General features: G+C 49.1%; 8 protein-coding genes and 2 long non-coding RNA genes across 20 annotated transcripts in view; 8 read left to right on the forward strand and 2 right to left on the reverse strand.

Moving 5' to 3' along the window:
* The window catches only part of KLK14 (kallikrein related peptidase 14), a 5,858-nt gene extending 157 nt beyond the window's left edge, over positions 1-5,701 (forward strand). Inside the window, exons 2-6 of the mRNA XM_084773267.1 lie at positions 106-166; positions 1,953-2,121; positions 4,263-4,516; positions 4,617-4,753; positions 5,169-5,701. Of these exons, the coding sequence (XP_084629393.1) occupies positions 127-166; positions 1,953-2,121; positions 4,263-4,516; positions 4,617-4,753; positions 5,169-5,339 (771 nt within the window). The 5' untranslated portion in view covers positions 106-126 and the 3' untranslated portion in view covers positions 5,340-5,701. The remainder of the gene's footprint in view (positions 1-105; positions 167-1,952; positions 2,122-4,262; positions 4,517-4,616; positions 4,754-5,168) is intronic.
* A 7,924-nt stretch (positions 5,702-13,625) lies between these two features.
* On the reverse strand, positions 13,626-48,730 carry LOC311592632. Its single transcript, XR_014777466.1, has 3 exons — positions 48,637-48,730; positions 17,503-17,641; positions 13,626-14,227 (listed from the first exon to the last, which is right to left on the reverse strand). It is a non-coding gene; the product is annotated as an uncharacterized lncRNA (long non-coding RNA).
* KLK13 (kallikrein related peptidase 13) lies at positions 25,779-37,820 on the forward strand. Of its 3 annotated transcripts, none has more exons than XM_084773257.1 (6): positions 25,779-25,972; positions 27,091-27,179; positions 33,052-33,241; positions 33,338-33,606; positions 35,907-36,043; positions 36,847-37,820. In XM_084773257.1, exons 2-6 carry the CDS (start codon positions 27,128-27,130, stop codon positions 37,027-37,029), a joined length of 831 nt encoding a protein of 276 aa, XP_084629383.1. In that variant the 5' UTR covers positions 25,779-25,972; positions 27,091-27,127; the 3' UTR covers positions 37,030-37,820. The 3 variants fall into 3 exon arrangements, with proteins under 3 accessions (XP_084629383.1, XP_084629382.1, XP_084629381.1); XM_084773256.1 differs by lacking the exon at positions 25,779-25,972 and adding an exon at positions 26,380-26,528 and having other exon boundaries at positions 27,078-27,179; XM_084773255.1 differs by lacking the exon at positions 25,779-25,972 and adding an exon at positions 26,380-26,528.
* Positions 48,731-68,217: 19,487 nt separating the features above from the next.
* Positions 68,218-73,365, forward strand: KLK12 (kallikrein related peptidase 12). 3 transcript variants are annotated; one of them, XM_084773259.1, is made up of 6 exons: positions 68,218-68,649; positions 68,743-68,798; positions 69,277-69,436; positions 70,600-70,856; positions 71,702-71,835; positions 73,054-73,365. In XM_084773259.1, exons 2-6 carry the CDS (start codon positions 68,762-68,764, stop codon positions 73,207-73,209), a joined length of 744 nt encoding a protein of 247 aa, XP_084629385.1. In that variant the 5' UTR covers positions 68,218-68,649; positions 68,743-68,761; the 3' UTR covers positions 73,210-73,365. The 3 variants fall into 3 exon arrangements, with proteins under 3 accessions (XP_084629385.1, XP_084629384.1, XP_084629386.1); XM_084773258.1 differs by lacking the exon at positions 68,218-68,649 and having other exon boundaries at positions 68,658-68,798; XM_084773260.1 differs by lacking the exon at positions 68,218-68,649 and having other exon boundaries at positions 68,658-68,798; positions 70,690-70,856.
* A 1,013-nt stretch (positions 73,366-74,378) lies between these two features.
* KLK11 (kallikrein related peptidase 11) lies at positions 74,379-78,850 on the forward strand. Of its 3 annotated transcripts, none has more exons than XM_084773249.1 (6): positions 74,379-74,607; positions 76,137-76,211; positions 76,560-76,623; positions 77,164-77,429; positions 77,900-78,036; positions 78,399-78,850. In XM_084773249.1, the coding sequence occupies exons 1-6, from the start codon at positions 74,556-74,558 to the stop codon at positions 78,549-78,551; spliced, it is 747 nt and encodes a 248-aa protein (XP_084629375.1). In that variant the 5' UTR covers positions 74,379-74,555; the 3' UTR covers positions 78,552-78,850. The 3 variants fall into 3 exon arrangements, with proteins under 3 accessions (XP_084629375.1, XP_084629374.1, XP_084629373.1); XM_084773248.1 differs by having other exon boundaries at positions 74,380-74,607; positions 76,032-76,211; positions 76,560-76,716; XM_084773247.1 differs by having other exon boundaries at positions 74,381-74,607; positions 76,560-76,716.
* A 1,945-nt stretch (positions 78,851-80,795) lies between these two features.
* On the forward strand, positions 80,796-84,987 carry KLK10 (kallikrein related peptidase 10). Its single transcript, XM_084773254.1, has 6 exons — positions 80,796-80,942; positions 81,294-81,407; positions 82,328-82,511; positions 82,969-83,243; positions 83,779-83,912; positions 84,355-84,987. Exons 2-6 carry the CDS (start codon positions 81,317-81,319, stop codon positions 84,502-84,504), a joined length of 834 nt encoding a protein of 277 aa, XP_084629380.1. The 5' UTR covers positions 80,796-80,942; positions 81,294-81,316; the 3' UTR covers positions 84,505-84,987.
* A 4,988-nt stretch (positions 84,988-89,975) lies between these two features.
* LOC311592631 lies at positions 89,976-98,075 on the reverse strand. 2 transcript variants are annotated; one of them, XR_014777464.1, is made up of 4 exons: positions 97,722-98,075; positions 95,935-96,305; positions 95,346-95,504; positions 89,976-89,990 (listed from the first exon to the last, which is right to left on the reverse strand). It is a non-coding gene; the product is annotated as an uncharacterized lncRNA (long non-coding RNA). The 2 variants fall into 2 exon arrangements; XR_014777465.1 differs by lacking the exon at positions 89,976-89,990 and having other exon boundaries at positions 95,384-95,504; positions 97,774-98,062.
* On the forward strand, positions 91,093-97,292 carry KLK9 (kallikrein related peptidase 9). Of its 2 annotated transcripts, XM_084773273.1 has the most exons (8): positions 91,093-91,210; positions 91,250-91,724; positions 92,131-92,219; positions 92,360-92,493; positions 92,624-92,780; positions 94,747-95,012; positions 96,099-96,235; positions 96,538-97,292. In XM_084773273.1, the coding sequence occupies exons 4-8, from the start codon at positions 92,451-92,453 to the stop codon at positions 96,688-96,690; spliced, it is 756 nt and encodes a 251-aa protein (XP_084629399.1). In that variant the 5' UTR covers positions 91,093-91,210; positions 91,250-91,724; positions 92,131-92,219; positions 92,360-92,450; the 3' UTR covers positions 96,691-97,292. The 2 variants fall into 2 exon arrangements, with proteins under 2 accessions (XP_084629399.1, XP_084629400.1); XM_084773274.1 differs by lacking the exons at positions 91,093-91,210; positions 91,250-91,724 and having other exon boundaries at positions 91,779-92,219; positions 92,332-92,493.
* Positions 98,076-98,114: 39 nt separating the features above from the next.
* On the forward strand, positions 98,115-104,856 carry KLK8 (kallikrein related peptidase 8). Of its 2 annotated transcripts, none has more exons than XM_084773262.1 (6): positions 98,115-98,193; positions 98,659-98,736; positions 99,211-99,370; positions 99,630-99,892; positions 103,174-103,307; positions 104,660-104,856. In XM_084773262.1, the coding sequence occupies exons 2-6, from the start codon at positions 98,667-98,669 to the stop codon at positions 104,813-104,815; spliced, it is 783 nt and encodes a 260-aa protein (XP_084629388.1). In that variant the 5' UTR covers positions 98,115-98,193; positions 98,659-98,666; the 3' UTR covers positions 104,816-104,856. The 2 variants fall into 2 exon arrangements, with proteins under 2 accessions (XP_084629388.1, XP_084629389.1); XM_084773263.1 differs by having other exon boundaries at positions 98,152-98,193; positions 98,590-98,736.
* An 8,340-nt stretch (positions 104,857-113,196) lies between these two features.
* On the forward strand, positions 113,197-117,735 carry KLK7 (kallikrein related peptidase 7). Of its 2 annotated transcripts, none has more exons than XM_084773264.1 (6): positions 113,197-113,342; positions 113,782-113,870; positions 114,238-114,397; positions 114,739-114,986; positions 115,189-115,325; positions 116,953-117,735. In XM_084773264.1, exons 2-6 carry the CDS (start codon positions 113,801-113,803, stop codon positions 117,106-117,108), a joined length of 771 nt encoding a protein of 256 aa, XP_084629390.1. In that variant the 5' UTR covers positions 113,197-113,342; positions 113,782-113,800; the 3' UTR covers positions 117,109-117,735. The 2 variants fall into 2 exon arrangements, with proteins under 2 accessions (XP_084629390.1, XP_084629391.1); XM_084773265.1 differs by having other exon boundaries at positions 113,206-113,342; positions 113,766-113,870.
* Positions 117,736-126,029: the final 8,294 nt, after the last annotated feature.

Consider the following 126,029-nt stretch of genomic DNA (forward strand, 5'->3'; position numbering starts at 1 on the left):
CTGTCTCCATGCCACCGAGGGTCTGGGCCTTGGTGTGAGTGGTATTCACTGCCCCCTGAGGCTTATTTTTGTCCCCCACTTCCACTTGCTCTCTGCATTTGCTAGACCAGGACCTCCAGCTCCAGAATGTTCCTTCTACTGACCATACTCCAGGCCTTGGCTATAGGTAAGAGCGACGTGGCGGGTTCTGAGGCATAAGTACGATCTGGGGACAGCCTGATAGAAAAAGCCCAGAGGAGCTAGCAGACGGCCTAGGCTTGGAAGCACAAGGATCTGAGTTTGATCCCCCTGGAGCTAACTCTTTAAAACAGGGGGAGGGGGGATGCAGCCAGGTGTAGTGGTTCACGCCTGTAATCCCAGCACTCGGGAGGCAGAGGCAGGTAGATCTCTGAGGCCAGCCTGGTCTACAAAGCAAGTCCAGAACAGCCAAGGCTACACAGAGAAACCCTGCCTGGAAAACAAACAAACAAGTGCAGTGTGTGTGTGTGTGTGTGTGTGTGTGTGTGTGTGTGTGTGTGTGTATGTGTATATGTGTGTGGGTGTATGTGTGTGTGTGTGCGCACGCGTGTGCATGCATGTCATGGAGTATCATAATTATGACTGGGGAAGCAGAAGTGGCAGGAGCTCCCTAGGGCCTGCTGGCCAGATGGCCTAGGCTAGGCAGCAAGTTCCAGGCCACTGAGAGACACTATCTCAAAACTGTGTACCTGATACGTGACACCCGAGGTTTGCCTTTGTGTTCTATGCACTCACAAGCTCCAGGGCACACGTAGAGCACGGAGTAATTTGGAGATTGTTGCTGAGGACCTCAGTTAACTAGAAGCTTGTATCCACCCACAGTCTAAGTTTAAAGATACCAGGGAATACTGTTGTGGAGAGAGGCAGCTACAGGATATGGAGGAAACACAGAGAAGCATCTTACATCTCAAGCGGGTTCTGTCTGAAGAGGCTCGTGGGGCTGTCTTTGGTCTTGTCAGGAAAGATGAAAGTGGAGTGTGAAAGGGGGAAGGGAGTCTGGGGACAGAGTGAGGACCCGGGGACCATGTAGGGTTTGGAAGGGCACAGGAACTCCTTGGATACGTTGAGGAGTGACTAAAGTGGCATGTGGTACCTTGAGGGGAGCATCATTGGAGAGCCAGGGAGCTGGTTCAGCAGCTAAGCACCTGCCACTCAACCAGGAGGACGAGGGTTCGGATCCACAGAGCCTATGCAGGCGGCAGCTGTTTGTGATGGATGTGCTGTAATTCCGACTTTGGAAAAAAAAAGACAAGAGATTCCCCAACGGAAGCTGCTGCTGAGACTATGCGTAAGGGCGGGCTCCCGATTGGACTGAGAGACTCTGCTTCAGTGAATAACATGAAGAAGTGATCTAGGAAAATTCCCGACATAACTTCAGGCCTCCCCCCACACATACATACATGACTACATATGCACCGTGCATATATATGCCACATACTTGCAAATATGTGCATGCATGCACACGCGCGCGCGCGCGCGCGCGCACACGCACACACACACACACACACACCACATGAAAATGAAAACCAAGAATATTCATGGGAGCCAGGAGTGCTTGTGCATGCTGGGATTGCCAGCACTTGGGAGGCTGAGATAGGAGGAATGCTGGGAGTTCATGGCCAGCCAACCCAAAGGAAACAAAGTGTTCACAGGAGGGTGGAGTCAAAGGCTGCAGAGCAAGGCCCTGGATGAGGTGGATGTGGACACAACAACAGAGATCATGAAGATTACTTGAAGGAGAGGTCAGAAAAGCCTGTTTGTGTTGGGAGCAATATTGAACGTGCATCACACTCGGTGGAACAGAAAGAGGCGGATGGCTTAGGTTTCAGGCCACAGGGAAGGATCTCTGTCTCTGCCAACACTGGGCATTGTACAGAGTTGCGGCTTAGAGGTCAATTGCTCATCTCTCTACCCCACCCCACCCCACCCCATAGCTGTAGTCCACAGCCAAGGAGATCATAAAATTATTGGTGGCTACACATGTATCCCGAACTCCCAGCCATGGCAGGTGGCTCTGCAAGCAGGAAGTAGGCGTCGCTTCATATGTGGAGGGGTCCTGTTGTCAGATGAGTGGGTCGTCTCTGCTGCTCACTGTTCCCGCCCGTGAGTAATCTCTCTCTCTCTCTGTCTCTCTCTCTCTCTCTCTCTGTCTCTCTCTCTTTCTCTCTCTCTCTTTCTTTCTCTCTCTCTCTGTCTCTCTCTTCTTTCTTTTTTTTCTTTTTTCTTTTTCTTTTTCTTTTTTCTTTTTTTGGTTTTTCAAGACAGGGTTTCTCTGTGTAGTCTTGGGTATCCTGGACTCACTTTGTAGACCAGGCTGGCCTCGAACTCACAGCGATCCACCTGCCTCTGCCTCCCGAATGCTGGGATTAAAGATGTGCACCACCACACCCAGCAAGTAATCTCTCTTGTTCTTGAGTCAGCGACTTATAGATCTTAAGGTCCTAGAGTTTAGTTGTAAACCCAGATCCATGTAGAGAGCAAAGTGCAGAAGCTAGGTGCTGAGTTGGAGTCTAGAGAAGAGTCTAGGCTGAGGGGCAAAGTTCAGAGTGTGGAGTCCTTTCCTCATGCTAGAACTATGCTTAGATAAAAAGAGCCAGTCAGTGGGTTTGGAATCAAAGACGCAAGCTTATATATTCACCCAGCTACCAAGTGCCACATCCAAACCAGCAATAGCCTGTCTTAGACTAGTACACAGCCTATATTTAGAAACCTAGAACATACCAGGAACCCAGAACCCAGCTCGGAGCACAGGACCCAGACATGAGTCTGCAACTCATTTTGGCAGAGCACACAAACTGTAAGAATAGTTGGGGGCCGGGGCCATACGGCTCAGTGGGTGAAGTGTTTGCCGTACAAGCCTGCCAACCTGAGTTTGGAATCTTTAGACCTCACCTAAAAGCTGGATGTAGTGTCCATGTCTGTAATGGCAACATTCCTATAGAGAGATGGCGGGTGGAATTCGAAGAATGTCTACAGGCTTGTGGGACAGCTGTCCTGGAGGACACAGACCTGAGTGACGAGAGGTTCTCTGTCTCAGAAAAGGTGGTTGTCTTCTGGCTTATGCATGTATGTCATAGCATGCACCCCCCTCCCCACAGAATAATATGCTGGACCTAGAACTTGGTTTAGATACAGGTTTTTAGCTCCAAGCCTAGGTACCAGTTCCTCTTTGAGCATCCTACAACCCTGACTCCACCTCAGAGCCTGAATCCCAGAATACTGGCCATAACTTGTGGTTTAGAGCCCAACTCCTTCCTGATTTGCAACCAGAATTCAGAGCTCAGACTGCGGCCTTGAAGTGAAAGTCTAGGCTACAGCTCACACCATGACTATGACCTGGATGATGGCCAAAAATGGAAGCTTAATTTAGAACCTGGAACAGAATAGAGCCCAGAACACAGAGCTCAGGATTGAAACTAGCTTCTATTTCCTTGTATATGGGTCATAAACTATAGCTTAGTCTAGAACCTAAAGCTTCATGGTTGAGGACACCGACCAGAGTCTAGAATCTAGAGCCCAGGTTGTCAGCTGTTGTTCAGTTAAAAACAGCTTTGTCATGTCATGAGTTCATGTGAATATTTAGAACCCCAAGCCCAACCAGAGTCCAGAACTTAAACCATTGTCTAGAACTCAGCTCATAATCAAAAGCTACTCCAGAACCTGGAACCTTACCTAGACATGAGCTCTTATCAGTGTCCAGAATCCAGAATCAATCTGCCCAGTGCTCAGTGTGGAGCCCAAGATGACTCTAGAACTCAGAACCCATATTGACATCTAGAACCCAAACTTAACCTGTACCACAGAGCTAAAAGCAGAGTCCATAGCTTATCTGACCCTTGCCTGAAAAATGTCTAGAACACAGAGATAAGAATGGTGCTTTCCCTAGAATGTACATACACACACACACACACACACACACACACACACACACACACACACACAATTTAGAGTCTGGAGATGTAGTCCACTAAGAAACTGGCAAGGACTCAGGAACTGACCCAAGAGCTTCAAATGGCCCTTGAGTATATTCCACAAGAGGAAAGGACATCAAATGAAGTCGGGTGAAGAGAGAATGCCAGGGCCATGCAAAGGCATTTTGTGAGGCCACAAAATGCTAAGCACAGAGTTAGAGGGACAAAGGTTAGAGTTGGAGAGAATCCCATCACAGTGGAAGGAAATGCGGGCTGGAACACGGTCTGTGGTCAGACCTTAAGCAGTGTTTACTCTTGGGATTTATGGGACAGGATCCTTCGCGTAGCTCTCGGCAAGCACAACCTAAGAAGGTGGGAAGCGACTCAGCAGATACTGCGTGTGGTTCGTCAGGTGATACATCCCCAGTACCGACCCCAGGCCCACGATAACGACTTGATGCTGCTGAAGCTGCAAAGGAAAGCACGTCTGGGGCGAGCAGTAAAGACCATTTCTGTGGCCACCTCCTGTGCCAGCCCAGGGACTCCCTGTCGAGTGTCAGGCTGGGGAACCACAGCCAGCCCCGTTGGTAAGGACCTCTGGGTCTGAGGGAGGATGCTAACCCTGGAAGCCCTGGATCCAGAGTTCTCTAGTTGTGACCCTTCTGTGCTCCCTCCCGCCTCCACCAGCCAGGTACCCCACGGCTCTGCAATGTGTGAATGTCAACATCATGCCAGAGCAGGTATGCCATCGGGCCTACCCTGGAGCCATCACACCGGGCATGGTCTGTGCAGGAGTCCCCGAAGGCGGAAAAGACTCCTGTCAGGTGAGGCCCAGATTTCATTCAAGGACAATTTAGGGCTCAGTCTTGGGTACCACAGTGTCTCAATAACGGAAAGGTCAGAGGATGTGGTTGGGAAACTTCAAGGCCCAGAGATACAGGAACAATCCAGCTGCCTTGCCTTGCAGCCACATGACCCTTTAGTCTTAACTCCACTATGCTTCTGTTTCTTATTTGGCCAAATAGAGAGAAACTTCTCAGGCAAAGACAGGGGGTGTGAAGAGACACAGAGTCATCTGGAAATTCGGATGGGGTGGGCATCAGATTCACAGAGGGAGACTGGGATGGGGACGGTACCCTGCCCCTGCCTGAGGCTGGAGTCAGAGGTGAGAAGACTTCTTGCCTCATCTGCTTACCTCCTGTGGCTGATTCTGTTCCCATTCCTGCCCCCTCCCAACAGGGTGATTCTGGGGGACCCCTGGTGTGTGGTGGACAGCTCCAGGGCCTTGTGTCCTACGGAATGGAGCGCTGTGCTTTGCCTGGCTACCCGGGAGTGTACACCAACCTGTGCAATTACCGGAGCTGGATACTGAGGACGATGCAAAGCAACCGATCATCCACCACCGTTTGATCATTACCAGCTGTCCCTGGGCCTTCACAGCCTCCTCCATCAGACATCTGAATCCTTCCCAAGGCTCTAGAGTCTTCTTATTCCCTCCTCCCTCACACTTAGGACTCCAGCCCCTAGCCTCCTCCCTCAGACCCAGGGCCCCAGGCCCAAGCCTCCTCCCTCAGACCCAGGCCCCAGGCCCCAGCCTCCTCCCTCAGACCCAGTATGCTTGCCCTTATTCCAGGCTCTACCTTCCTTCCCAGGGCCTTGGCTCACTGGGCCCAGGGGCTGGAGTCAAAATGCTCTGGACCAGGATCCACATCCAAAGAAGCCTGCTTCCAAAACTCTGTCTCTAAAATCCAAATAAAAACCACCACCAACAAAACCAGGGAGTCATCCCACACTTCCTGTTGCTTTCTTCATCAGTCCATGCCCATGAGCAGCATGTGCTGAGAAAAGTGGCCGACTCAGGCACTGAACTGGTCCCCGGAGTCTTCCCATCGCACTCCATCTACCTGTGGTTGGGTTCCACCGCTCTGAGCTGTCTCATCCTTGGAGACCACTCACACAGTCTTCCTTCTGCTAGTCAGAGCAGGGCGGGGCAGTTGAGTTCACGTCCCAGCAAAGCCTATCTCTCATTCTGCCTGGTCATTGCCAGTCTTCATCCCCAACTCCAATCCCCAAAGAGGCAGGACACAAATGACGTTGGATGACAGGATTCAAGCTCTGGCCCTCATCTCTCAGACATAGAGATCCAGGACCAGGCCTCCTCCCTCAGACACAGAGCCATCAGCACGATCCAGAGAAAGCAGGTTTTGCTGGCTTTGTGCAAGCCATCCCTGACTTCCACAAGACTGCTGTGTTATGGTGAATTCCTTTTCTTATTCTCCCTCCTCAAGTAGTACTTATTGCGCACCTACTATGAGCAGTCATTTGTGTATTTTGGGCACCTACTGTGCAGCAGTCCTCGACCTAGTTGATGGAAAAGAGATGGTCAAAAAATCCAATGCAGATCCCTGCTTGTGCAAGCAACACGCTGGCAGTGGGCAGCCCTCACGCAATAGTGAACATCATAGGAGCCAGGTGGAGGCCCTGTGAACGTGGCCACTTCACTAGGGCTGAGGGGCAGCGCCCACTCCAGCTTGTGGAGACAACTGGGAAAGCTTCAGCCATTTTAAGAGTTGGTTGATCATCACGGCCGTTGCTAAAATTCAAGCAACATGAAATTTGTGATAAAATAATCTTAAAATAAAATCAAAGAGATAGAGATATGGCTCAGCAGTTAAGAGCACTGGTTGTTCTTGCACAGGATCAGGGTTCACTTCCCAGCATCCACACGGTGGCTCACAACCATCCACAACTGCCGTTCAGGGTGTCTGATGCTGTTTTCTAGTTGCTGTGGGCACTGCATGCACACGATGCACACAAATATGCGTTCACATAAAACACGCACATGCATAAAATAAAATGTAATAAGTCAATCTATGCAATTGCAGTCCTACATTTTAAGCTAATAGCTACGGTTTGAGGCCATTTGTGTGTGTTGTATCCTGTGTGTTCACTTTCTGTTGGCTGTAACAGAATAGGTGGTGTAAGCCACTCAAGGGGTTGATTTATTTGGGGTCACAGTTTAGGGGATGTGGGCCATCGTGGTGAGGAAGGCATGGAGGGAGAAGTGCTGCCTTCTCACAGCTCAATGGGTGAAGAGGTAGAGGGAAGAGGGAGGAGGGAGGGAGCAAGAGGGAGGAGGGAGGGGAGGAGGGAGGGGGAGGAGGGAGGAGGAAAGGAGCAAGAGGGAGAGGGGAGGAGGGAGGAGGGAAGGAGCAAGAGGGAAGGGGAGGAGACCAAAAACAACCACACCGAAGTCCAGCCTGATAACCCAGTGAATTTGCAGAGGTTCCTTGCACAAAGCTCCCTCCAGCATAGCTGGGATTCCCAAACACAACAGCCCTGGAGCTCTGCCTGTAGCTCAGAGGCAGTTGGACAGGTGGGAAAAATCTCCTTCCAGCCACTGCTGCTGTTTTTAGAACCTTGGAGAAGGGCCTTGGGAATCTTGGGAATTTTTACTCTCCTAGACATGTGGCATTTGTTTGCTTTTAGAGTCTCATGAGTCACCTGGATCACTCCTTCTTGGAGAGAACATGTATGTAATTCTAAAATATTTATTTTGTTTTAGGCAGGATCTACTATGTATCCCTGGGTGGCCTAGAACTGGCCACAAAGACCAAGCTGGGCTTGAACTCCACAGAGATCTGCCTGCCTCTGCCTCCTGAGTGCTGGGATCAAAGGCGTGCACCACCACATCTAACTGGTTCATTTCATTTTTAATCATGTGTATGCATGTGGGGTCAGGATGCGTGAGCTCGTGTAGGTGCCTACAAACACCACAGAGTCTTTAGGTGTTGGATGCCCGGAGCTGCACTTACAGGTGGTTGTAAGCTGCCCTGTGGAGTGCTGAGAACTGAACTTGGGTCCTTTGCAAGAACAGCAGGAGCTCTTAACAACCGAGTCATCTCTTCAGCCTCCATGGAGGATGACCCCATGTCAAGTGGATACATCACTATTAAACCATAAAGCTTCCATCGCGCCTTCAAGATCTCGTGTTAATACTACTATAGCTATAGAAACATTCCAACTTACAAAAACTCCAGGCTTTAAAAATTCGAACACTTTCAAAGTTCAGTCTTTTTAAAGTGCTCAGTTTCTCTCTAATGCATTAATGCCTCTTAGCTGTGGGCTTCTATGTGTTTGCTTGTGTTTAATGTTGAATACTTTCTTAATCCACAAGGGAAGAACAAGGACACAGTTACAATCAAGTGAAAACAGAACCAAAGTCCAACAGTGCCAACTCAGTCAGACACATCTGGGACTCAACGTCCTTTGGGCTTCAAAGGGCTTGGACAGCTCCACCTCTGGCTCTGTCATCCATAACCTCAAAACTTGTATCCTAGCCTCAGGCCAGCTCCACTCCACACCTGCTGGTATCCCTGGTCAGCATCCCATGACACGAGCATCTCCTAAATGCTCGAGTCTCTACTGCAACTTTACTCTCACCAATAGCCTCTCCTGGACTCTCTTTAGTGACTCCAGCCTTGCCACATGGTGCCACACCTCAGCTTCTAATCCCAACTCCTCCAACACTGGGGCTTCTACTGCAAACCAGAGTTGCACCTTCACCAATAGCCTCTCGTCAGGCACTCCAGCCTTGCCAAGCCACATCTGCTCTCTTCATCCCTTCAAAAGCATCACTACCTGGGAAACTCTCACACATTACCAAGTTTGGCTGTCAGCACAAGATGGAGCCTTGACCTTCTCTGGACCACAGCTTCTGTGTGCTGACCCTGAGGAAACACTTCCCAGAAGATTTCACCTTACTGATGCTGGTCTCTTCTTAACCACAGCTGATTCCTCAGCCCAACTGACCGGCATCAATTTTCCCAGCAAAAAAAAAAGGTTTCATTTGAGTGTTTCTGGTCTCTTGTTAATCACAGCCTCACCCCGCTTCTAACCAGAACCACAGAGTCTTAACGCAAAATATCAAACTGCTCCAACAGAGTCTGTACAGGACTCTCGAGATTTCCTCCGAGGTCTCCTCACACGCCAGGCCTCCACTCTCTGCACAGTTTTCGGCATTATCTTCTAAATCCCCACAACAGCTCATTAAGCTCAGAACACTCGATGGGTTTTCTAATCCAAAGCTCCAAAGTCCTTCCACAATCCTGCCCAACGCACGTTCTGGTCTATCACGGCAATAAATACCCATCCTTTTGTCTTACTCAGGGCTCCTGTTGCTCTGAGAAAGACTACGGCCAAAATCAGCTTGAAAAGGAAAGGGCTTGTTTGACTTACTCTTCCACATCAAAGGAGTTCAGGTCAGGAACTGAAGCAGGAGCAGTGGGGGAACGCGGCTTGCCAGCTTGCTCTCCTTGGCTTGCCTGCTCACACTGCTTTCTCACACACGCTAGGCTCACCTGCCTGTACCCTACAGCCATCAAGAAGGTACACTGTAGCCTTGCCGACAGGTCATCAGACAGCGGCATTTCCTCCATTGCGCTGCCTCTTCCCAGATTACTCTAATTTATGTCAAAGTGACAAAAAGCCAACTAGGACAGAAGGGGTGGTTTGATGGAAAACTTCCTGAGGCCTTAAGGAGCCTTCTTCCAGGATGGAGTGTTTCAACCCAGGGGTACGCACATGCATGTGTGTCAGGGGGTGTGGAGGTCAAACACTGATGTTATTTTTATAAAACAGTGTTTGTTTCTCTTAGCTTCTCTCTTGATCTGGCTACCACACAAATAACTGAGACTATGACAATAAGCTTCACAACGCAATCTTGAGCAGTTTAAGTCTGTTCTTAACCCTCTAAGCTGTCCTGTCTTACTCCCAGCAACAATCCCAGAGATACTTGCACGTTGTAGCTTTCCTCGGCTCCGGCTCCTTCCTCCTGATCTTCCTTGGACCTTTACCCACGGCTGCGTCCCCTGCTTCTTCTCCTAACTCTTTCTCCCCCGGCTACAGGAAGTCCAGCCCTATCCTCTCTTCTGCTCACTGATTGGCTGTAAGGTGCTTTATTAACAGTCAGGGGACAATTGGGGAGCAGAGTTTACTCAGACAGGAAATCAGAATTTAAACTACACAGTAAACCTATGCCTACAGTCAAAGGTCAACCTCAGGTGTCACTTAACACACTTTGTTATTTTGGAGAGTCTCTCACTGCTCGGGAGCCTGCTAATTCAGGTAGAATGGCTGGAAAGTAAGTCTCCACCTCCCAGCATTGCAATTGAGATAGAAAGTGCACGCCTGCTTTTTTTCTTTTAATGTGCATTCTGAGGATCAAAATCTGGCATTGCCAACTGAGCCATATCCTCAGACCCCTTAGGATTTTTTTTCTGTAATTTTTTCCATTTCAAAAATGTTATATGGGGGGCTGGAGAGATGGCTCAGAGGTTAAGAGCACTGTCTGCTTCTCCAGAGGTCCTGAGTTCAATTCCCAGCAACCACATGGTGGCTCACAACCATCTATAATGAGATCTGGTGCCCTCTTCTGGCCTGTGGGTGTATATGCAGGCAGAGCACTGTATACATAATAATAAAATAAAATTTAAAAAATGTTATATGCATGAGTGTTTTTCCTGAATTTATGTATGTGCATATGCTAAAAGATCATGTCAGATTCCTCCATAATTGTAGTTACACATGGTTGTTAGCCACTGTGGGTGTTGGGAACTTAACCTGGGTTTCCTGGAAGAGCAGCCAGTGCTCTTACCTGCTGAGCCATCTCTCCAGCCCCTCTCTAGGTGTTTCTTTTTTTTTTAATTGAAAAAGAAAATTATTCATAATACATCTCAATTGCTATCCCATCCTGTGCATCCTCCCATTCCTCCCTCCCTCCCACTTTCACCTCATTCCCCTTCCCTATGACTGTGACTGAGGGGGACCTCTTCTCCTTGAGTATGATGCTAGGGTATCAAGTCTTTTCTTAGTAGTCTGCTATCCTTCCTCTGAATGCTATCAGGCCTCCCTCCCCATCAAGAGGACATGGCCAAATATGGGGCACCAGAGATCATGTGAAAGTCGGTCCCCAGTCTCCACTTAACTGTGGAGAATGTTCTAGGTGTTTCTTAAATCAAACAACTTGACAATCAAAACTGATCATCACAATCAACTTCCAAACATCTCAAAACCAGATGCATGCCCGGCGAGTTGACATTTTGCCTTGGTTAGCATAGCCTAGAGTCACCTAAGAAGGGAGTCTTACCTGAGGAATTGTCTAGAAAGATTTGCCTGTGAACATCTCTGTGAGAGATTGTCTTGATGTAGACAGGGGGCCCAGGCCACTGTGAGAGGCACCATCCCTAGGCAGGCGGTGCTGGGTTGCGCATATAAGCCTTCACAGGGGAATAGTGCTCTTCTGTGGAGCATAAGCCTGCGCAAGGGAACAGTGCTGCTCCGTGGAGCATAAGCCTGCGCAAGGGAACAGTGCTCCTCCGTGGTTTCTCCTCCAAGCTCCTCCTCGAGTCCTCCTTGACTTCCCTCCATGACTGGCTGTGACCTGTGAGCTGGAACAAACCCTCTCCTCCTCTAAGGCCTTTGTTACGGTACGTGTCACAGCAACAGAGTGCAGCTAGAACATGCCAGCAACCTGGCATTAGACAACATTGGATGACATACGCCACAGCAGCTGGCAAACAGGACAGCTCTGTTTTCAGAGAGCGGCCGCCGTGGAAATGTAGGAGACAGCCTGGGGTTTGGGATGTATTATTAAAGCAACAGAAAGGACTGCTAGGGGGAAGGACTGGAAAGATGGCCCAGTGGTTTAAAAATGTTTGCTGAGTCAGCCATGGTGGTGCACACCTTTAATCCCAACACTCAGGAAGGCAGGGAGGTGGACCTCTGTGAGTTCGAGGCCAGCCTGGTCTACAAAGTGAGTACAGGACAGCCAGGGCTACACAGAGAAACCCTGTCTGGAAAAGCCAAAAAAAAAAAAAAAAAAAAAAAGGAAAAAGTTTGTCAATCTATCCAAGAACCCAAGTTCAGTTCCCATCACCACACTGGAGGACTCACAACCCCTTTAAACTCCAACTCCAGGAGATTCAGTGCCCTGCTCTGGCCTCTGTAATCTCTACACACACACACACACACACACACACACACACACACACACACACACACACACACACACACACACTGGCTGTTCTTGCAGAGGCCCAGAGGTCGGTTCCCAGCACCCACATGGCAGCTCTAAGGATCCAGTGCCCCCTTCTGGCCTCTATGAGCACTGCAAACACATGGAGCAGACATACAAGCAGAAATATTGCCCATATACATAAAATTTTTAAAAATCCTTAAATATTTATTTAAAAATAAAAGAATACCCTGGTGTGGTGGCACACACCTTTAATTCCAGCACTCAGGAGGCAGAGGCAGGTGGATCTTTGTGAGTTCAAGGCCAGCCTGGTCTACAAAGAATCCAGGACAGCCAAGGCTACACAGAGAAATCCTGTCTCGAAAAACCAATAAAATAAAATAAAATAATAAATAAACAAATAAAGGAATAAGGGCTGGAGAGCTGGCTCAGTGGCTGAGGGCACTTGGTGCTTTTGCAGAAGGCCTGGGTTCAGTTCCCAACACACACATGGTGACTCCTAAACATCCATAACTCCAATTTCAGGAGATTTCACTCTCTCTTCTGAATTCTGTGGGTACCAAACATACATGTGGTGTACATACATGCAGAGAAACTGCTTATGCACCCAAAATACAATAAATAAAAATTAAAAACATGAACTGCAATTATCATGTATGCTTGCTTCTGCCCAAGGGGCCCATGGCCTCATATATGAGCAAAGGTGTACTCACCTGTGTGTGCACGTGTGGGGGTCAGAGGTCAGGCCAGCTGGCCTCCTCTATCAGTCTCTGCCCCTTGTTTTGAGACAAGAGTCTCTCACTCAACCTGGAGCTTGCAGTTTTGGCTCTGGAGAGCTATCTACCATTGTCCCCAGCTCCAGAACTGGAGTACCAAACGCACCCCACTATATTCATCTTTATGCGGGTGCTGGAAATGCACATTGCAGGTCCTCGTGTTTGCACAGAAGTGTTATGGCCACTGAACACCTTTCCAACCCCAGAATTTGCCGTCCCGTGCTGACTCATCTCACCTAGCATAATGTCCTCGGGGCTTATCCCCGCTGCACCAAATGAGCCTTTTATAAGTCTGATTAATATTCCCTCATATACGTTTGCCGTCCTTTATCCATTTACCCTTCAGGTTGTTCCCTTGTCTTGGTTCCTGTGAGTAATAAATACAGCGAACACGGAGGGCAGAGATCTCTTTGAGAACATAACTCTGTTTCCTTTGGGATATACAGCCCCACGTGGGGTTGCCGACTCATGCAGTCACTCTGTGTATAACTCTCCATAGTGGCCACACTTAGTTGCACCCCCACCAACTAACTACACGCACGGTCTCTCTTACTCCACAATTTGTCAACACTTCTCTCCTAACAGGTGTCAGGCGGCATCTCGTTACGGCTTCACTTTTGCATTTATTTGTTGACAAGTTGGCGGTGCCTACACTCACGGGCCATTCACACATTGTCACAGGCTTGCTTCTGTTGCCAGGATAAAATTCCACAGCAGAGCGAATCTTAGGAAAAAGGGAGTTTATTTCATCTTCTGATTCCGGGTTACAGTCCACAACTGTGGGGAAGTCAAGGCAAATACTTCAAATAGCTGTCCATGTCCCAGCCATAGTCAATAGCAGAGAGAAATGTTTGTGCTCAGCTCAGTTACTGACCCTCCTTTAAGGCAAATCCTTTTATTTTCCTTTTAATTTTTTTTTAATGAGCGTTTGGCCTCTATACATGTATGTGAACTGTGAGCATGCCAGGTGCCTGCAGAAGAGAGTGTTGGGTCCCCCTGGAACTGCAATTATAGATGGCAGGAACCACCATGGATGTGTTGGGAACTGAGCCCAGGGACCCTGGAAGAGCAGCCGGTGCTCTTAACCACTGACTCATTTCTCCAGTCAGAGATTTCCTCACCCTTATTTGGTTCAAGAACCCCTGCCTAGGGAATGGTGCTGTGCCTTCCCACATCAATAAACATAATTAAGAAAATCCCACACAGGCATGTAGACAGTCCCACCAACCCAGCGTAGACCCTCCCTCACTGAGACTCTCTTCCCAAGTCGTCCGATGCCTTTGGTGGATTCGTTTATAGTATTTGCTGAAAGGACTTTTTACCTACTTAGATAAAAACACTCCTAATATTTTATCATTAGCATCTCTCTGCTCATTAGGGAATATCCACACATGGTTTTCTTGTCTGGTCTGGTCTGTGGGGGCTGGAACATCTCTGACAATGTGACAGGCACGCACTGTGATCCTTATGCGGCACCCAGACAGGTTCTGTGGAGAAAAGGAGACAAAAACAAAAACCAACAAACAAACAAACAAAAAATCCTGCAGGCTTGGTGGCTATGGAGCCTGAGGAGATGACACAAATAGGAGAAGCCTGGACCCTCATTTAAAAATAAGGGTACTGGAGGCTCAGACCAGCAAGGTGGAGGACATTCACGATTTCGCAAAGCTAGGTGTCAACCCTGGATGGCAGGTTTGCTGACGCAGTGTACGGAACAGTTTCTGTAACTCCGATGCAGGCCCTTTCCTCACTGGCTGAGTAATCAGGAAGGTTCACTCTCAAACGTCACCAGTGTTGTTGTTGTTTTTTTTCTTCACATCTGCCACTTGCGTTACCTGTTTTCAGTCCTACGGATTCATCTCTTCATTTTCCGTCCTGTTTATCCTAAATCTTTTCAGGCCTTGTCAGACCCACAGACAAAGTGGATTGTTAATGATTTTCTACCCTACAGTTTCAGTGTGAGACCTCAGCTAGATCACCAGAGGTTAACAGCAGTCACGGCTGTCTGTCTGTCTGTCTGAAGCAAGAATTGAGCTCACTTAATACACGTTTAAAAATGGACCATTATTTCTTATATTTTTTCAGATCATTATTTCTTATATTTTATATAGTTCACCCCGCAATTCTCAGCTTGCATTCTCCTACAAAGCTAAGCAAAGATAATTTATATTAAAGATGATTTCAATCTGATTTCCAGCTCACCAACCCACCTGTAATATTGATTCTAATAGGTACATTATTTTTATTTTATCTTTCCTAGTGCTGGGAATTGAACCAAGGCTTTCTGCATGCCACACAAGTGCTGTACTGCTAACCTATTTCCCCAATCCTCCCCTCCCTCCCTTTCTTCTTCCTGCCTGCCTCTTTCTTTCTCCGTTCCCTTCCCTCCCTCCCCTCCCCTCTCCTGTCCTTCTTTCCTTCCTTCCTTCCTTTCTCTCTTTCTTTTTGCTTGAGACAGGTGAGACTACTCTTGCTGTCCTGGAACTTGCTATGTACGTCAAGCTGGCCTCCAACTCACAAGAGATCCTGCTTTGCCTCCTGAGTGCTGATGTCAAAGATGTGTACCACCATGCCCAACTCTAGCTATTTTTATAAAGAGAGGAAAATATTAACACATTTTGTATATCAGAAATAGAAATAGAGTGGATTTGCTCACAAGCACTTGCTTGGGAAATGTTAGGTTACACAGGAATAAGGAGCTTCATCTACAGCATAGCCGAGCCTAAGCCTAAGCTTCTGCGTTTGCACACCTACACTTCTCTACTTCTGTGCTTGCACACCTACACTTCTCTACCTCTGCATTTGCACACCTACACTTCTCTACCTCTGCATTTGCACACCTACACTTCTCTACCTCTGCGTTTGCACACCTACACTTCTCTACCTCTGCGCTTGCACACCTACACTTCTCTACCTCTGCGTTTGCACACCTACTCTTCTCTACCTCTGTGTACACCTACTCTTCTCTACCTCTGTGTTTGCACACCTACTCTTCTCTACCTCTGTGTTTGTACACCTATACTTCTCTACCTCTGTGTTTGTACACCTACGCTTCTCTACCTCTTTTTCCAGAAGAGAGCATTCTGTTAGCTAAGGACAAAACTGCCTAAATAGAATCCAAACCTGGACTCCTGTAAAACTTGCTTAGCTCTAGAGAAAAATCTCTGTTGGGATGGGGATAAAAAGACCAGCTTCGAATGGCTACATAGGCAAGACCATGACAGCGCCTAACCCTATATGAACTGTGGGATAACTCTGGTCACCATGGCATCTCCTACAGCAGGTGCTAGAGATGGCAGTAGCTCACCCATTACAGAATTTCACCTTTGATGTCCAAGTGCTGTTGTATCTCTCACTGGGAGTGGGTAATTCTCAAATGCTTCCTTTTAAACTTTAATATCTCAAATTGGACAGCATTTCATAATGCCTGAGCATCGGATCTTACTATCATTGCCTAATGCAGATGGCAGCTGCTTTGTCTCTTAGTGAAAATACTAACTCAAATATAATCAGTGCCACTTTATATATAATGAAGTAAGACATAGAGGAAACTCAGTATGGCTGGGGGCATCCGGTTGTAGCATTAACTTTTCTTTTCTTTTTCTGTTTATAATTAATTTATTTACTTTAATCCTGGTCATAACCTCATCCCTCTTCACCTCCCAGCCACACCCTCCCGCCCCTGTTTCCCAGAAAGGGGAGCAGCACTTCCAATCCACTCCAGCTTATCAACTTGCGTCAGGACTGAGCATGCCCGCTTTCCCGGTGGCCTGGCAAGGCAGTCCCACCAGAAGGATGTCACAAAAAAGATGGCCACGAGTCCATGTCAGATACAGCACCCCCCACTTCCCCTTACTAGAGGACCCACACGAAACCTGAGCTGCTCATTGGCTGCATCTTTGTAGGTGGTCTAAAGGGGTTCAGTTCATGCATGGTCCTTGGCTGGTGCTTCAATCTCAGCAACCCCCTCTGGGATTTTTTGTTTGCTTTTTCAAGACAGGATTTCTTTGCGTAGCCTTGGCTGTCCTGGATTTGCTCTGTAGAGCAGGTTAGCCTCGAACTCACAGAGATCCGCCTGCCTCTGCTTCCCTGGGTGCTGGGATTACAGGCATGCACCACCACACTTGGATTTTTTTCTTTAAAAAAATATTTATTTTATTTTATGCCTGTGGGATTTTTGCCTGCTTCTATGTATTTGAGGGCCCCATGTGTATACAGTTCTCTCAAAGACTAGAAGAGTGTGCTGGACCCCTTGGGACTGTAATTACAGACAGCTGTGAAATACAGTGCAGCTGGTGGGAATCAAGACTGAGTCCAGCCAGTACTCTGAAGCACTGAGCCACTTCTCCAGCTTCCTTTTCTTTTTAGATATTCACTCATTCTCTCCTCTCTCTCTCTCTCTCTCTCTCTCTCTCTCTCTCTCTCTCTCTCCTCCCCCCCCCGTGTGTGTGTGTGTGTGTGTGTGTGTGTGTGTGTGTGTGTGTGTGTGCATGCATGTGTGTGTGCAGGCGCACATGTGCACAGAGGAGTGCAGTGCCCACTGAGGCCAGATAAGGGCATCAGTTCCCTTGGAGCTAGAAGCACAGACTGCTGTACGCCGTCAGGCACAGGTGCTGGGAAATGAGCTCAGGTCCTCTGCAAACAGAGCACTTGCTTTTAACTGATGAGATCCCTTTCTAGCCTCATGAGTCCAGTTAATACTTTAGTTGAAACCAGACCCATATTCAAATTGCATTGCTTAGTCACTCTGTATTTTAGGTACCTGGCTGGTGATGTCATGTTGGACAACACACATGCAGAGTCGTTCTGTGGTCTCCGTGAGTTCTACTGAAAAATACTGCTCCAGTTTTCACTCTCTCCTCTTGGGCTGATGTCCCAGAAGTTGTGGGAATTGCCTAGACCTGTTGGAAATGCAGAGCCTTGGTATTTTTTTTTCTCAGATCAACTGACAGCATGTCTGAGCTCTATAAATTCCAGAATCCACACCAAATAAAGCTCTACAGAAGCCCCCACGAACACTAAAGTGCGAGAAGCACTGCTGCGCTGTAGTGTGCCACCACCGTGCTTAGGAAGCCACCCACCAGTGCTGGACAATTAGGTGACACTTCAACCATGCGATGCTTCATCTTAATGGCCAATTTGATGAGATTTAGAATCACCATGGAAAGATAGCTAAGTCAAAAGCCATACGGTTAATCAATTTTTACCATATACCAAATTCCTCTCCTCTGCAAGAAAACAAAAGTTCTCATCATTTCCCATTTTCAACAATACCTGTGTTTTATTCATTCGCCCAGTTAATATTTGCTAAATCCTACCGTGTGATAGGAGCCATTCAAAGACTAAAATAGTTAAGCATTTCTGCCTTCCAAACATTCACCTCGCATTCTAGAAGGGAGGCCAAAGAGATCAAACGAATAAACAACATGCAGCATGAGAGGTGAGAGTAAGCAAGTCCCATAGAAGGAAGACGTGAAACTGGGGGGAAGAGGATGCCTACGGAGCATTGAGATGTTCTGTTGACTGGTGACGGAATCTGGCAGGCCTGGGCTATCCAGTCCCTGCACATCACAGAGGAGATATCTGAGGCAGGGGAGATAATTCAGTTGCTTAAGGATTTGTCTTGCAGCCATGAGACCTGACTTCTACCCAGAGCAAGGCTTTGTGAGAGTTTTATTCAAATCGAAACATTTAATCCAAGAAAAAGACTCTTTTAAAACATAGGAAGTATGTAACCAACTCATAAGTCTCAGAGAGTCCCCAAAACCTACAAGACCCACAAGACCCACAGGTCATATAAGCAGTAAGGGCAGCAGAGGAGAGGAGACTCTCTGACCTGTGGAGCTGCCTGCAAGTCCTGAAAAGAGTCCCAGGGATGCAACTTTTATGAGTTGTCACTCATGCTAGAGTGGGCTTTTTGGTGATGCAGTTGCTTTCGAGACACTAATGCTCCTGAAAGTAATTCCAACAAACTCATTGGCTCACTATATTTAGACTTCAGTGGAATGATTTCTTTGGTCTGTCTTTGGTGCCCTATCTGGGATGAGTAGATATTTGTTCACATCTCCCCAGGAAAAGCCTAATATCACAAGCACTCATGTAAAAAGCTGGGTGTAATGGTGCATGTTCCATGGAGAGGTGGTGACAAGCAAATCCTTGAGGCTCCCTGGACCAGCCAGAGTTAGCTGCTAGGTTAGCTCCAGGGCAGTGAGAGATGCCGTATTGAATTTTAAAAGGTGGACAGCATCTGAGGAACAGCATTTGAGGTTATTCTTTGGCTTCTACATGCACAGTGTACCCACACTCACACACACTATCACTATTACAACAGCATCTTCATCATTAAAGAAGACTTCTCACTCAGACTCTGGTAGTCTTTGGAAAGTCCTGATTGATGGCAGTGCCTTTGTTTACCTTGGGGAACTTGGTTACCCAAGACCATCTATACCAGTGGTTCTCAACTCATGGGTCATAACCCTTTGGAGGGGTGGGGGAAGTCAAATGACCCTTTCACAAGGGTTGCCTAAGACCATCAAAAAACACATTATAAATCATAACAGTAACAAAAAATTACAGTTATGAAGCAATGAAAATAATTTTGTGGTTGCAGGTCACTGCAACATGAGGAGCTGTATTAAAAAGTCACAGCGTTAGGAAAGTTGGGAACAGGTGATCTATACTGATGCTGTAATTGGCAGTAGGAAACGGAGGGGCACAGATCAGTTTGGCCTCAGCGAGTGTGAACAGAGACTGGAAGCACTCATGTAGGTGAACAGATGTGTGGGTGTGACCCAGGCTTCTGTCTTCCTGGCTGACAACACCCCATACCTGTCCTGCATCGCCACGGCTGAGAAAGAAAACTCTCCACAGGACTACACAGGGAGAGGATAAATGAAACTTCACATCTGGGACCTTCTGGACTCTAGCCTACTCTATAGTTTTTCTAAAGATGTATTTACTTATATCTTATGTGTGGGGGTGTTTCACTGGCAAGTGTCTCCGTGACTGTGAAGACCAGAAAAGGGAATCAGATTCTCTGTAAGTGGAGTTCCATGTGGTTGCTAAGCAGCATGTGGGTGCTGGGTGCTAAACCTGTAAAAGCAACAAGTGCTGTTAACCACTGAACCATCTCGCTAGCCTCCTCTTTGATGCTTTTTAACTGGTATCTTTTCCGTGTGTGCAGTTGTACATGTTGGGAGGTATGCATGCATGTGGTGCCTGAAAAAAAGGTCTGTGCCCATGAGTACAGTGCCCCTGCAGCAGCCAAAGAGAGGGCTGAGGTTACAGGTGGCTGTGAGCTGCTGGGTGTGAGTGCTGGGAGCAGAACTCCTGGCCTCTGCGAGAACAGTGTGTCCTTAACTACTGAGCCATCTCTTCACTCTCCTTGGTTTTTGTTTGTTTTGCTTTGTCTTGCTTATTCTATGTCATGTATATGAGTGTTTTCCCAAGAACCTATGTGTTCCTCGTGCACAAAGAGGCCAGGAGAGAGAGTCTAAACTCTTGTAACTGGAGGCACTGATGATTCTGAGCCATCACATGGGTACTGGGTTTGTACTCGGGTCCTTGGCGAGAGCAATGAGTACTCTGAGCCATTGAACCATCTCTCCAACCCATCCCTTTGTTTTTTGACATTGGTTTCTTTCAGTGGTCTCACCATAGCAGTGAGCCCCAGAGATCTGTCTCTGCTTCTACCCAGAAAGAGAGCTGCAAGTGTGCCCAGCCACATCTGACCCTCACGTGGGTTCTGAAGAGAGCTGCAAGTGTGCCCAGCCCCATCTGACCCTCACATGGGTTCTGAAGGGAGCTGCAAGTGTGCCCAGACACATTTGACCCTCACGTGGTTTCTGAAGGGAGCTGCAAGTGTGCCCAGCCACATTTGACCCTCACATGCGTTCTGGGAATGGAACTCAGGCTCAGTGCTTGTAAGGAAAGCATCTCTCTTCAGACTTGTTTCTTTTTTCTTTCTTTTATTCTGTTTGTTTTGTTTTGGGTTTTTGTTTGTTTGGTTTTTTTGGTTTTTTGGGTTTTTTTGCATTTTTTGGAGGGAGCATTTCTAGATTTTCTGTAGTCAAATCTGACCTTGAACTCAAGACAACCTTTGACTCTTGATCCTCCACCTCCTGAGTGCTTGGATTACTGGAGTGCACTATGCTCAGCTTCAGATTTTCATCTGTATCTTTTTCAGTTAAAAAGCTTTTATTGTATTTAGGTGGAGGGCAGAGGTGAGGGTGGTGGGGATGCATGCAGGTGCATGTGTGTCCCTGTGCGCATGGAGATCCGCGTTCTATCGTGTAGATCTCAGAGATCAAACTCGGCTTCGGATTCAGCAGCAAGCACCTTTGCCCTCTGATCCATCTCACAAGCCCTTGCTGTAGCTTTTTGTGGTGACCAACCAAAACTGTGAGCACAGCACTTTTTTCCTGAGTTTCATGAATCCTAGCAACTCATCAGTCCTCGTCTGAGAAACCCTGATTTCACCAGCCAAAGCATCTTCATGCAGAGGATAGGACCTGAGGAAACGTTAGAGACAGCTGAGAAAAGGGAGTTCCAGGCAGCGAGCAAAGGAAATCAAATATCCTGAAATGGAAATGTGCCTGACATGAGAGGCAGGAGGAGCAAAGAGGGCACCAGACCCTATCAAGAGCATCAGTAAAGACGGCATTTATTCCGAGTGAGGCCACAGGGTTTTGAGGACTGGAGTGACCTGCTCTGACTTACTCTGTAAGAGGTCACTCTGTGGGGGTAGGGGGTCAGGGTGGGGAGGAGGGCTGGAGAGACTGCTCAGAGCACTGGCTGCTCTTCCAGAGGATAAGGTTCAATTCTCACTTCCCACAAGGCTGCTCACACCCAGCTTCCGGGGATCTCACGCCATCTTCAGGCCTTTGTGGACACTGCATGCACATGATGTGGAGACAAAACACCCATACACATAAAATTAAAACAAAATGAATCTTAAAAAAAAAAAAAAGGAAAGAAAAAAGAAAAGAAAAGAAAATAGAGAGAGGTCGCTCTGCGTGGTTATGCAACCTTGCAGATCTGGGTTATTCAAACCCTGCACTTAACAAGGAAAAATATGGTTCTTTCCTGAGGGATAAACTCTAATTCATTGGCCTAGCTTACACTGCTAACATTGTCTTGTTCATATGGGCGCATGTGGCTAAGCCTCATCTGTACATGCTGAAAACAGGGTATGGATAGAGGCTGTCAAGATGGCGCCGTCGGTAAGGTGCCTCCCATGCAAGCACAAGGACCTGAGTTCGTATCCCCAGAACCCACATAAAGCTGGATGCTAGCTTCCATTAGCATTCCTCTGTCATTCCAGAGATAAGAGGCGAAGACAGAATTCCTGGAAGCTCATGAGCCAGCTATCTCAGTGTACACAGTGGCCAACAACAAAAGTCTTTGTCTCAAGGTGGATAACAGTGGCCATCAGCCAAGATTGTTCTTTGACCTTCACAGGTGCACCTGGTACATCCCTGCCTCTATACACACATATGTGTTCACACATGTACACACAGAAATGCATTATTTATTATTTTTTTGAGACACGGTTTCTCTGTGTGGCCCTGGCTGTTCTGAAACTCACTCTATAGACCATGCTAGTCTTGAACTCACAGAGCTCCACCTGCCTCTGCCTCCCAATTGTTGAGATTAAAGGCATGTGCCACCAGGCCTGGCTGACACACCGATATTTATGCCTGCCTGCCAGAAGAGGGCATTATAGATGGTTGTGAGCCACCACAGGGTTGCTGGGAATTGAACTCAGGACCTCTGGAAGAGCAACCCAGTGCTCTTAACTGATGAGCCATCTCTCCAGCCCCAACACACAGATATTTAAGATACAGAGTTCAGACAGAGACAGAAGCAAAGAGGCCACACAAGAAACTCAGAGTAACACAACTGAGAAAGGAGAATTCAGAAGACATCAAGGGAGCGAGAAGGAGGATGCTGAGGACTGGTCAGATCCTGGGTCTGTTTTGAAAGTAGATCTGGGAGGGTTGCTAGCAGAACAGATAGATGATGTGGGGAAAAAGAACCTAAGGTCAAGACTAAGGTTCTGGCTCAGTAAGGGGAGGATGGTGTGACCGCTGACAGAAAGGATCGAGAGTGGCAGAACGTGGCGATGTGGAGTGGGCAGGAAGATGCTAAATTTGAAAGCCCCAGAAGAACAGTCCAGAGACATTACATTTGAAAGCACTCATCAACCCGTAGATAATATTTAAAGCCACAGGACAAGATGGGGTCAGTGAGGGAGTGAGAGTATAGACAGAAGAGCGAAGAGGCTCGGGGCAGTGAGAAGTCAGAGCCAGCCATGGCTGAGGAGCCTGCAGGAAGACCTGAGGAGACCCAGAAGAACACCCTGTCCTAGAAAGTCAAGGAAGGGGACTCAGGGGTCGGCTAGGGAGTGATCCACACTTGAACACTACTGTAACTCAAGTAAGATGAACTTACGAAGAGCTGACAGTTGCGTTCTACAACACGGAGGGCCCTGGTACCTATATTGGAGGTACAGGAGAACACACGCATAGAATAGGCTCAGGGGAATTGTAGACTAGGAGTGTAGCCAATATTTTAGAGGTGGTACTGAGTCAAATGGAAGCAGAGATGGGCCAGCAGTAAACGAGGGATCCCAAGGTTGAGAGAAAGTGGCGTGTTCTCCCTCCATGACATTGCTATTTTCTCAGTGATAGATGGGAGCAATTCTACCACACTTCTGCTAATGGGACTTTTTCTAGGGGGAGGAAAAAATACATGATCCTGTCTAAAGGGTATTGGAACAGTGCCCTTGATATGTCAGGACGGACAGGATCCTGAGCGGTCTGTCTTAGCTGCATCTGTAGTGAGGCAGGCAGAGGACATGGCGCAGAAGCAAGCAGATAGTAAGACAGACCCTTTGAACTCTCTCTATTTTGGTGGCACAGAGTGAAGGCGATGGAAATTAAACTCTGCATTCCTAATGGCAAGGACCTAGCTGGGACATCTGGTCTACCAAGAGTCTCCTGTCTTCTTGGGTATTGCAGCCTTTCCCTCCACGTCTCTGTCCTCTCACCTACCTTGGCTACCCATGTATGTGTTTATTTAAGTCGCCTGTGCTCAGACCCAAGCTCTGAACCACTAGGAATGTCAACTCTTCTTCTGGTCCTCTTTCCTTTGTGTCACCCTGTCAATCTGTGCTTACGTCAGGCTCTGGGTGTGGTGGGGCAGACTTTCTTGTCCCAGTCAACACTTCCAACCAGAACTTCCAGTTTCTGCTTGACAAAGAATCCTATTTTGAAGCCAAGCTAGGGTGGGGCCTCCTCTGGAAACCTTGGGGCTGCTTCCTTCTCCAGCTTAGGTTCTTTAACAAGTACACTGGGACCCACTGTCACATGCCAAGCATTCTTTTACCTAAAGGGATATTAGTTCACATAACTTTTTTTTTATGACATAAGTGCTGTGGATGGGGGCCGTCTTGCAAATGGGGGATACTGAGCCACAGAGCAACGCCCCCCCCCCACACTCACCTGAACTCGGGTTTTCTATGTGTCAGTCTCAAGTTCTGAGCCACTAGAACATTGAGTCTTTTAGTTCGTTCTTTATCCAGCTAGGCTGACAATATATGGAAAGATAGTAAGTTGTGAGAAGGTACTTCTGGATTGGGTCCAGTGTATGTGTGATTATCAGCCATGGGCTCCTTGTTGGCTCATTCATGAAGTGAGGGGGTGGAAGGCACCCAGCCCTTGGTGGGTCCATGACCTCACTTCAACACGGGTAAGTTTCTTGAGTCCCGGCCAATCATAACCTTGAACATCAACATTGACCTGGCAATCACCCCTCAACAAATGCCAGCACTGGCCGCCCCCACTCCTGGCTCCAGCCCCTCCCATGTGAGAAAGCTTATTGGAAGCATGAGCCTGGGCCACAAGAGGGCACAGGTACCCCGACTTCCCACACAAGCTGTCACCTCATTTCACCTAGCATCCTCCCTCCTGCCACGCCACCTGAACCCGACTCTACAGGGAAAGGAATGAGTTCAGCGCCCACTCCAAGCCCTTCCCGGAGAGGTGGAGGAAATACAGGTGGGGGAAGAACACTTGCCTTTCAGGTACCTCAACAGGAACTCAGAGCTATTATCCAAGTCCTTACCAAGATCTACCCCAACACAGATCTTCAGCCTGTATCCAGCTCCCATAACTGGTGTTTACCCATAATGCCAACCATCTCAACATCCTTCCATCCTTTATCCTGCCCTCCTACCCACCTCAACCCAACAGGACCCTATTAGCACCCTTATCTCCTTGTCCCCCCCCCGCAACCCAACCCTATCCCCAAATATAACTTAGTATTACACTACCCTTCTTCCTCCCACCCGACTGTGTTCCTAGTGACCGCATCAGAACCACCAGAATCCTAATCACAATCCCCTTCAGTTCTTGCATTGAACCAAACTTCTCTTCCTAGTGAAGGACTCAGAGATAGTAGATCCAATAGGTTCTTCAATGGAAACTTAGATAAATTGTCTGATTTTGGAACATCTCTGGATCTGTTTTATTGTCTTTGAGATGCTTTACACACACACACACACACACACACACACACACACACACACACACACACACACTGAGAAGTACTGGGCTTGAACATGGTGCCTTCCCATGCTAGACAGGAGCTCTACCCTGAGTCCTTGGTCTGGACCACAGCATTTTCTAATCCTGTTCCCACTGATATCCCACCTCCCACCCTGTGGACCTTCCCCCCACCAGCCTGTATCTTAATGATGTCATCTCTGCTAGCTCCCTCTTTCTAAACATCACTGGATCCCCATCCTTGGCCTGTTTCCAAATTCTGACCCCACCTTTGTCCTTTTTAATCCCTAATCCTGCCCCATCCACCCTCTGGGATTAGCTCATGGGGCTCCACCTAGCCAGCCACAGTTCCACAAGCCGCCTACTCATTCCCCGGACAGACGCCATCCCTTCCTCTTTCCTCTTCCTCCACCCCATCCCGCGCCAGCTTGCCCTCCCCTCCCCCTAAGCCCTCTCCCTCTCCACCCAACCCGCCATGCACTCCATTAACTCTGCTCCTGAAAGGCTGCCTAGTTCAAACTACTTTCCCAGCTCCAGCCTCTGCCCCACACAAGCCCGGGGCACTTGATCCTCTCTTAAGCTTGGCACCTATGATCATGTGTGATTTGGGAAGGAGGTGATGAGCCACATATCATCACCTTGAGTTTCAGAAGAAAAAGGCTGGAGGTGAGACTCCCACTGGCTGTGCTGGCTTTGATGTTAAGGACAAGCTTGGGTTGCCCCTGGTGAAGGGACTGGTGTTGAGGGACAGGTTGAGGTTGATTCTCTGGTAAAGGTGGGATTTTAGGACAGCTCTGTGATGGCTATCTGGGAGCTGAGGCCGTCTAAGAGTTTGCACAACTCGAGAGCAGAGGTGAGGAAAGGGGTGAGGTGCGTCAGGGCAAGGGGTATCGGGGGTGGGAGGAGTTTGAGAAGGAAAGTGGGCTTCCCCCTTTCTGTGGTCTGGTCCTGCCACAGGTAAGTGCACAGTGGGTTCAACTCGGGGTTGGGCGGGGCCAGATCTGGGTCCCAGCTTGTCCCAGAAGCTCCGCCTCCAAGCTGAGGGCTGAGCCCAGGCTGGGGGGGTGCCAGTCAACAGCAAGTTGAGCCATTGGGGGTGGAGAGGGGGAGCCAGCACCGGGAAACAGTGCGCACGCTGGGGGAGGGAGCTCAGGGGTTAAAAGCCATGGGTCGGAGCACAACTTTCAGGGCAGCTGACAGCTGAAGTTGGCCCCTCACTCAGGTAGGGTCTCTGGGTGGGAGAGGCGCGGAGGCCTGGGGAAGGGGCATTGGAGGGTGACAGGAAGGAGGAGAAAGGAGGAGGGATGGGGAGTGGGGGACCCAGGGCAGCTGAATCAGAGTGAGGCACAGGTGGAGGCAGAAGCCTGCAGAGATTTGGAGCCTAAGCCTGCAGAAAGACTAGACGCCAGGGGGGAATCCCAGGGTCCGGGACAGGCCCAGAGAGGGGAGAATGATGGGGTCAGAGGCAGAGGAGGAGTGACGGGGGGGGGGGGGATTGGGGGGAGGGGAGAGTGCTCTCTGAACCCAGCTCTGGGAGTGCAGGAGAAGAAGGGGTGACCTCTATGAAGTGATGGCATGCCCTGGAGCTCAGAGGAGTGCACAACTGCCTCTCCACCAGCTCCCGGGGTGACCAACACACACTGGGGATAGAATTGCGGCAAAGGCAAGATTAAGGAGTCAGGGATTCCAGAGTGAATAGAGCCAGAAAGTTCAAAATTAGAAAGCACAGAGAATTTCAGTCTCCCGGCTTGCTTTGCAATACCCACTTCAGCCTCTCAACCCAGGCCCGCCCACCCTGCCCACCCCCCATCCCGGAGTATCATGTGGCCCCTAGTGGCTGCCATCTCTTGCCTGACCGTGGCCTTGTCCGGAGGTAAGTACTCAGGCACAGGGGTGGAGGCAGGGAGGCCACTCAAGCCAATCGTGGGAAGGGTCAAGCCACGGGGGGTAAAGGCGTGGGACCCGTCGCTCCGCCCCCACGCCCACTCGGGGCCAGGGAGGACACCCTGATAGCTTCCTGCTAGTCCCTGTGTAACCTGATTTCCCGGCTAGGGTCAGCCCATCAACACCAGTGCCTTCACCTCTGACCCCAGAGATGTCCCAGCTCACAGAAGCCCCCAACCCTTTCCATCCCTTAGCTCTTTGCAGCGTTCCCCACCCCCCACCTCCACACATGCAAGGCCTCCCTGAGAGCAGGATGCTCGCAAGCTCAAATATTAACAAACGCTACTTTGAGCAAGACTGAAGGTCCGTGAGCCTACAGTTGTTTTCTTCTATAACACCTATTGTTGAGATCAAAAAAAGGAACGATCTGCTTGTTGTGTGAGTTTTTATTTTACTTGGTATTTTAGTGGTGTTGCTATTTGTCTTTTGAGTCAATGTCTCCTGTAGACCAGGCTGGCCTCAAACTTACTGTCTAGCTGAGGATGGCCTTGAATTCCTAATCCTCCTGCCTCTACTTTCCTAGCATTAGGGATGACAAGTGTGTGTCACCGGGCTCTTATGGGATGCTGGGGATGAAACCCGGGCCTGTGTGTGTACTAGGCACACACCAATAGAGCTATAAGCCCAGCTCTTTTCTCTGCATCCCTATACACATCCTTTAGAAAACCCATATACGCCAGCACCACTCATTTATTCTTCCAGGGACAAGCAGCAGGCACTGTGTGCGTTCTGCCTGCGGCATCCACAGCATATCCGGAGGAGCTGTGCGGACATTATTGAAACAGCTATCCAATTAATTAGTTAATAATTGCCTCTGCGAGGTGAGGAAGAGCCTATTGGGAGCATAGATATGTAGTGGAGGCTTCGAGAAGGCCTCCCCGGGGGCTTTGTTCTGACTTAAAGGAGGAGGGTCCACAGCACGTAGCCCTCTGTGCCAGCCTTCGCCAGGAGATGGGGCGGCTGCTCTGCACTGGTGCCACACCCAGGATTAATGCCCTTTGCCCCTCCTGGTGCCTCGCCCTGGGCCAGGAGCCCCACATGCTGCGTCTTGTGGAACCCTCCAGAGCTTGGTGAGGTAGGTGTGCTATAATTACTTCCAGAACTCAGGGACAGAAGGATCCTGCCCCAAAGACACTGCCACGCCTGAGTGAGGGTACTGACTCAGGCTGTCCACCCGGTGCACTGTGCCCTGCGCCAGTGGACTGTCTGCATGCCTTCTGACCTGTCTGCATGCCTTCTGATCCGAAGAGCTTTTAAAATTCAGCTCTTTTACTTAGTTTTCCTGTTGTTCTTCTATGTTCATTGTTCATTTATTTACTTATTTGGTGTGTGTGTGCCAGCACACACAAGTGTGTGTGTGTGTGTGTGTGTGTGTGTGTGTGTGTGTGTGTGTGTTTCTGTAAAGTTTATTGGCTGGACATACATCTTAGAGGTAGAGATAGAGTGTTCTAGCATATTTGCAGTGAGGCCTTAGGGCCAATCTCTAGGACTGCAAATATTGTACTACATCCTTAGTATACTTAAATATTATATATATGTATATACATAGCATATATAGTATATGTATACATATGTGTGTGTATACATGAAAACAAAACAATGTGCTTATTTATTGGGCCACCTCAAATTGATGCTACAAAGTCTTTTTCAATGTTCCTTCCTTTCTTTGTTTCCTCCTGCTCCTCCCCACTTTCCTTGCAGTACTGAGACTCAATTCCAGTTCCCATGAGAACTAAGGAAGTCTGTACCACTGACCTACACTGCCAGCCCTCTTTTTACTTTTTATTTTGAGATAGCTTCTCACTGAGTTCTTCAAGCCAACTTTGAACATCTTTACCTTGGGCAGATCTTGGATTTGCAATCTTCCTGCATTGATCTCCCAAGAAGCTGGGCTAACAGACCTGTGCCACCGAGTTTGACTTACTTGGCCTTTTTGGCTTCTGTAAAATAGCCACTGAAGATGGTAGAAACCCCCCCCCCCAAAGCTCAGGTGCCTGGAACCTTTTGGTAGACAGAACTTGATAAGAGTGAGGGTTTCTATCCAACCAGCCTCCTCGTGAGCTATTCACACCACCAGCACACCCAGAATTGAAAGAGAACTGGACCACAACTCAGCTTCTGAGTTGGCTATTCACTTTTTTCATTTTTTTCTTTTTAGACAGGGGCTCAAGTAGCCCAGGCTTGCCCCAAACTTGCTATGTAGCCAAGGATAACTCCGAACTTCTCATCCTCCTATCTCAACCTCTTAATGTCACCTTTGTCTCATTTTTGGTCTTACTTAAAGTGACCCTTAACTCTTAGAACCATGCGGCTGGTCCCAGCATGTACAGGAGGGGGAAAGGCTGGTGAATGAGGGGCCTCCTTTGTAGCTAAGCACTTATAAGTCTCAGGCTGGAGGTTCAAAGGCAGCACCTCAATGGACCTTGCAGCTTCCTGATGCATGGTAAACACCCACAGCCAGCCTCCTGTACCCATGGCTCCACATCTAAGGAGTCACCCAGCTATGCAGCGAAAATAGAAAAAAAAATTCTTGTCAGCACTGAGCTTATGTAGGCTTTCCTCTTGGCTTTATTCCTTGAGAAATAAGGTGTAGTAGTTGTTTATACAGCATTTGGCTTTTATTAGCTATTATAAATCATCAGGGGTGATTTAATGGGATGGAAAGATGTGTAGAGGTTACATGTAAACACTGTGGTGCTTTATGTAAAGGGTTTGAACATTCCTAGGCTGTAATATCTGTAGGGCCCTAGAACCAGTTCTCCACAGATACCAAGGGAGGACTGTGCCTTTCCTACTTGACAGCTAAGGAAGCTGAGGCTGGGGATTTGCATAGTAAGAAAGTAGCCCAGTCAGGTCTAGATGCTCTGCCCCACAGCCCACAGCTGTGTCTCCATTGTTGCCTCACATATGCTAGATCTGAGGGATGAGACTCTGAACAGAGTGGTTCAGATGGTTGCTGTCAGTGGAGTTTAGGTAAGGATGAAGGGAGAGGAAAGAGAGGAAAGAGAAGATAGGGGAACAGAGAGGAAGAGAGGAGAGTCATACAGAGTAAAGGGATGAAAAAGAGGAAGGGAGAGACAGACAGACAGACAGACAGACACAGAGACAGAAAGAGAGAAGGGGGGGATGCAATTACCAAGCCTGAAGAGATGGATAGCTGTAGTTTTGATGAGCATCCTTACAGAAACATGTCCTGCTGATGCCTGAGGTCCAGGAGGGGAGCCCTTAGATTAGGGGGGCCCTCAAAAGGCTTTGCTGAAGAAGTTATATACAGACTTAGATCTCACAGGGAAGAAGAACCCTATTATGTGCCTTCTGGATTCTCCACGCACTAGCTCGCGTGCCTCTGCCTGCGCCACATCCTTATGTCTGGCCATGTGAATAAATGAATATCTGAGATGTGGTTGGCATCCTCCAAGGAACTGAGATTTGAATTTATTTTAATTGACTTCAAGGCCTTCACGATTGGCTGATTGGTGTAATGGAACCTGTAGGTCTATGATTAGCATAAGGAAGAAGCACTAAGAAGGAGGGAACAGAGAGGCTCTATCATGCTGGGAGAACAGTTGCATGAGGCCAGAACAGAGTGAGCCAAGAAGAGAGAGGTGGGGATTTGGACAAAGTGGCTTCTAAGTGACATAGAATGTGAGGGGAGAAGAAGTCAACATCAGGTGTTTTCCTCTGTCATTCTACACCTTATTTTCTCAGATAATCTCTCCAACTAAACCTAGAGCTCTCCAACACAGCTGGACTGGCTGCCAGCACGCCCCAGGATGTCTTTGGTTCCCCAGCTCTGAGATTAGAGGCATGTGTCACTGTCTCAATTTTTTTTTTGCCTTGGTATTGGTGTTGGTGGCAGGGTTCCAACTCAGATGCAAGTCAAGAATTGGAACAACATGGCCTGCCATTCTGAGTTTGAAGATTCCTTAAACTAAATTAGGAAGGCTGGATTGGGTGAGTGGGGGGAAGCAAAGCATTTAGGATGCTTTCAGCATTCGTGCAGAACTTGGTCCAAGATGGTGGCAGAAGTTGGTTAGAATTAAATATTGAGGGGTCTGGAGAGATGGCTTGGTGATTAAGAGCATTGGTTCCCAGCACCCACATGGTGGTTTACAACTATCTGTAACACCAGCTTTAGGGAATCTGATGCTCTCTTCTAACCTCAAGCATCAGGCATGCAAACAGTACACATACATACATGCTGGCAAAATATTCACACACACACACACACACACACACACACACACACACACACACACACGTAAACATTTAAAATTGGATATTTAGGAGGTAGACTAACAAGACTGTAGCGAATGATCAAAGGATGAAGGGAAGCAAGGGTTGATGGCCGGATTTGGGCTGAGCATTAAGTTCAGAAAGATTGGAAAGAACAGTTTGGATTGAGAAACATCAATAATGTAGACACAAACTTTAAAATGTGCATGAGTTGTTTAGGTTGATATCAGTTGAACTTTCATCTGCAAAGGTTGTGGTTTGAGATGTGAATTTAGACATAGCTACAAGGGGGTGGTCTGTAGAACTGGAAAAGAACCCAGAAAATATGTGTTGAAAAGAGGGATGGATGGTTGGATGGATGAATGGATACGTGAATGGGGTGTGGATATGTGGATGGATGGATGGATTGGTCGTTGGGAGAATAGATGGGTGAGTAGGTTGGTAGATGGATGGATGGATGGATGGATGGATAGATGTATGTATGTATGTGTGTGCGTACGTATGTATTATGTATGTATGGAACAGAGTGGACTAAGAGGAGAGAGGTGAGAATTTGGACAAAGAGGATTGCAAGTGACACATGGTGTGTGTGTGTGTGTGTGTGTGTGTGTGTGTGTGTGTGCGCGCGCGCGCACGCACGCATGCTCACGCACACACGTGTGTAGACCAGAGGACAACATCGGGTATCTTCCTCTGTTATTCTTCACCTTATGAATATCCAAGTGGATAGATAGATGGAAGCAAATGTATGAGTGGATTAGATGGAAAGATGGTTGGGTGGATGGATGGATGGATGGATGGATGGATGGATGGATGGGTGGATGAGTAGATGGGTGAACATGTGAATCAATTGGCTGATGGCTAGGTAGATTAGTGAGTGGGTGGATAGATGGATGGATAAGTAGATGGGTGAATGAGCAGATAGATGTGTGAGTGAATGGATGGGTAGATGACATCTAGGTAGGTAGGTAGGTGGGTGGATGGATACAGACATACATGCGTGGGCAGCTGGAAGAACATGTGGACGGATGAGTGGGCAGGCATGTTAGTGGATAGGTAGGTGGGCGGGTGGATAGGTGAATAAATGGATGTGTACACACACACACACACACACACAGAGAGAGATGGATGAATTGATGGACAAATGGATGGGTTAATAGATGGAAGGATGAGTGAGTGGATGGATGGATGGATAGACAGATGGATTTGTGGGTGGATGGATTAATGAACGAGTGGATGGATGCTGCCTAGGTAGATACATAAGTAAATTCTTTTACCTCAAGAAAATGTAGACAGAGACAAAGTGAACCCTTGTAAACCCATCATCCTGCAAGCTCTCCTGTCAGTGCCCATTGGACAGTTCGGCACTTCTATAGTATAGATAAAACATCTGCCTGACTCGTCCCCACTGGATAGAACATGGCAGCTTAGAGGCCAGCAAATGAGTCCTCAGTTCTTGGTGACTCGAAGCAATAATCTAACCCTCTCCCCAAGCCCCGAACTACAACGCTGGCCTTTTCTTCTTCCTTAGCCCAAATTCTCTAACAGTTTCTTGTGTCTGACAGGAATCTCACGGGACTATCCCAAGATTCTCAATGGCACCAACGGGACCCACGGCTTCCTCCCAGGTGGCTATACCTGCCTCCCCCACTCTCAGCCTTGGCAGGCAGCTCTCCTGATCCACGGGCGGCTTCTCTGTGGAGGCATCCTGGTTCACCCCAAATGGGTACTCACAGCAGCTCACTGCAGGAAAGAGTATGTGAGATCTCGATGGGGAAGAGGCTGGGCCTGCGGTGGGGACAGAGGTGGGCTCATCTCCCGTCTCTTACCCACCCCTTCCTGCACCCACAGCGGGTACACAGTTCACCTGGGCAAGCATGCCCTGGGGCGTGTGGAGAGTGGCGAGCAGGCAATGGAGGTGGTCCGCTCCATCCCGCATCCTGAGTACCAGGTCAGCCCCACTCACCTGAACCACGACCATGACATCATGCTCCTGGAGTTGAAGTCCCCAGTGCAGCTCAGCGGCCACATCCGTACTCTGCCACTCTTCCAAGATGACTGCCTGCCCACCGGCACCTGCTGTCGTGTGTCTGGCTGGGGCACCACTACCAGCCCCCAGGGTAAGTGCTTTCGCTGGCCACTGGAGGCCTCACAGATGGTTGAGGAAGCAGAGGCAGTGATGAGCAGAGGTCAGAGGCGGATTCTTTATTACATTTGTGTGGGTTTCGCATGTGTGCTGGAGCAAAGGCGCATGTACCAAGGCGGTTCGAAGAAAGATCAGGAAACAAGTTTCAGGATTCCTGGCCTTCCTCTCACCAATATGCTCTGGGAATCAAACTCGGGTCCTCAGGCTTTGCTGCAAGCACCATTACCCACTGATCCACCTTTGCAGTCCTAGGCTCCCTTTATAAAAATAAGTACACAGAGAGTGTATCCTTTTAATATTAATATCACACATGTATAAATATATATGGTGTACTGTGTAGTCCTGACTGGCCTGGAACTCACAAAAGGTCCACCTGCCTCTGCCTTTCAAGTACTGGGTATACATATGTATATATGTGTGTGTGTGTGTGTGTGTGTGTGTGTGTTTATATATATGTATGTGTATATGTGTATGTATATGTATATATACATACATGTATGTATGATTTATTTTATTTGAAATTCTATGTATATGTGTGCTTGGGTTTGAGCATGTGAGTGCAGGTGCCCTCAGGGAGCAGAAGAGGGCACCAGATTTCCCGAGAACTGGAATCACAGGCAGTTGTGAGCTATCTGACATGGGTGCTGAGAATCAAACTCTGGTCGTCTGGGAAGAGCAGCAAGTGCTGTTAATCCTTGAGCCATCTCTCCTGACTCAGAATAAAGGCTTATATAATAACCTGGTCCTGTGACACAAGGCTGTAATGCCAGTCACGTGGGAGACAGAGTCCGGAGGATCATAAGTTCAGGGGCAGCCTAAGCCACAGAGAAGAAGTCGGTCTGAGCGACACAGACAAATCTGTCTCAAAATTCCTTCTTAAAGAAGTATTAATCGGGCTAGTCAGTGTGTGCTACCAAGCCTGGCAGCCCCAGCAGAGGGCTGACTCCCAAAAGTTGTCCTCTGACCTCCTCACACCTATTTCAGCATGCATACACGTGTACACAAAATGTTTTTAAAAAGTAAAATAACCACAGCCTATCAGGCCTCATCTGGATAGCCTGCATCCCCTCCCTCCGTGTGCCCACTGGGCCCCCCCACCACCAAGGGGAAGTGATCAAATTGGGGGCGCACCTGAGTTCATGTCAGAGGTGCGGAAGAGGGAGAGAGAGGACAGGAACAGGAAGATACAAGCGAGGGGATGACATTCCGGATGCAATTGGAATAAATTATAATAATTTTTTAAGTAAAATGAAATGAAAAGGGCCGGGAACATAGCGTAGCAGTAGAGCAGGGGCTTTGAATATCTGAAGCCTTAGCTTCGATTCTTAGCACCGAAAAACAAAGGTTATATGATAAGGTTTATTATGCGATATCAAACACATTACTATATGCTTACTGTTATAAATAGACAATTATGATTTGCATATTTGCAGTGTATGCAATTCGTCCATACGTTTATCTTATGGAGGGGAAGAACTATAAAAAGTGTATTTACTTAGGGGTTTTACACAAACGCCTAACATTTAACATAAAACATACCAGCGGCTGCTCCACAGCGAGCTCTTGCTCTCTCGCGTGTCCCTTCTGTGTCCCTCCCCTCACACTCCTCTCCCCACCACGGACGGCTCCTGCTCTCTCACTTCTTCCCTCCACTCCTTGCACACTCCCTGCCTCTAGTTCTCTTCCCCCCTTTTCCATTTCGCACATGTGTGGTGGGCATGTGTGTGTGTGTGTGCGCGTGTTTGCTTCTGTGGGTGCACACGCAGGAGCACGTGCACGTGCAAGTGTGTGGAGTCTCAAGGTTGATGTTGAGAACCTTCCCTGATCACTCTCTCTCAAGCAAGCCCAGAGTTTGACTATCATGGCTGCGGTTGCTAGGCAGCTTGCTTTGGGGATCCCCTGTCTCTTCCGAGGACCTGCCAGCAGGAATTATAAGCAGGCCACCATGCCGATTCCCAGCATTTACGTATGTTTTAGGGATCTGAACTCTGGACTTCACGTTTGCATGTAGAGCACCTTTACCACTGAGCCACCTCCCAACACTCTACCTTCAGGCCTCTTACATCTCCCCATCTCTTCTCTCCTGCCCCAGCCCTCCTACTCGCCCCTCTTTTTAACCCTCATCTGTTTCCCGTGTCTGTCCGTATGTTTGTCTCTTCGCAACTTTCTGCCTCGTCTTTTCCTTCACCTCACTGATCCCATCTCAATTTCCTGCCCACTCTGACTCTTTAACATCCAGGACAAGGCTCCTCAGATGGTCTCTCTCCTCCCCAGTGAACTACCCCAAAACCCTGCAGTGTGCCAACATTGAACTGCGCTCGGATGAGGAGTGTCGGCAGGTGTACCCGGGGAAGATCACTGCCAACATGCTCTGTGCTGGGACCAAGGAAGGCGGAAAGGACTCCTGTGAGGTGAGACGTGGAGAGCCTCGGGGCGTGCAGTCCATCCCTGTGATTCTCCGTCCGTCTCCCTGACGTTCCTCACCTCTGACTCTTCGTCTCTCTGATTTTCCAGCTCCCTGCCTTAGTTAGGATTTCTATTGCTGTGAAGAGACACCGTGACCACAGCAACCCTTATAACGGAAAACATTTCATTGGGGCTGGCTTACAGTTTCAGAGGTTTAGTCCATTATCATCTTGGTGGGAAGCATGGCACCCAGCAGGCAGACATGGTGCTGGAGGAGGAGCTGAGAGCTCTACATCTTGATCTGTGGGTAGCAGAAGAAGATTGCCATACTGGGCCTAGATTAAGCATATGAGACCTCAAAGCCTGCCTCTACAGTGACACACTTCCTCCAACAAGGCCATGCTTCCTAATAGTGTCACTTCCTATGGACATATGGGGGCATTTTTATTCAACCCACCACACTCTGAATCTCTCCGACTCTCTATCTCCCCAATTCCTCCATCTCCCTGACTTTCCATCTCTGTACTGGCCATCCTATTGATGCTCTACCTCCCTGACTCTGCATCTCCCTGATTCTCCATCTCTCTGATTGGCCATCCTATTGATGCTCTACCTCCCTGATTCTCCATCTCTCTGACTCTCCATCTCTCTGATTGGCCATCTTATTGGTGCTCTATCTCAATGACTCTGCATTTCTATGACCTTCCACATCTGTCTTCCTCCATCTTTCCCTCTCCTCCCTATACCTCCTCATCCCTACCTTCTGTTCAGCCTTATCAACAGCACTTCTTTCTCTCCCCAAACCCAGGGTGACTCCGGGGGACCACTGGTTTGCAACGGCAAACTCTATGGCATCATCTCATGGGGGGATTTTCCATGTGGACAGCCCAACCGACCTGGCGTTTACACACGAGTCTCAAAATACGTGCGCTGGATCTGGGAGACCATCAGAAACACTTCGGAGCAGAGGCGGACAAAGGGCACACAATAAAAACTGAGTTCGTTTGCCTGCCTCCCTCCCCTACTGTGCCTATCTCACTGTGTGTTCCTCCCTTCTCTGTCACCTCTGCCCTAAGTGCCGCTTTGGAACCACAGACTCTTATTCACTGACAGCCACATCCCCTCAACCAGCCTTGAAACACCCCGATAACTTGAGTGCTCTACACCAAACACCATCCAACTCCACAGCTCGCCATCATGTCCACCGTAAACTGGAGTTGACGCCTGCGTATCCCAATTCTGTTGATGGCGCTCAGTCCCATCTTGAACTCACTCCAGTAGCATTCTGTAGATGGACCTTCCCTGACAGCTTCTTGGAACCTTCAAACTATTTACCCCTTGACAACACTGTACGTTTTATTTTCAAGAAGGCTCTAGACTTCTGTGTTAGTTCATTCTGAAGGTCTTTCTTGTCCAGAATCTTCCGCCCTGACCACATCCTATGCACCTCAAGTGACTCGCCACAAATACTCTAGATCTTCTGCGTAGCTCATTCCCATTCCCATACCCTGACTCGTTACATCCCAAATCTACAAGGCCCAGCCCCTGTCAACGCTGCCCCTCTTTGAGTTGGCAGCATCATGGATCGACAGCTCTCTGGTCCCTATGGTTACAGGACCCAAGGGCCTCCCTTCTAGCTCTTCTCACCCCCACAAGTCAGCTTTTATCTCCCTCACGAACATCCTTCCTCATCCTTGTTTTCATACCTCTGCCTGTGACCCTGCGTCTGCTCAATGCTAACCCCTGCTTTGAATACCTCATAAAACCCACAGCTTTCCTTGCTTCCTTTTTTGTTTTGTTTGTTTTTCTTGAGACATTGGTCTTGCTTGGAAGCCTGGGATGGCCTGGAATCCTCCTGCCTCATCCTGCAGAGTGTGAGCGTGACAGGCACGTGCCACCCACATCCAGGTCTTTGCTCTTTTTCCTCAAATGGGTTCATAATTTACCCTGAGAGCGTTGTCACAAGAGTAAATTCTATTATTCACCCTGTACAATCACCACTGGATTTGCAGTGTCTGAGAAAGTATAGTTTGCATGCACACTATTGTTTTTATTTGTTCAATAAATATTGGTACCAACCAGGGTCAGGCACCATGGCAGATGTAAGTGATAAGCAGTGAGTAAGATGTAAGTCCAAGTCAACTTGTATGGATGGGGTGGTGCACACCTGTCACCCCACATCAGGAGGTGGAGGAGGATGGGGTGTTGTTCAAGGCCACCCTTGAACTCAACGTTTCAGGCCATCCTGGGCAACATGAGACCCTTTCTCCAAACACTAGGAAAGAAAACCCATGTTGTATGTGAATAGGTTGAAGAAGTGGGAGAGTGAGAAAGACAAAGAATCCAAGATGGCCACAAGAATCCTCCTGACCATCCTCCTCCTGCCTCAACCTGCAAAGTGTGAGTATGACAGGCGTGTGCCACCCACACCCAGCACTCTGTTCTCTTGCCTTTAAAATGGGTTCATAATTTACCCTGAGGGCATTGTCACAAGGGTGAATTCTGAGCCACAAGAAAAATAGAACAAGAATTTCCTAAAATGGAAGATGGTCCTGAATGTGGTGGCACACATCTGTTAGGTCAGCACTTGATAGACTGAGGCAGGAGGATGGGGTTTGATGTCAGCCTGAGCTACAAAGCAAAATCCTGTCTCAAACAATCACAGGAGAGGGCGGCAAGATGGCTCGGCGGTAAACGCATTTGCTGCCAAGCCTGACAACCCGAGTTTGAGTCTCCATGGTATACATGTATACGTGGTGGAAAAAGTGAGCTGACTTCTGCAAGTTGTTCTCTGACTTCCACACAGGTGTCCTGGTACACACACACACACTTTTCACAGGGCCTAGGAAGATGACTTAGTGTGTAAGAGCACTTGTTCTTGCACCCACACAGCGGGTCACACTCCCTTGTAACCCAAGTTCTCGGAGATCCAACAGGCGTGCACATGGTGAGCATAAATGCAAGCAGGCAAAACATTCATACACCTAAAATAAATCTAATTTTAAAAAAATAGCCTGGCATAGTGGTTCATGCCTTTAGTGCCAGCACTTGGGGGCAGAGGCAGTCAGCTCTCCATGAGTTTGAGCTCAGCCTGGTCTACACAGAGAGTTCCAGGCAAGCCAGGGATACAAAGTGAGACTTTGTCTCAAAAAAAAAATTTAGAAAGATAATGGACTGTAATAATCATGATGTTAAGTAGACCTTTGGAAAGTCTGTAGAAAATCAGATGTGTGTTGTACTTGGGGTTGTATCAGTTTCCAGAAGATGCGGCCACTCATTTCAAGGACGAAACTCCTCCATGCAGCGGGAGGGAGGCTAAAGGTTGAGTTGATCAATGACCAATGGTAACTGGCCGACCGGTTGGGGAGAAGATTCAAGGCGTTTGCTTTGAACACCCTCTGACCCCCAGCTGGAAAGCTGTCCTACTACCACGTGTTGTGATGATCTCTGTGGGCTCATGAAGTGTGTCACTTCGGCAAAGGGTAAGGACAGGGGTTTCGTTATGGGATCAGCAAAGATGGGTTCAAATATGGTTGTTCGAGAACTTCCCAGAGTAGGTGATATGTACATAAAGATCCCAAGTATAAAAGGAGCTGTGTGTATGTGCACATGTGTGCAGTGCCCACAAGAGACAGAGAGGGTGTTGGCTTCCTCAGAGCTGGAACTGTAGGCAGTTGTGTGGGAAGAGTGGAACTCCGTTTCTTAACCACTCAATGCTTAATGGCTGAGCCATCTTGCCAGCCCCAGGGAGCCGGTTTTATAAATAAAATGTGGGTAATATCTCTCTGGGAAAGTTCTAGAATTCAGCCGTCCTGGGACCAAGAAGATGATCAGTGTGACTACAGAGCAATGATGTAGGGACAGGTCAGGGATATAGAAATTATGGCATGTATATTCTGGTTTTCTTTTTGTGAGATAAGTTTTAACAATATAGCCCAGAATGGCTTTGGACTCACTAATGCAGCCCTAGAATTTGGAGCAATCCTCCTGCCTCAGCCTCCCTCCCAAGTGCTGGGATTACAAACATGTGACACAGAGCTTAGTTGGGAGTTTGTCTATGATTCCTGTTTTATGGGTCCTAAAACCCTGATGTCTCCTACCTGAACAATATGCCCATAATAGCAGTTTTCCTTAAGTGCTTGACCCTTCATCCTTGGTTCCTGAAGGCATCCGCGCTATTAGCTGTGACATATAGGAGAAATATACCTACAAGTCCTTTCAAACACAATTATTTGGTTTTTTTTTGTTGTTGTTGTTGTTTTTTGAGACATGGTCTTATATACCCTAGGCTAACCTCAAGCTTGCCATAGACAAGGGCTAGCCTTGAACTCCTAACCTTCCTATTTCTACATCCCAAGTGTTGAGATTACAGGTATACACCACAACACCCAGCTTCAATATACTCAAACTACATTACTAAAGAGGTTCACAGAAAGTCCTCAGAAAAATCAGACTGCCGGGGTCGTGGGGGTGGATGGGGTTAGTAATCAGAGGAACAAGCCTCCCACGTCAAGGCTGAAAGTTCTAGCTCAAGGTTGAGTTGGTCACCAATGACCAATGGCGTAATCCCCAAGAGACGAAGTTCAGAAAGCTTACATGCAGCCAAACACTTGGAAGACCCCAGAAAGGTGAGCGTGAGGCAACTATGGGATCACCACTGAGCCAGGAGTGCTCGGGCTTGGAACCTTGCTAGTCATGATGACTATTGGTTTGTGTCTTTTAAAAATATCTCTTGTTCGTTGCTGGTGGGGAAAAAAAGCAGTTGCTATAGAAATGAGTATGGAGATTCCTGAAGAATCTGAAGCCTCAGGCTGAGGATGTAGCTCAGTAGGTAGACCCATCGTCTGGCATGCATGAAGCCTAGGGTTCAAGCCTCACACTGCACAAGCTGGATGTGGGTGCACACACCTGTATCCCAGCATCTGGGAGGTGTAGGCAGGAGGACCAGATGTTCAGAGTGGTCTGTTGCTACATAGAAAGTTCAAGGACACGATGTGCTATGTGAGAGACCCTGTCTCAAAAACATACACAGGAAGAAAGGAAGGAAGGAACAAAGGAAGGAAAGAGGGCAGGTGGGCAGGCCGACCAACCAGAAATAGAACTTCCATTTGATCCCAATATACTTAACTTCTGGGTACATACCCAAAGGATTCGAAGCCAACATACCACAGAGGCACCTGCCCGTTTACATTTATTGAGGCACTACTCCTAACAGCCGAGATGTGGAATCAACCTTCAAGTTCATCCAGATGAATGCATGAAGAAAATGTGATATGTGAGTTACAGTGGTTTTATTAAGCCCTAGAGAATGAAATCATGCTGTTTGCAGGAAAAATGAATGAAACAATCCAGATGCAGAAAGGCATTGTGGTGTAGCCTAGGAGGAGCCACTTGCCTCTGCTTCCCAAGTGCTGGCATGTGCCACCATGCCTAGTTGTAAAGTTGGTTTTGTTGTGATATTTTGTCACATGAAATTAAGACACACAAATATATTTTGGGGTAAAGAAAACTAGCAGGTGGGGGAGGGATAAAGACAACAATGGGGCCTAGTACAATTGAGGCACATAAAATGTCGTAATGAATTTGTTCTTTTGTACGATAAATATAAGCTGATAACAAAATATAGAGCTTCTCTGAGCCTCATGAGCTGGTTGGGATTTTGTTTGTTTGATTGCTTATTTGGTTGGTTTTTCAAGACAGGGTTTCACTGTGCAGCCTTAGCTGTCCTGGACTCGTTTTGTAAACTAGGCTCTCCTCAAACTCATAGAGATCCACCTGCCTCTGCCTCCCTCCCCGAGTGCTGGGATTACAGGTGGGTGCCACCATGCCTGGCTTCATGAATGGGTGATAAACTCGATAGACTACATAGACTACATAAACAGAGATTCCTGTATGACCCACTCCTGGGCATAAGGCTCTTAAGATATTGTGCCATAGAAATAGATGCATATAAACCTCCTGTGCTGGTCAATTTTCATCGCCAACTTGGCACAACTTAGGATCATCTGAGAAAAGATCCTTAGGTGAGGAGTTGTCTCTTGCAGGTTGGCTTGTGAGCCTGTCTCTGAGGGATTGCCCTGATGGTTAATTGATGTGTGAGGGCTCATCACACTGTGGGCAGCACCATTCCCGGGGTAGGAGTTTCTGAACTGTGTAAGACAGGAGAAAGCTAGGAAACAGAGGCAGGTAGTGCGAGCATACTCATTTTTCTCTGCTTTTGACTGCGGACGTGATGTGATTAAGAGACTATAACCTGAAGTTATAAGCCAAATAAACCCTCTCTTTTATATGCTGCGTTGTGTCAGGTTGTTTGTCACAGTAACAGAAATAAAGCTAGAACACCCAGTTTATAGTCACTTGGTCAAAACAACCTCGGGGCTTGCCACTGGTATCTGCTGTTCATGGGAGACACCCTGTGGCTTTCATGCTGTTTCCAGGTAAACGGGCATTGTCAACCTGAGAGGGAAACACCAGGCACATCTGTGAGGTTATCCGAGGTGAAATCCTGAATCCGGGCAGCACCATTCCAGAAGCCGAGGTTCCCTCCGGCTTGAGCTGATGAGCACAAACATTCATCCCTTTCTGACTGCACGTGCAAGCGTGACCAAGTACCTCAAGTTCCTTATGCCTGACTCCCCACCAAACAGGTTACACCCTTGAATTGGGAGCTAAAACAAACCATTCCTTCCTCATGTTGCTTTGTCACAGCAACGGCAAAAATAACTAATACGACAAGTAATGCAACAGACCACTGGCACGCGCGCTGCAGAGCTCGCGGGGGACAGTCACTACACCTTCAGAAGATGACAGAAGTCTTCCGTGTTGGTTATCATTGAGTGAGCATGGCACTACATGCATGGCTTAGGGATTGGCCTAACCGGGGGGTGGGGGAGATGGGGGGTGGGGGAGTGGTGACAGGGAATGAAGAAATGACTGACACATTTCTTAATAAGAATGGCTCCCACAGGCTCATACACCGGAGTGATTGGTCCTCAGTAGAACCATTTGGGAAGGATTAGAAAGGGAGGTGTCACTGGGGTTTTAAGCCCACAGGCCTCTTTGGTCTTTTGCAAGCGTACTTTATTTGGAATTCTTTAATGTGTAACATTTATTATACACAGTGAACCAGGAGGCAAGTTTAGCTACGTTCAGTTCCTTGGGTTTCCTTGATCATTGTGTCTCTTCACAGGGGTTGGGTGAACTCAATAAAAACAGCAACCCAGGGGGCTGGAGAGAGATGGCTCAGTGGTTGCAAGCACTGTCTGCTCATCCAGAGGTCCTGAGTTCAATTCCCAGCAATGACATGGCGGCTCACAACCATTGATATTGGGATCTGATGCCCTCTTCTGGCATGCAAGTGTACATGCAGATACAGCACTCAAATACATAAATAAAATAATTTTTAAATTTTTAAGAAAGCATCAACCCAGAAAACCCACAGTGATTTTATTTTATAAATCTGAATTGAGGCAGTGGGTTTATTATACACAGTGAGCCAGAAGGCAAGTTAAGTTAATTTCAGTTAGGAGGTCTCTGTATAGGAGCAGTCTCAGGCGGTAAACACCCAGGAGGAGGAAGATGCTGTTGACACTTTTTGTATACACTGTCAAGGACCAAGGGCAAGCATTGTCACTACTCTGAGCCTCATCTTGGGAGGACATGGTCATTCTCATGGGTCTGAGGCATTGGGATCCTTGATATGGCTGTGCTCATGTCTATAGCACACTTGCACTCAGGACTTCGCCCGCTTCCCACACAAGTGTAAGAGGAATGGCGTCGTTTTTGCTTGTACTCAACAGAATACTGGAGGAGCCCATGAGGCCAGATATACAAATGTGTTAGGCTGCAGTAAGAGGACTGGGGAAGACCTTGAGGTTTGTTGGTCAAGGGAGAATCTTTTCTGATGCCCAGTACCACTCTGGGTGCTGAGTGGAAGGCAGCAGTTATAGAAAACGCAGGTGAGGTTGGAGGGTTCTGTAGTGTCAGGCTGGGTAAGGGGACACCTTAGGACCAGCTAAGAGTTGGAGAGAGTTAGGAGAGTTTAAACTGGACATGTGGTGTACACCTGCAATGCTTTAAACATGGCATGTTGAGGCAGGAGGATTAAAAGTAAAAAAAAAAAAAAAAAAAAAAACTTTTAAAAGAGAAAGTTTGCAGGGCGGTAGAGTGGTTAACAACACTCTTGCAGAGGACCCAGGTTCAGTTCCCAGCATGCTTGTTGGGTGGCTCCCAATGTCTGAAACTCTAGTCCCAAGGGATCTTATGTCCTCTTGTGGCCTCTGAGAGCACACCTATGATATACAGACAAATATGCATACACAGAGAATAAAAATAAATCTTAAAACAACAACAACAAATGCTCTGCAGAGCTGAAGAGATGGTTCCATGGTAAAATGTTTGCTGTGAAAACACAAGGACCTGAGTTTGATAATGAAAACCCATGAAACATTGCCAAGCATGAGGGTGTGCATCTGAAACCCCAGGGCTGAGGAGGTGGTGACAGGAGAGTCCCGGGGGCTAGCTGGCCCGAAAGCCTAGTGGAATTGCTGAGCTTCAGGCTCAATAAGAGACCTTGTCGCAAAAACAAGGTGAAGAGTGACTGAGGCCACATAATATGGCTCTCTGGCCTCTATAGTACACACACACGCACTCACACACTCACACACACTCTCACACACACACGCACAGGGCATACACCCCACCACACATACAAAAATATTTGCAATAACAGCAAAGAAACTCAACAGTAGAATCAGTTGTGTTCTTCACAGTCCTTTCATTGTTTATAACTTGCCTGCGCATCAGATGAGCAAATACTGAGCCTTACCCAAGCAGAAAATCAGGCGAGGCTCCTGAAAGCCACAGTGTTTTTGTTGACCAACCAAATACATGCTTCTACGTGTCTCTGTTGAAAGACAACTTATTTAACATATTCTGTCACTCATTCACATAGGACCCAGAGCCCAAGGCTCTCTAAGTCAGCATAGGAGAAGCTCATCTGACATGTGTGCATCTCTGTGGTGCCCAGCACAGGCATCTTGTTCTTGTGGGCATTGGGCAGTGCTTACCATGTATCTGTGAAACCTTCTGGAGGATGGACTCATATGTACACACAAGCACAAACACGTAGGAGCTTAGCTGTGTGGTGGTGTACGTCTGCAGCCACCGACTCCCGGTCCTCCCACCACCTCAACTTCTTCAAGTGCTGGGATGACAGCCAGGTACCAGCACATCCAGGGCTCATGAATCAAATCTTAATGGCCCAGTATTGCCAACCGCAGAGGTAGAAGATGAGGCTGGAAATGCCAAGGGTTGGCAAAAATAGGAAACAGTAGGGACATTTAAGATGCTTCTGGTGGCAACAAAGAACTTAGGACTCCTTTGGAAAACATGTGGCAATCTCTTAAAGAGCTAAGACATGCGCTTGTCCTGTGACTCAGACATTTCACTGCTGAGTATCTAGCCATGAGACATGAAAACACAACAATCCCCTCCTGAATGTCCATGACAGTATTATTCCTAATAACTAGACACTGGAAACCCACTCAAAATGTCCAACAACTGGGGCATGAACAAACGTGTTGAGCCAGTGGAGTCACACCAAGCAAGAGGAAAGTGTGAACTTGCAGTAAGAGATGCTTGCAGGTACATGGGTGGTGGGTCCAAAATTCATGGGGCTAGGGAAGGGAGCACAGGATTCATGTGAGGCTCAAAAAATGATGAAGACAGAAGTAGAAAGTAAACCAGTCGTTGCCCAGAGCCAATGAGAAAGGGAGCTTTGCAAAAGAGTTTCAGGACCGCTTAAAACTGGGGTTGAGGGTGGGAACCATCACAGGTTTTGATAATGGTCCAAGATGGGTCAGGGCAAATTTTCTTTTGTGTAAATACAAACTTATGAAAATGAGAAATGCAAACCTGGGTGAAAAAAGTAAGGAAAACTATGTACCATACCATCATTGATATAAAATTTAAAATATATACACATTGGAACAATATGCAATTTGTAAGCACACTCTCTGAAAACAAGGTACATTAAGCTAGAGCAAAACACCCATACACATAAAACATAAATAAACAAAAAAATAAACAAACAAATCTTAAAAACAAACAACAACAAAAACCACCATACAAACCTGGACTAGCGAGAGGGCTCAGTAATTACAAGACTGCACTGCTCTTGCAGAGGACCTGGTTGGGGTCCCAGCACTTACATCAGGTAGCTCACAAGGACCTGACCTGCAGCTCCTGGGCATCTGATGCCATCTTCTGGCCTCCTTGGGCACTGTGCTTGTGTGTGAGGGCTCAGCCGCTACCCTCAGCCACCTACATATACATACATTAAAAAAAAAAAAGATCTAGAGTCTTGCTAATAGCCTAGATGAAGTTACTTTTAATTATTATTTTTTGAGACAGGATCTCACGGTCCTAATTGAGTTTCTATTGCTGTGATAAAATGCCATAAGCAAAAGCAGTTTGGGAAGGAAAGGGTTTATTTGGCTTACTTATCCCAGTCCATCATCAAGGAAAATCAGGACAGGAACTCAAATGGGAACCTGGAGTCAGGGAAGGAAGCAGAGGCCACGGGTGATGTGCGGCTTAACAAGCTGCACAATGGCTTGCTCAGCCTGCTTTCCTGTTTTCCCAGGACCACCTGCCCAGGGTGGCTCCTCCCATAGTGGGCTGGGCCTTCCCACAGACTTGCCCACAGGCCAATCTGATGGAGGGTGGGGAGGGAGGAAGGGAGGGAAAGAGAGAGAGACAGACAGACAGAGAGACAGAGACAGAGAGAGACAGAGACAGAGACACAGAGAGAAACAGAGAGAGACAGAGACAGAGAGACAGAGACAGAGAGACAGACAGAGAGACAGACAGAGAGACATACAGAGAGAGACAGAGTAACAGGACACTCCTGCATCCCAGGCTGGCCTCACATTTGCTATGCAGTTAAGGATAGCTGAGTTTCTGCTCCTCCCATCTTGGCTTTCCAAGTGCTGGGACCACAAGCCCACACCAGCGTGCTGGGCTTGTGCGGTGCTGGGGATCCACACCAGGACTCTGGGCTTCTGCTGTGGTGGGGATGGAATCCAGGTCTTTTGGATGACAGGCAAACACTCTACCAACAGAGCTACCTCCCCAGCCCACGCCTTAAAGATAAAAAAAAAAATAGTAGGAAAAGATACACAGTAAGAAGAAAAGTAGTCAAGGCCAATAAAAACAGCACTGACGGAGACACACTAACAAAGGTGGTTGTGAAAGATGCACCACGATAAAGGCAGTATCGGATGAAGATAAAGGCAACGGCATGAATGATGAAAAACAAGACTTTACCACCTTCACTAATGGAAAAAACAAAAAATAAAAAAACAAAAACAACAGCAACAACAAATGCTACTAGTTAACCCTGAACAAAATAGATACATAAATCATTTGTATTGTTCTTGTTTGGCATGGGAGTCTCTACTGTTAGTTTTTCCAGGCTGGTCTCCAATTTCGGAGCTCTGTTTAGCCACCTGCTTCGGTCTCGGCATAGCTAGGACTACAGGTGCGGTGCGCGCCACCACACCCAGCCGTAGATTTTTTTTTTTCATGGAAAAAAATAATAACACAGATTTCAGAGGGTTGCTGGGAGGATTACTTGGACGCTTACACAGAGTGCGTGTTTAGTAAGCGGTAGCTGTCATCGGTCTGATTATTGTGGCAGTTGCCCTTATGGATTTAATTGCGGTGAGGCCACTGTCGCCAAGGTTCCTGGGCCACAGGCAGCAGCCTAGAGTGACAGCCGGGGATTTGAGCAAGCAGGAGGCAGCCGCCCAAATCCTCCTCGTGGAACAAAATAAGGGCTTAGTTGAGTTGGAGAGGCTACCAGCAACACCTTCAAGTCTGGAAAGCGAGCCAGGAGCCAGGTGCCAGGCTTCCTCCTCCTCCTCCCTCCTGCTCTGGAGTTTCACAGCCACCTAACCTCCTCGTCCAGTTTTGCCCGAGGGAGTTTTAATAACAATGGGAGCTTATGCAGAGGAGGAAGGAATCTAGAGAGAGCAGGAAAGAGGAGGCAGAGGAAGACAAACTTGGAAGGACCTCCCCCACCCCATGGGCTTTGTGGAAGGGTAGCTGTCTTCCTGGCATGCGTGCATATCCTTACAGCATTAGAAACTCTTGTAGGTTCTTCTCCCAAGAGTGAGATGCCAGGGTCCCTGATTTACGGAAGGAGAGGCCTAAATAAGTAAGGTTTAGCCCAGGCTCGTCCAGGTTGATGGGAACACATTCTAGAACGTTCATTAGCCCAAAGGGTCAAAGAGACGGGGCAGTGGGGAGAGGTGAAAGACTGAGTTCATGTCTCCATATTAAGAGGTCAGGAGAAAAGCCTGCAGCTTGTAGAGGATTTGGGGAAAGTAGGAGGGTTATTAGGGTCAGAACTGGGGTCCTGGAAGTCCCAATGGTCACCTGCTCTCCAAATAAATAAGTCATGGAAAAAGCAGAATAGGGATCCACTTTGAGGAAAGAGTCAAAGGGAATTTGTGACACCCATGCCCTCCCGGTCCCAAGACCACAGGATCCTGGCATAAAGTTTATGCCTAAAGAGAGGGCAACAGGTACTCACCTGAGCAGCTCTGTCCAAGCTGTGATCCCCTGTGGTCTTCAGTCCTGCGGTGGTCTGACAGTTTGTGTTGTGGGGGATGGATCAGTCAGTAAAGTACTTGCCACAAAGACCTGAGTTCCATCCCTAGAACCCATATAAAAAGTAGGGCGGGCTGGAGGGGTGGAGACAGGGGGATCCCTGGAGCTCACTGGCTAGCTAGCTTCAAGCTGCTGAGAACCTTGTCTCAAAAACAAACAAGCGAACAAAAAGCCAAAGTGAATGCTGTCCTAAGTGGTCCTCTGACTTCCCTATGGACATGAACAGGACACCGGGACACACAAGTCCATTTTTATACACAGGCACACGCATGTGCACACACACACATTCACACACCATACACCACACACACCATACACACATACACACACACACACACACACACACACACACACCATACACACATACACACATACCATACACCACACACACACTTGCATGCTCTCTCTCTCTCTCTCTCTCTCTCTCTCTCTCTCTCTCTCTCTCTCTCACACACACACACACACACACACACACACACACGCACGAACACAGACACACGCATACGTACTTAAAACTTCTTGGGGTTTGAGAGATGGTTCAGTAATTAAGAACACTGCCTGCACTTACAGAGGATCAGGGTTCAATTCCCAGCACTGACATGGTGACTCACAACTGCCTATAACTGTCCAATTCTAGGGCATCTTAACACTCTTTTCTGACCTCGGAGGCCACCAGGCACTCATGTGATACACATACATGCACACAGGCACGACACCCATACAAACACAACAAGTAAGTTTTTTAAAAAAAAATCTGTTCCCCCTCTGTCTGGCACATAGATCCCCTATTTCTTCTCCCACCATGAGGCTCCTGAGAATGTCTACTTTCCTGGCGTCCATTATCTCTCAAAAGTCTGATAGTCTAAGGGAGGCGGACAAGGATCTGACCAAAGGTGTGTCTGAGGCACACAAGTATCTCTCTAAAACATTGCCGTTCCTCAGGGGTGGGTCTGGAGATGTCTAGGAGCCCACCAATGCTACACACTCCATAGATAGTCACTGGCTCCTGTGGGGTGCCGTGAGCAAGGTTATCGTGATCTCTGCGGTGTGCAATGATGCTATGAGGTGCTCTGTGCAGTTTGCCAGGAACCGCAGATGCTCTGAAGCTGACTGTGCCGAGCCAGAAGACGTAGCATGGGGGACTCCCCTTCAAGTGGCCCTGAGTCTTATGTCTGGTTTGGATAGACACTCTTTTTGTGCTCCTGTTTGGGATTTAGTTTAGTTTAGTTGAAATAAGGTTTCTTTGTGTGGCCCTGGCTGTCATGGAACTTACTCTGTAGACCAGGCTGACCTTGAACTCAGAGAACTATCTGCTCTGCCTCTGCCTCTCCAGTGCTGGGATTAGAGGTGTGGACCACAAGCTAGTTTGATTTTTTTTTAATTCTTCGTTCATATATTACAACATGTATGCAGTTTTCCTTCCATCCTTCCTCCCAGATTCCTTCCCCAATCCATTCCTCAGAAGAAGGCAGGCCTCCCATGGGTGGCAAGATGGATCCCCCTAAGGCTGGATGGAGCAGCCCAATAGGAGGAAAAGGATCCCAAAAGCAGTGAAAACAATTAGAGACAACATCTGTTCCCACTGTTAGGAGTCCCACAAGAAGACCAAACTACACAGCCCCAACATATATGCAGAGGGCTGGGTCAGACCCCTGCAGGCTCCTTCGTTGTTAGTTCAGCCTACGTGAGCCCCTGTGAGCCCAGGCTGGTTAGTTCTGTGGGTTTTCTCGGGTGTCCCTGACCCCTCTGGTTCCTGTTTGGTTCTGTCCTGGGTCTCTGGGCTATCCAGCCTCTGGCTCTTGCACCTCTAGGAAGTGTCAGAGACCTATCTAGTGGCATGGGTCTCAAGCTGGACCAGTCATTGGTTGGCCAATCCCATAATGTCTGTGCCTCCTTTATACCCCAGCACATCTTGTACTCAGGACAAATTGTTGGTCAGAGGTTTTGTGGTTGGGTTGGTGTTCCAGGCCCTCCATTGGAAGCCTTACCTAGTTACAGGGGATGGCTGGCTCAGGCGCTGTATCCCCCATTATTAGGGGTCTTATTTAGGGTCGCCTTCGTAGATTCCTGGGCATTTCTGTTGCACAAGTTTTCTCTGAGAATACCCCCAATTCCAGTTGCCTCTCCCTCCATCCTCCTGCAAACCTGATCCCTCCTGTTCCCACCCCCACCCCCAGGCTCCCCAACAATACATATTCTATTTCCTCTTCCCAGGGAGATTAATGTGCTTCTTAGCTTGTTATTTAGCTTCTCTGGGTCTGTGAACTGTAGCATGGTCATCCTTTGCTTTAGAGTTAATACCCACCTTTAAGTGAGTAGCTACCACCTTCGTCTTTCTGAGTCTGGGTTACCTCACTCAGTATGATTTTTCTCTAGTTCCATCCATTTACTTGCAATTTTCATGGTATATTTTTTTTTAAAGAGCTGAGTAATACTCCATTGTGGAAATGTGCCCCAGCTTCTTTACCCATTCTTCCATTGAGGGACACCTAGGTTGTATCCAGATTCTGGCTACTATCAAAAAAGTTACTTTACATAGTTGAACAAATGTCCTTGTGGCATGGTGGAGCATCTTTCGGATTTATGTGCAGGAGTGGTATAACTGGGTCTTGAGGTAGAGCTAATCCCCGTTTTCTGAGAAATTGCCATATTGATTTCTAAAGTGGCCGTACAAGCTTGCACTCCCACCAGTAATGGAGGCGTGTTCCCCTTGCTCCACATCCTTGAGCTGTCACTTGTGTTTTTGCCCTTTTGGTCTACGCTACCCATTCTGACAATATAAGATGGAATATCAGAGGCATTTTGATGGCTCTGGATGGCTAAGGATGTTTAAGTGTTTCTTGCTCATTTGAGATTGATCTGTTGAGAATTGCGTTTAGATCTGTACCCCATCTTTAAATTGGATAGTTGGTTTGTTGATGTCTAGTTTCTTGAGTTCTTTATATATTTTGGAAATTAGTCTTTGGTCAGATGTGGAGTTGTTGAAATTTTTTTTCCACATTCTGTAGGTTGCCATTTTTGTCCTACTGATGGTGTCCCTTGCGTTACAGAAGCTTTTCAGTTTCACGAGGTCCCATTTATTGATTGTTGATCTTAGTGCTTGAGCAAGGCATTGGTGTTTTGCTCAGGAAGTTGTTTCCTGTGTTATTCCCCACTTTCTCTTGTAATATGTGTAGTATATCCGGTTTTCTGTTGAGGTTTTTGATCCACTTGGACTTGAGTTTTGTGCAGGGTGATGAATATGGACCTATTTGTATTCTCCTACAGACACATACCCAGTTAGACCAGCATGATTTGTTGAAGATGCTTTCTTTTTTTCCACTGTATAGTTTTGGCTTCTTTGTCAAAAGTCAGGTGTCAGGTGTCCATGTGTGTTCAGATTTATATCTGTGTCTTTGATTCAATTCAATTGATCAACAAACTACCATGTGGTTTTTATTACTATAGCTCTGTAGAACAACTTGAAATTAGGGATGGTCGCACCTCCAGAAGTTCTCTTATTATTCAGGATTGTTTTAGATATCTTGGGCTTTTTATTTTTTTATATAAAGTTGAGTATTGTTTACTCAAGGTCTGTGTAAAGAATTGTACTGACGTTTTGATGGGGATTGCATTAAATCTGAAGATTGCTTTTGGTAGGATGAGCATTTTTACTAAGTTAATCCTAACAATCCATAAACATGGAAGATCTTTCCGTCTTCTGATGTCTTCTTCAATTTCTTTCCTCAAAGACTTGAAGTTCTTATCATACAAGTCTTTTATTTGCTTGGTTAGAGTTATACCAAAATATTTTATATTACTTGTGGCTATTTTAAAAAGTATTGTTTTTATGGTTTCTATCTCAGCCCATTTATCTTTTGTATATAGGAGGACTGCTAATTAAAAAAAAAACTTTTATCCAGCTACTTCACTGAAGGTATTTATCAGCTATAGGCATTCCCTAGTAGGAATTTTAAGGTCACTTACATATACTATAATATCATCTACAGGTACAATAATTTGACTTCTTCCTTTCCAATTTGTATCCCTCGGTCTCTTTCAGTTGTCTTATGGCTCTAGCGAGAACTTCAAACACTACATTGAATAGGTGTGGAGAGAGTGGACACCTTGTCTTGTTCCTGGTTTTAGTGGAATTGCTTTGAGTTTCTCTCCATTTAATTTTATGTTGACTACTGGTTTGCCGTGTATTCTTTATTATGCTCAGGTGTGTCCCTTGTATCCCCTGTCTCTCCAAGACTTTTATCATGAAGGGCGTTGGATTTTGTCAAAGGCTTTTATATAATGATATGATCATGTGGGGTTTTTTCCCTTTTAGTTTATTTATATGGTGGATTACATTAACAGATTTTTGTAAGTGGACAGTCTTTTTGATGTGGCCTTTTATTTGGTTTACAAGTATTATATTGAGTATTTTTGCATTAATGTTCATGAGGGAAGTTGGTCTGAAATTCTCTTTCTTTGTCCATTGTGTGGTTTCAGTAACAGATGGATTATGGCCTCCTAAAATGAAATTGCCAATGTCCCTTCTGTTTCTATTTTGTAACACAATTTGAAAGTCTGATAGAATTCTGCACTAAAACCATCTCTGACCCTGGGAATTTTTGCGTTGGGAAGCTTTTGGTGACTACTTCTATCTCCTTAGGGGTGTATTTAAATTATTTATATGATCTTGATTTAACTTTGGTAAGTGGTATCTCTTAAGAAAATTATCCATTTACTTTAGATTTTTCCAATTTTGTGGGGTACAGGCTTTTAATGTATGACCTAATGATTCTTTGGATTTTTCAGTGTCTGTTGTTATGTTCCCCCCGCCCCCCCGCTTGTTTCTTACTTTGTTAATCTGGATAATATTCCCTCTCTGCCTTTTATTTAATTTGAATAAGGGTTTATCTATTTTGTTGATTTTTTCAATGAACCAACTCTTTTTTTCATTGATTCTTTGCGTCCTCCTCTTTGTTTCTATTTTATTGATTTCAGCCCCTACTTTTATTATTTTCTGTCTTCTGTTCCTCTTGGATGTGTTTGCTTCCCTTTGTTCTAGGCTTTCAAGCATACTGTTAAGTTGCTAGCTTGAGATCTCTCCATTTTCTTTATGAAGGTATGTAGTGCTATAAACTTTCCTCTTAACTCTATGCACTTTCCTCTTACCATCGTTTTCGTCATGTCCCATAAGTTTGCGTATGTTGTATGTTCATTTTTATTGGATTCTAGGAAGTCTTTAATTTCTGTATTTCTGCCTTGACCCAGTGGCCACTCACTTGAGAGTTGTTCAGTTTCCATGAGTTTGTAGGCTTTCTGTTGTTTCTGTTGTTGAAGTCCAGCTTTAATCCACTGTTGTCTGATAAGATACAAGGGGCTATTTTAATTTTCTTCTATCTATTACAACTTGCTTTGTGACCAAGTATATGGTCAATTTTGGAGAATGTTCAATGAGGTGCCGAGAAGAGTGTATATTCTTTTGTTTTTGAGTTCAACGTTCTGCTTTCTGTTAGGTCTGTTTGGCTTGTAACTTCTGTTAGAGCCAGTATTTCTGTTTAGTTTTTGTGTGGATGACCTGTGTTGCTAAGAGGGGGTTTTGAGGTCTCCCACTATTAATGTGTGGAGTTTGATGGGTGATTTTAACTTTAGCAATGTTTCTTTTATAAATGTAGTTACTCTTGCATTCGGACATAGATAGCCAGAATTGAGATATCATCTTGGTAGATTTTTCCTTTGATGTGTATAAAGTGTCTTCTCCTATCTCTTTTGATTATTTTTGGTTGAGTCCTATTTTTCTAGATATTAGGATTGCTATAGAAGCTTGCTTCTTGAGTATATTTATTTGGAAAAATCTCTTTTCAACTCTTTGCTCTGAGGTAATGTCTAGCTTTGATGTTGAGGCGCAATTCTTATATGCAGCAGAAGGCAGGATCCTGTTTTTGCATCTGTTCTGTTAGTCTGTGTCTTTTTTATTGGGGATTTGAATTAATACCAAGGTATATTAATGACCAACGATTGTTAGTTCTCTTCTTTTGGTGGTGGTGGTGATGATGATGGTAGTGTGTGTATGTGCACGCATGCGTGTGTACACATGCGCACACGTACACTTGCCTTCTTTTGGTTTTGCTAGTGTGAAATTATTTATTTCCTGTGGATTTAGTTGGCTTCCCTGGGATGGAGGTTTCCTTCTAGTACCTTCTGTAGGGATGGATTTGTAGGTAGATATTGTTTAATTTTGACTTTGTGGTGGATTATTTTGTTTTCTCATCTGTGGTAGGTGAAAATATTGCTAGGTATAAGTAGTCTAGGCTGACATCTGTGATCTCTTAAAGTCTGCAAGACATCTGTCCATGCCCTTTTGGCTTTTAGAGTCTCCATTGAGAAGTTGGGTGCAATTCTAATAAGTTTGCCTTGGCCGTTTTCCCTTGAAGCTTTTAATAACCTTTCTTTGTTTTGTATGTTTAGTCTTTGGATTATTATGTAATGAAGGGGCTTCCTTTTCTGGTCTAATCTGTTTGGTATTCTGTGAGATTCTTGTACCTTTACAGGCATGTCCTCCTTAAGGCTTCTTTTATGATTTTGTTTAAAATATTTTCTGGGTTTTTGAGCTGGGATCCTTCTCCTTCTTCTATTTCTATTATTCCTAGGTTTGGTCTTTCCATAGTGTCCCTGGTTTCCTGGATGTACTGTGTCAGGAACTCTTCAGATTGAACAGTTTTTGTTGCTGCTGTTGTTGTTTTGTTTCACTGATACATCAATTTCTTTTATAGTCTCTTCTAAGCCTGAGATTCTCTCTTCCATCTCTTGTAGTCATTCATGCTGCTTGCTTCTGTAGTTGCTGCTCAGCTACCTAAAAATTTCCATCTCCAAGATTTCCTCGGTCTGTGGTTTTTGTTTTTGTTTTTGTTTTTGTACTGCTTCTATTGAGATACCAGGAGAACTAAAATTGGATTTCAGGGTTACTGGGGCAAAAGTTAAGAAATAGGCCTACAGGAGATAATCTGGCCAGCCGCAAAGAGCAACCCTGCTAGAGATAGCGCTGCCTAGTGACAGCCCCACCAGAGACAGAGTTGATAAGAGACCCAGTTTTGTGGCCACACTCCTTCCTGCCCACCAGAGATAGGGTTAATAAGAAACCAGACACTTTCCTGGACAAGGTAGTGAACAAAGAAAGCTAAGCCATGGGTGGTCTTGGAGCCTTTTTCTGTAGCTTGTCACCTTTATAGACATTAGACCTCTTTATGTTACTCAACCAACAGATGCTTGCCAGGTTGGAACTCCCCTGCTTTGGGGCGCTGGGAGGGGTAGGAACCTATACATTTACCCTCAGCCCAGAGATCAGGGCTCTTTCTGGATATCACTGTGTTGGTGACTGGTCAGAGCCTGGCTTGAGTTGATTAAAGGTCCTCATGTATATTGCATCGGTCTCGAGTCCTGGTGGGTTTTGGAGGTGGGGGTGGTGGTGTCTCTCAATCTAGGTACAGCACTATTTCCATTTTTAAGTCTTAAACAATTTATTCATTTCCTTTGCCTATTTGTTTGTTTTTCATGCCTATTTATTTGTTTTTCATGACTTGCTTTAAGAAAGTTGTTTATTTCCACTCATTGTTTGCATGTGTTTTCCTGGATTTCTTTAAGAGATTCGTTCATTTCCAATTTAAGGACCTCTATTATCTTAATAAAGTTGGTTTTAAGGTCATCTTCTTGTGTTTCAGCTGTGTTGCTACAGTAGAATAGGTGGGTTCTGATGGTGCCCTGTTTCCCTGGCTGCTGTTGTGTTCTTACACTGGCATCCGGCATCTGAGTTTGGAGGTAATTATAACTTTAAGTGCTGATTTCTGGGTTTATCTTTGTAGGATGGATGTTATTTCCTTGGTCTCTGTTTCCCTTCTAGTCTTCTGGTCTGAGCGGCCTGTGGTTCTGGTGACCCGCAAGTCCTCAGGTCCAGTAGGGTGTCTCCTCTGGGCTTTTGGCAGCTTGTAACCTCTGAGAGTTCAGGTGCCACCGTTGCCTCTGAGGTTCTGGGGCTCTCGGAGCTGACATGGCTTCTGTGGATCCAGACACCAGCGTGGCCTTTGGAGTTCTGGTACCAGAGCAGTCCTGTGTCCTGTTAAGGCCTTGAGGAGCTGTAAACCATGCTGGGTAGGATTTTGGTGATGTAGCTAAGCTATCTGCACGTCATCCCTGCTCCTATGGTAACCAATAGCCATTGGTTTGTGCAGATGGACTTCGGAACAATTTTACTCTGGCCTGTTGTGGGTTTCCTAACTGGACCAAGTAGGTGTGTGTGTGTGTGTGTGTGTGTGTGTGTGTGTGTGTGTGTGTGTTTTATCTCCTTAGAAAAACTCACATGACATAGCCCTACTGTCGAAGGGCAGTTACTATATCACAGACTGAGGTCAAACGTCTCAAATGTTGCATGGTATACTAGGAGCCTACAAAAATACCTGTGCTGCTGCATTCCAGTGGGTTCCGGCAGCATCACACAGCACTGTGACAGCACTGACTTGGGGCTGTCTAGAGGAAGATAAAGAAGTTTCGCTGTGAGAAAGTCAGAGGGGAGCCACACCACCCTAACGTGTACCCCGTCACCAAACACTTTAAAAATAGATGCCAACATTATTAAATGAGTTTTTTAAAATTGTAGGGGAGAAAATTTTAAGAACTCCATTGTACAACATGGTGGCTTTAGCTAGTACCTAGGCAATGTGTTCTAGAGAAAGCTAGAAGGATATTTCAAATGCTGTCATCACCAAACAATGATAGATAACTATGCATAGCAGCGTGCGTGTGAACCAGCTGAAGTCATCCACCCTACAGTGCACACAGCTTTCTTTGTATTTTGTTTGTTATGCTTGTTTGTCATGTTTGTTTTGTTTGCTATGTTTCCATACCTGAGTACTGGGTATGGAATTCAGAGCTTCATGAAAGCCAAGTAAATACTCCACCACTGAGCCACACCCCAGCCCCTCACTGGAGATCCTAGGCTGGTGCTCTACCTCTGAGCCACCCCCAGCCCCTCACTGGAGATCCTAGACAGGGGCTCCACCACTGAGCCACCCCCAGCCCCTCACTGGAAGATCCTAGGCTGGTGCTCTACCACTGAGCCACGCCCCAGCCCTTCACAGAGGGATTCTAGGCAGGTGCTCTACCTCTGAGCCACCCCCAGCCCCTCACTGGAAGATCCTAGGCAGGGGCTCTACCACTGAGCCACACTCTCAGCCTCAAACATTTACCTCATCCCTTTTTCCATCAGAGACCATGGCAGATGGTTCACCTAGACCATGGCCTGTGAAAGTATACTTGAGACAGGCAGAGACTGTTGTAAAGAGAGGGAGGGGGGCAAACCACCCAGTGCTGGAAAATTCCCAAGGAAATCCTCCCTCTTTTTGTACAAGGACATCATGGGAGTCCCGGACTTACACACAGCTCCAGACTTGAAACCATGAGCAGTTCCCTTCACCCTGATGCGAAGCAGGACAAGCGCAGGTCCTGGTGGGTTAAGTTGATCAATGTGCTGCCTGCAGCTGAGCTCAGACGTCCAGCAGTCAGGCTTGGATTCCAGTGAGAGACTCTTTCTTTAAAAAGAATAAAGTGGAGGACACCCGAGGAAGATTATCTAAGGCTGATCCCTGGCTTACACACACGCACATGTGCGCGCACGCGCACACACACACATGCACATACACACGCACACACACACACATGCACACACACTTCAGAAATACCTCATCTTAGTTGGTCTACTATTGCTGTGATGAAGCACCAGGACCACAAGCGTGCTGAGGTTGGGTGCATTTGGGCGTATCTGGCTTACAGTTCCACACTGTAGTCCATCATCGGAGGAAGGACAGGAACTCAAATGGGGCTGGAACCTGGAGGCAGAAGCTGGTACAGAGACCACAGAGGGGTGCTGCTTACTGGCCTGGTCAGCCTGCCTTCTTATGAAAGTCAAGACCACCACCCCCAAGAATGGCACCATCCACAGAGGAATGGGCCCTCTCCCATAATTATTAAGAAAATGCCTTAGAGCCAGATCTTCTGGAGGCCTTTTCTCATTTGAGATTTCCTCCTCTTGAATAACTCTAGTGTGTGTCAGATTGACACAGAAATTAGCCAGTACATGTCCTAATGGACACGCTCTTTCAAGAAAAGGGAAATAGAAACAACATAGTGTCATAAACGGGGAAAGGGGAAAATTATCAAGAAGGGGCAAATGCTGTGGGGTTGGGACGGCCAAGCAGAGGTGGGAGTATGGGCAGGAATAACTCACTAAGGACATTTGAAAGAGCCAGATACAGTTACGGTAAAAGAGGTCTAAAGGTGTTACCCTGCAATGGACGATACTGCCCCGACTAGACATCAAACGCCAACAGGTTAAAAAGGCAAGTACCAAGAGTGGGTTACCTCTTTCTGGGCTGTTTGTCAATGGGGCCCCATGCTTCCAAACATTACAGACTATTGCCAGTGCTCTTGGTTACCCCCGGAACTTGACAGTAAGCCGCCACATACTTGAATTATACAACACGAAGGGTTCAAGCTGGTGCTGACCCGGTGGCTTCAGCCCTCCTGCCTAGTGTTCCTAGTGCTGGGGTAGGGGGGTGCTATGCACAGGACTGGAGAAGAAAAGTAGTCATCAGTCCTACCCTGCTGTGAATCTACAAGCCGAAACAGGGGCCTGCTTGAAAGACATGCCCACTGTGCAGATTGTAAGAGGCCAGGATGTTTTCCAGACACAACAGGGCAGAGGCATACATGAACTCCCAACAGCTGTGGCAACATGCTCACGATCTTCTTGGGCTCAAGCCAGACACTGAGATCCCACCTCTAGCTGAGGCGCCACCGGCATTTAATTTAATGTTTTCTTTTACAGTGTGACTCCTGGTACGGTAATTAGCTACCTTCCGGCCCAGAAGTATTTAGCCAGCACAAACTGGACTCATTGGATTTAAAAGAGAAGGAAAAAGGCATGAAGCTGTGTGGCTAGGGAGGAGGAAGGGGGGCTGGGAGGAGCTGCAGGAGGGGTCGAATGTAACCAAAATCCATTGTACAAAGATTCTCAAAAAAATAATCAAAGCGTTATTTTTATTTCTTAAAAGGAGATTTTTCTCTTTTATTTTAAAAGTTAATTTTATTTTTATTTTATGTACGTGATGTTTGGCCTGTATGGGTTGGGGCACCATATATACGCAGTGTCAGTAGAGGCCGGAAGAGCAGGTCAGATTCCCTGGAGCTACAGATGGCTGTGAACGGCCGTGGGGAGAGACGGGGGCTGTGGGCGAAGCCTAAGTCCTCTGGAAAAGCAGCAGATGCTCTTATTCTCCGAGCCATCTTTCCAGCCCTCAAAAGTTCTTTTTATTTTGAGACAGGCTTTCAGTAAGTTGTCCAGGATGGCCTTGAGCGCACTCTGTGGGCCAGACTAGCCTTGAATTTGCAATCATCCTGCCTCAGTTTCTCTAGTTTCTCAGTTTCTGCCAGCACCATGTCATCCCATCCTTTTGGCTCTCTTGTTCTCTGTGTTCGTAAAAGGATGAGGGGTGCTTATGCATATATAAGCTAAGGTGGGGTGTGGGGGGGGGGGAGGAGGGAGGGGCGAGCTGTGTGGGGAGGGAGGGGAGAGGAGGGGAGAAGGGAAAAGAGATTCCAAAAGGCTGATAAACTCTTTCACCAACTCATTAACCCAATCCATTGTTCCTTTGTCTATTTGTCCTTCATATATTTGGGGTTTTTTTTTCTTTGTTTGTTTGTTTGGTTGGTTGGTTTTGTTTTGTTTTGTTTTGTTGTTTTTTGTTTTTCTTCTGAGACAGGGTTTGTCTGTGCAGCCTTGGCTGTCCTGGACTTATTTAGTAGACCAGGGTGGTCTCGAACTCACAGAGATCTACCTGCCTCTGCCTCCCTGAGTCCTGGGATTACAAGTGTGAACCACTGTGCCTGCCTGGCTGTTTTCTTATCTATTTGGATCAAGATTGCGAACAAAGATTCCGCAGCCAGCCCACTTGGTTCAGCTTCCTGTCTTGCCAATTCTCAGCTGAATGGCCTTGGACAGGTGACTTCACCACGCCACGGCTCAGCTTCTTTACCTACGAGGGACTCTGAGAGATTAGTGGGATGCGTCCAAATCCTCCTGAGAGGGTGAGGATATTCTTGATTTTGTTTTTAACTTTTTAAGGATTTGTTTTATGTTCAATCATATGAATGTGTGTGTGTGTGTGTGTGTGTGTGTGTGTGTGTGTGTGTGTGAATGTGCCTGTGGATGCCAGAAGATCCCCTGGAGGTAGAGTTACAGCCAGCTGTGAGCCACCGGACATGGGTGCTGAGAACCGAACTCTGGTCCTCCTGAAGAGCATCACGTAATCCTAACCACTGAGCCATCATCACTCCAGTCCCAACAGCAGGTTTTAGGTGATGCATGAGTTGTAGGAGCAAGCAGCCCTTGAGTGAGAGGTGCTGGCTGCCTGCCAGTCCTGACCCTCTTTGGGCCTCACTCCAGATGAAAAAGAAAAAGGTTAGCTTTATCCAGAGTCCACAAACTGGGAGCATGCGGCTTCAAAGTAAGAGAGCCATTTCTCTCTTCTCCCTGAAGTCCTGGCAACCCCATACTGCAGTCTCCGTGGATTTGCCTGCTCTGTACTGTGTGTCTATGTCACCTCATCTGTGGTCCGTTGTGTCCAGCCACGTTGTGTTTCCAAGGCCTGTCATTCCTTTTTATATCTGTCTAATATAATAGTGAACCATGTGCCACATTTATCATCAGGTGATGGCCATGGCGTTTCTTTGGGAGTGATGGATAGTTATGGAATGAATAGCGGTGACGGTTTCAGGACACTTTGGAACTGTGAATATGGTAAATGTCTCCCGCTGGGCTTTAAATAGTTAAAATACTAACTTTTATGATATGTAAATGTTACCATCTCCACCTCCAAGAAAGACTAAAGCAGAGGGAGAAAGAGATGAGACTCTGCTACATTCACAGTGCTAACCACACACACACACACACACACATTATTCACACATGAACACTGTTTTGGGTTTTAAGGCAGGTTTTCATGTAGCCCAGATGAACTTTATACTCTATGTAGCTGAGGCTGGCCTTGAACTCCTGATTCTCTTATTTTAGCTATCTGAATGCAGGGATGGCAAGTATGCACTATCATGACCAATTTATCCACTATTCTTTTATTTTTCTTAAATTACACTTATTTATTGATGATGTGGGTGGGAGGCACAGCATACATGGGGAGGTTGGAAGACATCTTTCAGGAAAGGAGCACTCTGCTTTCACCACGTCAGGCCTATGAATTGAACTTGGGTCCTCAGGCTTGTCAGCAAGTGCTTTTTTTGGCCCATTACCCATTCTTCTAAGGTCAGCAAATGTCTCGCCATTAATGTAAATTTCCAGCTAGTTTTGGAAAAGTAAAGGCCTTGGTGGTACCATACATGCCATCTGGCATCCGCTCCTACCCATGGTCAAGGGTGAGTTTTGTTGAATCAATAAACCTGAATGCTCAAAAATCTACAGGAGGGGAGGGTTTAACATAGTATTTGATTTCTCAGGACTGACCAAACCATAGAGTTTATTCTTCTGAAGATAGACAGGGGCCTCATATGCAAAGAGAAAGGCAACAGGAAAAAAATGACGCACAGAGGGGGTAGGCACTTGTTCTAGGTTATATTTTTGCCACTTTTTTTTTGGAGAAGTGGTCGGGACAGGGTTTCTCTGTGTAGCCCTGGCTGTCCTGGAACTCATTCTGCAGACCAGGCTGGCCTAGAATTCAGAAATCGACCTGCCTCTGCCTCCTGAATGCTGGAATTAAAGACATGCTCCACAGTGCCTCACAATTTCCCCCCCTTTTTAAAAACTATTTTAATTTCTTCTGTGTCTTTAGGTGTTTGCCGGTGTGTTTGTCTATGTACCATGTTCAAGCAGTGCCCACAGGCACCATAGTAAGATGCCAGATCTCCTGGGGGTGGGGGTGGGGGTGAGAGTGGGGGTGGCTGCCATCTAAGCAGAATGTTCACAGGGGAAGAATGGGGAGTAATGCCCCCAGATGAGCATTCGGTCCACTTACTGCCTGCTCTAAGCAGCACCCCCCCCCCCCGGGAAGGGGAAAGTCCCCCTAGGCTGAACCAGAAGGAACAGAGAAAGTTCCATTCCTTTCTTTTTCCTGATTTATGTCTTATTTTTAACCAATGACCCCTATAATTGAAAAAAAAAACACAACTCAATACCTACCAGTCTCAAAACAAAACAAAACAAAACAAAACAAAACAAAACAAACACCACCATTGGGTTGGGCAGAGGAACCACTATCAGACACTGTACCCTGGACAGAAGATTTTTCCTTCTGTCCAACAGTGACCTAGGAGACTTTGAACAATTTTCACTAGGTCATTTTTTTTTAAAGAAATAAAGACATCTGCCAAAAAGGCTTCCTTTGTTACCCAGTCAGCCCAAGGTATTAGAAAAAAGCTAGAAAAGTTAGAAAAATGTAAAGGTATAAGTAGGCCCCAGTTGCTGGAAGTTGCTCAAAGTGTGTTTCATAGAGAGAACTGCTTGGGATAAGACCGTTTGCTTAAGCTCACAGCCACCGTCACCTTCTCTTATGATGGGTCACAGACTTACAGATATCCAGCAAAAATGTGGTGCCTTGCCCTCTGTCTGGAGAAACTAGCTCCTTGGCATTGGGCTGGCCCAACACCAAGCTCCTATAATTGTTTAACCTCCATCCAGATAGATTAAACAATACCCAATGACCCTGGAAACAAAGGCAGAAATCGCAATCCATATTGCCTGGCTCGAAGAGACAGGCATCCTGACATCTTGCTGGTCATTATGGGATGCATCTCTCCTGCCTGTGAGAGGACTCGGGACCTCAGGTGCTCCTGAGTCTGATTCCTCCAGAGAAACAGGTGCACACTGTCTTGGACCTGAAAGATACATTCATCAGCCTCCCATTGGCAGACGTGAATCAAGCTATCTTTGCTTTTAAGTGAACAGAGCCAGAGGTGTGTCACAGTGGGCGACATGCCTGGACCAGGTTGCCCCAGGATTTAAAGATAGTAACTTTAAATTTTAGTAACGCAGATGTCCCTCCCTTCTGTCAGAGGTTTCCTGGTGTGTGTGTGTGTGTCTTGTTGGTGGTGGTGGTAAAATAAGATTATAAAAAGGCAGTGGGTTTCTCAAGCCAGACTTGAGGGTGGGCCAGGGATAGGGCCTGGTACTGGGTCACACTGGCATTAGGTGGCCACTCACTGTTCTGGTGCTCGTGGAGTGCCGTGGCTATAAGATTCTCATGCAGAGTTAACTTATTTGCTTTCTTGCATTAAACTAGCAGTAGCTGCCGCAACTCTCAGACAGGTGGGCCATCCGGTGGCTACAGGGTCCTGTTGTTTGGACATGCAGGTCACGGAGTGTTTCTATGGCCCCAAAGTTTGGGTTAAAACCCCTTGTGTCTTTTGTTTCGTGGACCAACAGGTGAAAGGGTTTTGAGACACCTGGAAGTTCTAGGGCTGGGACTGAAGTCAGCGCTATTTTTAAAGCCTTAAATGCTTTAAAATGTTTCATCTCAGTCCAGATTAGGAGCTCAGTGCCCCCACTTTGTGCTGGTGCATGTATAGAGGTCTTGTTGTTTCCACGGGCAGCAATATACTGCTGCACCTAGGAACGCTTGAACATGTCTCTTAGTCTCTGGATTTGGGGTCTGAAGGACGGCAGTGGCCTGACTGTGAGACAGGCTCCTTTTGCCTCCCTCCCCAGCTGATGGCCGAGATAGGGAACATTCTACAAAACTGAGCTTTCTTAGCCGACATTCTGTAGCCCAAGGTCTGTAACTCTTGCACAGTTCCTCAGTGGCCTTTCTCTAACGTTTACGTCATCACCTGCTGCCTCCAGGTACATGCAGGATATAAGGACCCCCACCAACCCAGCTGTCTCTCTGTTCCCTCTGTTCTCTGTCTCTGTCGCTCTCTGTGTCTCTCTCTGTCTCTGTCGCTCTCTGTCTCTGTCTCTCTGTATCTCTGTCTGTCTCTATGTCTCTCTCTGTGTCTCTCTGTCTCTCCTCTGTCTCTGTCTCTCTCTGTCTCCATCTCTCTGTCTCTCTGTGTGTATCTCTGTGTCTCTGTGTCTCTCTGTCTCTGTCTGTCTGTGTCTGTGTCTGTGTCTGTGTCTGTCTCTCTCTCTCTCTCTCTCTCTCTCTCTCTCTCTCTCTCTCTCTCTGTCCCAGGTGCCCCTTTCTCTCCGCCCCCGCCCTCCCTCTCTCACCACCCTCACTGCTCCCTAGCTGCCTCTAGCTCTTCTCCAGGTTCTCCTCTCCCTTCCCCCAATAACCTCCTTGTACTAGGTCTGTCACAGAGCATAATTCCTCGGGAGCTACACCTTGACATGGGCCCTACCGTGGGAACCCTGTCGCTGCAGCAGCAGCACTATAGATCATAACAACTGGGCCTTTGAGTCTCACTCTGATTGGGATGAACCATATGGCCAAGTATGTATCAGTTTAGTCAAATTAATGGTCCTTAGGACCAACTAAATCTCTTTAGAACAGAACAGGATGGTTGAATGATTTGACCCACAGAACCCCAGAAGGCCTGAGACCTTAGCACAACCGACTCCATGGTGGCAGTACCAACCAGACCATAAAGCTCAGCACGCAGACAGCATCGCCTGCCAGAATGAAAACAAAGGCCTAATCCATCAAAGTCCATAGTTCTGGAAAAGTCTCTAAATTCACTAACCTTGCCTTTTGGCTTCTGTAGTTCAGTTTCTGGCTAACTGCTCTTGTTAACTGAAATATGTCTGGCCAAGACATGGTTTTTTGTGCTTAAAAGCCTACCCTGATAAAGGCCCCGGGCTACACTGGAATTTCAAATGCCCAGTGTAGTCACCACCCCAGCCAATAAAGCCAGTGTCTGAGCAGTCTTCCCGGTGAATACCCCCACAACAATGCTAATTATTGTTAAAAGAGTTTTCTTGGGGCTGGAGGGATGGTTCGGCTGTTAAGAGGACTTTCTGCTCTTGCAGAAGACGCCAGTTTGGTTCCCAGCAACTATGTGGGGTAGCTTACACTGCCTACAACTCTAGGTCCAAGTGACCTGCTGCCCTCTTCTGGCCTATGTGGGCACTGCACTCGCACATATATACCTACACACACACACACACACACACACACACACACACACACACAGTAAAAAAGCAAAAGAAATCTGCTTTTTTTGTCTTGCTTGTTTGCTTTTTTCTTTTTCTAGTCCTGTTTATCCTAGAGCTCATTCTATAAACCAGGCTGGCCTCAAACTCAGAGCGATCCACCTACCTCTGCCTCCTGAGTGCTGGGATTCAAGATGTACATCTCCACCTGTCTGACTTTCTTTCTCTCTTTCTTTTTCTCTCTCTCTCTTTCTTTCTTTCTTTCTTTCTTTTAATTGAAAAGAGGAATTTTGGTGTGCGGGAAAAAAACCCTGCACTGATACAAGCAGGGGAATAGAAATGTCTACAGGCCACCTTTCGCTCTGCACCAGGCCCCTTCCTCTTTATTCCTCCCATCTCAGTCTCTCTCTCTCTCTCTGTTTCTCTCCTTAGCGCCCTCCTTCCCTTCCAGGTAAGAAACACACACGCACGCGGACACACACACATGCCGCCGCCGCAGCCACCGCCAATCCAGACTTCCCTGGTTTCTCGATTTACCCTCCCCCAACACCATCTCTCCTGCCTTCCCTCTCTGGATTTCCGCTCCAGAGTCCCTTCCTTATGCAACGGAACTGCCCTCCCTCTAGAACAACCACAGCTTATTATTTTGAGAAATTTAGGGACCAGAGAGATGGCTGAGTGGTTAAGGACCCTGGTTTGATTTCCAGCATCCACATGGTGGCTCAGAACTTTCCTCAGCCCAGGGGACCTGTTCTTTTGGCCTCTGCGGATACTTTCACTCTCCTGTACATCCCCCCCTTAAACATAAAATATTTTACAAATTAAAAATGTAAAAATAATAGGGTGGGCAATGGCTACATTGTACTCATTTCTAAATGGAATATCTGTGTCATCCCTTCAAGGCACAGGCAACATTGCAGAAGAGGAGGCAGAAGGAGTGGAAAAGCCGAGGAGAAGCTGGCCACTGCTACACAGTGTCTTCTGGGCACGACATGGCCGTTGTACTCATGAGTTTGCTGCTTCAACCCCACTGCTGTGGGTTCAAGACCTGCCAGACCTGACTGACAGCAGGTCTGTCAACAGCACAGATGGGGAGAGGCTTGCCCTAGTCCTCGCTGGGAACTGAGCAGTTAAGGGTTACTGGGGGGAAGAGGAGCAGAACCATTTTCTTTAGTGATGTATCCACTGGTAAGAGCTCCAGTAAATAAGCTCCATCCATGCTTAAAAAATAAAGACATCGAAACCAAAGGGGATGGGCTCTTTTAGTAGGAGTAGGAGTGGGCAGTAGGGAGTGGCGTGTGCAGTGGCCAAAGCTTAGTATATACATGTATGAAATTGTCAAAGGAGGGGCTGGAGAGATGGCTCGGAGGTTAAGAGCACTGCACTGACTGCTCTTCCAGAGGTCCTGAGTTCAATTCCCAGCAACCACATGGTGGCTCACAACCATCTGTAATGAGATCTGATGCCCTCTTCTGGCCTGCAGGTGTACATGCAGACAGACTACTGTATACATAATAATAAATAAATCTTAAAAAAAAAAAAGAAATTGTCAAAGAAATAAAATAAAATAAATTCAAAAAATTAAAAGAGAGATGGAAAGATAGAAATAAAATCCACCGTGTAGATATTCTTTCTCTGTTTATTGATGGGTACCTGGGCTAAATCAAGACATAGGTATTATGTAATTCTGAAACAAACAGGACTCCATAGACTGAAAAAAATAACAAGCCAGTAGGAGACAGAGGAAGATACCTGACCCAGCCTCTTCTGCCCAGGTGCACACACACAGAAGAATTTGATTAGAAGGTAGGTATGATGGCTCATGTATGTGATGCCAGTACACAGGAAGATGAGCCAGGAGAGTTGCCTGGGTTTGAGGCTACCCCAGGCTACATAGAGCTAACAAGCTCCTATCTTTAAAATTAAAAAAAAAAAAAAAAAAAAAAAAGACAGGGCACCAGAGAGATGGCTCAGGAGTTCCGAGCCTTGGCTGTTTTCAGAACACCCAGGCTCAGTTTCTAGCACCCATGTGGCAGCTCACAGTCATTTCCAGTGGATCTGACCTCCCCTTCTGGCCTTCACTGGCACCAGGCACACAGGAGGTACACAGACATACGTGCAGACAAAATACCCACACACATAAAATAATTAAAAGAAAAAAAAACTCTAAAGCGGGGTTTGGTTGGAATCCAGTTTCCACGAAGCCCAGGTCAGAAGCCCACACTGAGCACGCCTGGCTACCAGGCTGGGAGTCTCCCTGTCTCTGTTCTTTCACATGTGGGTTCTCTCTGTTTTCAGTTCCCCACTGAGCCCGTGCCACTCCCCTGTGCCTCTTCCCTGGGCACTTCCCTGTTCAAGGTGTGCTAGGACCTCACCCTCCCAGCTCATTCCTCCCTGGAGTGGGGATTAGAATCCAGCTCAAGAGACACCTTGAGTCACTGTCCCCTGGGCCCAACCCCTGGGCTGGTTTGGGGGGTGGGCAGTGGGGCTGGGTCTTCCTGGAGCTGCGAAGCTCAATTAAGTGTCATTAGCTGAAGAGAGTCTCCGCAGGATTAGAGCCATGCCCCACCCTGTCTTCCTCATCCTCTTCCACCCCACCACCCCACAGAAACCCGAGGAGCCGGGACAAAGGGACCAGGTGGGGCATCATGTGTGACAGGTGGGGCGTCCTGTGTGACAGGTGGACGATCGGAGAAGTGGCCGGCGGATGAAAGCGCAGGAAGGTAGGTGGACTGGGAGATAGCAGAGAGACACAAAGAGGCAGGCTGAACGAACGAACGGAGGACAGAGGCATAGAGAAGACCTGGCACACAGGTGAGAAGGTGGACACTGTGAAGGAGTGGCCTGCAAGGCAGAGATGAGGGCGCGGGATGGGGATGAGCTCAGATGCCCCATCTTTCCTGGCAGAGCCTGGAGGCAGTCCACCATGAGGTCCAGCATCCTCTTACTCTTGTGTATTGTGGGTGAGTTCTCTAAACCGGCGTAGGGTGGGGTGGGAATTGGCAGGGGCGGGGTGGGCTGGCAGTAGCCCTGGGATTGAGTCCTTCCCTTCCTGCTTGTGATAAAGTCCTACACATCCCCCTAAGCTGGTGCTGAGGATGGGGGGAGAGGTCTAGCCTGCTTAGCCGTGTCCCTGTATCCACGGGTCTGTGGCAGCATGCAGCTCTCACTGTTATTCTTCACCTCCTATCTTTTTGTTTGTTTTTTGTTTTGTTGTGTTTTGTTTTGTTTTGTTTTGTTTTGTTTGAAACTTGTGAGAGATCTCCTGCCTCAGCATCTTGGGCATTGGCATGTCAAGTATGTTCCTTCATACATACTCAGCTGTTGACTCTTTGCCTCTGCTTTCTTGCATCCCACCTCCTTCTCCCTCGCACCCAGGCCTCATGTCTAACAGAAATCCTCACGTCTAACTCCATTTCTCTGGTCTACACTCCACCTCAGGTCTCAGTCAGGCAGACAGGGAGAAGATCTTTAATGGCGTCGAGTGTGTGAAGAGCTCACAGCCTTGGCAGGTGGGGCTGTTCCACGGCAGACATCTGCGCTGTGGCGGTGTCCTCGTAGGGCCCAAATGGGTCCTTACAGCTGCTCACTGCAGTGGCAAGTAAGCCCCCTGGATGGGCCCTGCTCAGGGTGAGCAAAGGAGGGGTGCGGGGGGTTGCCATGTAGGTCTCCCCTGATGGCGCCTGGTGTCCAGGGGTTGTAGTCAGCCAACCTCAGGCTGGAGGTACAAAAGAACTTTCTGGAGTGGGGCTATATGCTGCCACGTGGGTCACAGTGTGCAGTGGGTGGAGGACCAGGAATGTGCCTCTGTTCCTCTCCCATTTCCTTCCATGCCGCTTCCTTTCCTGTATGGTGTTTATCATCAGCCCCAGGCATTCCCTGACCCCAACAAGACTCAGGGTGCCACTGAACTTGAGTCACAGCCTGTACCTCAAGAAGCCAAGTTCAGTCACCCTTCCCTGAGAAGCCAATTAAAACAGATAAATTAATAATAGAAAAGAGATTTACTCAATTGTGGCCACATTGGGAATGAGACAAAGACATCCCGTGACTCCTCCACTCCTTCTACGGGGTCCGGAAGTGACACCGGGGTATAAATGGAGGCTAATGATATGCCTGTCTAAGCAGGATGTGGTCCTAACCCACCATGCACCCAGCCTTGTCTGGGCTTCCGTCTCAACCTGGAAGGTGGTCTGGCAAGCTCTTAGAACTGTGTGAAATCTCTTTCTGGAGGACCCCGCTGGTTGGCAGCTTTTCCTTCTCCCAGCATGAGGTTCCTAGGAGGGAGATTCTCATTTCTTTGGGGTCCATTATTTCAATGATCTAATAGGGTGACAGACACTAGTGTCTCTTGAGAGTCTCTCCGTTTCGCCTGTTGGAGTTGCACACCTTTAAGTAGACAAAACAACAACCGTAACACACCCTGAGCCACCTTTCCAGACCCCAGATGATCCACTTTCCAGGTTTGGACTTTGTTGTGAAAGGGAAGCCCAGGTGTCAAGGGACCCAGAGGCTCCACGCAGGACAGAGAGGTGGCAAACTCCTCATCCAATGTTCAGTAACAGCTCTGGCAACATTGCTGGCTCTGGCTATGGGGATAAATATGGTAGCTGTGTAGTAGATGAACTGTTGTCAGAGAGGGGGACGTCAGGGGGAGGGAAGGAGAGAGAAAGACAGACATAGACAGAGAGACAGAGACAGAGGCAGGGAGACAGAGAGATAAGGGCAACCTATCTGCCACCCACTGATCAGCCATGCCCTCAGGTACGTGGTGCGCCTTGGGGAACACAGCCTCACCAAGCTGGACTGGACGGAACAGTTGAGGCTCACCACCTTCTCTGTAACGCACCCCAGCTACCAGGGTGCCCGTCAGAACCATGAGCATGACCTCCGACTCCTGCGCCTGCGCAGTCCCGCCCGCATTACTCGTGCTGTCCGACCCCTGGCCCTGCCCACTTCCTGTGCACCCACGGGGGCCAACTGTCATATCTCAGGATGGGGTACCACAAACAAGCCGTGGGGTAAGAGGGCCCTGAGGTCGGGGTGAGAGACGTAGGGTAAGAGGTCACGTGGTTTACTTCAGAGCGAACATGGGTTAAACATCAGGGTCGAGTGTCATTGTTGGTGGGAGTCTTTAGAGTCACAGAGGTTAAGGGATTGAGTATGGAGTCCCATGCCAGGGGTCAGAGTAATGCCAGGGGTCATCAGGACATCGTGAGTCATGGGCTCGGGTGTCAGAGGTCATTACAGGGCTGGTTTCTGCTGGGCCTCTAGTCTCAGGTGTTCTGGAAGCTGCAATAAGAGGGTAGAAAGTTCAAGGCCAGGCCTGGAACCAGAGTAAGAGCCTATTGCAAAATAAAAAGTGAAAATGTCTGGAGATGTGGCCCAATGGTAGGACCCCTAGACATGCCCACGAGACCCTAGGTTCAGTCTCCACTAGGATTGGGAAGCGGAGGTCACTGAATCACAGTCTGGTCTTTCTAATGCCTGTATACGGAAGTCACAAGGTTTCTGTGTCATGGAATATGAGGTGAAATGACCCAACATCAGAAGATGTTTCTCTGAGCTGAGATGAAGTGAGTGAAAGTTTGGAAGACGCAGAACTGATATCTGAGGCTAAAGTGAAACTAAGGACATGGGTTCTATGGGTCCAGAGGATGGAAGGCATTAAGTGAGGCTGGGAATCAAGAGGTGATGAGGTCAAAGGTCAAGGGACCAGGCCTGTGAATCATGAAACTCAAGCGTGTTGAGGAAGCAGCAGAGTTGAGGGAAGATGTACGAATTTGGGTCAGATGTCCTTGGAAAGGATGTAGCCTCTATGTAGGGCTCTCAGAGGGCCCCCGCATCACCCAGCTTCCATCTCCAGACCCATTCCCAGACCGGCTCCAGTGCCTCGACCTCTCCATCGTCTCCAATGACACGTGCTGGGCAGTGTTCCCTGGAAGGGTGACGGAGAATATGCTGTGTGCGGGCGGTGAAGCCGGAAAGGATGCCTGCCAGGTGACTCGACTCAGGGTGGTGACCCATCGCTAGGGACAGAAAGTAGGAAAAAGAAGAAAAGGTAGAAAAGGAAGAAAACTGGGGGGGGGGGGTGATATGGGGGGCCTCAAGAGGGACACTGAGGTAGACCGTTGGGGTGTAAAGAGTTTATGAGCAGGGCTCTTAATGTCGTGGACAGACAGACAGAGGCAGGGGTTCCGAGGGGTGCTCGGGCCCCAGCATCAGAGACAGAGAGCACGGGATGGCTCTGAAGAGGAATGCCAAGTCCACACTGTATTCCTTTCTGAGAGTGGGCTAGGTTTTGCAGCCAGGCTCTCTGGTTCTCAGGCCGGAGGCACTGAACAGGGTGGGGGTTGAGGGGAAGGTGTGTATGGCCACCAGTTCTCACACTGGTATAAACTCACTTCCCAGGTGAGGGGTCCTGGTCCCTGGAACTCGGTTAGCTAGGGGCTGGTAGATAGTGGCTCTGTAAACGCCTGTTGGTGTCCGTGAGAGGGGGAAGAGGAAGAAGTATTTGCTGCCAAGTATTAGAGCTTGAGCCACAGCTGGATTCTGACCTCACCCGCTCACAGAAATGAAGGAAAGTAGGAAGAGACCCAGGTGCGAGGAGGTGGAGATGGGACAGACCTGAGAGGAGAGGAGAGGAGATTCAGCTTACAGGAGGAGGAGGAGCCAGGAGATAGGAGGGAGGGGCCCAGAACGGTGGGTCAAGGAGAGCGAGAAGCGGGAGGAGCCAAAGCCTGTGAAGAGGGGGGCGCAAACATGCAAGCAGTAGACGGCAGAGACCTAGCCAGGCTTGGATCTGTCAGGGCCCCTTCGCTGCTACTCCAAGGCTTCCCTACCATCAACTAGCTGGGGTTACCCATGTTGAGAGAGGGGGGGGGGTTGGGTGAAGAAGGTCACAAAAATAGCTGGCTGTGTCAATGATGCTGCGTCCCTGGTCTCAGGGTCATCCTAGAGGAGGTCACTCTATCATAGGGCCGAGGACCAACCAATCCTCTCAGAGCACTTATAGACCTGCCCTCCTCTCCTGGTTGGGCATGGAGGATAGCATTCATTCCCCTCGCTTATTGGCCGGAACCCCAGTCAGGGTGGCATCTTCCTTCCTATTGGCTAGCTGTTACCATGTTCCTCCCGTGAGCTCCCTGGGTTCCTTTCTCCGAAGCCCTGGCCTTGGAGCCACTTTCTTTAAGTAGCTGTCTCGTTTCTGTCTTCTAGGGTGACTCTGGAGGCCCCCTGGTGTGTGGAGGGGTTCTTCAAGGTCTGGTTTCCTGGGGCTCCGTGGGGCCTTGTGGACAAAAAGGCATTCCAGGGGTCTACACCAAGATCTGCAAATACGTGGACTGGATCCGAGCTGTCATCGGGAGCAACTGACTGGCTTCCTCCGTGTACACGCAGCTCTGCTTAAGAGCCACTCCTCCCTAGACACCCCAAGCTCCCACCCACCCTTGTAAGCTTGGAATGTCTTGAAACCGCGAGTACATATGGAGAAGGGGCTGTGCAACTGTTTGGAATAAAAGTTATACAACCAAGGGAAGAGGCTGCAGTGGTCTGTTTAATATCCAGTTTAAGACTGGAGGAAACCAGACGGGGCAGGGGCCTTTGCCGCGGTTGCATAGATCAGAGAGAGGGGGAGAGGGGGAGAGAGAGAGAGCGCGTGCGCGCGCGCGAGAGAGGAGATCAGGAGTTCAAGGCCATCCTGGGAGACACAGTGAGTCTGAGACCATTCTGAGCTTCATGAGACCCTGTCTCAAAATAAACAGGCCAGGAGAGATAGTGGAGGTCTTCAGTCCCAGCACTTGGCAGGTTGATCTCTGAGTCTGAGGCCAGCCTGGTCTACAGAGTGAACTCTAGGCCAACCAGGGCTATGTAGTGAGAGTCTGTTTCAAAATCAAAGCTTTGGGCCTTAGATTTTTCTTTTATTATTTAAAAAAATTTATGTGTATGGTTGTTTTGCCTGCATGTATGTCTGTGCACCACATGTATGCAGTGCTCACTGAGGCCAGAAGAGGACATTGGATCCCCTGGGGCTAAAGTTACAGACGATTGTGAGCCACTGTGTGAGCGGTGGGAATTGAACGTAGGTCCTCTAGGAAGAGTAGCCAGTGCTCTTAAGTGCTGAGCCATTCCTCGGCTTTTGGCCTTCTCATGAACGGGCTATAAATGGCTGCAGTGGGGGTGGTGTGTTATTCCTCCCTGCACATAGTATTCATGTGTTCTCTCTGGTACGGGATGCTGGTCTGTTTTATGTCAGACATGGTCCAGGGTAAGTCTGGAAATGAAACAACCCAGCTACAGTAGCACATGGCTATGCCTGCTCCACAGGTCCTGTCACCACATTCTCTTCGGAAGGAAAGGAAAAAAAAAAAGTCTTGCTCAAAAATGCTTCAGTGGGGACCTGGTGTGCTGGCCCGAAAGCACAAAGATGATGCCCTTCCCAGCATCCTCCTGGCCTCCAAGGCAGGGCTGGCACCCCCATGTCACAGATTAGGGAACTGAACTTCCCCGGGGGTGGAGCCATCTGTTCCACGTCACCTGGGTAGGAAGAGGCAGAGCCCGCAGGGTTTGAGGCCACGGTTGGCTGCCGGCAGAGCCTGGGCCTACCCCGCCTTGTCCTACATCTGGTTAGGGGAGAAAGCAGAGGAAGGCCTAGGGAGGAAAGAGCTGAATGAAAAACACATCAGCTGGGAGAAGTGAGGCTTCGAACCTGGAGCTATCCAATGAGGAGGCCCAGGAGGCTACAGAGTGACTGGAAATTGTCTACAGTAACCAGTAAGTGCTGGAGGCCTGGGCAGTGGAGACTGGCTGAGGAGGGAAGGGTCCACAGAGAAGGGAGGGCCACAAAGGAGCCCTGGGGCCCCTGGCACACCTGCTGAGCTTTCTCTCTCCTTTCTTGAGCCATGGCTGTCACAGGCCCTGACCTGCCTCCCCCACCACCCTGTCCTGCCCCTTTACCTGGCAAGCAGCTCCACCTCTGTGACGCCCCAGATTTCCCCCCTGCTCTCTGTGGAAGGGAGAAGGGAGGGGCCAAAGGGCCCACTGGGCCTAGGCTGTAAGGAGGGGAGATTCCCACAGGAGGAGAGACAGAGATGGAGACCTTAGTGAGGAGACAGAGATGGGCATGGAGGGAGGCCTAGAAAGGGAAGAGTTCGGGACAATAAGCTGAGACAAGAGGAGACGGGGATCCGAAAACATGCAGGAACAGAAACCTAGAGACAGAGAGACCAAAATGACACACTGCTCTATAGGATGGGAGAGAAGGGCATGGTGGGGCTGAGCCTCCTAGAGCTGCTGGAAAGGAAAGAGTGTGTCTACAAGGAGAAGAAGCCACAGGCAAGAGAGGGGCTTGGAGAGGTGACATTCTGTCTCATGGACCCCAGGGCTGCCTTGGGAGGATCCACACACACCCCTCCCCCAGGGTGATAAGGGAGGCCCAGGAGCCAAGTCATCCCAGGCCTGTCAGGGGCCAACCCCCCTGCTTGCCCGTCTGTCCTGCTGCCGCTGCCACCAAGGTCCTCCAGAGCCCCATCGCCAGAGTCCATGAGGGAGGGGAAGGTTCCCCACCCCCACCACTTTCAGAAGACTGCCATCCTCGAAGCTAGGCATCTTCGGTTCTGGCCTATGTTTCTCCCTCTGATCCATCCTTGGAGAACGGGAAGGAAGGGATGTGTGGGCAGCCTCTGCTCTTCTCTGTATCTCTCACCTCCAAGCTGCTCTCCCCAAACTCGATGGCCTCTGTCCCCAGTTTAGGTGCCCTTCTCTCCTACCCCTGTAAGCCAGGGCAGCTGGAGGCACTGGATGTCCCTGGGCCAACCACACCCAGCCCTGTCCAGCTGCTCTTCACAGGGGTTCAGGAAGGTGGAGGGAGGGACAGACTTCACAGGGCCCTATCACCCTGCTGTTGGGGACAACAAAAACGAGGTCCTTACCCAATAGGTAGTCCCTTTCCTCGTGTCCTCCCATCCCTGGGAACTGCAGAGCAAGCCAGGTTCTCAGGTCAGAGAGAAGAAAAACAGTGTCTAAGGTTTCTCCAGGGGTCTTTCTTCTCCTTTGGCAACTTAGACACAGTGAGCCCAGGAGCCTTGCCCAACAAAACCCCTCCCAGCAGCTTGGTTGATCTCAACACCCAGGAAGTTGCTAGCCTGGATCCAAGCCTCTGCCAAAGGCGCTCCAGAAGCCTCAGGTTTTTCTTACAGGCTTGGGGTTGGTGTGAGAACCAGCAAGTGAGGGGAAGAAGAAAAACCACCAGCTAGCCTTCTAATGGACTCTTAAAGTGACCAGGCCTCCTGCCTTGTCCCCAGGGGAACCTGGAGCCTGTCCTGCCTTACCCCAGGCCATAATGATTCTACGATTCATCGCACTTGCTCTGGTGACAGGTACAGTGGGGCTTGGGGGGAAGTGTGGGGCCTCTCTCTCCTGTTTCTAAGTCCCCTCCCCTACACCCCAGGTGGTACGTGCTTGGAGATCACCCACCCCCTATGAGCTGGTCTCGCTATACCAGGCAAGGTCAAGTGGGTCTTAGGGGAGGAGTGAGGGGAGCTGGGTCACCCAAAAGCTTAAGGACAGCCACTGGTGACCTGGACGTATAGTCTTATGCCAGTGCATGCCAGCCGGGAATGCAAGCACCTACACTTCTGCTTCTCTCCACCCTCATTTCCGGGGGTCCCTTTACCAGCCTACTTCCTCTTATGCTTGTACCTCATCTTTTGCCCCCCCCCCTCCAGGGCACGTAGGGGGAGAGACGAGGATCATCAAGGGTTACGAGTGCACCCCTCACTCCCAGCCATGGCAGGTGGCCCTCTTTCAGAAGACACGGCTGCTCTGTGGGGCGACCCTCATCGCCCCCAAATGGCTCCTGACAGCAGCCCACTGCCGCAAGCCGTGGGTGCGGGGGCAGGGGCGGGGATGGGAGGGGGCTGGAGATGGAGAGATGGATGGAGAGAGGGCTAGAGAGGCCACCGAGGGTAGAGGCAGCGTGGGTAAAGGGATTGGAGGTGGCGCCGTGTCAGCATGGATGGTGGGGTTGTGATCAATACTAGAGAGGGGAAAAAGTATTAGTGGTGTGTATGATGGGGGTCTGGTTGGGGCTGAAGATGGAGGCGTAGGGGATGCAGTGGCATTAGTCTGTGTGATGAGGACCTAGTCGGGCTGATGAGGTGGCCTTAGTGTGGGTGACGGTAGCCTAGTCAGAATGAGTGTGAAGGGGTGTGTAATGCTGGCAGTGGGATGGGGCTGGGTCCTCCCAAGGTACAATTCATCATCTCTCCCTCCCCACCCCTGCCTTGTCCCCCTACCTTTCTACCTCTGACCACATCTCTCTCACCTCAGCCATTACGTGATCCTCCTCGGGGAGCACAACCTGGAGAAGACAGACGGCTATGAGCAGAAGCGGACGGCCACTGAGTCCTTTCCCCACCCCGGCTTCAACAACAGCCTCCCCAACAAAGACCACCGCAATGACATAATGCTTGTGAAGCTCTCGTCTCCTGCCTTCATCACCCGAGCTGTGCGGCCGCTCACGCTGTCCTCACGCTGCGTCGCCCCAGGCACCAGCTGCCTCATTTCCGGATGGGGCACAACGTCCAGCCCCCAGTGTAGGGGCTCCTGAGGGAAATGTGATGGGGTGCGGGATGGGATGTGGGGAAAGGAGACCCTAGGATTCTTCAGAGTCACCCAAGAGGCATGGTTACCCAGGGCTGTCATGAGAGGGATGAGCTAAAAGGAAGATGAGAAATTCCGGGAGATTCACTTTGGGGGCGGGGGTCGTCTCAAGACTGACACAGGTGTGATGCCCAAATCTACGAAGTTTTAGTTGGGGCATATAAAGCAAGTGTCTTTGCTTCTCTGAACTTTGGTTTTCTCTATAAAAAGAATAATCATATCCACCTTACCACAGTGAGGTCAGAGATAACATACAGGGAGCAAGGAGGAGGAAGGATCGCTGTTGCTATAGTTACAAGCATAGAGATGGAGAAGAGCCAGGGTTGTCCCAGGTGCTGGCTACTGTGGTGGGGTTGGAGAACCAGGTGCTCACTGCTCACACGCTCCACTGCTGTCCCCACAGTGCGCCTGCCTCATTCCCTACGATGCGCCAATGTCTCCATCATCGAACATAAGGAATGTGAGAAAGCCTACCCGGGCAACATCACAGACACCATGCTGTGCGCCAGCGTTCGGAAAGAGGGCAAGGATTCCTGTCAGGTCAGCAGGCAGGGGCTGGAGCTCCAGCCACACACCCATTCCAATAAAAGTCACATCTTCACTGGCGTCCCCAGCCCTGACCCCAAGCCTCTCCAACCCCGCTGCCATTTCTAACATCAACACAATCCCTGTCTGCCCATGCTTACCCACATTTCCAACCCCAGCCACCCATCAAGTACCCCCCCCCCCAGGCCCTAACTCTGGCTATATTCTCACCCAGAATCTCAGCTTCATCTCCCAACCTCTCACCTGCCCCACTACCAAGTCTGCCTTGGCCCACTTCCCACCTCTAGCACTGTCCTCACTCCCATGACGAGTGGCCCTCACTTGACTCTAACAGGCTGTGTCTCCTCTCATGCCAGGGTGATTCTGGAGGTCCTCTGGTCTGTAATGGATCTTTGCAAGGCATCATCTCCTGGGGGCAGGACCCGTGTGCAGTCACCAGAAAGCCCGGTGTCTACACAAAAGTCTGCAAATACATTGACTGGATCTACCACACTATGAGAAGCAACTAGAAGGGACCTGCTTGCCGCCAGCAGACCCCTCCAGCCCCTCTTAATGCTTTGAGTTCTGTTCATTCGGCCCTAAGAAGCCCCGACTCAGCTGGGACCCTCGCACGCACCCACCGTGGGTATAGTATAGGGGATGCCCGAACCTGAGCTTGGAATCAAATCCTGGCTTGAACGAAGTTGTGACTCTGGACACAATGTTCACTGGTTTTGTTTGTTTCGTTGGTTTTTGTCGTTTTTGTCCCCATCCCTGAAGACGGTCCCTGGCATATTCCAAGGTTTCAATAAATATTTGTTAAGTGATACATGATTCTGTTGAGTGCCAATTGCATATGAATCCTGACCCAGAGGACTTTTAAGTGATTTGTGTGTTTGAGTGTTTGTCTGCATGTGTGTGTGTGTGCACCATATGCCTGCTTGGCGCCTGAGGAGTCCAAAGGAGGGCATCGGATCCCTTGGCCGCTGTATGGGTGCTGGGAACAAAACCTTGGTCCTCGGCAAGAGCAGCAAGTCCTCTGAACTGCCGAGCACCACTCCAGCCCGCAAAGGTCTTTTAAATGTTACTAACCAACTGAATGCTCACAAACCCCTAGAAGACTGGTCCTGTTTTTCTACCCTCTTTGCAGACATGAATGAGGGCACAGACAGATGAGGGCACCTGCTCACAGCCATGCAGCTGAGAAGTGAAAGATTAGGGGGTTTAAAAGCCCAATGACTAAGCCGGACGTTGTGGCGCACGCCTTTAATCCCAGCACTCGGGAGGCAGAGGCAGGTGGATCGACCTGAGTTCGAGGCCAGCCTGGTCTAAAAAAGGGAGTCCAGGACAGCCAAGGCTACACAGAGAAACCCTGTCTCAAAAAAACAAAACGAAACAAAACAAAAAAGCCCAATGACTGTCTTAGCTGTCAATGCAGTGTCACATTAAAGCTCAGTTCATTTTATTTTTAATGTTACTTTTTTTTTTTTTTTTAACATTTACTCATTCTTTTTCAGGAGGGGGTCAGGGGAGGCTCATGTCGCGCATAACATGTGGAAGTCAGAGAGCAAATTGCATAGTCAGTTCTCTCCTTCCACCATGTGGCGTCAAAGGATCAAAGGATCAACCACACGTTGTCAGGCTTAGCCGCAAGCACCCTTACCCACTGAGCCACCTTGCTGGCCCGGCAGAGAAATCTCACTCAGTTCATCTTCCCACAGCAAGCGAGTGCATCCACACGCATGTAGTAAAGATGGCTACCATCATTTTCCAACTGCCCAGATTCAGTTCACTGAGGTCAGTGTTGATTGGTATCTGCTAGCCAAAATGAAGGCAAAGGATCAAAAGCAGATAGGAAACTCCTGTCACCTTTAACATATTTTAAGTGCTCTGTAGCTCCATGTGGCTGGCGGCTTCTGGCTGGTGGATGATAAAATAGAAGCAAAAATCTGGACAGGGCTGAGCTGGGTAGCCTCTGAAGCTAACACAGCTCTCAACAGACCCTCTGCTCAGCTCTTAGGAGAGACTTCTGGCACAAGGAGGAAGAACTCTGAGCTGGAACTAGATAGAACCTTCTGGTTGTTAGGCGGACTGGCTTGCTGTGTGACCTCTTATGAGTCACATCCCTCTCTGAACCTCCCATTCCTCACCCAAAATGAGGGTGTCAGCCAAGGACAAGCCTGTCCCTTGAGGCCTGGGCCTCCTATGATTCACCAGCTTGTGTGCCACCTGAAGACACACAGGGAGGGTGCAAGATGCTCACACACAGGTTTAGTGCTAAGCTACAGCCTCCCGACCCCACCCCCTAAGCACACACTGAGACACAAGGAGCCTACTGTTTCTTGGTTTAGACACTTAGGAGTTTGTCTGTGTCCTTCCCACACTTTCCTTCTACCTACCTGAGCTCTGCCCACCTCCTCCTTGTGCGTTCCAACACCTGTCAACACCTGTCAACACCTACCTCCATCCTTCTTCTCCCCTCTCTTCCATCACCTTAGGTTTCCAGAAGACTTGATCGTCATCCCGCCCCCCCGTCCTCCCCCCCCGCCCTCCCCCCGCACGCCTGTCCTCTCACCACCTGGGGACACTTCTCAGAACAGACTGTGGGGGAACCCCCCAAAGAAACAAACTCAAAAAGGTGTTCCTGTCACCGGCAGAAGCCTGTATTCCAGGGCCCCTCCCAGAGTAGGAATCTGGGGCCCTGGTTGAGTGCCAGCCCCACCCACGTTATAATTAGGGAGAGGGAAAGAGAGGGAGTGAATACCTGAGGGGAAGGGTGGGGGGAAGTTTCCGGGATCTCGAGGGTTAAAAGGGAAGGTCTGCCCAGGGGTCAGTGGTCAGAGGACTGTTTGCAGCCCACACTGCAAGGCAAGAGACACTTCAAATTCTCCTTCCTCTTTCCTCCCGACGACGACTCCTAGGTGAAGCGGGAAGCACCCCACCCTGGTTAGGGTGGATGGCGAGAGGATGGGTGGAGACCCTCGGGCAACGGGCAGGAACTCTTTTGTAGCCCTGATTTCCCTGTAGTGTGGGGAAGTCCCTCAGTCTGAGGTTAGGAAGAGGCTCCCATGGGCTCTGAGCAGGACCCCCCCACCCACCCACCCACAAAGGAGTATCGACCCAGCGCTAAGCGGGGCTAGTGGTCAAGAAAGATTAGGTGCACAAATCGCTCCCCTCTGGAGGAACGAGGGCTGGCATCCTGAGGGCCAGTGGAGAGGGCCCCGCTGAGGCAGGTGTCTTGACAGAGCATCTCTTTCAGCCCTGCACTCCAGCCTCTGCACGCCCCGCATCAACCATGAGGACCCCGCTTCTCCACCTCTCCGCTGCCTCCGGCGCCTTGGCCCTGGTGAAGCTGCTGCCGCCGCTACTGATGGTGCAACTTTCGGGTGAGCCTGGGGCCGGGGGCGACAGGAGGGAAGGGCCAGGACCGCTGCAACCAAAGTCAACTCGCCCTCCTGGGCACCTACCCCCCTCCCTGTCCCGGGCACCCACATAGCCATCCCAAGCAGGATCCACCCTCGAGTGGGCTCTGTCCCCAGATGCCGCGCCCCACTGTTAGAGAACCCATCCCTTTCGCTCCATCTGCCTCTGAGCCTCTCCGCATTTCCTGCCTTGCCTCTCTACCTCTCCTGCTTTGCATACCTTTTCCTCACCCCTGCAGAGCTATTGCGTCCCTGCCTTTTTCTAAGCGAGGTCCTACAGTATCCCTAACCCTCTGTGCAGCGTTGGCGCCCCTTCCCATCCTTGAACTAGACCTACCCTTCCCTTCTGCAGATCTCTTCCCGTTTGCCTACAGCTTCTCGTCCTTCTGGCTCTATCCCTTACAGTTCCACTCGTCCCTGTCTCCTGCTTCATCCTGTCCCCATTGTGTTGATTCTTCCCTCTACCGGCCCACTGTATTCCCACTTAGCTCCTTACTGCTCCACTGTATTCGGTGTCTGACTCTCTCTGCCCCCCTAGCCCCCACACCGCCCATCCCTCCCATGGCGCTTACAACAGACCCTCTGCTCTGTGCTCTGCCTAGGGCCTCATCTGGTATCCGTCCGGTAGGTTAGAGCCCTGCCACACCGCCTCAGCCCCAACCAGACTGCCCTGGCAGCCTCATCCCCTTTCCATGTTAACCCCCTTGCCCTTTAACGCCTCTCTAAGTGGTTCGCAGAGTTCCCTAACCCTCCTAAGGCTCACGATCCAGCTGTGCCCCCTACAGGCCAATCCGGCGAAGCTCGGCACTGACCCGGTACCCAGCTCCCGCCAAGCTAAATCTGATTCCCCCACCCCCGCCCCTCTGTCCCGCTTCTCTATCCAGCCGTGCAGACTCTGGTGCTCCCAGGAAACGACTCGCGCCAGGACCTCGAGGCCTCCAGCGCCCCGTGCCCGAGTGACTCGCATCCCTGGCAGGTCTCCCTCTTCCATAACCTCCAGTTTCAATGCGCCGGTGTTCTTGTGGACCAGAGCTGGGTGCTCACGGCCGCACATTGCTGGAGGAAGAAGTAAGGAACGCCCTAGAGGCACCCATGCAGGGACCAAGAGACTGGGGCCCAGGCACTACACCAGCTCCAGTAGAGGTTAGGAGTGGCGGCCATTCTACAAAATAGGCAGGATCCAAACTGCACCGCCAGGGAGGGGGCGCTGTGAGCCCATCAAGCCTGTCTGCAAAAGTCAAGGCCTGTTGTAGTCAGTGTATAAGACAAATCTGTCTTCTCGCGTGTCTGTAACGCAGGGAGGAAGGAGCACGGAGAAACAAGGGGTGGCATACCCACAAACTCTTTCTTCCCTCACACCCAGGAGTCCAGGCTCCAGCCTCCCCCCTCAGCCCCAGGGGACCAGCCCCAGCTCTTCTCCCAGACCTCTCTGATCTCAGGAGCCCCGGCTTCACTTCCCCACTCTCTGACCCAAGGTTTGAGACGAGGCTCTGTCCTTGCCTCCATCTGACTCTTCCTCCCGCAGGCCGCTGAGAGCCCGAGTTGGGGATGACCACCTGCTGCTTTTCCAGAAGGAGCAACTGCGGGGCACGAGTTCCCCTGTTTTCCACCCCAAATACCAGCCTTGCTCAGGCCGCGTCCTGCCTCAGCGCTCAGATGAACACGACCTCATGATGCTGAAGCTGAGCAGTCCTGTGGTACTGACGTCCAACGTGCATCCCGTGCAACTGCCCTTCCGGTGCGCTCAGCCAGGACAGGAGTGCCAGGTCTCAGGCTGGGGGACCACATCCTCCCGGAGAGGCAAGAACTGGGCTGGAGGAGTGTACTTTAGGGAGGAGGGCTGGACTCCTGGATTTAAGGGAGGGCCCTGTGGTCTGGGTTCCTGGGTCTGAGAGAGGATCATTGGGGCCTGGAACCCTGGGTCTGAGGGTAGAGGCTAGAGTAGGGACCCTGGGTCCCGGGAGGAGGCTGGGGCTAGATCCTTGAGTCTGCGATTAGAGGGCTGGAGTGTGTATCCCCTGGCTCTGGGGGAAATGGATGAAGTCTGGACACCTCCTTATGAGGTCAGAGGGCTTAGGGCCTGGACTTCTGGGTTAAAGAGAGGAAGGTTGTGGCTCCAGGTTGGGGGAAGAGGGCTGACATCTGACCTCTGGGTCTGGAAGCGGGGTCTTAGGGAGGAGGCCTAGGGAGGACCTCAGGGGTATGAATTTCTGTGTCTAAGAGTGGAAGAGTGGGGTTAGGTGCCCTGGGTACGCAGGAGGAAGGCTTGGGGTTGGACTACGGGGTCTGGAGGAGGGGCTAACTGGTCCCTGTGTGACTGGCCTGTCCTTCTCAGTGAAATACAACAGAAGCCTGAGCTGCTCCAGGGTAACTCTCCTCAGCCAGAAGCAGTGTGAGGCCTTCTACCCGGGCGTGTTCACCAACAACATGATCTGTGCTGCGTTGGACAGTAACCGGGACTCTTGCCAGGTAAGGACAGAGCAGGAGGTATGTCTGTCTCCTGGATAGGAGGGCAGGAAGACAGCGCAGGAGCAGGAGCTGGCTCTGCCTCCCCTTCCCTCCCTCCCCGACCCTCAGTCCTTCCTACTCCTTATCCCCTTTCTCAACACGCTTCCTCAATCCGTTTCTCACCCTACCAACCCCTATCTCTTGCTCCTTCTCAGTCTCCTCACCTGGGACGAGCCACAATCCCAACTGCGAACCCCATCCTATCTCCGTTGTCACCTTGAAACTTGACCCCCCCATGCCAACATCACCTCTATCTGTGTCCCCTCACTGCCCCAACTTCTAACCTCATCCCAGCCCCACTGAGGCACCTTCCCTATTGTAAGCCAACAACAGCCCCTCCCCCACCCGCCCCGCAGCCAATGGTAGCTCTTATTTCACGGTGTCTCCTTCCTCTCATCTTCAGAGTGACTCTGGTGACCCCCTGGTGTGTGACGGCACCCTGCATGGCATCCTCTCATGGGGCATTTACCCATGTGGTACCCAGAGCCCACCTGTCTACACCGAGATCTGCAAATACATGCCCTGGATCCGGAGAGTCATTCGCTCCAAATGAGCTGCCCCTCACACCCTTTGTCCCACTCCATCTGCCCACATCTCCATCTCCTCCTCTCAGGCCCCCACACACCTCTGAGCGTGCATCCTCTTCCCTCACCCCTGCCCGCTCCTGTTCTCTGCTCACACATGCAGAAAATGGTGGCTGGGAAAGTTCTAGTACCTCAAGGAAGCTAGCCATCCTCCAATCTCTAAGAGAAGTTATCAGAGTTGTTCAGCCTGGTTTCCTCTACCTCCCTCCTCTGTGTGACTGGGGCAAGCCCGGGACTCTCTCTGAGCCTTGATTTCCATGTCTGAAATATGGGGACAATGAAATGTCTACCTCTTACATATGTTGTATGGAGACCATGATGGGACGTGCGTGCGTGCGTGCGTGCGTGTGTGCGTGTGTGTGCACACACACGCGTGTGTGAATTTTTATGGCAACTGCTATGGAGACATGAGCAGAGACTGGAAAGTGCTGATTAAACACTACTTGATCTGACCTCCAGTGTGCGTACCTCTGTCTGGGACCAGAGCCAGTGAGTTCATAGAGGGCCGCCTTCACATATGTCAGCAGCAAGGAAGAGGCAGGCTCCACACTGCCACCCACAGCTTCCTCAGAGCCCTTTCATCTTTTAGGGACCTCAGTTCAGGTAAAACTGGATCTCCTGACCATATAGTATGCAGTCACAGTGTGTGTGTGTGTGTGTGTGTGTGTGTGTGTGTGTGTGTGTGTGTGTGTGTGTGTAGGTCAGAGGACAATTTGTAGGAGTCAGTTTTCTCCTTCCACCCTGTGGAACCCAGGGATGGAACTCAGGTCATAGCTTGCCAGCACGTGATTTTGCCCATTGAATCCTCTCACCTGTCCCAGGAGTGTGGGCTCCTCAAAAAAGAATCTGGCTCATTAGCCAGGCATGGTGGCACACGCCTTTAATCCCAGCACTCGGGAGGCAGAGACAGGTGGATTGCTGTGAGTTCAAGGCCAGCCTGGTCTACAAAGTGAGTCCAGGACAGCCAAGGCTACGCAGAGAAACCCTGTCTCGAAAAACAAACAAAACCAAAAACAAACAAACAAAAAAGAATCTGGCTCATTGGTTTTCACCACAATCAGAATGGGATTTCCAATGGGGTTTAAAGTTACTATCATATGGTTACCTGGTTATATCAATATAATTGTGCCATTTTATCTAAACGAGATCACAGGTGGCTTCTGGGGCATCTAGTGAGACCACAGCAGAGGTGTAACTTCCAGTCAGGGGAACTCTGGATGCTTCTCAACCCACACTGTTGGCGGTTAGCAGTCTTGTCTCTGAGGGTCCCAGAAAATTCTTAGGAAAGGAATGAGGTCTGACCCTAGGTCAGATACACTCAGTCTTTTGGCCTGGATTAGCGTTCTTCTCTGGAAATATTTCTATATAAAGGAAATCTTGGAGTAACCAGTTAGCTCTGTAGGTCACACAGGTGGAAGAAGAGAGCTGACAGTTGTGAATTGTTCTCTGCCCATCACACATACACTGTGGCACACACGTACAGTAATACACACAATATAAATAAATGTTAAAAAAAAAAAGAATTGGAAGAAGCTGGGTGCAGTGGCACATGCCTGTAATTCCTGAACTCAGGGAGGCAGAGGCAGGTGGATCTCTGAGTTGATGGACAGCCTAGGCTACAGAGTGAGTCCACACAGGAAAAACCTTGTCACGAAAAACAACAGAGAGAGAGAGAGAGAGAGAGAGAGAGAGAGAGAGAGAGAGAGAGAGAGAGATGAAAGAAAGGAAAAGAAAGATGGTTCATCAGTTAGGAGTGTGAACCGCTCTTCCAGAGAACCTGGATTCATAGCATCCACACAGCAGCTCATGACCAGCTGTAATTCCAGTTTCTGGGGATCTGATCCTATCTTCTGGTCTCTATGCACCCATGTAGTTCACAGACATACATGCAGGCAAAACAACAATACACATAAAATTCCAAACACTTAAAATATTGCTGCAACCAAACACGATGACCGAAGAGCAAGTTGGGGAGGAAAGGATTTATTCGGCTTATGCTTCCATCTCACTGTTCATCACCAAAGGAAGTCAGGACAGGAACCCAAACAGGGCAGGAACCTGGAGGCAGGAACTGATGCAGAGGCCACAGAGGGTGCTGCTGGCTGGCTTGCTTCCTTCCATGCCTTGCTCAGCCTGCTCTCTTACAGAATCCAGGACCACGAGCCCAGGGATGGCACCACCCACAGTGGGCTGGACCTTCCCTTGTTGGTCACCAACTGAGAAAACGCCTTACAGCTGGATCGCATGGAGCCATTTCCTCAACTGAGGCTCCTTCCTCTCTGGTGACTCTAGCTGCGTCAAGGTGACACAATACCAGCCAGTACAGCTGGAGAGATGGCTCAGTGGTTGAGTGTATACTGCTCTTATGGAGGAACCTGTGGTTGGTCCCCAGGACACAAGGGGTCAGATGCCTCTGGCCTCCTCAGGCACCTGCACTGCGCATCCACATGCCCATCTACAGACAGGCACCAATACACACGACTTTGAAATAATAAATAAACATCACCCTTACCAACAAAACTAAAACAAACAAACAAGCCAAAACGCAATATGGTTAAGTGTGCTGGACCCCCTGACTTAGCTAGTGAGAAACTTCAGCTAGACTCTGGCATAAGGATTCCTCTGCCGTCATTTTCCATTTCTATCTTGCCTCACCCCCACCTCATCCTCAGGACCTATGGGAAAAATCAGATCCCGTATTCTCTCAAAGCTTCCAGAAGTGTCTTTTAACCACTTCTTCTTCCCCTCCTACTAGGTCTCATTTCTGGGTCCACCCAACACATTCTTCCTGTCCTGGCAGGAACCATCCTGACTCTGGGTCACCTGACACATTCTCTGCCTTCCTAGGGGCCCTGGAAGTCAAGGGCCCCCGATGCAGCACCCATGCCCACAGCTACAGCAGAGAGAGCCTCCGCTGCTATGTGCACCAAGACACCTCCCTGCGGGGTTTAGGGGAAACTGTACTTTATGTTACAGGGCTCTGAGGGTTTTGTCAGGGAGATTGTTTCCCCCACCTCAATCTGGTCTGTGGATTAGAGTTTCTATTCTGAAAGGTGTATACAATTCTTCACAGAATTCAGATGAAACAGAAATAAATGTGTTTGAGTAGCCTGACTTGGCGTAGACCTAAATAAAGGGGACACAGGACTCTTGGCAGACGGGGCGTTGAGTTTGGGTCTTAAAGGTGACTAAGAGTTCAGCAGTAAAAGCATATAGAGAAAGGTGCTCGCGTACCCACTCAGCACGTTCCCCCCTCCAAACACCAATTACTCTCTGTTACAGGCTAGGTCCGGTGTGAGGAGGGCGGGGAATAAACAAACACGGAGAGATCCCTGTTCCCAGCAAAGCCCACAGAGGGTTAACGTCAGGGTCAGACTGCGGAGCCTGACGTACAGCTCACTTCCCATTGGCTCTTCCCCGCCCCATACCATTAGCACACCCAGGAAATGTCAGTCCTGTGTGTCATCTGAGGCTCTGAAGTGTAGTAAGTGGGGTCCTGCGGACTGGCCTCGTGTGTGGACGGAATCCATTCGTGTCCTCTGACAGGCCCCAAGGATGACTCCAACCAAACCCTACCCCCAGGAAACTGCTCATCAGGTCTAGGAGAGAGACAAGCAGGTCTCACGTTCCTGTCATTCAGGTCTCTGTGAGGTCACCTCCTTCAGGAGGCCTTCCTGGATTGCTCTAGACAAAGTGTCTCCTGTTGGTCACCAATTTCCATGGCTCAACCTCAGGGTTACACCTGTGGCAGCTGCTGTTGTACTGTTGGCATCTTATCTGATAGCATCTTCCCCCAGCACACTCTCTATTTTAATCCCCCTGCCCTGAAACCTGAGAGATACCTGCCAGATTAGATGTGCATATCAAATGAGATCCTAGGAACAGATTTATTTCAGTCCAGGCTATTGAGGGGCTGGAGATGGCTCAGTGCTTAAGAGCACCAGATGAACACAGAGACACCAGGCTCACTTCCCAAAACGGTGGCTCACAACCATCTCTAACGCCAGTTCCAGGGGACCCAATACCTTCCCCTGACCTCTGCAGATACCAGGTATACATGTGATGTACACACAGACATTCGGGAAAAATAATCATTTCCATAAAATAAAATTCTAGAATGTGTGTGTGTGTGTGTGTGTGTGTGTGTGTGTGTGTGTGTGTGTGTGTATTCTGGGTGATGGGGCTGCAGAGATGGCTCAGTGGGTAAATGTGCTGGCCTCCAACCCCGTGGACCTAAGTTTGACCCCCCAGGACCCACATAGTGGAAAAAGAAAGATGATCCCTACAAATGGCCTCTTGACCTCCACGCATGCTCTGTATCATGTCCACATACAACAAATTAAGTAAATGCAAAATTTTAAAGGTAGCTGTTAGAGGCTAAAGCGATGGCTCAGCAGTTTAAAAGGCTCTTGACATGAGGACAGCAGTGGGAGCCCAGCCCAAACACCTGGAACACACGGATGAAATAAATCCTTTTAGAGGATGGCTAATAACATACACCTGTCCTGGACTCGCTTTGTAGACCAGGCTGGCCTCGAACTCACAGTGTAGGCTCTGTTTCTTAACAATTAAACTTTATTATACAACCCAACTAGCTTACACAAGAAGGAAAAAAGGTTAAAGGGGAAAAAAGAGTGAACCTTCCGGTATCCGTTCCATGGGATGGGTCCTTAGGTGTCTCTGGCCTGCGTGCTGGTCCGGCCTGTTCGCTGATCCAAGCCCGGTCTCAACCTGTTGTTGCTTTCTCCTCCCCGCCTGCCTGAGTCACTTGCGAAGGGCGAAGGGCGGTCTCCTTCTCCCGTTGAGGGTCGATTAGAAAGACAATAGTCCAGGTAGGGTCCCCAGGTCTGCTTCCTGAATTCCAGGTCCAGGATGGCTCCACTCAGTCTGTCACAGGGTATCCATGGGATGCCCAAGGGTAAAGCCCCCCAAGACTGCTTTCACTTGTGACAAAGCTTACAGTCTTTCCCACACTCACAGCGATCCACCTGCCTCTGCTTCCCGAGTGCTGGGATTAAAGGCGTGCACCACCACCACTACCCAGCTAACATGGACCTTTAAAAAGATCTTATTTTATCTTTAGTTAGGGTGTGTGTGTGTGTGTGTGTGTGTGTGTGTGTGTGTGTGTGTGTGTGTGTTGTGGATGAACATGTACATTCATATGCCAGAAGAGGGCATCAGAGCTCCAGGATCTAGAGTTTTAATTCACTATATAGGCTTCAGTGAGCCAGCTGATGCAGATGTTGAGACCTGAACCCAGGTCCTCTGGAAAAGCAGAAATGCTCTTTACCACGGAGTCATCATCCTCCAGACCCCCCCCCCCAAATGTATTCTTAAAGCACGTAACATGGTTCTCAGCACACCATGTCTAGTCCCAGCTCTCAGAGACATCCACATCTGCATGGGGAGTAACTGTTCCCTTGGCTGACATGCACTTGTAGACTGTGGAGGGGCTCTGTGGGGATGAAAAGACGGTTTGTTTAATATTCGTCACAAAGCAGGCACTTTCTTTTGGGTGTGTGTGCTCACATGTGCGTGTGTGCGTGTGTTGGCCAGAGGTGCACACCATTCGTCTCCCTCTATTGCTTTCCACCCTTTCTTCTGTTTGCAAATATCACTCATTAACTTTTTTATTTTTTTAAAATTCATTCATTTATCTGATATGTGTGGGTGTCTTGCCTGTATGTAGTGTCTGAGCACTATACACATGCAGTGCCCAAGGAGGCCAGAAGAGGGCATCAGATCCCCTGGAGCTGGAGTCACAGTTGTGAGGTTGCTAGGAATTGTGTCTTCTGGAAGAGCAAGCAACACAGTGCTCTTAACCCCTGTGTCACCTCTCCAGTCCCTCTACTGCTCCTTAATACATTTCATTACTTTTAATCTGTGTGCACGTGATGGGGGCTGAGAGGTATTCATGCCACAGTGCACATGTAGAGGTCAAAGGTCAACTCACACAAATCAATTCTCTCTTCCACCATTGTGGGTCCTGGGGATCAGCTTCAGGTCACCTTTGGCAGAGAGCATCTTTACCCACTGAGCCTTCTCATTAGTCCTTTTTAGTTTTTGAGACGCGGCCTCTCACTGGACCTGGACCTCACTGATTGGCTAGCCTGGCTGGCCAGCGAGGCCTCGGGACTTGCCCGTCTCCATCCCACCAGTGCTCCGACTAAAAACACATGAACCACTGTGCTTGTTTTGTTGTTTGTTTGTTTGTTGTTGTTGTTGTGTGTGTGTGTTGAACAAGGGCATTGGTAATTGAACTCAGAACCGCAGGTTTGCACAGTAAGTACTTTACCCACCGAACCGTCTCCCAGACACACTCTGAGAGTACTACCTGTTGGCTATGCCACCTGCCCTGGTTACTATTGTCATAGAACAGCACCAGCACCTAAGTCGCATGCCTAATCTTTGCCTCCAAGACAATTGGGCACAGATGGTCCAGCGTTGTTTTGGGTTCTGCGTCTGCCTCGGGGGTATCCAGGCACCATGGTGCACAGACGCTGGGCCTGAAGGAACAAAGCTTAGCAGGACAAGCAGGTGGGTTAGCAGGACTTGCTTGATTCATCAAGGGTGGGCTTTTCTTTATTGGGGAGAATAAGGGCTATATAAACCTTGGGGAAGTGGGTAGGGGGTTTTGGGATGAATGTACATCGTTGGCTGAGGCTGAGGGCTGAGGTGCTGGGAATACTTCACTTGAATGGAGAGGAATCCCAGGGGCTAGCTGGACATGTCCTGAAATACGGCCACCACGTGGCAGAGATGGGAGCCACAAGGCTACGTGCACCAGGGCATGTAGGCCCAGATCGAGGAGGGATCCGTCCTTACGCCTGCCATTGTCACTCTAGCTCCAGGCCGGTTTCCCCGGTCACACAGGTCACTCGCCCCACCGCCCAGCTCACACTGCCACAGCACAGGGAAGGGGTGTTCCAGAGAGCAGCTCTCAGCTTGAGAGGCAGGCTCCCGGGCATCGGAAAGTGGACACGCTGGCAGAGCCAGGTCAGCCTGGAGAAATCAGAGAAGGCACGCCAGCAGAGGGGCTCTTAGCTTGCGTCCTGAAGATGAGGAAGGATGTGGAGGAAGACACTCAAGCATTAGCATCTTTGGAGGATTTTGGAGAGCCACACCCAGAACAGGGTGATGTTGGGGACAGGGATGAGTCAGAGCCAGGCTGAGCTGTCCCAGCAGGGAGGTAAGGGCACGAGGGCAGGTGTGAGACATTGGGGTGGGGGTGGGGGTGGAGGGAGGCATGGGCTTGATTCCAGGGTTTTTTGAGCACCTGGGTTCTTGGGGGGACTGTGGGGAAGGGGACAGGTCATGACAAGAGTGGGTTAATCCAGATGGGTCCAGATTTCGCAACACCACAGGAGAGGCGTGTGTGTGTGTGTGTGTGTGTGTGTGTGTGTGTGTGTGTGTGTGTGTGTGTGTGTGTGTATGAGGGAGGAAACCCTGACCCCAGTCCCAGAACAGGTTTGGTTTGGTGGAGGTAGCTTCATTTTCACTCACAGGTTCATATTCCCCACCCCACGCCCTCTCTCTGCCTTCCTCTGCCTTCCTCTTCCTTCTCCCTGCTCCCCTCCTCCTCCTCCAAGCTACAGAACATTCTGGAAGCAGATCTTGCAGCCTGAGGACATGGGAAACAAACCCCCACCCTCTTAAGTCTCTGGGAGAAACTCTCCAAGGCCGGGTACCCTTCCCCACTTAGCTCATTCTGCTGAGCTAGGAGAAACCATGGAAAGCCTTCTTGTGCCCCCTCCCCTCCCGGAGGACCCTGACATCAGGACTTCCCCCTCCCCCAGGACATTTCCCAATCCTGATTAATCACAGGGCCGGCCCCAGGGAGGAGGAAGATCTCTATGGCTTACCATAAAGAAGGCCAGGCGCCCAGCAGCAGGCCGCCGGACCTACGCCCAAGGCCATGAAGCTGGGACTCACCTTGGTGTTGCTCTCTCTGCTGGCAGGTGAGACGCTTAGACCCGTGCTCTCTAACCCCACGTTCCCCTATAAGGCATCCTCTGCCCTTCGGACTCCCCAGCATCCTCTTCCACGAGCCTGCCCACTGTGACCCCTGTGCCTTCCACCGCACCCCAGGTCACTGTGGAGCTGAAACTCGCGCCGTGGGAGCCCGGGAGTGCCAGCCCAACTCTCAGCCCTGGCAAGCCGGCCTCTTCTACCTCACCCGGCAGATCTGCGGAGCCACGCTCATCAGTGACCAATGGCTGCTCACAGCTGCCCACTGCCGCAAACCGTGAGTGTCAGGAGGTGGCAGACCCAGCAGGGACTGGGAAACAGGAGTAGGGGAAGAGCAGGCATGGGGGTGGGAGGATTGGGTGGGAGGCAGGAGAGGGCTGACACGAGGCCAGAGTTCTTAGAATCAAAAAACTGATTCTAAGACTCAACGCATAGGCTCTTCAGGGTCTCACTGTGTAGTCGTGGCTATCCTGGAACTTGTACTGTTCCAGGCTGACCTGGAGCACAGAGATCCACAGACATCTGTCTCCCCAGAGTACTGGGGTTATAAGCATCCTGACCTAATCAGAAATTCAAGATCATTTTCAGTTACATAGAGTTCTAGACTAGCTGAGATACATAGGACTCTGTCTCAAGAATAAAACAAGAGAAAAGAAGGAAAGGAAAGAGTGATGGAGGGAATGTAAAAAAAAAGAAAAGAAAAAGAAAATTAAGAGAGGAGGGAAAAGAAGAGTTGTGAGAGAGGAGGGGCCAAGGGGAGAAAGAAAGAAGGACAGACAAAGGCCAAGAAAGAGACGGACATGGAGAGGAGAGGAGAGTGGGGTGGAATTCTAGAAGCCTACAGTCAGAAATTATCAGATTTTTCAGCCACAGTGTTTGGAATAGAGAGATTTCTAGAAGCTTAGACCAGTGACATGTAAAATCTGGCTCGTTTATTATCCCAGAATCCCACTATTACGGTGTCTTATGGATCAAGAAGGCCTGCCTCAGAGGGCTCTGAGCTGTAGACAGTTGCCATTTTTCTGAGTCAAACATTTATAGACTGCTAGACCTATAAAACGCTTGCCATGCCATCCTTGGATACATTGGGACTCTAGAATCTTCGAGCATTGGGTTTAATGCAGACAATCTCAAAATCCTGGAGTTTGTTTTTAAGACAGGGTTTCACGTAGCTCAGGCTGGCCTTGAACTTACCATGTAGCCAAAGATGGCCCTGAACACCTTACCACCTCCTCCTCTTCCTGAGTGCTGGGATGGATGACAGATTTTCACAACCACAGGACTAAAATCGTGGGCTTTTTGACAAAACGAGGTGTAGGGTGTTCGAAGCGTGGCTCTATACAGTTCCCTAAGCTGAAGTTCTCAGAGTCCCGGAAGCACGGGCAATGGTGTGTCAAACTCTTAGAATTCTAGGATCTGACTGTTCTAGGGTCCTGGACCCCATGAGGTAAAAATAATCCTCTGCACATTGTCCTCAGACAAGGTTACCTAGGGTGTTCCAATAATCTCTCCAGGAATTTCCCAACATGCATCACTCCAAGATGGGCACCATCTTGGGCTGAGAGAGTGATATTTTGATTTAGTCCCCAAGATAAGAGGAGAAATGGCAGGGCTGTGGAGATGGAGGAAGAGTCAGGGAGGCTGGATTGGATGATGGCCTACCTTCCCCGTCCCCAGGGTGTCAGAGAGGGGTAGATACAGAAATAAAACCTCACGCTCCCCAAACTCCAAATTTTCATTGCCCTGGTACTTCATAGAAAGTCCCCAAGTGTCCACAGCATGAATTCAGACCAGAACACGTGTTCTGGGGGCTGCAGCAAGAGAGCCTAAGGTTAGATCTGAGGAAGAAATGTCTGTGCAATAAAGGATATTACAGGTGGGAGAGGCTTAAGGCCTCTTGGAAAACTTGGACGTTTTCCACATCCCACCCCCCACCCATACACACGTTGAAAACACTTAAAGCCACTCCCACAGAAGCCACCAGACCTGTGGCAGCAGGGGTGGGGTTGTTTTTGTGTGGTAGGTGGGGTCCCCATGCTTCCACAAGGTTCCAGTGGACCCAGGTCACCTCTGAGGCCCCAACAAAGGTAGGTGACTTAGAAAAGTAGGCTACAAGGAGCAGAGCCTCAGAGAGGGGGTGAGTGTGTGGCCGTGCAGGGGCACACAGTTCCTTGGGTGGACTCAGCGCTCCCCCCACCCCCCACCCCCCGGCCCAGCCTGATCTCTGAAGTCCATCCTCACAGGTACCTGTGGGTCCGCCTTGGGGAGCATCATCTGTGGCAGTGGGAAGGCCCCGAGAAGTTGCTTCTGGTCACAGATTTCTTCCCCCATCCTGGCTTCAATCCGGATCTCTCAGCCAACGACCACAACGATGATATTATGCTCATCCGGCTACCCAGGAAGGTCCGGTTGAATGCAGCTGTGCAGCCCCTCAACCTCACCCAGAGGCTGCCGGCTGTGGGCTCCCAGTGCCTCATCTCTGGCTGGGGCAGTGTGTCCAGCTCCAAATGTACGTATTTGCCCTTAACTCTGGGTCATCTCTTACCATCTTCCCTCTCTTCTCTCTCTCTTCCTCCCTCCTCTAGCTGTTCTTCCTAAATCATATCTTTCCCCTCCCCTTTTCCTTCTCCCTCTTCTTCCTCCTTCCCTTTCTTCCACCTTCATCCTTTCTCCTCCTCTTCCCCTCCCCAGGGCCTCCTTCATAGGATGTGGTAGCTCCCAGCCTGGCTCCAGGTTCAGTGTCAAGGGGTTATTGGGTAGACTAAGAGAGCACGAGACCCATGGCCTCCTTTAGCCTCTGTACATGCCGCCCCCCCACACACACACACATAGGTGCACATACCACAAACATATACACGCAGAAAATTCAGGACAGAGTGTGGTGGTGCGGGTCTTTAATTCCCACACTTGGGAAGCAGAGGCAGACAGACCTCTAGGAATTTGAAGCCAGCTTGCTCTACGTAGCAAGTTCTAGGTCAGCCAAGGCTCATGTCATAAGATTCTGTCAAAAAAAAATACATATAATAAATATAAATAAATAAATAATAAAATTCAAAGAATGGGCAAAAATGTGCTCACACTGGCCAAATATACAGGCTACCCTTCAGAGTAGCAGTAGAAGGGACTTCTACACCCCAGGGACTTCTGTCCAAAAGAGACCATGTACACACACTGTGCTATCCAGTTCCTGTTAACATCTTTTGGCCCTTTGCTCTGCATGTTTTGCCTGCCTTGCCATTTGCCTCTGACAGTGGTTTCCCCCTCAGAAATGTCTAACTCCCTCTCTGGTCTCTCTCCTGTGAGATTTGCACACACACACACACACACACACACACACACACACACACACACACCTTTCTCTCTCTCTCTCTCTCTCTCTCTCTCTCTCTCTCTCTCTCTCTCTCTCTCCCTTTGCCTTCTCCTCCTCTTACCCATCTGTCGTCTCCAGCCCTGTGACTGTCTGGCTTGTCATCTCTGAGTCTTGGCTCCACAGCTCTTTAGATGTCCTGAGGAAAGAAAGGCTACAGGGAAGGTTCTGGGGATGCTGCCTGGGATTCTGGAAACATCCTTCACTCTCTGTCTTCTTCCTCAACAGTACAGTACCCAATGACACTGCAGTGCGCCAACATCAGCATCCTGGACAACAAGCTCTGCCGCTGGGCATACCCAGGCCACATCTCAGAGAAGATGCTGTGTGCTGGCCGGTGGGAGGGAGGCCGCGGCTCCTGTCAGGTGAGCCACCCGCTGCTGGGAGGAGGCAGTTTTCTAGGCAGGAGATGGCTGGAACCACAGACCGCAGGGCCTAGGGAAGAAGAGTCTTGGGATCCAGGCTGAGTTCTGAGGATTCAGGGAGCCGAGGATGATGCATGGTCCAGTGGGGTGAGGGCTCTGGGCTTTTATTCCTGGGTCTGAGGGAGGGGAGGCTACAGACCAGGCTTCCTGGGTGCTGAACAGCAGGAAAAAGGAGCCTTTCTCAGGAGGAAGAATCTTCTGAATAGATCCAGCTAACAGCTCTGCTTTTCATCCCCGCACAGGGTGACTCTGGGGGACCCCTAGTGTGCAACAGAGCCCTGACAGGTATAGTGTCTGGGGGATCTGAGCCTTGTTCCAGACCTCAAAGACCTGCTGTCTACACCAGCGTATGGCACTACCTGGACTGGATTGAAAAATCCATAGAAGAAAACTGAGTCCATGCCAAGGACAGACTGAGAAGAAGATACTGCAAGGCTCTACAGCACCGCCCCCTTCCCCAGCTTCTCCATCCTCCAGTCTTCCGCCTCTCAGTCACAGCCTGGGACGATGAAACTCCGCCCTCTTAGGCTCTGCCCTCAGACTTCATTGCTTAGGCTCCGCCCCAAGACTCCACCCCCTTCATTCATTTGCCCCTTGGGTTCCGCTCCCAGGCAAATCAATGATTTAATAAGACCCTGTCCCCCTCAAATCCAACTGAGACACGCCCTCTTTGCTCCTGGCCCACACTACATGTTTTTAATCACCACTCTCTGGAGTAGCCCAACCCTCAGGATCACCACCAAGAAATATCTTTCGCTGCATCTCTCCAAATTCCATCCAGTGGGATTTCATCTCTGGACTGCATCCCGTTTGTCCCCACTCCTAGTGATGTCAGGGCTGCGTATACTCCGCCCCCGTGGACTTTGGACAGTTGTGGATTCTGCCCCGGCTGTGCCCTGTGTCGTCGTGGGTTTGACTCTTGAGAGAGGATGAGGCGGGGAGGGGCACTGATCTTTCCAGAACCGCTGGATGAATCAGAATAAACCATAGAAATGGTGACTTCCTATCGTCCGTGGTGTAGGGTGAAGGGCGCGCGCAAGTGGGAAGGAAAGGGTAAATGAAGGGCACCAGCCGAACCTTCGCACTAACCCTAAACAACAAGCCTATTGCAGCACCTGGGACTTACGCCAGGGCTGGTCCTACCGCCCTGCGGGGAAGGGGAAAACAGGTCACAGCGCCACCCGAACCTGCCTACCCAGATACCCCGGGCCGGCTGCTGATCCGCCCTCAAAGTCCCCAACCAGAACACACGCCTTCCCCATTTTCCACAAAACTGAGTCCGAAGCCCATCCTTCGTTGAGGACAGAGAACTTACTCCCAGCCCCTGCTCCCTCAGACCCTGGAGAACACCCCAGTCAGCCTACTTCACACTCAGCCTCCACCCTCAGACTGGGGGGTGGGGGGTGGGGGAGGTCCAGAACTTAACCCTTCTCCCTCAGATCCAGGTGTTCAGACGAGGCGTTCAAACCCCAACTCACTTCCCTTGGACTCAGCGATTCAGTCTTCCACTGTCTTCCCTCAGTCTTTGGTCCAGGCTCTGGTCCTCCTCTCTCAGACCAAGATATACTCTCTAAGACCCTGCGGCCCAGATTGCAGCTGCCTCCCTGAGATCCATCTCCCCCACCCCATCCCACCCCACGCCTGGCCCCCCGTTCTAGCCCGAGGGTCGGTGCATTGCCCCTCTAGTCCTCCCCTCCTCCTAAAGTCACTCCAGCTCCGGCCCCTCCTCGAGCTTTTGCGGGTTCAGCTGCACCGCGGCGAGGTGCGGGCAGAAGGCGGAACCATGGGCGGGGCTTCCTAGTTAAAAGGCTGCAAAATCGTGTACCCGACACACCGAAGGGAAGTCCCGGGGCCTCTGCCACCGAGTCCGAGTGACCCCGCCCCCTGCATTCTGGAAGGTAGGGCAGCAGAGGTTCCCAGACAGGAACCTCAGGCTTAGGGACCTCCTACTCCCCTGAACCCTGGATCCCCAGGCTCACATCCTTTCCCTCAGGATCTTCAAGTGGGTCTCCTAGCTCCCTTCTCCCCAGGACGTTGGAGTCACAACCTCAGCTCTTTCTCTCCAATCTCACGAGTGGGCCCGAGCTCCTTCCTTTAGAATGTGGGTATCCCCACTAGCAAGCTGTCTCCCACTCCAAAATTCTGGAAGCTAGAGCTCTGCCCCGGCTTCCTTAGACCCAACTCCATCCTCCAGCAAGACTCAAGACAGCTCCAGAAACAACACCTCCTCCTCCTCCTCCTCCTCTTCTTCCTCCTCCTCTTCCTCCTCCTCCTCCTCCTCCTTCTCCTCCTAGTTCCCCAAACTACAAGATCTCAGGTGCCTCCCTCAGACCTCCTCTCGATTATTCCACCCTCTTCCTCAGAGGCCACCATGGGACGCCCCCCACCCTGTGCAACTCAGCCGTGGATCCTTCTGTTTCTGCTAATGGGAGCATGGGCAGGTGAGGGGGATAGGTGCCACCACGCAGGGCCTTCAGTAGGGTGGGGGGCGGGCCTTCAGGAGGACTCTGAGTGAGCTCCCGTGGTGGTCTTGGGGACTGGGGAGATTTCTTGGGAGTGGGTAGAGTGGTGGGGGAAGTGGGTTGTTTCCCATGGGTGCATGGCTGCAGAAGGAGTTCTTGCTGCCTATCCGACAAGGGTCAGAATTTGAGTATGGAGATGTGTACGCACCCGTCTAGATGTGTGTGGACGTATGGTGGGGCTGTGCCTAGTGTTGGTTATTCCCAGGTTTCAATGAGCTTAGGTGTGTGAACCTGTGGCCATGTTCTAATGAATGCTGGGACCTCATCTGTTGAAGTCATAAGAGAGGACAGGCAGAGGAACTGCCCTGCGTGTCCTTTTGAACCCACAGTGGCTTTCCTGGCTGGGGCTCTGCCACCGAGGATGGCAAGCTACCCTTCTCCTTCCCAATGCAGGACTCACCAGAGCTCAGGGCTCCAAGGTCCTGGAGGGTCAGGAATGTAAACCCCACTCCCAGCCGTGGCAGACAGCCTTGTTCCAGGGCGAGCAACTAGTCTGCGGGGGTGTCCTGATAGGAGACAAATGGGTCCTTACTGCAGCCCACTGCAAAAAAGAGTGAGTGGAGGGCTGGGCGCAGATGGAGGGGGGGGGCAGAAGCGGGAGGGAAGACAGTAAGGGCTCTGTTTGAGGGGGAAGTCGGAGCCCTGCGTCTGTGGGAGGAGGGATTGGGAAGCAGACAGGCTCAGGCCTGGGCTCCTGGGCTTGGTGGCAAATGATTGGGTTCTGAAGGAGGAAGGGTTGGAGAGCTCTCAGGCACCTCCGACTCCTGCCTGGGTTCCAACCTACACCCCCCCCACACACACCCCTTGTGCAGGAAGTACACGGTGCGCCTGGGCGATCACAGCCTGCAGAGAAGAGATGCACCAGAACAGGAGATGCAGGTGGCTCAGTCTATTCAGCATCCTTGCTTCAACAGCAGCAACCCAGAGGACCACAGTCACGATATAATGCTCATTCGAATGCAGAACGCAGCAAAGCTCGGTGACAAAGTGAAGCCCATCAGACTGCCCAATCAGTGTACCAAAGTCGGCCAGAAGTGCACCATATCAGGCTGGGGCACCGTCACCAGCCCTCGAGGTAAACAGCTGGGCTCCTACTAAGAGGATGAATAGAAGGCAGTCAGCCCCCCCCCCCGCCCCCGTGGACCCCAGTCCGCTGCAGATCGCACTCCCAACATACACTGACGTACACACACCCGAAGAGAAGAGAATGAAAAAGGAAAGTGACCACAAAAATTAAGCGTTTGAGGGAGAGGGCGCTGTAAGTAAGTTGTTTGCTTATGAGGACCTGGAGCTGAGAGCCCGAGCACCTGAGCATAGCCAGGTGGGGCAGCATGCACCAGGAACCTCAAAGCTGGGAAGTGGAGCTAGGCGGATCCCAGGGTTCAGTCAACCAGCATAGCCTAAGGTGTGAGATCCAGGTTCAGTGAGAGACCCTGTCTCAGCACATACATGTGGTGAAGGAGAACCACTGTTTGTTTGTTGTTTTACTTATATTGGGGTGTGTGTGTGTGTGTGTGTGTGTGTGTGTGTTGTGCACAGAAACATGCCCCAGCATGCATGCCAAGGTCAGAGGACCATCTTTAGGAATCAGTTGTTTCCTTCCATCCTGTGGATCCCGGGGGTGGGGGGATGGGGGGATGGAGGGATGAGGGGATGGGGTGGGGGTGGGAATGGGGTGGGGGCGGTGGAGGGAGTGGAGCTCAGGTTGTGACATTTGGCAGCAAGCACCTTCACCTGCTGAGCCATCGCAGCAGCCCACGGTGCACATTTGTGACCACAGCTCTGGGGAGCTAGACAGATACAGAGGTTGGGATCCTGGATTCCCTGGCCAGACAGCCTAGCTGAATGGGTGAGTTTAAGCAAGCAGGATCCAAAGAAGAAAAACAACCCCTTTCCTTGATCTTGTATGTACTTCCTTTGTGTAGAGCTCTATGTAAACTTCCTAGCAGACCTGGGCACAAGCTCCAGCCGGAGCCTGCCCTTATTCTCCATGCCCTAAGGCGCCAGACCCTCCACGATCGCCCAGCCTGCAGGATCTGAGGGCGTCCAAACTCCTTTCCTACTCACGAGCCAGACATGAGTCTCTTCGGGATTTTTGGCACATCTCAAATGTTCCTCAGCTTAGACCTTCACAGTGGGAACAAGTGGGACTCAGCACAAACAAAACAATGGGGCCCTCCAGGAATTGGCCACGCCAGCAATCAGGTCCCTACATGTCTGACTTCTACTGAGCCGGTGTGGCTTGGAAACACACTGCTGAGGAATCGGGTGGATCTTCCCATCAGCCCTGGGGAGGTATGGGACGCGGCTTGGTGCTTAGGACCCTCACTTTCCCCAGTCATGTCTAGGGAGTCAACATCCAATTGGCAATAAGCTTCACTAGCTTTCTGTTTCCTTCAGTTTTACTATATTTTGTTTATTGTGTGTGTGAACTTGTGTGCCTCACAGTGCACAAGTGGAGGTTGGTAACATCCTGTGGAAGTTAGTTCTCGCAAGTCAGTCTGTCTTTCTGGGACTTGTCTGTTTTATTATTTTTTAGATTTATTTATTTTTCTTTTATGTGTATGAGGTTTTGCGTGCGTGCATGTCTGTGTACCCCATGCACACAGTGCCTGCAGGGGCCAGGAGAACTCCTGGAACTGGTGTTACAGAGGCATTTAAATCACCATGTGAGTGCTGGGAACATAACCTGGGTGCCCTTAACCCACTCACTGAGTGTCTCTGCAGACCCCGAGCTGATTTTTGTTTTGAGTCAGGGTCTTTTCATTATGTAGCCCTGGCTGTCCCGGAACTATGTAGACAAGCCTGACCTTGAACTTCTAAAGATTCACCTGCCTCTGCCTCCCAAGTGTGGGGGTTAAAGGGGTCCACCACCACCACCACCACCCCGGCCCCATCTGTTCTTTTGATGATGTGTTCTTGGTGCTTAGGGCCCTGGAAATGCCTTGTACATTTTCCTGCATGGATGAATGAGTGATAAAATGAACGAGTGTACCCTGAGCTCTTCAAAGAGTTTTTGTGAGGATCACGTTAGACTGTGAGCAGACAGGTTCTGGGTCATTTTCCTGTCTTCTCCTTAAAGGGAATTAATAGCAAAGTCAACTGTAATTCCAGTCATTAACATTTTGTCAGTATTATAGGGTGAGCTGAGGGCCTTGCGTTCTTCAGGCAGATGCTCTAGCACTGAGCCACGCCCCCAGGCCCTCTCCGGGGAGTCTATGCAGGGGCTCTACCTCTGAGCCACACCCACAGTCAGCCATTAATATGTATCAAACACCCAGGATGCCCAAGATACTGAGCTCAACACTATGAAATCATAAGCAAATGGGAAGTCTTTCTTATGGAGCTCACCCTGATTGGGGAAAACAGACAATAAACAAATACAGGTAACAAAGTGTCAGGTAGAGGCAAGTGGAAAGTTCTGAAGGGTGAAAGGATATGAAATGCCAGGAGCTAGCACAGACTGTCATCCCAGGTACTCAGGAGGATGAGACAGGAGGAGCTCAAGGTCAAGGTCAGTCTAAGCAGCTTAATGAGAGTCATGTCTCAACATAAAAAGTATAACGTGACTTGCACAGACGTCATCCCAGCACTTGGGTGGTGGAGGTGGAAGAGCAGGAGTTCATGCTCATTCAGCTCCACAGAGGGCTGGAAACCAACCTTGGCTACATAAACCACCTCAAAAGAAACAAAGTCTCTCTCTGTCTCTGTCTCCGTCTTTGTCTCTCTCTCTCTCTCTCTCTCTCTCTTGCTCTCTCTCTTTCTTGCTCTCTCTCTTGCTCTCTCGCTCTCTCTCTCTCTCTCTCTCTCTCTCTCTCTCGCTCTCTGTCTCTCTGTCTCTGTATCTCTCTCTGTCTCTTTCTCTGTCTCTCTCTCTTTCTCTGTCTTTCTGTCTCTCTGTCTCTGTATCTTTCTCTGTCTCTCTCTGTCTCTCGCTCTGTCTCTTTCTGTCTCTGTCTCTCTGTCTCTCTCTCCCCCCTCCACCACCACCACCACAGGTGTGGACAGACAGATGTACTTTAATTAGAGTGGTCAGAAAGGGCTTCTAGGAGATTATATTTGGGAAAAGGAGAACATAGATGAAATTAAGTGACAAGAACACTGCGAGGAGGGCAGGAGCATGTCACCGAGAGGTCTTCCAAAATCCCCTCGATCATCTGTCTCTAGACTTAAAATTGATTAAAGGCAAGAAACAAAAGGTGAGACTTGAGGGCTCCTGTCCAAACAGAGAAAGGTGCCCGTGTGGCTGAAGCCATGGCCCCGGTGAGATGCCCAGGCAACCGACAGATGGAAAGTCCAGTTACAGGTGGGACGGACAAAAAAGCTTCCTGTCTCTTCCCGCCTCTGTTTCCTCAGAGAACTTTCCAGACACCCTCAACTGTGCAGAAGTGAAAATCTTTTCCCAGAACAAGTGCGAGAGAGCCTACCCAGGGAAGATCAACGAGGGGATGATCTGTGCCGGCAACAGCAATGGGGCTGACACCTGCCAGGTGAGTGACCTCCGCAGTCCCCCCTCGAAATTTGGTGTGGATGACGTTGACCCAGAAGATTTAGTACATAGAGACGTGTGCCATCCTGGCAGAGTTCAGAGTAAAGCTAACTACTCCCAGAGGGTCACATGGTGAGTTTGGGGGTGCTCAGGAGCCTGGCTGGTCACCATTCTTTCCTTGCTAGTCTATGTCTACAGGGTCAGCCTTGGTAAGGTGACAGAGGGTATGGAGGACAATCTGAAGCTAAGCATTAGGCAATGTTTTACTCCCAGTGGTGGCTCTTGGAGCTGGCTGTGGTTTCTGCTACTGGGTTCCCAGGGGACGCTTTCTTCTGTCATTGCATCCTTGGGGACCAACATTGCCTTCTTAGTGACCTCCCATCCTGCCCTCATGGGATTTTCTTTCTCACAGATATAATACTCTCTTTCCTGCCAACTGCAGTACATCTGTGTCCTTAGGACTTCCCCTGGCTTTGATTTTTCATGGAAGCTCCAACTCCATCACTAATTATTCGACCCCAAAGGCACACCTTTCTTCTTCATTGTCCAAGGACGTTATTGTCATCCCCATCATTGACGGGCCAGCCTTCCACTGTTCCACAAAGATGCCCACTCTGTCCCTTAGGGATTGGTTCTGTGCTTGAGTGAGATATCTTCCCACCTGTCCCTATAAGGATCCTATTATTTCTTCTGCGCATCCCAACTGGAATCTTCAGCTGAGTCCCCTCTTGGAAAACCTGGTGTCTCCTCTATGAATTATACTTTGGATGCTTGGCTCTTTTCCCTCACTGGTCAGAAATTTAACCATCATCCTTAGAACTCTTCTCTGCATTGGAAACTCCACTTTCTCCCTCTGGGCCACCAAGTATTAGTCCCATTCCCTATAAGAAACCAACCATCCCACCATGTAGATGGATTGGTTATAGGAACCAGGAGATGTGGCTCAGTTGGTAGAGTGCTCGCCTACCACACACAATACCCTGGGCTCCACCCCCAGCACTGCAGAAATTGGGTGTGGTGGCGCATGCCTGTCATCCCAATACAAGGTCAGTTTCTGCTGCACAGACTTTGAGGCACCTGGGCTACAGGAGATTGCATCTCAACAATCGAGTGCTGAGGGGTCCAATGCAAGGTGGTTCAGCAGGCAAAGGCACTTGATACTCAGGCCCTACAAGCTGAGTTTGGTTCCCCAGGACCCTCCTCATAGAAGGAGAGAACCAACAACTCCTGAACGCTGACGGCCAGTCTCCACCACACCAGATAATAAAATGTAATGCAAAGTTTTAAGTGCCAGGTGCAGAAAGGAGAGAAATATGGGCATTTGAAGGCAAACACAATTCTGCCCCTATTCAGGGTGACTCAGGAGGTCCTCTAGTGTGCAACGGAGTGCTCCAGGGCATCACATCGTGGGGCTCAGACCCCTGTGGAAAGCCTGAGAAACCCGGTGTCTACGCCAAAATTTGCCGCTACATCGACTGGATCAGGAAGACCATGGACAGCAGGAACTGATGCTGGTAGTGGGGGTGTCAATAAAGACCACATTTGGCTGACTCTTTGACTGTGTTTTGGCCTGTGTTTAGGGAGGAGGGGAAAGGACTACACCCTCCTGTGGGGGGTTGGTCTAGTGCTATGTATTCTGGTGTTAATTACTGGGGCCCCAAGATCTAGTTGCTGCCCAGAAGAGAACATTCTCACATACAGCTGTCCTTGTTGGGTACCTATTCAAAGTTGATTGGCTAGTGAAAGATGCTGAAGCTTGGGGTTTGGCAGAAGAAAGAGATGTGGAGCTTGAGGTCCACAGGCCTGGGGTCGGGGTGGTGGGCCACGAGGAGAGAGAGAGAGAGAGAGAGAGAGAGAGAGAGAGAGAGAGAGAGAGAGAGAGAGAGAGAAGAGACAGGTACAGGAGCGGGAAGAAGGAAGAAGAGGCCCTAATGGGTTAGGTGAGAAGCACACAGCCAGATTGGCATGGATGGAAGGAAGAAGCCCAGATAGGAAAGATTAAAGCGGATGGCCAGGGTGGGGGCTGGGAAGTGATCAGGATAGCTGAGAGGGTTATTATCTGCCCAGTCCCAGGTAAAATGAGGCTATTCTAAAGTACAACAGGTGTCTGTGCCTTTATTGACTGTGATACCAGATTAAATAATACAACCATAGTAATTATAGGCCTTAATAGCAAATTTTATTAGCTTTTTTTTTAATATCTACTACAACTCCTTGCTAGCCGACTTAGTGGGAGGCGCTAAAGGACTAGGTCCCTGTAGCTTCTGTACCCATCATGTTGCCTGAGGGACTTGGACAACTCGGGCAGGTGGCATATGTCTGTCATTCTAGCACCCAGGAGGTAGAGGTTGAAGGAGCAAGAGTTTAAGGCCAGCCTCAGTGGCGTAGTGAGATCAGGGCCAGCCTGGACTATGTGAGACCTTGCCTTAAAAAGGAGAAGGCAAAACGCAAAACAAAAAAACCAAAAAACATAAAAAGGAGAAGGAAGGGGTCAGGCATGGTGGCTCCCAGCACTCGGGAGGCAGAGACAGGCGGATCGCTGTTAGTACAAGGCCAGTCTGGTCTACAAAGTGAATCCAGGACAGCCAGGGCTACACAAAGAAACCTTGTCTTGAAAATAAAAAAACAAAAACAAAAACAAAAATCAAAGAACAAAAAGAAAACAAAAGAGGAGAAGGAGGAAAAAGAGAAGGAGAAAAACAACTTTGGTTAGTGGGGGAGTTGTTTCAAAGGATCAATAATTTATAAGAATTTTCAAACATCCAGAGTTCTGGTCTATGAAAGAAAAAAGTGCTTTATGTTTTCCTTTCCTACTTCCTTGCTTTGTTTGTTTGTTTTGTTCTTTGCTTGTTTTTTGGAGGGGGGCATTGTTTTTCAAGACAGGGTTCATCTGGGTAGCCCTGGCTGTGACGGACTCACTTTGTAGACCAGGCTGGCCTTGAACTCATAGAGATCCACCTGCCTCTGCCTCCCAAGTGCTGGGATTAAAGGCGTGCACCACCACACCTGGGCCCCCACTTCCCTGTAGATAGGGTTTCATTATATAGGACAGGCTGGCCTCAAAATCATGATTGTGATGGCTCCAGCTCCCTGAGGGTTGGAATGATGGGAGAATAACATCACACTTAGATTCCCCATTATAGTTCATCTGCCTTAAAAGTGGGGCTGGAGAGATGGCTCAGTGGATAAGAGTGCCACCTGCTCTTCCAGAGGTCCTGAGTTCAATTCCCAGCAACCACATGGTGGCTCACAACCATCTATAATAAGATCTGGTGCCCTCTTCTGCAGATAAAGCACTCATATGCAATAAATAAAATAAATAAATCTTTTTAAAAAGTTGGTGCTAGAGATTGATCCCCAGGTTCTGCCCAGGCCAGTGAGTGTGTTACCCCGGAATCATGTCCCCAGCCCCTTACTGGGGGGATTCTATGCAAGTCTCTTCCACTGAGCCATGGCCCCAGCCCCTCACAGGAGGGTTTCAGGCAGCCCTACTGCTGAGGCACATCCAGAGCCTTTTTAATAAAAAAGAAAAAAATTGATACTATAGTGTGTGTGTGTGTGTGTGTGTGTGTGTGTGTGTGTGTGTGTGTGTGTGATACATGTGGAAGTTTTTCTCTCCTTCCCTGCTTTATGTAAGTTCCAGGAATTCAGAAGGTCAGGCTTGTCTGGCAAACACTTCCACTTGCTACATTTTGTGAAGCCCACAGGACCCTTTTTAGTACTCCTTACCTCTGGCAGCCCTCACTAGGTTATCCAGATTGACGGGGACCTTGAACACACACACACATGCGCTGTAGCCACCACAGCCTTTCAATGTCAATGCTGCGGCTTCAGCCTCTCCACCCCTGAGATAGCTGGTCTTCACCACCAGGGCTGGCTGTGCTTTCTCATTCATTCATTCCTTTGCAGAGAGGGTCTCACGTAGCCTAGGTTGCTCTCAATTTTGAGCTTGATAAGTAGCCAAGGATAGCCCTGAACGTCTGATTTTTCTGCTTCTACCTCCCAAGTGATGGGATGACAGGTGTGTGCTATCATGTCTGGCTATAAATTTCAGGTTTAATATGATATTTTAATATGATTTAAAACTAATTTTTATCTTTTGTCTATGGCTGTTTTGCCTGCATGTCTTCATATGTATGTGTATATGTATATATATATGCATGCACACACACACACACATATATATATACATATATATATATATATATATATATATATATATATATATATATATTGAAGGTATACAGTAGCCATGGTGGTCAGCAAAGGGCTTTCGATCCTTGGAACTGGAGTTACAGATGGATGGTTGTGAGCTGCCATCTGGGTGCTGGGAACCTGGGTCCTCTGAGAGAGCAGTGCATTACTCTTACCCACTGAGCCATCTCTCCAGTCTCTCAATATAATATTTTAATCTGATATCTTAAATTTATTCTTTGGGTACTCATGGGTAAAACAGTGGCATGAATGTTCTTGGGGTAACTAATGGGTTTGTGATTTAATTTAAGGCCTGCTCCACGGGAGGAAGTGTGTGCCTAGAACTGGAATCTGGCCAGGAACTCACAAATTGTTTTTTTTTAATTCAGCATTTAAAAAATATTTTATTTATTTATCTGTGTGTATGCGTGTGACACATGCATGAAGCTATTTGAGGAGGCTAAAAGAGGCACCAGATTCCCTGGAACTGGAGTTACACAGATGGTTGTGAGCCTCCATGTAGTTTCTGGAAACAGAACCTGCCTCCTTTGCAGGAGTGTTACATTCTCTGTCTCTGTCTGTCTGTCTGTCTGTCTGTCTCTGTCTCTGTCTCTCTGTCTGTCTGTCTGTCTGTCTGTCTGTCTGTCTGTCTGTCTCTCTCTCTCTCTCTCTCTCTCTCTCTCTCTCTCTCTCTCTCTCTCTCTCCTCCTCCTCCTCCTCCTCCTCCTCCTTCTCTCCTCCTCCTCCCTCTGTGTGCCTGTGTGTATGGTTTTTTTTTTTATCTCTCTGTCTCTCTTTCTCTTCATATGTCTGAGTATTTGCCTGCATATATGTCTGTGCACTATGCCTGGTGCCTAAGGAAGCCAGAAGAGAGCATCAGATCTCCGGAACTGGAGTTAAAGGTGGTTGTGGTGAGCTGCCATGGGGGTGTGGGGACTTGAACTCAGGTCCTCTTGAAGAGCATTAAGTGTTTTTAATGGCTGAACCATCTCTCCAGCCCCAAGAATTCATGAATTTTGTTTTGTTTTGTTTTAATAAGAAAGAACCGGGTTAGTCTATCTCCTATTCCCCTTTGGCCATATCACAGATTACTAAATGGCTAATAATTTCACAGAACTTTGTTTAAGAGACCAATCCTAGCCAGCCAGTGGCTATTTGGTGTCATGTGGTACGAAACATGGCTGGCTGGGCTGTTTGAGGACATTCTCCTCCACGGGGTGTGTGGGTGTGCCAGAAGCTTTGCACAATTAGATTCCAACTCTGGTCCGGGTTGAAAGGGACCCGCCCCTGGACCCATTGCTGCTGTTGGCTTGTCCATCCCAGTGAGAGGGTGGGATTGAAGGACGACAAGGATGCTTTCATTAGATGTAGGAGAGGAGGGAGAAGCTCCCGCCAAGAAGTGGATGGCGCTCTGAAATCGAGGCGAATGAGAGCAAGGAGGAGAGGTGGGTGAGTCGGGAGCTGCCGGAGTCCATGTGTGCAGCGTTACCTCCCGGCCGGGCACAGCTGGACAGAGGGGTGACTGACTCTCGGCTCCTGCGTGTGGTTGTTAGCACAGGAGTCACCAGCAAAGCTTTGGGGCAGAGATCTGAGGACGAGGAAAGACATGAGGTCGAGTGTGTTGGTGGGACCTTAAACTCCAAACACAAAATGCATATTTTGGTCTGGTTAGTTGGTTTGGTTTTTGAGACAGGGTTTCTCTGTGTAGCTGTGGCTACCCTGGAACTCTCTCTCTCTCTCTCTCTCTGTAGACCAGGCTGGCCTCAAACTCAGAGATCTACCTGCCTCTGCCTCCCATGTGCTGAAATTAAAGGCATGTGTGAGGATGTAAATCTTAATTGGACCAGCAGCTCTGAGGGGTGTGTGTCTATGTGTGTGTGTGTCTGTGTGTGTCTGTGTCTGTGTGTGTGAATGTGTGAGTGTGTATGTGTCTGTGTGTATATGTGTTTATCTGTGTGTGTGAGTGTGTGAATGTATGAGTATGTGTGAGTGTGTGTATGAGTGTGTGTGTGAGTGTGTGTGTGTAGGTCAGAGGTCAACCTCAGCTACCTTTCTCAGGCACAGTCCATCTTCAGGATCTCTAAGTGGCGTGAAGCTTGCTAAGAAGTAGGCTAGGCTGGCCAGCAAAAAACAAAAACAAAAACAACAAAAACAACAACAACAACAAAAACAACCCACAGTGCTACCTCCCCAGCACTGGGTTCTGGTTTTCACACTCCCAAGCCAAGCACTTTGCTAATAGAGCTAGCCTCTCAGCTCCAAAACTCCCCCTTAGGTATGCCGCTATTAATTTTCTTATCTGTGAAAGGAGGGTGACAACTTAATGGGCCAGAGAGACAACTCAATGGTTAAGAGCATTTGCTACTCTGCCGGGGGCCCAGGGTTCAGTTCCCAGCAGACTGGTCAGATTGTGCACAACCACCTGTAACCCCGGCCACAGGGGATCGGACGCCCTTTTCTGGCCACCACAGGCACTGCCCTCATGTGCACATACACACATTCAGATATACACATATGCACAGAGATAAAATTTAAAACAAACAAAACAGCCAGCAGGTCTGAGAAGCAGCTTCTTTCACTGCAGGTTGGGCTCGGTTTCTCCTCTGTACCTGTGTTTCTCATGCACAGCTTTCGGTCAATCCTTCTACTGTGCTGTGCTCCCTCCCACTTCAGAGGAGGGAGCCGTGAGACTCGCAAGAATGAAGTCACTCTCCTGAAGTCACTGGGTGAGCAACTCTGTGTTGGATTGACCTGTGAGGCCACGTTCTTTTCTGTCACACCCTGAGGCTGAATGTCTCAGCAGGACTTTGTGTGAAGGAGGCGGCTCTGGTTGGTGCCAGATGTTTTGCAAAATACTATTTATTTAAGTCCCTCCAGTTGATGCAGGCTTGCTGCTAAAGAAAACAATAGTGAACAACACACACACACACACACACACACACACACACACACACACACACACACATTTCACCTGATCCTGGGGACCCTCGTTTAGTCATAAAACCAGCCTTTACTAATGAAGACTGTAACAGAGTGACAGACGCACACAGTAAGGGATTTCAACTTTCAAAAGCAGAAATTGTTTTTTCTTACTACCCTAACCCTTTTTGCAACAGGCTCTCTTGTAGCCCAGGCAGACTCAAACTACCCATGAAGCCAAGGTTGACTTTGAACTCTCAATCCTCCTGTTTCCAGCCTCCCTAGTTGCTAGGATCACAGTCATGACCTGCCGCCACACACCTGCTTTGTGCAGAGCTTCCTGGACTCCACTGTTGCTGGATTTGGGAGTCCAAGTCAGGAAGACCAACACTTCCCACGGCCAGAGTCGCATGGTTGGGTCTACCCTTCTGGGCTCCAGTTTGGGACTTGATGGGAAAAAGTGTCTTTGAGCCTTAGTGACTTAGTTTGAAAACAGTTATGGTGTTCATGTCAGGACAGGGCTGCTTGGCAGAAATTCTCTTAGACTTAGTTTGAAAGGAAGGATCAAAATTGTGTCAGGAAGTCATGGTCGCTGGAGCAGGTGGTCATGCCAGCCACTAGGGAAACAGAGGCTGTGGCAGGGCGATATGGCATTCGGCTATGGAATAAGTTCAACTTCAGCCTACAGGGGCAGAGTGAGACACTGGATCTCAATAAAAAGCAAAAAGAGGACTCAAAATGTAGCTCAAGAGTAGAGCTCCTGCCTAGAGTCCCTCAGGAAGTGGCTGAGGACATGGCTTTCAGCTTCCTGCTCCAGTTGCCGCGGCTGTTGCCCATCATTACTGATGGCAACCCTCTGGAACCATAAGCCAAAGGAAACTCTTCTATAAGTTACTTTGTGGCGCTTTGTGACAAGAACAAAAAAAGTAACTAATACAACCACATATATAGCTACTTCACATCTGGTGATCTACACGCACGTGGACGTGTGGGTCCGTGTACCCATGCGCACACTGAGAAGGCTAGAGAAAGATGGAAGGCGCCTTCCCTTATCACTTCCCCTCTCAGCACCTTGAGACAGAGTCTCTCAATGCACCAGAACTTTGACAATAAGCAATCTTATGGTTTATCTGAATCCACCCACCCCCAATAATAAGGATACAGACATTGCCTAACATGTTTGGCTTTTTATGTGGGTATTGGGGATTTAAACTCAGGTCCTCAGGCTTACAGAGCAAGTACCCTATCCCACTGAGCCAGCTCCCCAGCACTATCATGTGTTATTGATTATTGTTTTTTACACAAGCCTGTCAACACCTTGAAATAAAGGAGTCTCTATCCTAGTGTGTTCATCTCTGTATCTTTGATATGTTGGCCAGCCTGGTGGTATACAGTTGATGCTCAATACAGATCTATCAAATGTTTGAGGGCTTTGGGTCTCTTGAAAAGGAGGGAGGAGATATATGAGGAGGGGAAAAAGTCTAGAACTGGATTTGGCTTCATATTGAGGGTCGTATTTGAGATGGACTTGTAACCAACACCAAGACTGAACAGCTGTAACCCAGAAGGGTACTCACAACAGTCAGGAGAGGAAAACATGTGGTCGCTGATGTGCACGCTGGCTCAGAGACCATACTGGAACCCCAGAAGGCCACCTATGTTGGTCCACAGTGTGTTTGCCTGACCCATTGCCATGTCCCTTCATGGTTCAAAATAAGGCTGCCACAGTCTCAGAATTGGTACCCAGAAGGGGGACCCAATGAGGCAGGATGAAAAATGAGCCACCCTTTTTATTTTTGTGAGGCAGTATCTTGTGTGGTCCTTCGAGCCCACTTATGTACCCAAAGACAACTTCGAATTCCTCATTCTCTTGTCACCACCTTGTCACCACCTTGTGAGCACTGGAGTGACAGGCAAGTGGCACCACAACTACCTCCCAGTCTCTCTTTCTGAACATAGCAATTCCCTCATGAGGGGCTAGGGTGTGGCTCAGCAGCTTGCATCTTGTGCAAGGTGCTGGGTTTAGTTGCCAAAACTGCACCCCCCTCAAAGGAAGGAAAAATGGAGTCTCTGAGGGGAAGAGATAAGGAGACCTGGTGGGTGGGTGGAGGGGAAATTCTAGTAGATAATGTTTGACTCTTACATTTTGCTATGTTAAAACAACAACAACAACAAACCCATAATATACAGGGAGACCTGTTAAAGATCAAGATGGCGCTGGTGAGATAGCTCAACGGGAAACGGTGCTTGCCCCCAAGCCCCACGTGGTGAAAGGAGACAATAAGCTCCTCACAGTTGTCCTCTGACCTCCTCAGGTAAACCACAGCGCACATGCACACAGACGATAAATAAATATAATTTACAATTTTTTTTTGATGGGCACAAGGACAGAGACTAGACCAACATCCACAAACATCCTGTTTGTTTTGAGTGTGGAATCTTTGTAAACATTTTTATGTCTGTTAGGGCTGGGCGTGAGTTCAGCCTCAAAGACGGGACTGGATCCAGCAAGCAGGAGTCACCATCGTGGTGTGGGGTCTGGGCCACCCTGAGGGAAAGTCAAGTGTTAGAAAATAGTTCCAGAAAGGCTCCGGACTGAGAGCACCTCTGCCCGCCAACACACCTGCTTGGATTCTGCCCCGGGGACCGACCCCTTGACATAGTGGGGCCAGAATGTGTGGGGGTGGCGGCAGTAAAGAGGGTGGAGGAAGAGATCTGTGATATCTACTGTTAGGGCTGCCTCAGGGATTTCAGATAACCCTAAGCTCAAAGCAGAGGGAAGGCACCTGGAGACAGCTCCACCTGTGCCCCAGGGAGCTGGAGGCGGTGCGGGGGCAGAGGAGGTATAAAAGGACCAGCCCTACAGAAGACTGAAGGCACCAGACTCCCGGGAGGATTGAGCTTAACCAAGTCTCTCTCCCAGGTGAGAGGAACTCTCAATACGGGCTGTACACAAACTGTCCTGGAGACTAGGGCTCCAGGGTCCTAGACAGGAGGCACTGAGGGGCAGAGGCTTAGGATCCACCCACAGGGTGGAAGGAAATGAGTTTTGGTGCTGCCCTGGGACAGGGTCTGAAAGAGGAGGCCTAGGATCTGGACCCCGGGATGGGAGAAAGCTGGGGTCTGGACGTATGGCTCTCAAGGAGGGCGGCTGGGATTGGACTCCAGGGTCTGGGAGAAGAGAGCTTGGGGTCTGAACACCAACGTCTGAGGGAGGAGGGTTCTGTATAGTTTTCTGAATCCCAGAGAGAGGCCTGAGGCCTGGACTCCTGGCTCCAAGGGAGGAGCGGCAGGGCCGTATCTTAATGCCTCATCTCTCGCCATCCCTCGACCTGGCAACATTTAGCTTTCTCATCTGGCAGCCCCTGAGCCACTGACGCCATGGTGGGAGTCCGGCTCCCTCCCCTGCTAACCGTGCTGCTGTCCTTAGCCCTGGAAACTGCTGGACAAGGTGAGAGCTTGCCCAGTGTCCCCAACACCCCGAGTCTGAACCCCCTCTCCCAAATCTCCCTCCGGGAGGTCTGACCCTGTGACAACTTGACCCTGTGCTGTCTTTTCTTCTTGCCTCAATCAGACAGACTTCTGGGATTTCTGCAGGCTCTAGCAGTCTGTGGCTATCTGCAGGCGACATGGTCATGGGGGTATTCTGAGCAGTCCCCAGTCTCTCCCCCTAACCCACTTGCTCATCCTCTGCGTGGTCCTTCATCCCTTTCTCTGCCTTTTCTGCTGAGCCATATAGAAGCATCTCACTGTGTCCATCCCTCCCCCACCCCCACCCCCCATGCTGGATGCCCATGTGTGTCCCTGTCTCCATCCAGATCAGGGTAACAGAGATGGTGAACGAATTATAGATGGCTACGAATGTGAAAAAGGTTCCCACCCATGGCAGGTGGCTCTCCTCAAAGGCAATCAGCTTCACTGTGGAGGAGTGCTGGTCAGCGAGCGCTGGGTGCTCACAGCAGCCCACTGCAAGATGGGGTAGGTGCTGCAAAGGGCAGGCAGGGTGGGTCTGTATTCTTTGGGTCTTTGTCTCTGACCTCCCTCCTCCCTCCTCCCTCCTCTCCTCCCTCCTCCCTCCTCGCTCCTCCCTCCTTCCTCCTCCCTCCTCTCTCCTTCCTCCTTCCCTCCTCTCCTCCCTCCTCCCTCCTCCCTCCTCTCTCCTTCCTCCTTCCCTCCTCTCCTCCCTCCTCCCTCCTCCCTCCTCTCTCCTTCCTCCTTCCCTCCTCTCCTCCCTCCTCCCTCCTCCCTCCTCCCTCCTCTCTCCTTCCTCCTTCCCTCCTCTCCTCCCTCCCTGTCTAAGTGTCACCTCCTTCTCTCAGTCAGTACACAGTGCATCTGGGCAGTGATAAGATAGGGGATGAGAGTGCCCAGAAGATCAAGGCCACGAAGTCATTCCGACACCCTGGCTACTCCACAAGGACCCATGCCAATGACATCATGCTCGTGAGGCTGAATAAGCCAGTCAAGATGTCATCCAAAGTGCAGAAAGTCAACCTTCCTACAGTCTGTGAACCCCCAGGGACCTCCTGCACTGTCTCTGGATGGGGCACCACAACCAGCCCGGATGGTAAGAACGCCTCAGGGCAGGATCCGGCCGCAGCCCTCCCCTCCCTTCACACCAAGACTTCAGACCCCAGCCCTTCTCCCTCAAGTCCAGGAATGCAGACCCCAGCTGTCCTCCCTGGCATCCCTTGTCTTGACCCCGCCCCTCAGCTCTCCACCCTGCGCAGCCGCTGGCACAGCTCGAGCTGAAGCCCTTCTCCCCACAGTGACTTTCCCCACGGAGCTCATGTGCTCGGATGTGAAGCTCATCTCCTCCAAGGACTGCAAGAAGGTGTACAAAAACCTGCTGGGGAAGACCATGCTGTGTGCTGGCGTTCCCGACTCGAAGACCAACACCTGCAACGTAAGCCCTGACCGCCCCTCCCCCCGCCACGCTCTTGCCTGTCCACAGGAAGCTCCTTGTCCCAGCCTGGCCTGGCCGTGCCCCAGCTCCCACCTCCGTAGCTCTCCCACTTTCTGTTAGTGAACAACCGCAGTCCATGCATGGAATGAATCAGGCAGAGCCAGTCAGTAGTTTAGTGGAACTGAGAAAGATGGAGGTAGCTCTGTAGGAGTGTGAGTGAGCCTACTTTTCAGCTGAAACTTTGCAGAGGCTTCAAAAACTCCATGATTCGTATTATTTCATTTTTCTCTTTCTTTCTTTCTTTATTTTTAATTTTTATTTTTATTTATTTTATTTTTTATTTTTGAGGCAGTCTTCCTCTGTGGCCCAGGCTGGTCTGGAACTCACAATATTGCCCAAGTTAGCCTGAAATAGCCAAGGCTAACCTGGAACTACATAGCCAAAGCTGGCCCGAAATTCAAATTCACAGCAATCTGCTTGCCTTAGCCTCTCACATGCAGAGCTAACAGGGGTGACTCAACAGTACCCTGGATTGAACATGCCTTGTTAAATTTTGTTTCTAAGATTTATTTTTTAAAAATTTTAAGTGTATGAACATTTTGCCTAAGAGTTTTTTTGTTTTGTTTTGTTTTTGGTTTTGGTTTTTTTTTTTTGGGTATATGGACGTTTTGCAAGAGCAGAGTCATCTCTCTAGCGCCCTGTTTTGTTTTAGAGACAAGCTCATGTAGCCCTGCCTGGTCTTGAGCTCACTCTGTTGCTGAGGCAGGATTTGAACCCCTGGTCCTTCTGCCTCAGCTTCTGGTTTCCCGCTTGACTTGTAACTCACGTTTTAGATGACCCATGACATTTCCTGCCTGATCCAGATGGCCTGACCATGGACTTGGTCCTGGGGCAAGAGTGGCTTTAGACAGCATTTTCCCAGCTCTTTCTTTTTATTCCTAATTTTACCTTAGTCCTTTTCCTTTCTGCTGTCTGTCTGTCCTGGGCTGGCTTCTGTCTCCCTCTCCCATTCTGCTAGCTCCAGTCTCCCCAGGCCCCTCTCCTTTTCTCCCCTCCTTCTTTCTCTCTTCTCCCCCTTCTTCCTCTTCTTCCCTCCTCCCTCGTCTTCCCTCCTCCTCTTGCCCCTCTCCACCTCCTCCTCCTCTCTCCTCTTCTCTCTCCTCCTTCCTTCCTCCCTGACCCCCTCAGTTCTCAGGACAGGTGCTATGCTATGTGTTGAAGGATTGCCTAGTGGGAGACACATTCCTGTCCCTGAGATCCAGGGCACCCCCTCTCCCCAGCCCAGGGCCAGCTTCCTGACAGCCCCAGGGGATACCCAATCCCTGGAGAAGACTCCCTTTCTCACCAGCTTTAATCAATCAGTAAGGAAATGCTACCTGAATCCCCAGAAGGAAGTCCCACCCTTTTCTTCCAAGAAGCTCTATGGAACCCAGGTCATCACCATGACAATATGAACTCCTGCTCTCCCATTGGTTCCCAAGGTCCATGCTAATGAGTCAGGGTAGAAGTCGATTCAGTTTATCAGCATGAAGACTGAACTAGAGGGTGTCTGAGGGTGGCCCGTGCGTGCGAGGGAGTCACAGAGCTTTCCTCTGAAGCCAAAACTAACCTCCTTGGTTCCCCACAGGGTGACTCAGGGGGACCCTTGGTGTGCAATAACACCCTTCAAGGTCTGGTGTCCTGGGGAACCTACCCTTGTGGCCAGCCCAACGACCCAGGTGTCTACACTCAAGTCTGCAAGTACCAACGGTGGCTGGAAGTGACCATGAAAACGTTCAGCTAATGCTCCAGGAGTCGAGCTGTGAGCTTCAAGGTTGTGCTAATGGAGTAAGGCCAGTGTGGCTACTCTGCTGTAAAGCCTGGCTTTACCTTTCCTCCAAGACATAGCAAAACCTCAACACTACAAAGTTTATAACCCAATCAGAACCCCAGAGACCTAAAAACAAAGCAAATGAAGAGACAAGAAACCCAGGGCTGCGGAAGATGCCAGAAGACTAATGCTTTCAAATGCTAGAGCTGGGAAATCCTTCAGTCCTTTATTGGAAAATGGATGGGAACTGTGAGACCTTCATCTGCTGTCTTTGGCTCAAGCCATACATTTCTAGAGGGTTCTTAGGAAAAAAAAAAAAAAGAACTAAATTTGGATTCATTACGTTATTTATTGTAGCGGGGGGGGGGGGGGGATGGAAATTGTTAACGTGTCCCAAAGTAGTAGATTATTGAAATGGTAGCTATATTTCTCTCAGGATATTATGAACTTATGAAATATAATGCCTAAGCTGTAATGCTTAGCCTTATGCAAGAGTGACTGTTGTTATGTGTGTTTAATGGGGATAGGAAGGTATAACAACTGACATGAGCTGTACATGCCAAATGAAATAGATACAAAATAAAATCCAAGTGATATTGATATGTGTGTGTGCATAGCCTGAAAATAATGGTTGGGAAGTTGGGAGCATTGATGGTGGAGGAAGGAGACCCATGAAGAAGTTTGCTGAGAAGTTATAGCCAGGCCAACAAGATGGCTCATCAGGTAAAGGCTCTTGCAGCCAAGCCAGACACGACTTGAGTTCCATCTCTGGGGCCTACACAGTAGAAGGAAATAACTGACTCCTGCATGTTATCCTCTGAGCTGTGGCACATGTGTCCCTGCACACAGACATGCACACAAAACCAAATTGAAATATAGCCTTGGCTGTCCTGGACTCACTTTGTAGACCAGGCTGGTCTTGAACTCACAGCGATCCACCTGCCTCTGCCTCCTGAGTGCTGGGATTAAAGGCATGTGGCACCACACTCAGCTAAATATTCTTAATCTTTTTAATTTTTAAGAACCTTGCAGCTAGTTTTCAGCCTGGCCCTGGTGGGTGGTATGTTTTTCTCTATTTCTTGGGTTTCTGTTTTTCTCACATGTAAAGGGGGAGCTAGAGAGAGAAGGAAGAAGGAATGGATGATTCTCTTGGGTGACAGAGGGTTATTTCAGGGAGGAGTGGAAGAGACAGAAGCTGGGCACTTGGGTCCTCTGAGGGTCAGACAAAAGTAAGCCTCTAGGGTCAGAGAAAGGTGGTGGTGAGTAGGCTTCTCCCTAAAGGTGGGGGGGGGGGCTCTGGGAGGGAGGGGTGTTTTGTGACTCAGAGCAGAGCCACACCTTGGCACCTTGCCTTCCTTCTCTGGGCAGTGACACCTCAGAATCTGCTGACAAAGGGATGCAGTCTAGTGGAGGGCCTGCCCCTCCCACCTGTCCTTCCTGTTTCCCTCCCAGAATCCCTTCCTCGCAAACGCAAACACCGTTTGGATTCTCCCCATCACTCTTTCCTCAGTGTCTTCACTGACCACTCTCAGGCAGCCAGCCATGATGCAACTAGGAAACTCTGCACATAGTGGCACACAGAACAGACCCCAGCCTCCTACCTCACACCTAGGGATCCAGGTCCCCGCCTCCTCCCTCAGACCCAGGAGGCCAGGCCCTGGCATTCCTTCATCAGGCTTACGGCCAGACCTGTTGTTTTCTGGACCCTCGTCTCATTCAAGGAATACCAAGGGAACCCGGCCCTCAGTCTCCGTGGAGTTCCATCAGCTTTTCCTGTCACTTCAAGCCACCAAATTCACCATTCAAGCTAAACATCTAAAGGGTCTGGGGTGGTGGTGCACATCTTTAATCTTGCACTTGGACAGCTGAAGCAGGAGGATTGCTATGAGTTTGGGGTCATCCTGGTCTATAAAGCCAGTTACAGGCTAGTCAAGGCTGCATAGTGAGGCCCTGTCTCAAAGCAGTCAACGGCGGGCTTTGAAGACAGATCAGTGGGTGCAGTGCAGGTTACGCAGGCACAGCATCTGAGTTTGGCTCCCCAATACCCACATAAAACACAACACAGGGCTGTGATGTGTTTGCAATCTCCCTGCTGAAGAGAGGGAGACAGAGGATCTGGTGGCATCCGGTGGGGTTTCTTGCCAGCGAGTCTATTTATCTCTAGACAGCCTGAGATGCTGTTTCAAAATATAAATCCACTGTCAACATTCACACACACACACACACACACACACACACACACACACACACACACACACCTCAGAAATAAAATAAAACATGACTTAAAAAAAGAAAAGAAATATGCGGCGCCAGAGTTCGTATGAAAGTCAGACCCCACTCTCCACTCAGCTGTGAAGAATGTCCTGTCCATTGGGTAGATCTGGGTCCCCTGGATGGGGAGTCCCGGTGGCACTCAGAGAAAGGATAGCAGGCTACCAAGAAGAGACTTGATACCCTATGAGCATGTACAGGGGGAAGAGGTCCCCCTCAGTCACAGTCATAGGGGAGGGGAGTAAGGGGAAAATGGGAGGGAGGGAGGAATGGGAGGATACAAGGGATGGGATAGCAATTGAGATGTAATATGAATAAATTAATAAAATATATTAAAAGAAAAGAAAAGAAAAGTAACCCAGAGTCACAATGGTACTGACTCTGTCTGGAGCCACTGGGCCGGGCTACAGCAAGAGCTGACTGGGTTACAAAGACATAGGTTCATACTCTGTTGAATTGTTGGGAATGGACTTTGTTTTTCTTTGGCCAGACAGCAGACATATAGCTAAAACCAATAGCTTCTTGCATTAAAAGCCTACCTGTGGCGCCTTCAGTTCTCTCTCTCTCCCTCTCTCTCTCTCTCTCTCTCTCTGTGTGTGTGTGTGTGTGTGTGTGTGTGTGTGTGTCTGTGTGTCTGTGTGTCTGTGTGTCTACCCCCCTCCCATCTCCTGTCTCCTCTCCTTCCCCTCCCTCTCCCTTCTTGTTAGGCATCTAGACAGGGATTAACAGCTTCAGAAGCCAACAAGGGTGGGACCTCATCCTTCTGGTTGGCTTTGGACTCCATTTCTGGTAACATTATAAAGGGAAATATCATCTTTGAACCCATGTGGGAAATATCGTCTTTGAACCCATGTGGGGATCAGAAAGATGTGCCCCATCTGGTGTGTCAGTGACATGAGGTCCTATAGGGGTAACCAACCACTTTCTGATTGGATGTGAGGCCTGCTTCATAGGAGGGAATTCATGCCTGGTACTGGCCACCTTCCATGGCTTGAGAGGTCAGAGGCCCTGGGTCAGGTTGCCAAAATGCCTTCTAAATATTTGTGCTTATACACAAAGACTAGTGCTGGTCTTCACCTTGACCAGAGAAGCCTCTTTATGACACAGTGGGCAGAAATACAGAGTCTCACACCTGATCATGGTGCTTAGAGTAAGTGACTGTTGAGTGTTCATCCCTAACTGGGACAGCTGCATCAATTACTCCAAGGCTCAGAGAGCACAGAGGGAGAATGTGTAAGAAGAATGGTAGAGTGTTGTGACATACTGTCCTCTGAGCATGACTGTCTGTTGCTGTTACACTCACGAACTCACAGAAGGTATAGTTATCTGCCTAAGAGGAGAGGAAAGGAGAGAGAGAGGGAGGGGGCATTGGATAGGATCAAGACAACAAGATCCGTTAACATTTCAACAGGCAGGAATCAATACCCGACAAAAATAAAAAGAAGGAAAAAGAGAAAGGAGACCTGGGCAGTGGTGGCGCACGCCTTTAACCCCAGCACTTGTGAGGCAGAGGCAGGCGGATCTCCATGATGGACTCCATGATGGATCTCCATGGACTACAGAGTGAGTTCCAGGACAGCCAGAGGTGTTAGGCACCCCACTCCTCTCCACTCCCCTCCCCAAGGATGGCATTCCAGGAAAGCTCTGGATTCACCCTTAGCCCATGGGCTCCTCCTGCCTTCAAAAAATAGAAAAGAAAAAGAAAAGGAGAAGACATGAAAGTGGGAAAGAGATAAGGTAGGGGTGTCCAGAAGCAGTGGGAGGTGGGATAAGGGGATAACCAAGACACCTTGTATGGGTGTATAAAATTATCAAAGAATAGTACAAGGTGCTCATTTAAAAATATTAGCATGATATGGGTCATGTCAGCTTTGTAGACAGCGAATGCCCAGTGTTCATGAACAAGAAAGAAAAAGGGAGGAAGGAAGGAAGGAAGGAAGGAAGGAAGGAAGGAAGGAAAAAAGAGAGAGAAAAGGAGGATATATCAGGTATCTATTGAAGACTATTAAGACAGAATGACTTCCTCCTGGTCAAAAGAATGGAATCTACCTCTGGTCTGGGTGGAGACATGACACTGATCTGCTTCAAAGATTAGAACATGACAAACCACTGTAGACTGTCTCCTCAAGAGTTAATGCAGACGGACCTGTCAATCACAGGTCCCGTCCACCTCTCAGGAAATCTGATTCACCTGAAGGCATGCTAAGGTGAAGGGAGGGATAATTACCCTCTTGATGAGAGCAGGAATTTATCCTTCCCAGAAACCCCTTCTCTATGCAGGAGCTCACGCTGCCTACACTCTTTTCTGAATTACTTTGCTTTCTTTTTCTTTCAGATACCAGCCAAAACTCAGGTATACTTTCCCTAACACTCTCGGATTTTTCACTCTTTCTCTTCCACTTTGTTGTTGCTTGCCAACCGCCGTTGCTGAACATGTGAGCAAAAATCAGAGCTTTCAAACACCACGAATGTAACATTTATATAATCCCTAATTATTTTGTGGTTCTTCTTGTTGTATGTAATTTTTTAATTTATGTGTAATAATATAAATGCATATTCCAAAAACAATAAAATCTTTAGAAAAAAAAAGTTTTAAAAAAGATGCCAAATACAAATAGCCCAAACACTAAGAATGTAACATTGATATAATTCCTGATTGTTTCATGATTCTTCTTGCTGTAGGTATTGCATATATGTGTGATACTATAAATGCATATGTAAAAATATTTAATAAAAAAGTCTCCGAACCAAAAAAAATGATATATATGAAAAAAAATCAAAGCTTTCTCTCTTGCCCTTTTCTATCTCCCTCCACTGGGCAGCTTGCCTTCTCTGTCTTTTAAAGAATATTTGTGCTAATGTTTAAATAATTTCATATGTGCTCCTCAATTTCTAATAAAAGTATCCTTCCAAGACAGTTTTTTAAGTTCTTTTATTAAAAGGACTACAACTTCCAAAAAGAAAGCCCGATTTCTCCAGTGATACCCACTGCTGTGTGTGGCTTCTCTCTCTTTTATCCCCGCCTTCTCCCCTCCTCCTGCTGGCCCCTGACCCCTCTCCTCTCGTCCCCCATGCACCCCCTTTCTTTCCCTTCCCGTGTCTCTTCTCCCCTTTCCCTTCCCCTCTCCTCCTCCTTTTAAAAAAATATATTTTATTAATTCATTCATTTTACATCTCAATAGTTATCCCATCCCTTGTATCCTCCCATTTCTCCCTCCCTCCTGCTTTCCCCTTACTCCCCTCCCCTATGACTGTGACTGAGGGGGACTTCCTCTCCCTGTGTATGCTCATAGGGTATCAAGTCTCTTCTTGGTAACCTGCTGTCCTTCCTCTGAGTGCCACCAGGTCTCCCCATCCAGGGGATGTTTCTTTATCTCTGCCTGTCTTTTTTCTCTTTCCTCCCCTTTTTCTTCCTCCCTCCCTCCCTCTCTCCCTCCTCCCACAGGTAAGTAAGAACTCTGATGCTGAGCTAGCCCCAGCCCATTGGCTGCCCTTGCCATCTTGCTATCTTTTTCCCCACCTCTTGGTATCATCATAGAGACAAAAAAATTCATATGTAAGAAGTGCTGGAAGAGCTTTGGACACAGCACAAAACACCAACAAGACTTGTCATATTCTTTTTCCTGTTTACTCTCATAAAATTTCCTTTACATTTTTTTTTTTTGTCGAATACTTTGGCTGAATAAGTCAGTTTAGATATAAACGTTCGCACACTTAAGCGTGCACAGCCTGATCAGAGATAAGGATGGGAAGAAAATGAAGACGGCTAGGAGGGCTTCACTCTCTCTTTCAAGATTTTCTGGCCCCAACAGTAACGTGGGACTAGAGAGGAGGCAATGGGACAAGGATGAGTAGATCACAAGAGACTCAGATCCTCTGCGTCCCCTCCTTTCCCCACAAGGATGGTTCCGTCTGGGCCCACTTACCTTGTGTTATAGTAAGTAATTGTATTGTTATCTTTGGGGAATTGTAGAGAGATGAGCTGAACCACTGCTGTGCTGGAGCATGTCCATGTTGGAACACCACTATGCTGAAATACTCCATTTTGGAATAATGTTACATCATAGCATGTTGGGATACACTGTTGGAACACATCATATTGGGATATACACCATGTCGAAGCAGGATATATTAGAATCCTCCATGTTGGAATGCTGCCATTTTGGCTCGTGTTATATAGGGATACCATAATGTTGGAAGTTCAGCTACAGTTCAGGCTCTACCACTCCTTGTGTGCTTGTGCTTGAGCAATGAACTTCCCCGCTCCATGCCTCAGTTTTCCTATCTATGATGGGAGCGGATGTGATGAAGTCATGGTAGTCATGGGTCAACATTTCCTGAGTTCCCTGCAGACTCAGCAGTGAGTCATCGCGGTCCATGCCCTCACAGAGCTCAAGATCCAGTGAAGGAGATGGACACTGATACAAATGGCTCTAGTCCAGAGGAACACCTGGAAGGAGACACCTGTGGAAGCCCACACAAGGCAGTGACTAACCCTACCATGGCAGGTGACATTGGGTGGTGTCCAGTGGAAACACGTTCAAAGACACAATGTTCCAGGCAAAGCCGAAGGGGGAAGAAGTGGTCGGCAGGGAAAGGTGGGGGAAGCATGGAACAAAAAAGAAACCTCAGAAGCAGAGGCTGTGAGGCCACAGGGCATGGGACCACTCATGACACTTGTTGGGGGTCTCCAAAGCCAAAGCACAGAAAGGTGGGTAGGGCGGTGTGTAGCCAGGGTGCTCCTGGGCCTTCAAGGGTGGCGAGGAATAAGGTGAGTGGAGCTATAAGTGCAAAAGACCCATAAGATTCCAAGCACTCCTTGCAGCCAATGAGTCCTTTGATAACTTTCACATCCCAAATTGATATACCTTTAATGTCTTGAGTTATATAAAGGGACTAAATAAACTTCTGATTTTGTTTTTACCATACCAGGGCTTGAACCTAGGGTCTCATACATGCTAGGCCAATGCTGAACTGCAGAGCTGCGAGGCCAACTTTCTTTCTAATTTTAATTTTAAGATGGGGTCTTATTCTATAGCCTAGGCCAGGCTTGAACTTGCAATGTTCTTGCCTCGGCCTCTCCACTATCTGGGATGACAGGTCTATGGCACCAAATTCAGCCTGTTGCTTTATCTTTTTAGCTGTTTTCTTATTTCTTAAATTTACTTTCATAGGACAAATGAAAATTATATATGGTTATGGTATTTTAATAAAGGTACACAGACAACGTGGAGTGATTAGGCAAAGCTACTTAACATAGAAATTACTTCACACTTTTGCCATAAGAGCATGTAGGATAACACCATTTGGTAATGCTGAGGTACAGAACTGAGGAATTTACCCATGCTAGGCATGTTCTCACTCAATCTCTGAGCCACATCCCCAATCTCTCACTGAGAGATTCTGGGTAGGTATTGTACCTTCAGCACCTCACTGGACTAAATCAGATGACATACCCCAAACCCATACACATAGGACCCAACACTGTGGGACTCTAGGCAGGGAGTCCAAAAATCAACCACATCCAAGCCCCTCTCTGGGGATTCTAGACAGATGTTCTACCTTTGATCCACACCTCCATTTCCTTAATGTGTATGTGTGTGTGGGGGGGGGGTTCCATAAAGGGGCTCTACAACTGAGCCAGGCCCCTGGCCCTTTGATGTGTGTTGTGGGGTGGGGGGGAACAAGGGTGTTCCATCAAGGGGCTCTACAGTGAGCCTTGCCCCCAGCTCCTGGTTGCCAAGGATGCTGCAGCCTTAGACTGAGAAGTAGGACTTTGTCCCAAGAGGCATGAGGAATTGGGTCATATCTGTGAGAAGCGAGGCCAGGAGTTAGTCCAGGCAAGGCACGGGGAGGCTCTTCTTGTTGTCTAATGAGTGGTTCAGAGAGTGGTGAGTGCTCAAGGGGCTGAGGCGCCCATCTGAACTGGGGCCAGAACATGGGAACAGAGAGGAGTGGGCCCCACAGAAGGGAGGCAACAGGACAAGGTTGGATGTCCCGTGAGTTGTATGAGGGGAACTGGCAGTGGGACACAAGAAAAAGATGCTAAGTTCAGAAGAGACCTAGGGCGAAGTGCCCAGTCTATCGTCAGTGCTAACTAAAGGCTTCCCTACAGGGTGATGGGAGTTGAGTAATACGAGGAGATGAGGTTAATGAAAGGTGAAGGTCACATGAGATGTCATGCCCATCAAATGCTGAGGGGCACATTATTCATGCTCGCTGCTGCTATTGCCCGATGGTTTCCTAGTATGTCCCCATTTTTCCTCTTCATTCTCACACCCTTCCTCAGATCCCTCCACCCTCCACCTTTCACAAGTCCCTCCCTCCCTTACAGCCCACGATGACCACCGCCTGCTCTACCCACATATGCCTGCTTCCTTTCTTCTTCACTGACTCTTGCTTCCCAGACTCAAGTTCAAAGGCACCTCCCTATAATTTTCCCAGGTCGTGACATAGCTTCCCAGTGTTCTTGCTTCCCTCCCCTGGTTTTGTCCCCTGTTTCTGCCTGCCAGATTCTCTCTACTTGGGCATCTCCCCGTACATACAAAAATATCACCGACGAGTCTCTGTACCCTCCTGCACCTCACTAGCCGCCCCCACACACCTTGCCGCCTCTTCTCCCA

Source organism: Acomys minous (genome assembly GCF_964271855.1).
Source record: "Acomys minous genome assembly, chromosome: 2".
Classification (NCBI taxonomy): domain Eukaryota; kingdom Metazoa; phylum Chordata; class Mammalia; order Rodentia; family Muridae; genus Acomys; species Acomys minous.

Bases quoted from the DNA above. Each gene is read 5' to 3' on its own strand.
- KLK13 (XM_084773257.1), top strand. From the start codon at position 27,128: ATGTGGCCCCTAGTGGCTGCCATCTCTTGCCTGACCGTGGCCTTGTCC. The intron at 33,607-35,906 runs GTAAGTGCTTTC...TCTCCTCCCCAG, and splicing joins CACCACTACCAGCCCCCAGG to TGAACTACCCCAAAACCCTG. The intron at 36,044-36,846 runs GTGAGACGTGGA...CCCCAAACCCAG, and splicing joins GCGGAAAGGACTCCTGTGAG to GGTGACTCCGGGGGACCACT.
- KLK12 (XM_084773258.1), top strand. From the start codon at position 68,693: ATGAGGGCGCGGGATGGGGATGAGCTCAGATGCCCCATCTTTCCTGGC. The intron at 69,437-70,599 runs GTAAGCCCCCTG...CCATGCCCTCAG, and splicing joins GCTGCTCACTGCAGTGGCAA to GTACGTGGTGCGCCTTGGGG. The intron at 70,857-71,701 runs GTAAGAGGGCCC...TTCCATCTCCAG, and splicing joins TACCACAAACAAGCCGTGGG to ACCCATTCCCAGACCGGCTC.
- KLK11 (XM_084773247.1), top strand. From the start codon at position 74,556: ATGAGGAGGCCCAGGAGGCTACAGAGTGACTGGAAATTGTCTACAGTA. The intron at 74,608-76,136 runs GTAAGTGCTGGA...CCTTGTCCCCAG, and splicing joins GAAATTGTCTACAGTAACCA to GGGAACCTGGAGCCTGTCCT. The intron at 76,212-76,559 runs GTACAGTGGGGC...CCCCCCCTCCAG, and splicing joins CGCACTTGCTCTGGTGACAG to GGCACGTAGGGGGAGAGACG.
- KLK10 (XM_084773254.1), top strand. From the start codon at position 81,317: ATGAGGACCCCGCTTCTCCACCTCTCCGCTGCCTCCGGCGCCTTGGCC. The intron at 82,512-82,968 runs GTAAGGAACGCC...TTCCTCCCGCAG, and splicing joins GCACATTGCTGGAGGAAGAA to GCCGCTGAGAGCCCGAGTTG. The intron at 83,244-83,778 runs GCAAGAACTGGG...TGTCCTTCTCAG, and splicing joins GACCACATCCTCCCGGAGAG to TGAAATACAACAGAAGCCTG.
- KLK9 (XM_084773273.1), top strand. From the start codon at position 92,451: ATGAAGCTGGGACTCACCTTGGTGTTGCTCTCTCTGCTGGCAG. The intron at 95,013-96,098 runs GTACGTATTTGC...CTTCCTCAACAG, and splicing joins CAGTGTGTCCAGCTCCAAAT to TACAGTACCCAATGACACTG. The intron at 96,236-96,537 runs GTGAGCCACCCG...ATCCCCGCACAG, and splicing joins GAGGCCGCGGCTCCTGTCAG to GGTGACTCTGGGGGACCCCT.
- KLK8 (XM_084773262.1), top strand. From the start codon at position 98,667: ATGGGACGCCCCCCACCCTGTGCAACTCAGCCGTGGATCCTTCTGTTT. The intron at 99,893-103,173 runs GTAAACAGCTGG...CTGTTTCCTCAG, and splicing joins CACCGTCACCAGCCCTCGAG to AGAACTTTCCAGACACCCTC. The intron at 103,308-104,659 runs GTGAGTGACCTC...GCCCCTATTCAG, and splicing joins ATGGGGCTGACACCTGCCAG to GGTGACTCAGGAGGTCCTCT.
- KLK7 (XM_084773264.1), top strand. From the start codon at position 113,801: ATGGTGGGAGTCCGGCTCCCTCCCCTGCTAACCGTGCTGCTGTCCTTA. The intron at 114,987-115,188 runs GTAAGAACGCCT...TTCTCCCCACAG, and splicing joins CACCACAACCAGCCCGGATG to TGACTTTCCCCACGGAGCTC. The intron at 115,326-116,952 runs GTAAGCCCTGAC...GGTTCCCCACAG, and splicing joins CGAAGACCAACACCTGCAAC to GGTGACTCAGGGGGACCCTT.